This window comes from Notamacropus eugenii, chromosome 1 (genome assembly GCF_028372415.1).
Source record: "Notamacropus eugenii isolate mMacEug1 chromosome 1, mMacEug1.pri_v2, whole genome shotgun sequence".
NCBI classification, from domain to species: Eukaryota; Metazoa; Chordata; class Mammalia; order Diprotodontia; family Macropodidae; genus Notamacropus; species Notamacropus eugenii.
In genome coordinates, this window is record NC_092872.1 from 431,656,851 (window position 1) to 431,801,029 (window position 144,179).

At 42.3% G+C, this 144,179-nt stretch overlaps 3 protein-coding genes and 1 long non-coding RNA gene across 8 annotated transcripts; 2 read left to right on the plus strand and 2 right to left on the minus strand.

The window, feature by feature from the left end:
* Window positions 1-1,686: 1,686 nt before the first annotated feature.
* HM13 (histocompatibility minor 13) lies at window positions 1,687-40,996 on the minus strand. Of its 4 annotated transcripts, none has more exons than XM_072631658.1 (13): window positions 40,811-40,996; window positions 29,058-29,156; window positions 25,696-25,778; window positions 16,131-16,219; window positions 14,985-15,070; window positions 14,720-14,845; window positions 14,095-14,152; window positions 12,817-12,900; window positions 11,361-11,397; window positions 9,603-9,705; window positions 7,447-7,532; window positions 3,283-3,477; window positions 1,687-2,127 (listed from the first exon to the last, which is right to left on the minus strand). In XM_072631658.1, the coding sequence occupies exons 2-12, from the start codon at window positions 29,142-29,144 to the stop codon at window positions 3,327-3,329; spliced, it is 990 nt and encodes a 329-aa protein (XP_072487759.1). In that variant the 5' UTR covers window positions 29,145-29,156; window positions 40,811-40,996; the 3' UTR covers window positions 1,687-2,127; window positions 3,283-3,326. The 4 variants fall into 4 exon arrangements, with proteins under 4 accessions (XP_072487759.1, XP_072487757.1, XP_072487760.1 ...); XM_072631656.1 differs by lacking the exon at window positions 40,811-40,996 and adding an exon at window positions 34,746-35,095; XM_072631659.1 differs by lacking the exon at window positions 40,811-40,996 and adding an exon at window positions 32,573-32,712.
* LOC140519009 (uncharacterized) lies at window positions 35,123-37,056 on the plus strand. Its single transcript, XR_011972069.1, has 2 exons — window positions 35,123-35,599; window positions 35,875-37,056. It is a non-coding gene; the product is annotated as an uncharacterized lncRNA (long non-coding RNA).
* A 16,178-nt stretch (window positions 40,997-57,174) lies between the features above and the next one.
* Window positions 57,175-83,278, plus strand: DEFB124 (defensin beta 124). Its single transcript, XM_072631663.1, has 2 exons — window positions 57,175-57,566; window positions 83,017-83,278. Coding segments are annotated over exons 1-2 (249 nt in total). The 5' UTR covers window positions 57,175-57,565; the 3' UTR covers window positions 83,265-83,278.
* On the minus strand, window positions 64,746-72,960 carry REM1 (RRAD and GEM like GTPase 1). 2 transcript variants are annotated; one of them, XM_072631661.1, is made up of 5 exons: window positions 72,583-72,960; window positions 70,925-71,252; window positions 67,229-67,311; window positions 66,554-66,758; window positions 64,746-65,704 (listed from the first exon to the last, which is right to left on the minus strand). In XM_072631661.1, exons 2-5 carry the CDS (start codon window positions 71,250-71,252, stop codon window positions 65,430-65,432), a joined length of 891 nt encoding a protein of 296 aa, XP_072487762.1. In that variant the 5' UTR covers window positions 72,583-72,960; the 3' UTR covers window positions 64,746-65,429. The 2 variants fall into 2 exon arrangements, with proteins under 2 accessions (XP_072487762.1, XP_072487761.1); XM_072631660.1 differs by lacking the exon at window positions 72,583-72,960 and having other exon boundaries at window positions 70,925-72,392.
* Window positions 83,279-144,179: the final 60,901 nt, after the last annotated feature.

Consider the following 144,179-nt stretch of genomic DNA (forward strand, 5'->3'; position numbering starts at 1 on the left):
TGGGCTGATCTGGGCTGAAACATCCTAGCTTTTCTACTCACTCACTGTGATCTTACAGTCGTATCTCTTTTCTCTGGATGATTTTCTAATTTTCTCTTAGAAACAGAATTACTAGGTCATCTATAAGGCTTTAAATCTGATTAACTGAAATCAAGGCCCAGCTTAGTTCCACATCTTCCAGTCAAGGATGCCTACTCTCCCTGGCCTCTTTGGACACCTTCCCCTGGGCCAAACACTTTCCCTGTCCCTGGGGATGGTGCCTGGGGCTGATGAGCAGTAGCTCCTCCTTCCCGCTGTTCAGGAAGCAGGCCCTATGATATACTGACTGCTTCTGAGTCATCTCCAAATCAGCACCCAGCTGCAGGGTGGGCAGGGCAGAGCTGAGCTAATGTCAAGTGGGATTCCTGACTTCCAAGGACAGTTTGTCTCCATGGCCCTGGTGGGGGTGGGGTAGCCTTTGTCTGGGGTCCAGCTGGGGCTCCTTGTTTCTACCCAAGAAAATTGGATTGTTGATTCCAATGAGGGCAGAGAACCCCAAAGCCAACATGTACCATAATAGAATGGATACACTGTGGAAGAACACTCTGACTTGTCATTCAGAAGGCAGACCTGAAGTCTTACTTTTCTAATAGTGGGGATAAGCTATATCTCTCATTTACTCAAGAGCTCCCTTTGGTAAGGTAGCTGTCCAAGGTCAAAGTGTGGGGCCTTAGCACAAAGCAAAGCTCATAAAGTCATGAGCCTGGCCTTATGACTAGAGAGGAGCTCTACTGGGATTTAGTTTGGAGGATTCACAAAATAATAGACAAGTGGAAGGGATCTCAGAGGGTATCCAACCTCCTTAAGCAGGAAAGCCCTCCACAGTATCAGAAAATGGTCACCTGGGCCCCACCTGAACACCACAACTGCCAGGGAGTTTGCTTATTCCCTTCAAAAGCAGCCATCCATCACTCCTTTTCTTAAAAAGCTTGAATTTTTTTTTTTGTATTAAGCTGAGTTCTTCAGCCCTGCAATTTCCTGGATCAGCACGTGCCCTTCTCCCCATGATGGCAATCATGCCCTGCCTCCGCCTCCCAATCTCTCTTAGGGCGAGGGGGCCCTTGGCTGAAAGAGTACTATATGGAAAACGGGAGGTATCAAAGCCCTTCTGACAAGGTTCATCTCCCTCTAATGGAGCTAGTCTTGGGGGTGGGAGCTTCTAGGGCCTAAAGCTAAAGTCCCTGATAAGGCAAGTTGGTTCATTTCTTTCTTTCATTTTTAAAAGTGTATTGGAAGGAAGGTGTACACCAAGTACACACTTTGAGCTAATTCTACTTGTCCCTGCCTCTTACTTCAGTATAGTTGGGGAAGAAAGACATGGAGGTTGGAAGAGACTGTTGGGCCCCATTTCTAGGGAAGGCAGGATTGCAGGCACCTGCTGCTGCCTACCAAAGGCTAAACCAAAGAGTTTTGTACCTTTCAGAAACCCTCTGCCCTGGATTTTGTGCACATGGTAGAAAGGGAAGGCTGCTTTGGGCTAGGGGAAGGAAGGCAGGGGGGTGGAGGGAGGCATTCCTCCATTTCTAGGCCTGAGCTTTGTCCAGGAGAAACCAGACTCTGGGAGTCAAGAGCCTTTCTCCCTCCAATACCTCTCCCCAAGGCCTGGGGCGAAGAGGAGACAAAGATATGTTGTCCCCTTGTTCTCACTTTTCACTTGACATAGACTTTTAATGTAAGAGAGGGGTTCACGGTAATACAAAAAATTTAAAAACCAGGCCCTCTCACCACCCATCACCCTTCCCACAAAGATAGCTGGGGTTTCTGCCCCATGCCGGGGAGGGAGGACACAGGAGGTACAACAACCAGAAACAATGAGAAAATCCAAGTCTGGGCTCAGGAGGGAGAAAGGAGAAGAGAGGCCTGGTCTGACCAGGGCAGCCTGGGCACAGAACATCAACACTGGCTCTGCAGGGCCTTCCTCTCTTCCCCTAGCTCCTCTCCCACCCCTGGCTCCAAGCCCACCCTTACTGCTCCTTTTTTTCCGTCTCAGAGGAGGAGGAAGAGGCTGACGACGATGACGACAATGGTGGCGCTCCCTCTTTGCACTCACTGGCTGACTCCTTGTCCTTGTCATTTGTCTCTTCATAACTGGAGACCAGAGAAAGGGAAGGGAGGGGAGAAATCTCAGGTCAGAAAAGGTGGGAGGGTTCCAAGGTGCAGAGAGGATCAGGGGCATGAGAGAGAGGTAAGTTCAGTAGCAATAGTGCCCTGCCACTCAGCACAGGAAGAGACTGAAGAGAGAAGGGGAAGAACCCCTTCTTCACATGGGACAAGACTGTGGGTCTGTTCTTTGGGTTTCACACTTAGCAGCTCAGACTCCTCTCCTGTCCACCTAAGCACTGCCCCCAAACACAGCATGTAAAGGACCAAGTCCAGGGACCCTGTGCTCTAAGCTTAAGCCTCACTTCCTTCATTTTTGTAGCAACTGTGATTAATTCAGTCACAGAATTTAGAGCTGGAAGGGATTTTAGAAAATGTCTAGTCTTACCCCCTCTCATTTTATAGATGGGGTAAACAGAGGCTAGTGGTTAAGTGACTTGCCCAAGGTCACACAGCTAGTACATAGCAGAGCAAGGATTTGCACCCAGGTCTCTCTGACTCCACATCCAGTGCTCTGCCACCTCATAGCTTCACTTCCTCATTTCTGTTTGGCAGCTAACAGGGCCCATATAACTCCAGATCAAGCAGCCTCACAACAATTCTACCTTAACTGTCAGCTTGATGCAGCCTGAGTTGACACAGATTTCTCTCCCTTCATCCCAGGGGTTCAATGGGAATCATTGAGTCCTCATGGATAGAATACAGGATTCCTGCCTCTTGTTCTCCAGCTCCACTGTGTGATCATGTCCCCTTGGATCAGCCATTTCTCTGCATCTACATCCCCATCTCCCTGCCCTTCACATCTGCCCTCTAGGAGGAATTGAGGTATGCAAGGATTCCCTAGAGAGATGTTTGGCGAGTACAAGATGGCCAACTCACCAGAAAGATGGAGAGAGGTTCAGGCTGGAACCTAGGGCTCTGGATAAGGCAGAGAAAAAGAATGAGCTCCTCTTGGGTCCTCCCTGTCTCTAAGGTGAACCTGGACAGACCATTTTGGGGCTGACATTCCCCCACTATAATCAGTGCCCCGGGGAGAAAGAAGCGAGGAACCAGTGGTTCTTAGGGGAAAGGCTGGCATAGAATGGCATGATGGCTGACTTGAGGGGGGAAGGGGAAAGGAAAGTGAAGAACGGAATGCCCTACCTGATAGAGCAGAAAGGAAACAGAGGGAGAAAGAGCGCTGGGGGCTACAGGGCGCTGGGGCTGTGTGGCCGGCGGCGGCGGGGGCAGGCCGCTTTCTGCTGCATGGAATCCGCAAGGCTGGCGGGAGAGCCCGAGACAGTGGGGAAGTGGGTAAGCCTCGGAGTGTGTGGCAAGATTTCAGCAGAAGATTCATAGCTGCAGGAAAGACAGAGAGGAAGAAGGGAGAGAAAAGAGGAGGAATCAGAGAATCTTAGAGCTGTAAAGGATCTTAATGACCATTTAAGTCCAACCCCTTTGTTTTACAGATGGGGAAACTGAGGCCCAGAGAAAGAATATGCCCAAAGTCATATAGCAAGTTAGTGGCAGAGTTGGGACCAGAACTCTGGAGGAGGGCAAAGGGAGATGAGGAAGGAGAGGAGAGAAACCAAGGGTGGTGATGGGAATAGATTTAGAAAGGAAGGCAGAATAATTCTGCTCTTCTACTCAGCTCCCTTTCCAAAGTCTAGAGGTGCTGCCTGCTTCCTCCTCCAGAGACAGCTAAGGCTGAGTAAGCATCAGAGACAAATCTCAGTATGGACAGACAGAGTATGGAGGCGCTGCATATTATTAACAACCTGATATAGTGCTTGGAGGCAGAGGGAGCTACATAGTCACGGGCTCTGAAAAGATTTTGTGGGGTAGGAGAGAGTTAAAGGTCTTTTGATTTGGTGGGACTTTAGAGAACATTCAGTATGGCTTTTTAATCCTGAAATGAGGAAACTGAGGTTCCGGCTATCTTCTTCAAATTGGATGTTCTTGCACTACGTGACTCTAGCCCCTGGGGGTTGGGGAAGAACTAAGGTAGCAAGTTTTTGTGTATGTATATGTGCATGTGTGTGCATACTGTGCTGGAAAATTCTTACGTCACTCCTGAGTGTGAAGTCCAAGGAGGTGGGGGTGCCTTCTAGCAGGTTCCTAACTTACTTCAGTAACTGCCATCCTTGGTCTCCACTCTTCCTACTCCCTGGCTTCCTGCCCACTATCCCCATCAAATGGTCTAAACAGCACCAGAAACTAGCTGTCTTAGCAGAGGATCAAGAATAGAGCATATATCTAACTCATTTTATACAAAAAGAAGTTAAGGTCCTGAGAGGGGAAGTGATGATGACATGGTCAAAAACAGCTAATGTTATTTAGAGTCTTAAGGTTTTCGAAGTACTTTATATATTTCATCTGTCTGGTTTGATCCTTACTACAACCCTAGGAGGTAGATGCTACACTGTCCCCAAGTTAGAGATGAAGAAAGTGGGACACACAGAGGTTAAGTGACTTGCCTCGGGTCATACAAGCTAGTAAGTGTCTGAGGCTGAATTTGAACTCGAGTCTTCCTGACTGCAGGCCCAGCACTCTAGCCACCGAGACACCAGCTGCCCCAGAGCTAGGATTCCAAAGCAGGTTCTCTGAACTCAGAAATCAGGGCTGACAGCACGTGGGTCTATTACAAACACTACTGATTTCATCATTTAGCCTCTTTTAGCCTCAGCTGCCTCTTCTAGAAAATGAAGAGCTTAGACTAAAATGCTTAAGATCCCTTCCAGCTCTGAATTAGTTTTTGACTTTGTAAATATAGGAATTATTATTATTAATAACAATGCTTTATCTATCTTAGAGGGTTTAAACCTTACAATACCATGTAAGTATAAGTTACTGCTATTAATATGCTCTATGAACCTATGGTCCAAATCCTGTGCACTTTCTGCTATAGTCTGCTGCTGCCTTCACCGACCGTCTCTTAGGAACTTGGGTTGTCTGTCCTCAGTGGGGCCCTGGCCTCCACAACTCCCAGCACCTGCCTGCCATCAGAGGGGGTGGGGGCCTGGAATGGAACCAAAGCAGAGGAGGATGCCAGGGCTACAGGTTAGGGTGTGGGAAGCCTGAGAAGACGGAATCAGTACGGCCCTGTTTCTCCTAGCCCCAGGGTCTGGCCCACTCCCCTTTCCCCTTCACCTCACCAGGAGACACGGGGCTGTGACCGTGAGCCCTGCTGGCTTCCGGGGAGGGAGGGAAGGTGGCGCGGGGGTGGGGGATGAGTCACGGGTGTGTCAGCAGCACGGCTCAGGGCGCCCAGGTGCACAGGAAGGCCAGGACCGGGACGATCGGTGCCTGCAGCACTGGGTTCCCAGAGAAACATCAAAGGCTAAGCAGGTGGGGAAGGGACAGGGTGAAGGCCTGGCCAATAACCTGGAGGGATGCGGGTAGTGGTGCTGGGGGAGGGATGGGCCGTATCTGACCCCCTGGGTGGCAGCTGCCCATGATAAGTTATTCTGAGGGTCCCTGGGGGTGCAGAGCTGCCCACCTGCCATCTCTTTGCGAGGCTGAAGAATAGGGGGTGGGGTGGGAAGGGAACAGCTTTTGGGGCAGACGTTGAAGGAGTCACATCAGCAAGGGGCAGGTCTATGCTGAGGGTAGGATGAGTGTGGCCTTCAACACAGGCTAGGGGAGCGAGGGAAGGCACAGGAGATTAACTGATGTCCTGTCACAATTTTGGTTTGAGTCTAGAAGTCAGGATATATAAAAATCACAAAAATTCAGGAAATGAGAGGACATATCTGACATATCATGTCCAAGCTAGAAGGGGCCTGACAGGACATCTGGGCCAAAGTCTTTGTTTCAAGGAGAATACTGAGGAGTTGAGAGGGAAGGTGATCAGCCTAAGGTGACCAAGCTGGGGAAAGGAGGGAGTAAGAATCACAATCTCCAGGGGCCTAATCACAAGCACAGAAAAGCTCTGACGGCTCCCTGATCCTCTATCTCCAGGTGCCATGCCTCTCACCCTCCAAATTACCCTACTCTTTGCCCTACCTAGCAAGAAACTGAGGAAGCTGGGAATTTTCTCCTGGAGGTTTTTCCTAGAATTCTGTCTTCCTTCAATCCAGAGGCCAAGCCCAGAGGGAAACATTTGAGGCCCTGAAAGATATGCAGAGCCTATGGGTGGGTGGGCGTGGCTCCACCCTGGGACATGGCGTCTCTAGCTTGTAGTCCTGGGAACAGCACCGGCCTGGACAGTCTCCCTGGAGCTTTTCTAGCCTTCCCACTCCCTAGTGCAGGTGTGCAGCTGCCAGGTGCTGACCCCTGCCTTGTAGCCAGGGTTCAAGTTGGGGGAGGAATCTGGATCTGCTCTTTAGCTTGTTTTTTTCAATAGGAATCACCTACTCAGAGAATCCTAGAATAACAGAGCATTAGATATGAAAGGGAGACCAGAATATGAGAACAGAGAATGGCAGCCCTGGAAGAGACCTCAAAATACAGAATATGACAAAGATAAAGAATGGGAGAACTAAAACAGACCTTAGAGACCATCTAATTCAACCACATAATTTGTAAAGGAGAAAATGGGAGTCCAGAGGGGAAAAAGACTTGCTAAAGGTCACACAGCAGTGCTCAGGTGATCTGATTCCTGAAAGCCTCCACTGTCAAAGAGAGGGATCGGAGGATCACAGATCTAGAGCTTGAAGGGGCCTCAGAAGCCATCTTGTTCAAGCCCCTCATTTTACAGATAAGGAAACTGAGGCCACAGGCCCAAGTTTTACATGACTGGCATAAGAAGTGAAGTCTGAATCCAGGTCTATCTGTCTCTATAGCATTCTCTTCTATAGGCCATCTAGTCCCTTGGGGGCTTGGGGACAAACTGAACACCTGAGCCAGTGTCACACTCTGCCTTGGTGGCATTTCTGTGTCAGTCTTAGATAGGCACAGGAGCCAGAAAGCTCACTGTATCTGAGATGCTGTGTGCTGGACATTCCACAAAGTAGTCCCTACCCGGAGAGGAAGAGGGTGGCCCAAATCTTGTGGAATGCCCCTGCTAGGTCCTCAGAATTACCCTGGGGGTGGGTGTGATGTGCTCTAGTTCAGCTAACTGCCACCCCAACCATCTGGGGAAAGGGAAGGCTGGATCCAGAGCAAAACTGCCACCAGAACCTACAGACAGGTTCCCACGTACTGGCAGAAAATGCCAGGGAGTGATGTTTCCTGGGAGACGTGTACAAACATTCCACTACAGTTCTCCCCCCAGCCCACAACCTCTGTGAGGCAGTGCCTCTACCCCTGGGGCCCATTGGCTGCACCTGTGAACACGCCCCAGGCCTTCGTGTGCTGTGGGAATGGTAGCCTGGGCCCACCCCTTACCTGAACATCTCCGTGACTTCTCCTTTTGCCAGTGCCACCAGCAGGGGGAATCCAATGCAGGCAGGGACCAGATAGAGCAATGCTGGCTGTGAGGGTAGGGGAAAACACAGAGGTTTATCAGCTCCAGGAGCTTATGCTGGGAAATAGGGGGTTTTCCCTAGGAACTGGGGCAAAGTCTTGTATGAATGAGGTACCATGGGCTATATCTGCTTCACAGAAGAAGTAGAAACCTCACTTAGTCTGGCTCTGATGCTAACTATTTGACCATGGGCCAATCGTTTAGTTTTCTCATTTGTTAAGTGGGAACAATACTGTACTACCTACCTTGACAATTTGTTGGGAAAGTGCTTTAAAAATTGAAGCATCATAAAGTACACACATGTACATGCATGTGTGTGCACGTGCATGTGACAGAAGGAGACAGAGAAGGAGAGGTAGAGAGACGGAGCGAGAAGAAGAGATACACAGAGAAGAGAAAGAGGAGAAGGTAGTGTCAAAGGAAGAGAGGGACAGAGAGGGCAGGGAGAAAGGAGAGACAGAGAGGAAGGAATCAAGGCAGGAAAGAGAAGGGAAAGTAAAAGAGAGCAGGAAGACAGTCAGCTCTTTGGCTCTGGTGCTTACAGTCCATGGTCCTTTCCTCCACATCTCTTTCTCCTATCCTGTCCCAAACTTCACACCGGAGTGGTCCTCATTGTTTGGCCTTGGCAAGAAATCTCAAATGCTAAAGAAAACGGCCTGAGAACTGCTTTCTGAGCCGTTCAAGGTTACATCTACAAGAGTGTTATTACCTGCCCCGAGGCCTTGCAGCAGACCCATGGAGCTCATATTTCTTGGGGGAGATGAAGCAATGGGCTCAGGGAGGGGCAGGGCTCAGGGGAGTCTGCTGACATTATTGCTTTTGTCAGAGAGCAAGAGTCTAGTTGGGGGGCCATTTACTTGGCACCCTCCCCCTAACCTCTGGCAGAGCCAGATTTTCCCTCTCTTCCTCTTCCTTCATTTCAGGAACACAGCCTACAAAGCTATGTCTTTTTTGACCAATAAGACCTCTGGAAACCTTCGGTTAAGTCAGTTCCCCTCTCTGCATCTCAGTTTCCTCATTGTCGGTTAGGTGACTCTGAAGATACTTTCTAGTTTAGATCATCTATGCTGTATTTGCTCGGACCCCACACAACTTCCTAACCATTCCCAGCTGGGCAGCAATACCAGGGGCTGGAGGTGGGAAGTGATGAATCCTGTCTTCCCAGGGAACATCATTCCCCCCCTCACTCCCTCCAGATATGGGACTGCCAATTTCATCCAAAGTTGAAAAGGCAGAGCTGTTGAGGGGGAGTGGTTTTGTGCCAGTCCCAGAGGCAGGAAGCCTAGGTTCCAGTAATGGCTCTGACAGACTTATTATGAGACTTCAGGGAAGGCATTTTCCCATTCTCTGAGCCAGTTTCCTCATCTGTAAAATGAAAGAATTTAGTCCAATCCCCTCACTGAATGGTAAGAAACTTGAGGCCTAGAGAAAGAAAATGACTTGACCAACATTTCAAAGATCTTAAGTAGCTGAGCCGGGATTTGAACTCAAGTCTTCTGACTCCAACTCCAGTACTCTTTCCACACCTCCTTACTTCCCTCCCTTCCTAAGCTAAGGTCAGGAAGGATCAAAATGGACACAGAGAAAATGTTTTATTCAAAAGAGGCATATGCCAGTCTATAGGATGAGGATTCTGTAACATCAGGGCTTACACATGGAAGTAGCAGCCAAAGTGGGGAGTGCCATCTGCTGGTGACTCCTGCTATCACCGCCCTCTGCCCCCCCCATTTCTCTTTCTGATTTAAAATTAGACAGTAACTACGGTTTCTTTAGAGTATTAAGGTTTACAAAGAACTTTCTTCCTAACAATCCTTTGAGCTAAGTGGTATAAGTATCATTATCTTTTACATATAAGGAAACTGAGATGCTGAGAAGTGACCCAGTCAAGGCAGCAGAGGCAGGAAGAGCACCCAGGATTTCACACTCCAAGTCCAGGACTCTTTTTGCTATGTCCTGCTGTTTCACTTACCAAGGCAGGCCAAACCAACATGGACTGATGGCAGAAAGGGCACAGAAAAGGAGAGGGTAGACAAGAGATGGCTGCTCCCCTCAGGAGTGGCTTGGCCCTGTCACTCACCTGGGCATGTTTGAAGACATGCATAATGAAAATAGTGAGGCCCAGACCAAAGATGTATGCCACGAAGCTGGTGTAGAAGTAGGTGTGTGTGTTCTTCTTCAGGCTGCAGAATGGGCAAAGATGGACAGATGTGTTAGGACAGTACGTGATTCCCTGATTCCATTCCCTCTAATGGATCTTTGGTCCTCATACTTTCAGGGGTCTTAGAAGACTGCAGCTCCTTGCTTTTGATGCAATCTTTCTGCCCCCAAGGAATGTCCAGCATCTGCCCCCTCTTCTCCATCTCAATATCTTCCACCTTAGTGGAGGTTCTTCTTATTTAGTCCTTGCATTATCATGATAACCTCCTGTTTCTCCCCCTATAACTCATCCTATTGACTACACGTGAATTGTTCTATAGTACAGCTCTGAAAATACTTACCCCATTCTCCTCAAAAATCCTTCCCTGGTTCTTTAGTGCTCATTGGGTAAATGGGTAAGGGCCAGACTCTTAAAAACCTGGCATTTGATGCCCTCCACAATCTGGCCCCAAACTACCTTTCCAGTGTCATCTTCCACTACTCTCTTTCATGTTGATATCCAACTAAATTGGTGTTCATGCCACACTCCCCCTGCTGCCCCTCTTACCCCCCGCCCCAATGCAGTCCATGTTGTCCTATGCCTGTCTTTACTCTCTTTCCCATTCCTGGCCCATCCTTGTTCCATTTCTGGCCACTGAAATTCCATCCTTTGAGGTCCAGCTAGGCTACCCCTTCTTTTCCTTTTCCCTTCCAGTTGGCAGTGAATTTGGCCTTAAATCTTTCAGATCTGTGAACTGAATCTTTCCCAAGCATGTGCCATAATCAGCAGTGTATTAGTTTTTTGTGTACATGGCTCATTTTCCATCCTAGACTGAGTTCTATGTGAGTAGGTTCTTGTACCTCCAGTGCTAGCACGGTGCTTTCTACGTGTAAGGTGTGCAGGTAATGTTTGCTGAGGTGAATTGAGATGAATTTAGCTCTATCCCATAAATGGCAAATTGTTTACTGTACGACACAATCATGAACGGAATTCTGAGTTTCTTATCTTGGCTGCTTCAAAACTCATTTTAAACACTCCAGTTAAAGAGCAGGGGGCTTTATGAGAGATACCTATTAAACGTCTACTGAACTGAACTGGTCACCAGGCTGTAGGCTTCAGAGAGGCAGGACCTGTGTCTTACATAAACTCAAGTTTCCTTACCAATGAACACTATGCTCTGCATAAAATGATTTTAAAATGGTCTCTCTGTGCTGAAAGATTCAGCTTGTCTCCTTTTGTGACGCAGTCCTTTCTCCTACCTTCCTGTCAACGAGATTTATTCTTGGCCCACATTATAGCCCAGGCTGATCAAGGCTGGGGAAAACAACCTTCAAGATTCTTCTCCTGATTCTCCAGGTCTGTGCCTCTGGCCACCCAAATTAACCCTTGTCTTCCATCCTGAGGACAAAGGGACTCTGGGCTAGGAAACAGGAGAACGTAGTTGTCATTCTGGGTCAAATACTACCTCTGACTAATGAGGAAGTTGGAATACAGAGTATCTGAGGTTCTTTTCAATTCTGAAAATTATATTCCAGGCCTTGGAACTAAGACTGACTTGGCCTAGGGCTGCCCACTTCCTGAATGTTGTGATAGCATTCTGGGAGGAGGAAAGGGGTGGAGGGAGTATGGAAGGTGGCTGGAGCTAGCTTTGGCTCAGGACACCTCAGTTCTCTTATTTGCCTGAGTTTCTGGGCTCACCTGATGTCAAATCGCAGAAGCAGAGCAATGAAGATACCTAAGGAGAGAAAGTAAAAGTCAGGGGTGGGGTGGGGGCCACCTGGGAGGCAGGTGTCACATACCCCTCAACATATCTCTTAACCTCTCTGGGCATCTTCATCTGTAAAATGGAGGGGCTGGGCTACATCAGCTCTATGGTCCCATCCAATAAAAACACTCAAAAGACACTTTCCAGGTGATTGCAAGTGTGTTTCTATGGCAGTGTGGGGTAGGGGAGTGGAGGTGTGCTGGTGGCGGCCCGGAGGAAGAGAGAGCAGCCCCAAGGCCAAGAGACCAAAGAATTCTTGATGCTTTGCATATGGAGATGGTGCCACCTGGTGGCCAACACCAAGAAGTGCTGGCTCTGAGAGCTTAATTTCTCAGACTCTCCAGCTGACTCACTACTGGATTTTGGGCAAGCTGCTTCCCCATGCTTGTTTCCTTTTTGTCAAATGGATAATAACCACCAGCTTCCCTCTGTCATGAGGCTGTCATGAGGATCAAAGGAGAAGGGACTGAAAAGGCTTTGAAACTGCCAAGTGCCCATAAAGAGGTTGTGTCTTCGTCTTTTCCCAGGGCCAGGCTCACTTCACTTGATTCTGTATGATTCTCGTTAAAATACCGAAGAGCCCACTCTCTTCTGGGTAGACAGTTTGCGCTCTTCCAGCCTGCCCAGCAGTCATGAACACAGCTCCCCCTGCATCTGTGTGTGACCACACCTGGTGGCACTTATGCAACTAAAGGTCAGGAATGTCTAGGTGCCCAGGGTGAGCTGCACACATGCCCCCAACGCCCCTTTCAGTCAAACACACAAACTGCATATATATTCAGTCATAACCATTCAGGTATCCATGGCTGGGCACAGGAGCCCATGGCTGGCTGCAAACACACGTTAACTAGTGGTCTCACATTCCAGCATTCTCCTTGGTACTTGGCACAGAAGAAGCAAAGGCCGATTGATTGATTGAGAAGTCCGAGTTATTCTTTCTAAAGCCTCCCAGTCTGGCTGGCTGGCACTCATTGATGCAGGACAGATCTTTCTAAGGGCATCTTCCCTCCACGGCTGCTTGGGGCTTCCAGCCCTGAAAATTACTTACCAAAGAAACTGCATGGCCTGTCATGTGGCATGAAATCTAGGCTGGAGTTCCAAATACAACATTAACCAACTGGCTAAATCATTTACTCTCTGGACCTCAGTTTTCTCATGTGCCAAATGTAGACAGTATTTACTTAGTCTCTTCCATAAAACATGTACGAATATGAAGATAATGGTGGTAAAAGTGTTTAGTCAGGAGCTACAGAATACTAGGAAAAAGGAGTCTGCAGAAGAAGCTGGGGCTGGTGATGGGGGCAGAGTGTTGTTACTGTTTCCTCCGTCTCAGGATAGACTCTCCTCTGATTACTGACCCCGCCTCACCCCCCCAAACTCAAGTGTTACCTGGAATGACGATGTCTCCCAGGCCCAGCATGGCAAAGTTGTCGGCCTCCAGCCCCTTTTCCAACAGGTCTTGGGGGAAAACCACTGGAGGAGAAAAGGAGGGGGAGGGGCCTTAGCTATTAGTCAGGCAAACCTCCTAGGGTAGAATACGTTCATGATGGAGTTCTCATGTTTGATCGGCTCAAAGAATTCTGAGAAATAGGGAGAGCCCTCAACCAAATCATCAAGACCCTTAGATTCACATCTCAGGTCCTTTACTATGTCAGCTGTGCATCCTTAGGCAAAGCACTTTCCTATTCTGGGCCCCTATTTTCTCCTTTCCTTTGAGAGGCAGGATGATGTCATGGAAAGAACCCTGGAACTGAAGTAAGAAGTCCATGACTTGGAGTAGCTAGGTTTCATCACTGTGGGTAAGAACACTGGATGTGAAGTTAGGAAGGCCCAAGTTCAAGTCTAGTCTTATACTTTTACAAGCTGTGTGACCCCAGGCAAATCACTTAATGCTCTTTTGGCCTCAGTTTCCTCATCTGTAAAACAGGGATAATAACATACCACATAGGGCTGCTGTAAGGATCAAAAGAAATAACATATATATGGCTTTGTAAATATTAAAGCTCTCTACAAATGCTAGCTATCATAATCATTACTAATTTCTCAGCCTCAGTTTAATAACCGCTAAAAAAAAGGTTACTGAACTAGCTGAACTCTGAGATACCTCCTACTCATATGAGGATAATCATATCTTATTTACAAGGCTATTATTAGAAAAATGCTTTGTAAAATGCTATATAAGTGTGAACTGTTAATATTTTTAGTAGCAGTTATAAAGCACCCCTAAAACCTAAGAACCTACAAATTCAGCCCTGCCACAGGTGATACTGGATAGTTGTGTCTAAGACATGCCTGTGCCCACTCCCAACCAGTGCCTCTGTTCTACCATTGTCTGCATCCTTCCTCCCCCAATAGCATTATCTTTGCCTCCTCTACACCTGGGCTTAAAAGAAAAAAAATCAAGTATGCAAGCACAGGATGGGGGAGATCCCATTTCCCTCTTTAACAAAAACAGGGATAACCTTTACCCTGTCTTCCTTACAAAGATAGATCAAATGAGAATGGATAGAAAAGTTCTTTAGAAAATATGAGAAGGTGTAGCCCAGTGAGGTATTAGTAGTATAAGAGTTCGCCTGGGGTCCTCAGTGAGGAACAACTTAGCCCTGAGAATGCTGCTGATCACTAAAGACAACAGGGCCCAGGGGATATGGCACAGAGTTTACTCACATTTTATTGGTGCCTCAAAGGACTTGGCCACAGTTACCATCACATTGGTGCCAAAAACCTAGGAGTAAGAGAGACCCAGAAGATAGTGAGGCTCAGAGGAAGGTTCCCACAAACCCCATTCAACCAAGGGACTGTGGCATCATCAAGGAGGAGCTGAGGCTTCCCAGAAGCTTTTCTTCATCCTCTGCCCCACTAGTACTTGGTCAGGGTGCTTAAGAAGTAGCATTATTACACTGAGCTTAAGAAACTATAGTGGTGGAACAGAGACCTGGATTAGGTGTCAGATGGCCTTGCTTTGAGCCATGGCTCTGACAATAATTAGCTGTGGACCTGGGAAGATCACACTTCCCCTCTCTAATTCTCAGTTTCTCCCTCTGGAAATCAGGTTAGGCTAGATGAGATTACAGACCTAGAATGGGAAGGGACCTCAGAGGTCACCTAGAACAAACCCCTCATTTTATTTACAAAGAGGATGTCTAAGGTTCCTCCCAGCTTGAACATTCTTTGACATCTTTTTCTGCGAAACAAGAACCAAGCTTTCTAGGAAGAGGAACAACTAGAGGGGACTTCAGACTGACTCCTGTAAGCCCACCCATCCCAGGAAGCTCTGCATGGGGCAGCTCACCCAGAAGATGTCGTAGACAAAGAGGCCTCCGAGCAAGATGCAGCCTGTGCTGACATTATTGAGGTGCAGGAGCTCCACTCCGTTGAGGGAGAAGGCCAGGCCAAAGAGGTTGTTGGCAATCCAGTGCTGTTGGAGAACAACGTACCCCCACCCAGCCGAGGAGGTGAAGCATGCTCCTCATGGGAGCTGGAAGTCTTCTCTCTTCCCAGCCATCAGACAAAGGGGGTGCTGCCACAATCCAAGATCATGCCCCACCCCTCCTTACCTTCCTTAGCAGGTACCAGACGCCAATGATACTGCTCAGGGTCAGGCACACGAGATCCTTGCTGTCAAACTCATAATTGACAATTTCTGCAGCAAGAGAGGTGGGGGAGGGGAGGAGAAAGAGCGTCATGTTCAGGCCCTTCCATGGAATGAGTCTGTGTTCTTGATCTTCAGGCATTTGTGGGAAATGAGAGGCATGTTATAAGGGGCTGCAGGGCCCGAGTCTTCCTAAGGAAGAAGCAATTCGTGCTAAGAAATCGGCTCCTTTTAAGTAGGAAGGCAAAACCTTTCTCTCCTGAGATATAACCTATAGGACCAAGCAAACTTCTGGCAGCTCTAAGGTGAAGGCAGAGGAAAAGAAAAATAAGGTCAGGAACAGAGAAATAGGAGGAAGAACAATTCAATGTCACTCAGCCAAGATTTATTAAGCATTTAAAGCGTTGTGCCAGACACTAGAGATTTAAGCTTTAGTTATGACCTTTGTTGCCCTCATGGAACTCAGAGTCTTATATGGGAATAAAACAGATAGATATAGCTCTAATACAAACTATTCCATAATGAGTGTATCAGAGAGGTGTAAAGCAAGTACTACTGAGGCCAAGGTGGGTCAGGCATTACCCACAAGAAGGAACCAAGGAAGGTGACCTTCCTAGGATCAATCCATCCGTCCGTCCATAAATCAATAAGCATCTGTCCCTTCCATGTGTCAAGCTAGAAGTACAAAGCCAAGTGCCTGCAAAGATGAGGCACTGTGATCTTTAGTATTATAATAAATTCTAAACAAGTTTGGAAGGGAGGGCAGTAGGAGCAGGTAGGGTGTGTGCGTGTGTGTGTGTGTGTGTGTGTGTGTGTGTGTGTGTGTATATGTTTGCATGTCCTCTTGTGCTCAACACAGGGTTCTGGCACACAAGGTTTAGTAAATGTCAGCTGTTCTGGGGGAAAGACATCCTTAGAGGCAGGGCAGAGTCTGACTTCAGTTTACAACGTAGGTTGGAAGGACCACTCTTCAGCTTAGAAAAGGAAGAAGCAGGAGGTGCAGTGCTTCAAACCTGGTGTCCTAAAGTGGGAGGAGATCCTCAGAGACAGACATTAGTGAAAAAGTAAAAAGAAATAAGAAGGCAATCAATCCCTCCATAGGCAGACCTACCTTCCTTATTCTCCCCTGAGCCTTGTGTGAAGAGTAGCTGATACTGCTTGTTGGGGAAATTTGCTGGGAAGAACTTGTTCATGATGGGGCTGGAAGACAAGAGAAAGTCGAACTCACATGAAAACAGGCACAGTCAGGGAGCACAAGCCTGGGAGAGAGAATGCTCTGAAGCTCCTCCTGCCTGAGAAACAGGCCAAAAGAAAGAAAAGACTTGGAGTTACAGGTTCATGGGATTTAAAGGCAGGAAGAACATTAGAGAGAACTTAGCCAACTCCCTTCATTTTACAGACAAGGAAACTGAGGCTCAGAGGCATGATATGATTTGCCCATAGTCACCTGGAGATTGAATACAACATGCGGCCTGGATAATGTGGGGGAAGTTTTCACTGGATCTAATCTACGGCCTCCATACTTAGGGTTCAGTGCTGGAATGCACAACCATCCTTTGGAGCAGTACAAGAAAATTAAAATTACCATTTGTATCATGCTTTCAAAAAAAAAACTTGTCATTTTTTTAATGATTTAATGAAATTTAATTTAATGATTTAATGAAATAATCTTCTCTCCTAAGTGAACAATATTTTACAACAGTTTTTACCTGTATTGAGGGCATTTGCGGAACTGAAAAGATGTGTAACAAATTATAAATCCAATGTGAATTGTTAAGTGCTACCTGTAGCAAACTGTGCTTCCTTATTAATATAAGAAAATTAAAATTACCACAGAAAAATGCCAGGCTGGGAGTCAAAGCGCTTACAGTTGGGTCCCAGACCTACCATTTATTAGTCATGTAACCTTGGGCTAAAGTTACCTACCTTCTCTGGACCCAAATTTTGTCACCAGTAAAATGAAGATTATCTGCCCTGTTCACCTGCTATGAGATCCGTCAATTTGCAAACCTCATAGTACTGTTGAAAGGTGAGCATTTCCCAGTCCCTTGTCTCAATGTCCCTATTTGTAAAATGGGGTCATCCTGGGGCTAAAGGTTAGTTTGAGTTCCCCAGACACAAGGAGGACATTACTGATTCCTGTTTAAAAGCTGGGAACCAAGGAACCACAAGTGCTTTGGAATTCCCTTCCAGGAGAGGTGATTTTCATAGGAGTAGCAACGTATTTCCATAATCTTTCAAAGTATGTTTCTCACAGCAGTATTGTGAGGCAAGTGTTACTATTATTGTTGTACAGAAAAAGAAACTGAAGGCCAGAGAGGCGTCTGGACTTTCTAGGAAGTGACAGAGTAAACGGAGTCAAACCTCCACCCCATGTCTCCTAACTCCACATGTGGAGCTCTTTCCACATCTTGGCACATCTGCAAGATTCTGAATCAAAAGACAGATCAGTTTCTATTTAGCAGATTATTTTGTCAGCCGCTAATCCTCTAAAATCTGGTAATCCATGCAAGAAGCTCATGGTAAATGAATTCCTCTCTAGGTTTTTTTTGAGGGGGTGAGGGAGTGGCAGATAACATTAAGGCTTTTCTTTTTCTGTAGTCCAAGGATCATTTGTCTCACCCAAGATCCTCAAATGCTCCCTCATCTGGGGCTGGGTTGCATTTATCTGCTCCTCTAGGGGCTATGGCCTATGTATCTTTCCTTCAACTGTGATCTGGACAGTTTTTGCCCCAATCCCTTATTCCCTTGACCTAGGGCATCTTGAGTTAGACCTTACATTTTCTCTTGGTAAACTAAAATGACTTGAAATCAAGGTCTGTGGCTTTGAGCATCTTGCCATTTTCTTATTCTGTGAGAACCTCTGCAATGGTCCAGGAAAACGTGGTGTTGGGAGTGGGTTCCGTTTTGCAGATGTTTTTCTGTCATCTCAGGCAGGGACTCAGGAAAGTGTGAGGTGGCTACCTCTTGAGAGCCTGACTCCCCTGCTCCAGTACCTTGATGATGAAGACTGAAATTCTCTCCCAGAGCCAGGGCTGATGATGACACTGGAGTTAGAGGGGGAGGTGCTGCCACCCCTGGACAGGTTAGGCCTCCCACAGCTTTGGCTCTAGCATGGGCCTTCCTCCTTCAAGAGTCCATTCACTTGGCATATGTGCTGAAGTCTATGCTTAATGGGAGATGAGGTCCTAGTGCTGGATGTTACCATTTCCTTTAACTCCTGGCAGCTCTTCTTTTTCATTCCTGATAAATCTAGCTTCCTGTACTAAGGGGATGGAAGCAGTATGGGGAGGCCTGGCCAGGCTATCTGAGCTCTTGCTCTTAACTCCTTGATTCTGAGAAACAGACCCCTCATCAATTCTGATTTGCTCCACAGGGCAGCATTTCTCCAGGTCCACTGCCTGCCTGCACCTGTTCTCCCAGAGCCTCAGGACCAGCTGAGGGAACTGACACAGGATGGGGGGAATTCTCCTCCATCATTCTTTTGTTTATGGAAGAATGGGTTGAAAGCCCTCCTGCCAGGCTATGCAGATGTGCACAGCCTCATGCAAGCTTACATGTATGAAACTGTAACTCACCTCTCTCCCAAAGCTCTTCTGGGCAGGGAAGGGAGGATGGCACATAACTTGGACTAATGAGAGAAGGTGGTTTTTCTCTCCCTGAAGGTGTTCATGCAGACATGAATATGGAAACAGTGGAGGCTCCTTCTGTGTCCAGTTTGGATTAGATGGCTGCTGACATTGCAAAAGGAATCTCAATGCTTAGCTATCAACCAGCAGCCCAGAGGCAGAGAGTGCTCTGAGGATGAGGGTTCTGCTCAGGCCAGTTCACTTAAAAAGGCCTAACTTGGGAAGTGAGAAGGGTGGTCTACAACATAAACCTGATGTAGGTATGACTTAAATGTTTTCAAACTGGGAAGAAGAGGTTTTGTCTTCAAAAAGTGGTGATACTTTGCTGTGAGATTTGTGTGTACATGGGAGTATTTTTTTTGAAATGTGCTGCTAAGGAAAGAGCCACAGAAGAGTGGAAAAATAATTTGAAGGAAACCCAAAACAGAAATCAGGGTTATGGATCATTCAGAAGTCCTGACCATACACATTACACAAGGGGGGAGGGGGGGAGGAATCAGAAAGACAAAACATTTAGTTTTTTGGCTGTTCTACGTCTAATATCTGATGCTGGACAAATGTACAGTTAAGTGCTTAATAAACTTTGGTTAATGTCACAGAATTGCAGAATTAGAGAGTTGGAAGGGACCTTGGTGGTCACCTGCTCTAAGTTATAGGCTATAGGAGTCTCAACTAAGAAATATTCCACAAGCAATCCTCTAGCCTTGGCCTCACCTCCAAAGAGAGGAACTAATACCTCCAGGGTAGTAGTTATCAAACTTTCTAGTCCCAGAACCCCTTTATACTCTTAAAAATTATCAAGGGCCCCCAGACAGCTTTTGGATTTGGCTTAAAACTATCAATATTTACACTATTAGAAGGTCTTCATAGTACAAACAGTTTTGACCTCACGATGCCCTCCCTGGTTTCTGAAGACGGTCGGATGGAATCCCCAGACCACATCCTGAGAATCACTGCTCCAGAGGCACAGCCGGAAGTGGATGGCTCTAATAGTTACAAAGTGTTTTCTGACACTGAGTGTAAAGTTGCCTCTTTGCTGCTTCCTCAAAGTGCTCTAGGTTCTGCCATCCGAGGCTAAACAGAACAAATGTAATTCTTCCTTCAAATGCTTCAGCACAGCCATCACGTCCCCTCTGTGTCTTCTTTCCTTCAGGCTTAAACATGACTCAAACTCTGGGCTCTCGGTCATCTTGGATGTCTTCTTTTAAGTCTCTGGCTTATTTAGCAATGTGCTGAACCTAATGCTCCAGATGAGGTCTGATGAAGCACAAGGTCAGTGGGTCTGATGAAGCACAAGGTCAGTGGGTCTGCTGCTCCCTATTTCTGGAAACTTTATCTTCTTCATGCAGTCCAATACTGAATGAGTTTTCTTAGCTGACATATCACACTGCTGCTTCATGTTGGGCTTGCTGACCACTAAAACCCTTAGATTCTTTTCAGGACAACTCCTCTCTTTCCAGGCTTCCCCCATCTTATTCTGGGGCCAGGAGTCCCTCATTTCTTTCTGTCCTATTAGATCCAGTGCAGTGCCCAAGCCTCTCAAGACCATTTGGGATCCTGCCTGTCATTCCATCTGTCAGTTCTCCATTCCAGCTTGGGGTTCTGAGGAGTGTTAGCTTTGAATGCAATTAAGCAGGTGCTCAGGCACTGCCTTCCCTGAGAACCAGCCATAGCCAGGGCCTGACGATTCTGTAGCTTAAGTAGCTTTGAAAGCTTAAGCTCCAATGGCTAGAACGCTGAGTAGCCAGGGTCACCTGCATGCTGCCAGTGGGCAGAGCAGGAGTGCTGTGCAGGACACGGACATCAACACATACAATTCAAACAGCACAGTGACTATTAGGCTGGAGATTTAAGAAAAAACTCAAGTTCAAATCCTCAAGAGTTGGCAGTCTCAGAATTCTTCATCTAATTTGAGCAAAGGGAGAGTGAACTAAAGCAATGACAATAAAGTATTGCCAACGGAAAGTAGCAAAAGTGGGGAATCTTTGGATATCTTTCAGTCTAGAACCCATGGCATGTTTTTTTTTCTTTCTGAAGATCCTTTTTTGCTTTTACCATTATCTTCCTTTCAGGATTATGACCAACAATTTGCTAGGTAGTGAACTAGCTAAAACAGACTAAACAATGCAGCTGGTGGCTCAGAGTGCTCGGCCTAGAGTCAGGAAGACCTGAATTTCAACCCAGCCTCAGACATTTCCTAGCTGGGTGACCCTGGGCAAGTCACTTAACTCCATTTGCCTCAGCTACCTCATCTGTAAAATGAGCTGGAGAAGGAAATGATAAACTTCTCCAATATTTTTGCCAAGAAAACTCCAAATGGGATCACAAAGGGTTGGACATGAGTGAAACATCAAAACGAATGAGTGGACTGGCCTATTTAGGACACTTAAAAGAAATGACTTCAGAGTTCAGTTCCAATTGTGCCTTTGGGTAACAGTAACTAAAACCAAGTTTTTGTTACTGTATCAACACATTTTTCCTTTTCCTAGCTGAGAAACTGTTCAGAAGAATGGCTTACCTACTGCTATCAAGAGGTAGAGCTGAGCTAAGTGGTTATATAGAATCTTAGCACGCAGTGTGCTTATGATCCTAGTGCCATACACTGGGTTCCACACATTTCATAGCACATCTACCCCTACATAGACAAATAGGGCTTAATGAAACAGAGGGCCAAATTAGTGGTAAATGATTGCTGATGGGGAAATGAAACTCTAGCAGGAGAAGCCCATTAGTAGGCTGCTTATTAGTGCTCATGGAAGCCAAAATGATGGTTCTGAATGTCCCCTCTGATTACTGAATGAATCCAGGTGCTGAAATGGGAAGTGAGGTTTGGAGAGGGATGGCCGCATGTAGGTGATGGCAGGACTCTTCTGAAAAGGCTCCATTGTTTTCCCTCTCTTGAAAAGAACAGCTCTTCAACTTAGCCAATCTTAAGTCTATGATATCCCTTGGATAGTGGGAAGATGGACAGGCAATTTTGGACTCAAGTCTTTACTAGGGATCAGCACTGGAGTAAAGGACTGTGGAACTAATCTTCAGAAACAGGCAAATCTAACACACAGTCCCAAGTCAAAGAATGACAAAAAGTCCCTCAGAGAAACATGCCAATGACAAAGGATGAGGTCCCAGTGTGGGTCAGTTAGGGAACTTCCTTTAGGACAGCCTTGACATGTGGCCTTCTAGGTGCTCAAGTTATTGAATTCAAACTTCACAGAACAAATTTCCTTAATAAAAGAATTGGTTTTGTAAAACTTGGACTCAGTCAAAAGGCCTCACCCGAGGACCTAGAAAGCCACACGTGGACTCAAGGCCACAGGTTCCCTACCCCTGCTCTAGGAGCTTGTTATATAGAACTAAATCATAGCTAATACAACATTTTAGATTGTATCTTTCCAGCAGTGTTGGGATGGGTGGCTATACTAGAGAACCTTTTCCCTCAAATGTGACCAGGTTTGCTAACACTTCAAATTTTTTTTCACTTTTCTTGTGCTTTAAGAACCAATTAAGTAAGGATCATAATCCTTGAATCCAGTACCCCAGGACTCAGTGTTTGAATGGTGGAGATTCACCTTAAAAGTGGGATTTGCTTTGAAACTTTTACATCGGTGATTCTCAGAGGGTGTGAGCAGGCTGTACCATCAGTTTCCAGCATATGTTCCAGAAACTGTGGGGATATTACACTTGTAATCACATGTATCAGCTGGAGTCTACAGAGGGTCTCATATCATACTACAATTCCCCATGGCAAAGAATAAATACTGTGCCTGAAGCAAAAGACGTGTAAGAACTGCTATTCTGTATGGCAAGTCCAGGTGGTCAGCAAAGCCTGTGTGCAACAGTGCATAGCAGCAGAGTTAAGTCAGTGAGGGGTGGCAGTCAAAAATCTGTTTGTTTCAGGTTGAGCCTTTCTTACCATAGGCTGCCTCTGTTTTAAGTTCCTACTTGGCATTCCCTTTCTGTTTCTGGAATCTTCTACTCCTCCTGGAACTTACATTTCAAACACTTCCATGCACTATACAAACTCATTGTGATATCAGAGATAGGAAACTAATCAGACATATGTGACAGACTCTAGCCCTTCCTATAAAACCTTGTCTCCTTTCTGTTGTCCTGTTGGGAGACCAGACTCAATCTGCATTGAACCTAGGTTCTGGGTCTCAGGTCTGATGGGCTTCATCATGTGGGGTGATTATTCTCTCCTTGCTCTTGCTATAAACTGAAGGTCACCTTACCCAAGACCTAGCAAAGTCCCTTAGTGGCATGGATGTTTTGTCCCCATGGCTGGGTTATGTTCTCCCATTAGTGGTATAATCTTTGAAAGTGCCTGGATGGATCCTTTGTCTTGGACCTCTCTTCTCTTGCATGACTCTGGATATCTCAGGTTAAGCCTTATCCTTCCTTTTCATGAGTTACAACGAACTTGCAATAAAAGTCTATTGCTTTTAGTATTACTGAATGTGAAAACTTGTCTGAGTCCCTAAAAGCAGCAGCAGTGGACTAGGGTACTCCCTCAAAAAAAGATCCCTAAGAAGGCTCCACAATTCTTTCAAGCGGAACACCGGCCTCTGCTTGTGAGAGATCTGAACTCCTGTTTGGAAAGCACTATATTTAATTCTCATTAATATTACTAACAAGAGCAGCAGCACCTCACATTCTACAGCATTCCAGAGCTCCCCACGCATTATCTTCATTATAACTCTATGAGGCAGAGTTGAAATCCCATGTACTGGAGAGAAGAGGGAGAAGCTCCAAGTCAAAATGGGTACCTCAAGGGCAGTGTCTCCTGACATCTGGCTCAGGGCTCCTTCTAGTACTTGAGTGCTTCTGAGGACAGCTTTGTTCGATGCACCATAAGGTTTCTTGTCAACAGCAGACAGCAGAGCAGGGGAGATAGGGCCAACCTTAGAGCTGGGAAAATCTACCCTTTTAGCAGATTTTTGACATCCACTGGCTTTAGCTCTCAGTGCTTTATGTGACTCTCCAGAATCTGGAGTCAGAGGTGAATCAACTATCTGCATTATTGGGGGAGGGAATTTCTCTAAACTGATGGAATCATAGGTCAAGTTCCCCCTAAATAATAAGAACACCTAATGTTCTTGTGGCGCTTTATACTTCTGTCCCATCATGTCACTTGGGCTTCCCAGTATGAATGGGAGGGTAGGGCAGAAATTTTATACCTGTTTACAGATAAAGAAACCGAGGTCCAGAGGAAGGAACTGATGGGAGTGCAAGGTCTCCCAGAGAACTGGGGGCAGTGGAGCCTCTGACTGGCCTCTAGGCCTTTCCCTAGCACCTCAGCTAGTAGAGGGGCAAAGCTAGAATTCAACCACGGGTCACAGGTTATCACAGGATTGAGAACTGGCAGGGCACTTAGAAATCCTCAAATTTAAGTATTTCTTTTTATAGAAGAGGAACTCGAGGTCTGAAAGAAGCCCCTTGCCCAGTGCCACAAGAGAACTAAGGAACAGACTTAGGGTCCAAAGCCAGACCCTCTGGATTCCAAAATCCAGTGTTCTTTCCACTACAGGAATTTCAGGGCTCCCCTTCATCCTTCAATCACACTGAGGGTCAAAAGAGGGAGCAGAACATGTGAGTGTGAGTATTTTAAAATGAAGATCTGGCACTTTTCTGGCAAGGAAGGAAGTGCTAGGAGGAAATCCCTGATGAGTGAGAAGGTTCCAGACACCAACATGACTTGCAGAAACTGAAAGCATGATAAGATCTTCATGCTGCCCTTGCTTGAGGCTGCCTAGCTTCCGGAGTTGAAATTTTGGTAATGAGTGCAACCTGTCATATACACACTACAGAGACCTTGCTCCAGATCAGGTGGAAGGGCTGTTGATCTCTTCAGAGCACCCTGAGAAGGTTGTTATAAGGGAACAGTGTAAAAAGCACTGGGCCACGAATCAGGAGGTATGGATTTTGATCCTGGCTCTACTTTTAACTCTTGGTGTAACTTTAGGCAGGCCTCAATTTTTTTCCTGTAAAGTATAGGGGTTAGATTAGAGCAACTGTTCTCAAACTTTTAAGCCTTGGGCTTATATATACTCTCAAAAATTACTGAGGAACTTTGAAAGAGCTTTTGTATATATGGGTTATATCTATCAATATTTACAGTATTAAAATTGTTTTTTTTCCAATTAAAAATTTATTTGACTAAATGAATTCTAAGATTCTTTCCCTCATGGTCTCTCCTCTCATGCAACTTACAGTCAAGAGTCTCTGCTCAATTTAATAATCTACTATAGAATCATTCTTCCTCCGAGTCTGTTGCTTGGGCTCTAGCCCACTGACCATGAGAGAAGCATAGAGCCACCACTCCCCAGAATGGATCCTGAGAGCATCCCACCCATCCCTCAACCTATATGCAAGAGGCTCTCTCCTCTAGCCCAGAGTGATTTTTCTTTCTTTCTTTCTTTTTTTTTTTTACAGACAGAGTGACCACAGGGCCTCAAGGACTCTAAAAAATGAAAATATCTTAGTATAATTATGAAAATAGTTTTGACCTCATGGATATCCTGAAAAGCTTTTGAGATCCCTAGGGGTCCCCTGAGCACACCTGGAGAATAACTGGACTAGATGCTGTCCAAGGCCCCTAGGTCTGACATGCTACATTCTATGATTCAGTGACTGTCCTTGTCTTTGCCCTATGCTTAGGTCTCTATCATCTCCAAAACAAAGCCCAGGGTTCTGCACAGAGTAGGTGCTCAATAAATATTTGCTCATGAGAAGCAGCATATGGAGTGCTGGACTTTGGACCAGGAGAGACCTTGGCTTGAATCCCAGCTCTTAAGACCAGATGTGTGCCTTGCTCAACTCACTCTATCTTTCTGGGCCTCAGTTCCTCATCTGTAAAGTGGGGATGCTTTCACTATCTTTCATACAGAGCTTTCGTGAGAAAAGTGCTTTGTGAACTTTAAAATGGCAATACAGATATGGACTATTGCTGCTATGAATGATGAAGAAATGAGAAGGCAGCTGTGAAATCCCTCATCCTCCCCTGGGAGAAATCTGCTACCCATATGGAAGAGGAATGGTCCCCCTTACCTGATGGTGTGAGAGAGAGCCAAGATCCCCAACACGAAGAAATACATGGACAGCAAGAGGTTGATGTACTCTTGAGAGAAGATCTGAGATAGAAACAGAAGTAAATACACACAAACAGGTGATTGAAAGCATGCTCCTGTGGCCACCATCAAAGCTCCCCACTCCCCCCTCTTACCAACCATTTTTCATTTCAGGTCTGGCATTACTGCTCTGTGGCAGGAGAAACAGGAATGGGGCCAAGGGCTCTAGGCAATCTCAGGTATTCCTTGGCTCCCTGTGGTTTCTGTGGTTGGGAAAAGAGGGAGACCAAAATACGGCTCTCCAAAGCCTCAACCCAGAGTCACCTGGAGGACACAGCCTAGTTTTATTCAGATCAGGAAGGCAGACTCTGCTGCTAAAGATCTCTACTTCTACCTTTATTCAATACTCGTTAAAAAGATACTTTATTGGTGCTTTTTCTTTTTAAACATCATAGTCACTTCCAGTGACTCTTCCCTTATCCAGCTGAACCCTCCCCTGTAAAAAGGAAGTATAATAAAGTGAAACAAAGCAAAGTCTGGCCCACATCTGCCAATATCTGCCTTATTCTGCACCTCTAGTCCACCACCCCTCTACAGAGTGCTTGGTCACTGCACTGAGCAGAGCTTTTGTACATGTCAGTGTTATTTTTCTTTGTTACTACGGTCACTGTCAACACACACTTAATAAGCACCTACTATGTGTAAAGCACTGTGCTTGAAGGCTAGGAGGGTCAAAAAGATAAAACTGACCCAGGACTGCTTTAGTGAAGGCTACAGTTTAGCTGACAGATAGTGTATGTGCCCAAATAGGCAATAATGCAAAATAGAATATACCAGGGTCCTGGCACATTATGCTTTCTACGATCTAACTTCAACCCCTCCTTCTGCCTTGATCTTTAACTTCTCCCCTTCAAATATGCTACAGTCCAGTCAAACTGGACAGTCTGCTATTCCCTGTTCTTGTCCTGTTCTTTCTGGTTTCTATCCTTTGGCTCATCACTGTACTCCATGCCTACAATGTTCTTTCTCTCACTCTCCCCCTTCCCCCTTCCATTTGCTAAAGTTTCTCACTTCCTTCAAGGCCCAACAGCCCAACCCAGGTTCTACTTCCTTCATGAAGTTTTTCCTAAGAGCCCACCCCTCCGCAGTAGCAGTTTTTCCTCTTCAAACTTCTCAGAATAGTCTGCCTAGATTTCTCCATTCTCATTTAACCTTTCCCCTCCATCACAGTTGTTTTTATTTTGAGTTTTCCCCTATTCCTCCAGGAGATTGTACACTCAGTGAGAGGTGAGAGATAAATGGGTGGAACCAATGAGGCCTGCCTGGAGACCTTCAGGAACTGCAATTCAACAGTCATGATCTTACAGTTTGGTTTCCCATTCACAAATGACTCATTACTCTCCCCCTTGGGGGGAAGCTCACATTGGCAACTCTCAGGGAGAGGGAGGACATTTCCAGTGTACAATAACTCCCCAACGTTCTCCCTTCAAGGCAACACTGGTTTTCCTTATCTCCCAGGGGTGTCTGGAGGATGACATAATAATAATTCCCCATTCTATGATGCTTTCAGGTTCAACAAATGCTTTACCTTAAGAAGTAGGTAGGGTAAATATTATTTCCTCCATTTTATAGGTGGAGAAACTGTATTCCAGGGAGAGAGAAAAAAACGGAGTGAACTGCTCAGGGAATCACAGCTGGTGTCAGATCAGGGACTCTAACCCAGGTCCCTTGACTCCAAGAGCAACGGTCTTTCCCCTGCCTGGTGCTGCCTCCCAATTTAACATAATGGTTGTCTCACGACTGCCACTGTCTGACTCCCAAGGGTCTCCTTTTAATTACGCAAAGGAGACAATGAAGAAGAGTCCTAAAAAGTTAGCAATCAGTAGGTCGAGGTTCTTTCTAGTCTTGGCTTTGCCACTTCCTAGCTATATAATCTTGGGTAAATCACTTTACCTCCTCTGTAAAGCTGGAGAAGACTATCTTAGCATTCCCTCTATTTCTTTCAAGGCTGACATAAAGAAAGTATTTTGTATCAACAGCAACTACATAACTAGCATCACTCATTATAGCCTGCTGTCTAAAATTAAGGCCAGGTTTCCCAGCTCTCCCTTGCACTGAGTAGGAATTTAATAAATGTTTATGGAAATGAATTTATTCATGAAAATTTTCTAATCTCTGTAACTCTCCAATTCTTTTCTTTGTTCTATTTCGCCTTTGTCTGAATACTTTCCCTTTCAACCTCTTTCTGCTAAAACAAGTATTAACTTTTTTGGGGGGGGGGGGGGGGGGCCAAAGATCACTTTGGCAATTTGGTGATTGCTTCTCAGAATATTTTTAAATGCATAAATACACAGGATTACAAAGGAAACTGATTATGCTGAAGTAAAGATCTAATTTTTTTCCCCATCCAAATTCACAACTGCCTAAAATCTATCTAAGGTCCCCTTGGTAGAGGGAACCAAAGGCTAAGAACCTCTGATCTGGACCTTCCTGACAGACTTCTGCCCTGACTCTCTGGCCTGAATTCCTGATCTCACGTTTTGAGAACTTGGCTGACCTTCTTGGTCTGCCTGCTTCCAACACCAGTTATCTCTACATTCTGCTCCCTGGTTCCTGCCATCCCTGCTACATAGAACAGCTATAGCCTTGCATATTTCCTCTTTCCAGCCTTTGCTTGCACTAAGAATACCCATTCTCCCTCTCCCTGATAAAAAGGTAACCATCCCTCTCAAAGACCAGTTCAAATGTCACCTCCTCCAGGAAGCCATCCTTCCTCCCTAGTCAAAATGACTGCTCCTTCCTCCAGCTTTGCAGAATACTTTGTTTGTTCCTCTTATAAACTTCTCTTCATAATCTCTGTTCTGTGGTCTATCTTTTGCCACCTCTCCCTCCTGGGCTAAAAGCTACCTGAAAGCTTTATTCTCTGTATCTCACCTGCCCTTTTGCTCTAGTACCACGCATAAGGCCCTGTATAAAGTTTTTAATGAATGTCTGATGAATTGAAATTCCCAAGGCACAATTTTTGTGTATGTGTGTATTCTTTCTAAGCCTTCATTCACATTTAGGGCATTGTGTTTGGGCCCCTTCATACCTTCCCAACCATAAGGGGCTTAGCCTATGGCACAGTCCACATTTGACCCTCTAGAAGGCCCTTGACTGGTTTTATCTTATCAAGTTCTTATGACTGATAGTCCTTGCTCTTCCACATTTCCAAAGGGGGGACCAGACCACAAAAGGACCAGTTCCAAGTAAATCTGAACTCAGAGCTTCTGGGTGGGTATTATGTTAGGACCAAGGAAGGTAGAAATAAGCATGTATACAGATCAGAAGTAAAGAACTCACTTTAAAGAAGAGGTAGAGGCCTAAGAGTGTACAGCTGGCGATGATGGGGAACCGTGCAGCATCTCGACTGGTAATGGTCTCTGGCATATCTGAGGCATTCTGCAATTAGAAGAAGAGTATTGGCTTGTCATGAAGTCAGGTGTTCCCCTAAGATGTCTTTAGTGAGAAGTGCCTGGGGCAATCCTTATAATCCTAGACAGGAATATGAAGCTAGGGACAGCTTTCATTCCTATTAAGCTTACAATGTGATTTCCTGACAATCCTGTGAGGTAGAGATTGCAAGGATTATTATTCCCATTTTACAGAAGAAATGAGAATTTCTAGAGGTTAAAGGCAGCTTGGAGTAGCAGAAAAAGGCTGCACTATGAGTCAGAAGGTCTGAATTCAAACCATAACTCTGTCACTGACAACCTCGGTGATCTTCCACCATTTAACTTTTTTCCTTCTCTGTAAAGTGAGTGAGCGAATGAGTGAGTGTGTATGTGTGTGTGTGTTGGACTAGCTCACTTTAAAAAATCCCTTCCAATTTGAAATCTATGTACCTATGACTTGCCTATAGTCACAGAGCTGATAAGTGATCAAGCTAGAATTTTAACCCAGCCCTCCTCCCTTTCCACTACATGATGCTTTTTTCTCTTCAATATAAAGTACACAATGGGGAGCTCTGCTCATACAGCAATTTATGCGAAAAAAGAACTGGGAGTGGGTTTCCTTAGAGAATTACCAACTGAGTATTATTGAGAAATGTGATGAGACCACCAAAAAGGCTAATATCCTTACACTGTACTAACAGAGGTAAAACATGGGGAACAAGGTGATAACATTCTTTGCCCCGCTTAGGTCACCTCTGCAATACTATGTTCAGCTATGGACACCTTATTTTAAGAGGGAAATTGAGAAGCTAATGAAGGATTCACTGGAGGAATTAGAGCTAATTACCCTGAGGAAGCGTTAGGGGAGACACAATCTATGTGTTCAAGTATCTGAACAGCTGTCACAAGGAGGGCTTGTTTTGTATGGCTCCAAACACCAGGACTGTGGCCATTGGTGGTGGAATCAAGAGAACTGTAGAACTTTCAGTCCAATATAAGAACTTCCTAACAATCAGAGGTATTCCACAACGTATTGTACAGAAATGAGGTCCCCATCACTGGATGATCACCTGTGGGGATGCTAAAGAGGAGATTCATATTCTAGGCAGGGTTGGACGGGATAACCTCTAAGGTTCCTTCCAGTTCTGCGACAGAATAGTGGAAATGAGATATTGGGTTTCAGAGGATCTTGAGATTTACAACTGGAAGGAGCCTTAGGTCCAACCCCCTCAATTCAATAAATATTTATTAAACATCTACTATTTGATAGGCCCTAGGGATACAAAGAAAGAAATCAAAATCTCTGGCCTTAGGGAGCTTATATATTACAGGGGGGGGGAGAAGGTGATGGGGCAGGGAGAGGAGAGAGGGGGAAAGGAATATGTATTTAGGTAAGTAAATATAAGACACAAAGCAAAATAAAAACAAAATAGGTTCAGGGGATGCTGAGAAATCAAGAAAGGCCTTTAGTGCAAGGCTTGTACTCTAGAACTAAGCCTTGAAGGGAACTAGTGATCCTAAGAGATAGAAGTGAAGAGAAAGCTTCCCAGGTGTGGGTGCTAGTCCATGCAAAGGGACTAAGACAAGACAGAAAATGACATATACATGCACTAGTACATGCAGGATCAGTTTAGCTGGACTGCTGAACATGAGGAAAAAGCTGAAGCTTGCTAACACAGAGGTTATATTCCACAGGCTGTTTAAGGGCTGGGTCAGAATTCAAACCCAGGACTTCTGACCCAAAGTCCAGTGTTCTTTCAATGGTTCCATCCCGCCTTATCCTTGCCCAAGCAAGTCACATGACTTAGGCCTCAGGAAAGGTTCTCATCTGCCCCACTCGCTTATAGATGAAGCTAGAAACTCACCAACAGATTCCTTTTTTTTTGTTGATGGTACTGTTCCCTCCAAAACACAAATACCTTTGGGACACATTAATAAAGCAATCTAAATTAGGACATCAGATCCATTCTAGCCAACTGATGACACTCCACTCTTGGAATGGGAAGGCCACACACATTACACCAGCTCTGAAGGAGTCAAAAGAAAAAAGGCTCCAGATCCTTGCATTCTAGGGAGAGAGAGAGCAGGCTTCAGAAGCTCCCTGGATACAAGGGTACTATAGTAGAAAGGTACTGGATTAATAGTAATTCTGATCCTGAAGGAAGCTCTGGGATTATCTAGTTCACTGCCTTGCCTCCACTTTCTCCCTGAATTTAGAGATGGAGAAACTACAATACAGAGAGAAGTGACTTGCTGACGCTGACAGCAAGTAAACCTCATGAGTTTTGGTAGAGCCAGGACTAGAATCCACATTTTTTTTGTCTCTTTGGGCACAACATTTCCCAGTTTGCCTTTAACTGCTTGTCGGTGACTAGGAGGATATGGGACTCAAAGCAAGGACAATGGCATGCCCCCAGAACACATTCTTTTTCCCAGGTACTTCAGTCACATGACCTGAAGTTGCTTAAAAGTTTGAGGATGGGTAAAAACCAGCCCAAACCCAGAACTCACTGCTTTGGGTATGCTACTCTCTTCTGGAAGAGAGACAAATTTAGGCATTACAAGGGCTTCCTTTTCTCCCTCTCCCATGCAGCAAAGACTAGGGGGCCTGGAGTCTATCCTTGGTATTGTCTTATTATGTAACCTAGGCCAAGGCCTTCATCCTCTCTGCTGCTCTCTCTACCTGCAAAATAGAGTTATTACAAGTAACTTCCTTAAACTCATTAAAATTATTATAGGGCTTGTACTGTGAAAAGTCTAGTATCTGTCTACAGAAAGGAGATGAACAAACATTACTTGGAACAGGTAATTTGCAAAATTTGCAAATTTGGCAGTATGACAAAATTTTTTGCAAAAGGCAGTATGACACAATGTCGTGTGTTGTTCCTGGAAACAGGAGACCTGGAATAGAATCCTGATACAGCCTCACTTCACTTTTTTGGCGCCTCAGTTTTCTCCTTTGTTAATGGAGAAGGCTAGAGACCTAGTGGTCTCAAAGGTCCCTCAAGCTTCAATATATTATAACTTTTTAAACTGATGTAAATCTTTCCTTCTTAAGTTGGTGCTACATGGAGATAGCCTGGGGGTGTTCTGTTCTCTGTGAATAGGGTCACTGTAAATTTCCAGTTTTCCTATGTCAGGTTTTTATAACGTCAGACTAATTATTTTAAAATCTGGTTGGCAATTCAGATGTTGGATCTTATCTGGAAGTTTCTTTAAGCCACAGAAAATATGTTAGGTTTCTGGACCAATTCAAGTTGGAGATCTTAAATAGGTGCACTTATGCATATGCGTTGGCTTCTGAAACACAAACATAATTAGTGAAACCCTGACACAAACAGCAAGAACAAATTTAGCATTCAATTGCAACCTAAAAGCAAAGTTATTAGACTCAGACAAAAGCAACAGGAGTTGGCAACTCACTGTAAAGCCCTGAGGATCTGGGCTTTGTAGTGAACACAGTCCTGGATGGGCAACCGGGAGATCTAGGTTCTAGCCCAAGCTCTTCTACTGACTGGCTATATGATCTTGGAAAAGTCATATCTGGGCCTCTATTTCTCCATCTGTAAAATAAGAAAGCTGGACTAGATCTCTTAAGGTCCATTCTAGCACTAACCTTCTATGCTTTAAGGTCCCTTGTACTTGGGAATAGTCTATGTCTCAATTAAAAAGTGACCTGCTACCCCAATATCTATGACACTTATTATCTTTCTCCTGCAGTCTTCTTCTGGTATGGTTCTATCCCTTTTCTATACCACTAAAAGGAAACCTTAAGGACTTGCACAGAGATGCCTGAAACTAGCAGTGTGCTGGAGTTGAGAATATATTATATCTGGAGTCAAAAGACTTAACAATAGCTGTGATTATGATAAAATCTTACTGTGATAAACCTCAGTTTCCTCATATGTAAAATGGGTGATAGTGATACTTGAACTCTCTACCTCACCAGGCTATTGTAAGGAAAGAGCTTTGTAAATCAAAAATATTAGAGGAATGTGAGCAGCTACTCTTATTATTATGAAAGGTATTGGAGAAGCACAGAAAACTAGGTCACCTCCATGCCTCTTTTAATTTTTCTTCTTAAGCTAGAGTGGTCCTGGTATAATCACCATTGCTCTTCTTTCACTTACACAGCAAACAAGCTCTATCCTTCTTGGGAGGGAAAAAAAGGGACAGAGAATTCTCTCATGGCACTGTCAGGCAGCAGTGGAGTGGGGTCTTAAGAGGTAGCAATAAGAGAGAGGGAGGTGCCAGCTGTTTCTGAAAGTGGCCACCACTCTGGGAACCCAGGTATCCATCTCTTGATAATGTGGAAGAGGGGTCATCAGGCTAGAAGCAGTCCAGTTTTTCCTGTGAAAGACTAACTTCAGACAGGGGAAGAGCCACTTGAAGTTCTCCTGTCCCAGAGCAACAAGGAAAACGGGAGTGAGGGTGGCCTTTGGCATATGCCAAAATAAATTTATGTTATTTGTTACAGGAAATGAGATGAAGGTCAGGGACATAGATAGGGTAGGAGGGTAGAAGAAAAAAGGTAGAAGGGGATCAGAGAAATCACAGAAGATAAGGGTCAGCTTGACAGAGGAGCCAATATAAATTTAATTTGTGGGGAGAGACAAACTTTGGCATATCAGGATAAGAACAGAGATCAGAGAGGTTTGAAAGGTAGGGCAGAAAAGGTAGAAAGTTGTGCTTATGGAATGCCAGGGGATGGCAAGGAGGGGGAATAGCTTTTAAAAAGGATAGGACAGAAAGGGTGATAGAGGGATGGACAAGATGCTGGGAACAGCTCAGGGCAGAGCCTTGGGACACCAGATGGATCAGGTTGGTAGACAAAGACTGCCCTGAATCAGTCATGTAAACATAAGGTGTGTATTTTGGGGGCAGGTGAAGGAAGGCATATCATAAGATATGGAGTTTTTCACAACCTGAGGAAAGGGAATTCCGGTGTGGGGTTGGATCTGGGCAGGTATTGGGGCCTGATTCCGTCCCATGAGTGACCGATGTTGGTCTAATCATCTAGGGTCTGTCTGGGGGAAGGGGGAAATTTAGGCCTATGGCCAGGGTGGGAGAAGCCAAGGTCAGTGGGGATACCCGTGGAGGATGAATACGGAGGCTGTTCCTACTCAGAGAATTCAGGCCCAGAAGGAAATGACTGGGGGTCCCACAGTCAAGCGGAAGTGGAAGCTATTTTGGGGAGCTTCGGGGCAGGCTGCATTTGTCAAGGCGGGTTGGGAAACCATCTGGATTTGTGTCAGTGTGTGTTTTTGTGTATGGGGCCAGGCTCGAATTCTAAGTAGTGTGTGTGTCTATGTGGGTGAGGGCTCGTAGCTGATGGGGTGTGGCTCGAGAAGAGGGGTCTGCCACCATCTAAGCATGTGTCTGGGTGGGCGGGGTATGCGGGGCGGCGGCCCGGCGAGGGCTTTGGGCTGGACTGGGGCGGGGGTCCTGGGCTCGGACCGGACAAGGCGGGGGCCGGGGGATTCTATCCCCCCTCCCGGGGGCAAGGCGTGCTGGGCATCGGGGCCGGGCCGTCCCAGGGCCGGGGTCCTGGATCGGGGGTCGCGGGGAGCCAGGGCCAGGGTCGGTTCGGACGTACCTTGCTGCGGGCGCAGCGCACAGAGCGCAAGGCCCCGAAGAAGATGGGCAGCAGAGCCATGAGCAGGAGGCTGCCGTAGGCCAGGGCGATGCCTTCGGGGGTGGAGGGCGGCCGGGCCGTGCCGTTGGCTGGGCTGGGGGCCGCGGGGGGCTCGGCGGGGCCGCTGCCATTGTGGGGCTCGCTAAGGATCGGGTCCATGGCTGAGGCTGCGCTTGCTGCGGCTGCTGCGGCTCCAGCTCCGCCGCCGGCGCTGCAGGGGAGGGGAGGGGGAGGAGGGGAAGGCCACGTTCCCCTAAAGAAACAGGATGTGACGCGTTGGGCCTCCCGCTACGCGCTGCGCATGCGTGTGCCCGCCCCCTAGCAACAAGCTTGCCGCCGGGAGACAGGAAAAGGGTGGGAGGAGGACGTTGCTAAGCAACGAGATCTGGTCCAAGAATCGGACGCAGATGCCCAGGGGCGGGGGATGGAGCGTGGGGAATGCCACCCCAGCCTGGAGCCCAGTCTCATGTCCTGGGGACTTCCAAGGCCCACTCAAACAGCTTCATCCTCTCTGCCGCATGTCCTCCGAACGGTAACATGGCGCACGCAGCGGACAGAGGCCTGGGTGTGCAGTCAGGGCTTGGTGACTTCAGCCTCTGCCTTCCCCTTACTCCCAAAACGCCCTCGTGGACTCGGGGTCAGGAAGGCCGTGTTCAGACCTTGTCCCCGATCTTAGCTGGTCGGCCTTGGACAAGCCAGGCCCTCCGAGGCTCGGCTCCTTCATCTGTACCAGCGGCGCCAGCCGCCTCCTGGGGTTATCGTGAGAACGAACGAAGGGGTGAATTTGGGACGTTCTTCTAAAGGGTGACGTGCATGTCAGTTATTGTGTTATTACAATTGTCTTTTAATTTATTCAATCTAATTTTAATGAATAACCGATTAATAATTAGCAATTAATATTAGTATATAATAAATGGTTATTTATATTTAGAAATAATATATTTATATTGTTTTTATTTATGTATTAAAATTATATTTATATTATATTGTAACATAATAATATGTAATTATATTTATAAGTAATAGATTTATATTATATATTAACAATAATTAATAATTATTTTTAATTTATTTCATTTCCCTTCATCAGAAACGTGAACTCTTATTTTAAGATAGAGCATGAAAGACCCTTGCCTGTGTCACAGAAACCATAGGGACAGGCTGGCTAGCTGGATGGTGAACATTTGATCATAATTTTTTCAATTTTTCATAATTTTTTCTACTATTATACCTTGTGTGGGAAGGTTATAAAAGGTATAAGACATCATCTTCCGCTAAAATCCTCCTTTGATTCCTCAGTGTGCTACCCTGGGCTTTTGAAGATAATCTCAGTAGAGCACAACCTGTGGTGGATGTTACCAAGTGAGACAATACTTCGGTACAAGCTGAGTGACACATTGTGTTTCCTGTTCAAAGACCAGCCTAGTTAAAGTGCAGTGACTTGTCACCAGAAGGAAATTTTTAAAAAATCATGGCAATTCCTATAAACTGCCCACTAAGGAATAGAAATGAGTCTGTGAACTGTCTGTCCAGAGAGTAACTACAAATCATCAAGCATTTATTAAAGCACCTCCTACATGCTAGACACTTTGCTGAGTTGGGGTTCAAGAGAAGGTAGAAACAGACCCTATCCTCAAGGAACCCATAAAGGGACAACATATAGCTATGTATAAAAGAAGATATACACCGCCATGTCCAACTCTCCATAACCCCATTTGAGGCTTTCTTGGCAAAGATTCTGGAGTGGTTTGCCATTTTCCAGCTTATTTTATAGATGAAGAAACTGAGGTAAATGGAGTTAAGTGACTTGTCCAGGATCACTAGTAAGTTTCTGAAGTCATAATTGAAATCAGGAAGGTGAGACTTCATGACTCCAGACCTGGGGCTCTATTGACTTCCATCTAGGTGCCCTAAATCAGGTATGTATAAGGTGGTCAAATCAAGTCAACAAACATTTATTAAGTACCTAAGATATGCCAGGCAGTATACTGAGCACTGGATGAGGTACTGTATCAGGTCTGGGAGTCTGGAACTGACTTTTATATGTCCATAAAGATGGGTATCTAAGTTAGGCAGGCTATTAGATCCCTGGACTGGGAGTCAGGAGACCTGGGTTTGAATTCCAGTTCTGCCACTTTCTAGCTTTAAGATATCAGTAAGTCATTTCTCTACTCTGAGTCTTAATTTAATCTTCTATAAAACCAGTATAATAGTGTTTATATTACCTACCTCATGGAGATGTTGCAAATAAAGGGCTTTGTAAACCTTAAAATACTATAGTAGTGTGAATTGTTTTTTATCATCATCATCGTAATTGTCATTATTATTATAGCCTAGCCAAATCACCTGTTTCCAAGGAGAGACATTAAGAAGTCTGGGTCAAGAATTTTAACAAAACAACCTTGAACTAAGGCTTTCAGTTTTCATTTAATAGTGCTTTATATCACTTATTCCTACAGCAACCTTCTCAAGTAGGTAGGACAACTGTTATGCCCATTTTGCAGAAGAGAAAACTGAGTTCATCACTGAAGGAAAATATGGAAGGCCTTTGTTCTTTCTGGGGCTTATAATTTGACATAGTTGAACTCAGAATATATCCTGTCTCCTTTATATTCTATAGCCCCTTCATAGGTAACATAATAGATGAAGACCTGAGCTAGAATCCTGACTCAGGAAGCTACTAACTGTGATGAGAGTGTTTTGCAAACTGTAAAGTGCTATAAAAATGCTACTAGGATGGAGATGTTGCAAAGGAAGGGGAGGGGTTGCTTGGAATTTTTGTCTGTCATCAGGTTAGGTGACTAGAGTGGTGAGAATGTCCATTTTCTTCCCCCCTTATCACTTCATAGTTAGGGGCATAGGATTTAGTACACAAAGAGAGCTTAGAGATCATATAATTTGATTCTCTTATTTACAGGGGGCTTAAAGACCATTTCATCCAGTTACCCTTATTTTATAGCTGGGAAAACACGTTCAGAGAAGGGAAATTATTAGCCCAAAGCAACATTCAGCTCTTGATTTCAACAAATGTCTATTATCTTCTGGACCTTGTGTGGTGGTATAAGATACAAAGATAGATACATCAGAGATACATCTGCCCTGAGGGAGCTTACAATCCATTGCGGGGGAAAGACATTGACACAAAAAACCATGATACAAGGAAGAGTTGGATGAATGCAATGGAAAGATCTGGGCAATATGCCATAAGAAATTTGAGGAGAGAGCACTTCATTGAGAGTCACATGACTACAGTTATTTTAAAATGTATGGGTTGTAGTTTCAAGTTGAGAGGTAGCTCTTTGTGGTGGAAAGATCAGAATGAGAGCTAGAAAACCCCCAGTTCAAGTCCAGAAAACCTGGACACTTGTGAGTTGTGACCATGGTGAGGGAATTAGAATAGCGAGTAGTTAAATTGTGGGAATTGAGTGAACCACACTGACTCCATCTTGTGATTCAATTCTGGAGCTAGTTTAGTTCCCTGTCTATTCAGTTATGGCTCTAGCCCAATTTCTATCTTGTCAGAAAACTTTATTCAATTGTGGAAATTGAGAGAGAACTTTATTTCATTGCTTGAACCCATCCCTTTGCAACTGGAAAGCTGGACCACCTCTAGCTGTTGCTTAGAGACCCTTAACTAAGGACCCAGGTTATGCTGACCAGAGACCCAGTCAGATCCCAAGACTGATGCAAGAAGTTTTCTCACAATTGTACATCTGAAAACTGGTCCCATACTGATCGATCAGTTATTGTTTCCATGTTCTTTTGATTGTATATAGTCACTTGGGGGAAGTGGGGCACCTCTTTTTTTTCTGATTTCAGGGAATTGTATTTGTTTACTCTCCTCTTCCCAACTTGGAAAGTCATTATCTTTCCTCCAAATAGAAATCAGATTTCCTGATATTATATCCTGGTTAATTGTTTTCTTTTCATTAGTTGCTCTTATTTGATTGTTTTTAATATACAAAAATATGTCTCCTCCTGTATTCGGGGCCCAGTGCCAAAGCAGAGGGGTCCCAATTTGTTAGGCAATTGGTATGCATTGCTTAAGAAATAAATATGCTCAGAAGCTTGAACATTTGTTCCCTCAGTCATTTCATTTTTCACCTCCCACAATGGACAATCAGTTAGTCAGTCAATAAGTATTTGTTAAACACCCATCTGCAGGATGCACTTGTGTTGTTTGTCCTTCCTTCTCAAAGAGGACCATAACACCAGGAAGATCATGTCTTGAATTGCAAGTAATTTGGATTTCAGTGAGGGAGGGCTGTGCAAGGTCACCAGCCTCACTATCCCCTTCTGAGTCATCTAGGTCCAATGGCAAGGTATAAATCAGAATGACTGGAGATGGCCCCACTAACTCATAGAAATATCATAAAGGAGGGCTTTATGAAGGTAAAGTGCTATATAGATGTGTACTGCCATGAAAAAAAATCAATTCTATTGCATTTTATTTCCCGTAATAATAGCCTACATTTGTATTACTTATTTATATTTTACTGTTTTTTTTTAAATTATTTGCTTAATTTGATCCTTACAACAGTTTCCATCTCAGTATTTATCTTTTCTGGACCTGAGCTCAAGGTCAAGGAGACCTAGGTCTTAGGTACAACTTCAAGTAAGTCACTTCTCCTTTCTGAATCTTACTTTTCCTGTCCAGAAAATGGGGAGATTAGAAGAGATGGTCTCTAAGGCCCCCTCTAGCTCTAACATTTTATGTTCTAGTAATGCCTTGCAGCATTAAATATTTATTTTATATGTAAAGGTGCTTGTAGTTCTAACATTCTACATTTAACAGCTTAAGGGTTCTTTTAATTCTATCATTTTATATCCTAAGAGTTCTTATTTTACCATCCTAAATACCCTACCATCTATCACACTCCATGAGAGTTATGAGGTGACCTCTTCAAAAAAACCTATTTGAGCCTTTCCATGGAAAGCTTGTTATTTGCCAGCAGAGAGCAGCATAAGAGCACAGCAGACAGATAGGGGCTGTTAGAACTGCCTGGGTTGAAAACTGAAAACCACAGGATACTGTCTGCCTCCAATTGGAGAATGCTGATTTTTAGGTACCTGTCTCCCCTTCTCTTCCCACCTTCCTTTCCCCCTTTTCACTCAACCTCTCAGGCTCATAAAACAATCATTTAGTTATATCCCCTGTCACTTGGACACTGTGTTGGAGTAGAATCAAAGAATCACAGAATTGTCCAGTTGGGAGGCACCTCAGTGACCATCGATACAATCCATTCCTCTGGGAAAAGAATGTTCACTCTAACATAGGTGACGAGTGGTCAGCCAGCTTCTGCTTAGTAACTTCTTAGGAAGGGAAACCCACCATCTTTCTAGGCAGCCTGTACCACATCTGGACAGCTTTAATGGTTAGGAAGTTTTGTTCTGCCTGAAATCACACCTTTTTGCAGCTTCTACTTATTGTTTCTAATTCTGCACTTTGGAGCAAACTGGAACCAGTCTAGTCTTTCACTTGAGTACCTGATAACAATTATCATATCTTCCCCCCTCCAACCCCACTCTTCAGTCTTCCTTTTATCTATCTGTTTATCTATCTATCTATCTAGTCATTCATTTATTTATTCATTCATTCGTCTGTTTATCTATTGATTGATTGAGGCTAAACTTGCCCAGTTCCTTCAACCAATTGTCTCATGACATGGACCCAGGGCCTTTTGCCATCCTTTTTTCATTATTTGGCTTATTTATCAATGTGGTTCTTAAACCCTGGCACCCAGAATTGAATATAATACTCTAGATGAGGTCTGATGAGGACAGAGCACATTGGGAACATCACCTCTCTCCTGGAAGCTATGCCTCTCCAGAGTGGGCCAGGATCTCATTTTCTCTTTTGCCTATGAATGTTGCTCAAATACCCATCTATCCACGGTCCCCCGTGATTTTTTGAAGATGATCTTTTTTGTACCTAAGCTCAAGTTTTTACAATCATTCCAATTAATTTAATCTTGTTAGATTTTTAGATTTGTGGTCTGACCTGTCAAGATCATTTAGGATCCTACCTTTGTTAGCCGTCCTTTCTAGCTTTGTGTCATCTGCGAAGTTAATTTCCACCTTTATCAAAGTCACTGACAAAAATGTTAAACAGATGAGACCTCTAGGTAGGACTTCCATTGTTGGACCAAGCACAGATCTTCAGGGTGCTCCACCAGACACCTCCTGCCAGGTTTATGTTGAACCATTAATAACTACTGTTTGAGCCCAACCATCCGACCAGTTTTGATTCCATCTCTTTGTACTATTCTCTAATCTCAGTGATATCAAATTCAAATAGACATGGAGCCACTAATCCCTATCCTAAGGGTTACATGTTGACTTAATTTTATAAGGTCATATATTTATATTTTATTGTATATTTATTTTATCAAACATTTCCCAATTACATTTTAATTTGGTTCAGTCATACTTGGGAGGGTTGTGGGACACACGGGGTCATGCTTGATATCTCTGTTCTAATCTATATCTATCTTCTCCACAAGAATAGTAAAAGGTATTTTACCAAAAGCTTCCGGGACTTCAACTGCTGGATATCCCTCTAGTCTCTGGCAGACAACTATGCCAAAAAATCCCCCTCCCCTTTTCTCCAGTCTAGGGGTAGTGGGTCAAGGTCATGGCCCTCATGATTAGTATTGGACTTAGAAGAAGCTTCTGGGATTTGATCTGCTTGATATCCCTATACTCTCTACCAGACAATTATGCTTCATTTGGCCACCACAAGTAGTAGTGTCAGGCCCTATCAAAGATTATTCTGTCCCCTTCTCCAGCCTTCATCCCATTAATAAAAGCAGACAGTAAGGCCTTTGTATTACTAGGAGACCTGGAAGAAACTTCGAAAGGAAAACCCCATACTTCCTCCCTACCCCAGCCTAATTATAAAATGAACCCCGTCATTTTGCAAGGACAGTAGGGATTTCCCAGCACTTTGTACTGGAACAGTTGCTGCTTTGGTGCTAGCAATTCAGTCAGATGGCCTAATGAGAAAACAAGGTGGAGTAGTTTCACTCCAACTCCTACTAAAAGAATGAAATTAAATTCACCCTAGAATTTTCCTAGAAATTAAATACTACACAGTTCCTTCACCAAGTTCATGGCCAATCACAGCATCGATGCCTGGAGGAGCCCTTATTGATGCTACCACTGGGCTGACTCCAAAAATCATTCCTGAAGGTCACTCCTTACACCTCAGGTTGTGGTGTACTCCCTTGCACTTGAGAAAGTGGGGAGAGAAGGCAATTAAGTCAGACTTGGTGAGGCATTCTGGTGTAAAACTGGACTATAATTTATTGATTCCCTTCTTTTTACTTTTTTGAAAATCTAGACATTTGCTCTTCTCTAATCCTGTGGTACCACCCTGCAACACACCCCCCCCTTCCATAATCTTTCAAATATTCTTGTCAGGGGCTCAGCAGTCACACCTGCCAGATCTTCTGGGACCTGAGGGATGGGGTTCATCTGGATCAGGGGCTCTGAACTCATCAAGAGAGCTAGGTGCTCTCTCCTTCCTTGCCTTCTGTAATCAGTACCCACTTCCTGATAATCATTTTTGTTCTGTCATTTTCAGGCCCTTGAAGAGAAAAATGAAGCAAAATGGGAAAAGAACAGTTCTGCTTTCTCTCAAGTGTCAATTATTATCATTCTGTCCTCCCCAAGAAAGATTTGTCTCCTTTTTCTTCCAGTATAGCTTAAAACCAATCTATATCTATATCAAACAAATATCTATCTATATCTAAAGCTATACTCACCTCTTTCTTTAGTCCTGTCTTCCCTTACCAGCCTCTGATCATTCTAGTGTAAGAGGCAACTGGTGAGTGGGCAAAGTGGGTCAGTGCACTTGATCAATACAAATTTCCCATGAGAAAGAAGCCAGGAGTCTGCCTTTCGGAGAGTTTTGATGAAAGCAAAGGGGCTCTTTAGAGAGATTACTGGACATGAACGGACATTCTGTAACTGGTTCCAGTCCATGTAGAGCAGACTCTTTGATGGACTGTAGCTGTGGAACCAGCCCAGATAGGTACTTGCCAAAGGCCTAAGATGATGTTTTACATGACTGAATTTATATAACCTATATTTGATTGCTTGCCATCTCAGGGAGGGGGGAGATGAGGAAGGGATAGAATTTGGAAGTCAAAAACATTTTGGAAAATTAACATGTAATTGGGGGGGAAAAGTAAAAAAAATTAAATTTCAAAAGGCCTTAGGTGGCTTTGGCTATTAATTCTCTTTTGTTTCTCTTTTTTGATAGATTGGTGGTGTCTAATGAGACACAGTAAGTACTATGGGGGGAGAGGCCTTGGGCCCTCTCCCTCTGAGAATGACATGATCCTTTAAAAACAAGCCTTGATCTTTTGTCTATCTTGGCATTTGTTCTCTTGTTTAAAATGAAAGAACTTAATCTGTAGATTCTGACTTTCTGAGTTTCAAAAGGTCAAGAAAGCAAGGCTCTAGGAGTCCATGAATTCAGAGGTATGGGAGAGTGTATGCCAGGTGTTTTAGACATATAGGGTGATCCCAGGTGCAAGCAGTTACCTTCAGGAATGGTTTTTGGAGCCGTTTCAGTGGTAGCTACAAATAAAGACTTATCCAGGCATTGATGCTTCAATTGGACTATGAACTTGGTGGGATCACCTGCTATGTAGCTACCATTAAGTCTGAATGTACTCTCTTTTCCCAGAGAAAGAGGTAGGATGGGGAGCATGCCCTTTAGGTGTTGGAGGGAAATAGTTGTTCATTTGTTATTGCTGTATCTTCAAATAAAAATGCCTTTGTAAAAACTAATTGATTTTAATGGGTTAAATAGAACTGGGGCCCTAGCCACCAGCACCTAACAGTGAAGGGAGGGGGACATAACCACTGGGACTTAAGTTAATGGCATTAGAAAAGAAATACCCCAAACTCCTCTGGTGTACCCCTAGAACTTTGAGGAGGAGAAGTAGGTTCCTGGCTTTGGGATAGTGACCCCAGAGCATATTGACTATACTGAACTTCAGCATTCTTCATGCTCTTCTTGCTGGACTGTGTCAAACTTTGATATTCATCTTCTGTTATCTGTCTTTGCTTCCATTTTCTGTACACATCTTTAAAAATCTAAGTTGGTCAGTTAGTTCTTGGTTTAAAAGCCTGCCGGTGCTGCTTACTACCAATGTGACTATGGAAAAATCACTACCCCTCTTGAGGGCCTCAATTTGGTTGTCTGTAAAATAAGGGAGTTGGACAAGATAGTTTTGAAGATCTTTCCCAGCTCTAAATTCTAGGCTCCTATGATAATTTCTATAGAAGGGACTTAAAAACAAACCAAGTATATGCTTTCAAACATGAGAAAGAGGCATCTGGGAAGAGGGGAAAGTGGGCAGGGAAGGTAGTTGTCAGTCCTGGTGAGTCATGCTGGAGTGAAAGAACAAATCTGAGGCTGGGAATCAGGACATCTGAGATCTAGTCTCACCTTAGTCACTAAAGAGTGTGACCTTTGGTGAGTCACATTCTGGCCCTTATTTCCTCAGCTGCAGAATGGGAGTTTGCATTCTGTTTCTCATGGGAGTGTTATGAGGAAAATGTTTTGAAAACTGCCGGTCACAATCAGGATATGAATGCATGGGAAGACAAATGCTGAATATCACATGAATATCACAGTCACTCTATCTATTGGTTTTGCTTGATTTTCTGTGTGTGTATGTGAGCCTGTGCCTGACAAAGGAGGGTTCTGTGGGGGAGGAGAAAGGAGGGATGTCAGGAAATGTCTGCAAAGTAAAAATAAGTCATCCAGAAAAGGAAAACAACAAATGTTGGAGTGGATATGGAAAAGTCGAGATACTAATGCACTCTTGGTAAAGTTGTAAACCAATCCAACTATTTTGGAGAGCAATTTTGAACTATTCCCAAAGGAGCCAAAATTGCTTTTTGACCCACTATCAGGTCTGTATCCCAAAGAGATTTTATTTTTTAAAATTTATTTAGTATTTTATTTCCCTCCTCTGTTACATGTAAAAAACAATTTTTAAGATTCATTTTTAAAACTTTGAGTTTCAAATTCCCTCCCTTCTTCCTTCCCTACCCCCAACCAACATTGAGAAGGCAAGCAATTTGATATAGGTTATACATGTGTAATCAGGCAAAACATTTCCATGTCAGTCATGTTGTAAAAGAAAACGTATATATAAAAAAAACCCTGAAGAAAAATAAAGAAGGCTAAAAGAATATGCTTCAATCTCTATTCAGACATCATCAGTTTTTTTCCCTGGGGATGGATAGCATTTTTCATCACAAGTCCTTCAGAATTATCTTGAATCATTATATTGCTGAGAATAGCTAAGACATTCATGGATGATCATCTTACAATATTGCTGTTACTTTGTACACTATACATTTCACTTTGCATCAGCTCAGGTAAATCTTTCCAGGTTTTCCTGAGAGCATCCTGCTCACCATTTCCTATAGCACAATAGTATTTCATCATAATTACATACCACAGTTTGTTCAGCCATTTCCCAATTGATGAGTATTCCCTTAATTTCTAATTCTTTGCCACCAGAAAAGAGCTGCTATAAATATTTTTGCACATATATGTCCTTTTCTTTTTTGTTTTTTTATCTTTTGGGATACATACCTAGTAGTGGTATTATTAGGTCAAAGAGTATGTGTGGTTTTATAGCCCTTTGGGCATAGTTCCAAATTGTTCTACAGAATGGTTGAATCCACCAATAATGGCTTAATGTTTGATTTTTCCCATGTCCTCTCCATTTGTCATTTTCCTTTTCTGTCCTATTAGCCAGCCTAACAGATGTGAGGTAGTACCTCAGAATTGTTTTAATTTGCATTTCTCCAATTAATAGTAAGTTAGAGCATTTTTTCATACAACTATAGACAGCTTTGATTACTTCTTCTGAAAACTGTTCATATCTTTTGATCATTTATCAGTTGGGGAATGCCTCTTATTTTTATAAATTTGACTCAGTTCTCTATATGTTTGAGAAATGAGGTCTTTATCAGAGAAACTTGCTTCAATATTTTTTTCACAGTTATTATTACTAATCGTATTTCCCTTCATCCTATTCCACTCCCTCCATTTATTCTGTTCTTTCTCCCCTTTTGTCCTGTCTCTCCTCAAGTATTTTGCTTCTGACTACCCCTCCCCAATTCTGCCCTTTGTTTTATCACCCCCCAACCTACTACTTCCCCTTCCCCTCCTACTTTCATTTAGGGTAAAATAGATTTCTATGTTCAAATGAATATCTATGTTATTCCCTCTTTGAGTCAATTCTGATGAGAGTAAGGTCTCCTTCACCTCCCTTCTCTTCCCCCCCACTGTAAAAGTTTTTCTTGCCCCTTTTAAATGAGACAATTTACTCCACTTTACCTCTCCCTTTCTTCCAGTACATTCTTCTCTCACCCTTTAATTTTATTCTTTTGGCTATCATCCCATCAACTTATACCTGTGCTCTCTGTCTGTGTATATTCCTTCTAACTGCCTTAATAATGAGAAAGTTCTTACAAGTTATAAGTATCATCTTCTCATGTAGGAGTATAAACAATTTAACCTTATTAAGTTCCTTATGATTTCCCTTTCCTATTTACCTTTTCTTGCTTGAGTCTTTTATTTGAAAGTCAATTTTCTATTTGACTCTGGTCTTTTCACCAAGAATGCTTAAAAGTGCTATTTCATTGAATATCCATTTTTCCCCCAGAAGAATTATACTCAGTTTTGCTGAGTAGGTGATTCTTGGTTGTAATCCTAGTTCCTTTGACCTCTGGAATATTATATTTCAAGCACTCCAATCCTTTAATGTAGAAGCTGCTAATTATCCTGTTATTTTATTAACTATCCTATATATATATACATATAAATATATAATATATATGTGATATTAACTATTCTATATATCTTAATATACCACAGTTATCCTGACTGAGACTCCATGATACGTGAATTGTTTCTTTTTGGATGCTTGCAATATTTTCTACTTGACCTGGGAGCTCTGGAATTTGGCTATAATATTCCTGGAAGTTTTCATTTTGAGATCTCTTTCAGGAAGTGATTGGTGGATTCTTTTAGCTTCTATTTTACCCTCTGGTTTTAGAACAGGTTCCCCCCTCCTGTTCTAGAATATCAGGGCAGTTTTCCTTGATAATCTCTTGAAAGATGAAGGCTTAAAAAAAATTTTTTTTTATCATAGCTTTCAGGTAGTCCAAAAACTTTAAAATTATCTCTTCTGGATCTATTTTTTCAATGAGATATTGTTTTTCCAATGAGATGTTTCACATTGTCTTCTATTTTTTCATTCTTTTGGTTTTGTTTTATTGTTTCTTGATCTTTCATGAAGTCATTAGATTCTATTTGCTCAACTGTAATTTTTAAGGAATTATTTTCCTCACTGAGCTTTTGTACCTCCTTTTCCATTTGATCCACTCTACTTTTTAGAGTTTCTTTTCCAGTGAATTTTTGTACCTTCTTTTCCATTTGGCCTAGTCTGATTTTTAAGGTGTTATTTTCTTCAGTATTGTGTATGTGTATGTGTATGTGTGTGTGTGTGTGTGTGTGTGCGCCTTCTTTACCAAGTAGTTGGCTCATTTTTCATTATTTTCTTGCATCACTCTCATATCTCTTCCTAATTTTTCCTCTACTTCTCTTATTTGATTTTCAAAATCTCTTTTGTACTCTTCCATGACCTGAGACCAATTTATATTTTTTTCTTGGAGGCTTTGACGTTGTTATTTTCTTCTGAACGTGTATTTTCATCTTCCTTTGATCATAGTAAGTTTCCATGGTCAAATTTTTTTTTCTTTTGTTTGCTTATTTCCCCAGTGTGTTTCTTAACTTTGAACTCTTTGTTAAAGTGGGGCTCTGCTTCCAGGGGGATGGTGCACTGTCCCAAGCTTCATGAGTTTTGTGCAGCTGTTTTCAGAGATACTTTTAGGAATCTGTAAGTTTTCAGTTTTTCCAAGGTGGTATGATCTAAGGATAGGTGTGTTTACTACTCTTGTGGTCACTCTTCTCTGCCCTGGAGCTGTGATGAGGGTTTCTGCTCCACTGCAGTCACAAGCTAAGCTAGGGTAGTGCTTCTCCTCACCCTGGGACTGTCACCCAGGACTGGGACCTGGACTCAAATATGGGCAAATCAACAGAGTCCTCCCTCAGTGCTAGCAAAGAGATAGCAGTAGTATCCTTCTGACAAATTGTTTGATCCCCTTATTGTCTGTGGGCTAAGAGCTCAGTTAGCAGTTGCTGCAGCTACCACTACCAATTCTGTAGCTCCCAAGGCTTGCTCTGGTTTTCTGGGGTTGGGTCTGCACTGGACTGTGCTCCATTCTCACCCAGGTGCCAAACCTCTGAGTCGTCATTGGCTGCCAAACTTCTGAGTTGTCATTGGCTGGAAAATTATTTCACTTAGTCCATTTGTGTGTTCTGATGCTCCAGAAATTGCTTTATGGCATTATTTAAAGGTGTTTAGAGGGGTATTGGGGAGAGCTCATACAAGTTGCTGCCTTTTCTCCACCATCTTGGCTCTGCTCCTTCCAAAAAGATTAAAAAAAAAAAGGAAAAAGAACTATATGTACAAGAGTATCAGCTTTTTTGTTGTGGTGACAAAGAATTAGAAATTGAAGGGACACTCATCAGTTGGGGCATGACTGAACAAGCTGAGGTATATGATTGTGATGGAATACTTTTGTCCAAAATAAATGACTATCAGAATACTTTCAGAAAAACCTGGAAAGATTTATATGAACTGATGCAAAGTGAAGTGGGCAGATCCAGGAGATCTTTGTATATAGTAACAGCAATGTTGTATAATGATCAATTTGTGAATGACTTGGTTATTCTCAGAAATACAAGGATCCAAGACAATGCCAAAGAATTCATGATGAAAAATGCTATCCACTTCCAGAGAAAGAATTGATGGGAGCCTGAATGCAGATCAATGCGTACTTTTTAAAAAAATTTACTTTATTTTTCTTGATTTTTTAAATAATTTGTACAATCCTATTGCATAATTTATTTAGGAGTGCTTGACTTCTCAAGGAGGGGGTCAGAGGAGGAAGGAAATTTGGAACTCACAAATTATGAAAAAAAGAATGTTAAAAATTTTTACATGTAATTGAGAAAAATAAAGTAAAAATATTTCTTTAAAAATAAATGTCACCAATAAAATAAAATGAGGGGATTGATGTCTTTTTAGCTCTAAATCTAGGATCCTAGAAAATTCAGCCCTAGTGCCATATTTATGGTATTGTTGGTATGTCTCATATGATAGCATAGTATGTAGTTCATCTCTTCTCCACTAATGTCTTCTTCCTCATTGGGGATGGAGGTAAACTGGATTCTTGAAGGTTATGCCAAAGGATCATAAGCCCTTACAGGCCCTTCCAAGCTCAAGACATTTTGTTTTGCAGTTCTTTAATGCAAATTTTTCTATCATTCAATATTTTGTATTCTGGTTATTTGTGTTTGTGTGGGCAGCTAGGTGGCACAGTGGATAGAGTGCTAGGCCTAGAGACAGGAAGACTCATCTTCCTGAGTTCAAATCTGACCTCAGACACTTACTAGCTGTATGACCCTGGGCAAGTCATTTCACCCTGTTTGCCTCCTTTTAGTCATCTGTAAAATGAGCTGGAGAAGAAAATGGCAAACCATTCTAGTATCTTTGCCAAGAAAACCCCAAAAAGGGTCACAAAGAGTCAAATACGACTGAACAACAACAATAACTTATCCTGAGGAGATTATGAACTCCAGGACTGTGCCATTTCCCACTTACAGCCTTTCCAGATCCTCCCCTACCCCCACCAGTGGTCAATGCTCTGTTTCTTCTCAAATCACCTCACAGTTGCTTATCTCTGTATAGATGGCATCCACCCACCCAGAAGAATGGAATTCTGTTCCTTGAGGGCAGGGACTACTTCATTTTTATTTTTTGCTTTTGTAGACTTTAGGGCTGAACAAATCAAATACTTTCTTGTAATCAGCAAAGAATAAGCACAGTACAGCCAGAGTGTTCCTCTGTACCTTCTCAATGTCAGAGAGCAAGAAGAGATCCAGAACTTGGTAGGCGGGGGAGGTCCCTTGTGGTAAATTTACAGAAGGATGTGGACAATATTCTTACAGGATAAGAAGCTAGAAGATTCCTTTAAAAGCACATAGGGCAGCCCCTTCGTTTCACAGAAGACAAAACTGAGGTCCTGAGAATGAATGAATGAACAAATGAATGAAAAGTATTTATTTAAGTGCTTACTTACTGCATGCTGAGAGGATGAGTGATTTGCCAAAGGTCACCCAGGATGGACAAGGATGAGATCACAAACCATTTGCATATTTGAGTATTCTGACAGTCCAGAACAGTGCTTTGCTCATAACAGGCGCTTACTCAATGTTGATGAATCTGAAGTTGATGTAGCTGGGGGACTAGTCCTTATGAGTATACACAGTGTGCTGATAACTCCCAGCTAGGATTTAGGAGCATGCACAGGTATCTTATGGCTGTTACCTATCTGTTTATATGTGGCAAAGAGGGAACATTTTGTTGATTTCTGAGCCAGAGCTGTTCATGTGTATGTTTGTCCTTTGTTGCCAAAGAAGATCATGCCATCCGAGAAATAATGACATGACTTGCACTTGACTTTGTTTTGAGTGAAGGAGGGCAGTGCAGGTCACCAGCCTCACTTCTCCTCCAGAGCCATCTGAATCCAGTGACCAGATATTCATCAGAATGACTGGAGATGATCCAGGATGAGGCAGTTGGGGTTGTGACTTGCCCAAGGTCACGCAGCTAGTGAGTGTCAAGTGTCTGAGGTGAGATTTGAACTGCACTGGTGCTCTATCCACTGCACCACCTAGCTGCCCTGCCAGAGCTGTATATGCCTACAACTGAGGAAACAAAGGCCTAGAGTTAATGTCTCAGCAGGGACCAGAGCCCAGGTCTCTACTCCTAGTCTGGATGGTTGTGTTTTCAGACAAGTCACTGAAATCTGGCCTTCTGTGATATGGCCAAGGTGCATTTGGGCACTAGTCAGTCTTTCACAGACATTCTCCTAGTCTCCTGACTCTTGCGGTACAGATAAATGGGAAAGAGTCTTTTCAGGCTGGTCCCAAACTCACCACTCCCTCCCCTCAGGTGGTTAGACTGCCTCCCAGACAGGCCTGGCCCTGCTCCATTCTATAGTATGGTGGGGTATAGGAAAGTCATGCTCCACATACCCTCTTCTCCCATCTCATTTCTCACTCCATATATTCTGCTGCGGATCCTGAGAAGAGCAGCTTCCCTTTCCATCCCTAGGCTAGACCTCATGTCAAGCCTTTACCCTTTCATTCCCCACCCCTTTTGAAAAAAATCCTTTGCATTTCATTTATTTATTGGAGGCAACAGGTTAAGTGACTTGTCCAGGGTCACACAGTTAGTAGTATCTGAGACTGGATTATGAACTCAAGTCCTCCTGACTGTAGGACTGTGCTATTCACAGCACAGCACCACCTTGCTGTCCACTTTCTCTCTCTTTGAAGGCAGTTGTTCAGACATTTCGGTTGTGTCCAACTCTTTGTGACCCCTTTCTGAGATTTTCTTGGCAAGGATACTGGAGTGGTTTGCTATTTCCTTCTCCAGTTTATTTATAGATGAGGGAACTGAGGCAAACAGGGTTAAGTGACTTGTCCAGAATCACCCAACTGCTAAGTTTCTTAGGCCAACTTTGAATTCTGGTCCTGAAGACAGAGCTTTAATCAAATAAGTACTCCCTCTTCCCAGGAAGTCTACTCCTTCCTCTCCTCCCCACAGTCTCATTATTCTATCACAGATCTGCCACAGAAATCTGCAGTTACCTTAGGGAAGAAAAGTTCAGTAGGTGTTTGGATTTGGGAGTCTACCTGCCAAGACAAACCCAGGAACTATAGAACAAAATTACAATACACTTTTCACACAAATAAAGTCAGATCTAAACAACTGAAAAAAATATCAAATACTCATGGGTGGGCCAAGCCAGTAGAATAATAAAAAAAAGATAGATAGATACTAAAGTAGTTTGTTATTTCCTTCTCCAGTGGATTAAGGCAGAGATTAAGTGACTAAACTAAGAAGCTCCTGAGGCTGGGTTTGAACTCAGGTCTTCCTGGCTTCAGGCCCATGCTCTATCCACTGTGCTGCTTAGCTGTCTGCTATAAGTTCAGTCAGTGCCCTCTAAATTTCCCATCCTGGGTTAAATCTCCAGTTGCCCTATCCTGGTTGGGGTCAGCTGGCCCTGACCTTCTGCACTGCCCTTTAGTCACAATATGCATTAATTTTCTTTTTCTTTTTCGTCATTTTGTTGAGGTTTGTTTTAAATTCTCTCTGTTTCAGATATTTCTATTTCTTCTCAGTGGGTTTATAGAGAGGCAACCCTACCTTCCTTAAAGAGACAGTGTATATTTGATCACATCTGAAAAGGTACTTTAATTTCTCCTTAGGAGAAAGATTCACTTCGTGGAATTAGAGTGTTAGTCCTGGGAGAAGCCTTAGAACATTAAACACAGAATGTCAGGGTTAAGAGTAACCTTAGAACATAGAATACCAGATGGGAGGAGTTTTAAGAGCACAGAATGTTGGTTTTCAAAGGGAACCTAGACCATATAGTCACATAATTACAGAATTTCATTGTGGAAAGGGATCATCTACTGCACATGTATAACCTATATCAAATTGCTTGCTTTCTCAATGAGGAGGGATGGAGAAAGAAAATTTGGAACACAAAATTAAAAAAAAGAATGTTAAAAATTGTTTTTACAAGTAATAGGGGAAAAATTTTTTTAAAAATTCCAACAGTTAAAAAAAAGGGGAGAGAAGATCATCTAATCTAATTTGAACTTGGAAAGAAAGTTCTCTTTCCAACTTCACAGCATTCTCTACAAGCAGTCATCTAGACTCTGGCTGAATACTTTGATTGATAGGAAGTCTCCTATCTCTAGAGGCAGCCCATGTCACTTTAGGATATCACTGCTTTTTAGGAAAACATTCCCAATATTGAACTGAAGTCTACCTCTCTGCAACCTCTGCCCATTGCCCTTTGTTCTTTCCTGAGGGTCAACAGAACAAGTCTAATCTATCTTCCATGTTGTAGCTTTTCAATTACTTGAAGACAGTGATCATGTCCAATCTTTGTCTTCTCTGTTCCAAACTAAACATCTCTGGTTCCAGCGACTGATTCTGATAAGGCATGATCTCTGTTGTCCTTGACATCTAGATCACAGATATTAAACATGTTGTCTGAGATCTATGTGTAGCCTACAACACACCCCAGTAAGGTTGAACCAGATTAAAATATAGTCCCTATATGTTTTTAATATGGGGACGTTTTAATAAAAAAAGAAATTTATTAGTGTGTGGTTTTCTAAATCAACATGTGGTCTGTAAGAATCCTCATATATGGTTTAGTGGCCTGTGTTTTGTTTCTTTTCTTTTTTATTAATAGCACTTTGGTTTTTTACTTTTATGTAAAGACAATTTTTAACAATTGTTTTAAAAAATTTTTGAGTTTCAAATTTTTCTTCCCTTTCCTCCTCCCCTCCCTACTCCCTAAAATGGTAAGCAATTTGATATAGATTATATTTGTGCAGTCATGTAAAACATATTTCCATATCAGTCACGTTGTGAAAGAAGACATAGACTCAAAGGAAAAAATAGAAAGTGAAAATAGTATACTTCAATCAGCATTCAGATTCCATCAGTTCCTTCTCTGGCCATGGATAGCTTTTTTCAGATAGCATTTTCCATCATGAGTGTTTTGGATTGTCTTGGATCATTGTATTGCTGTGAAGAGCTAAGTCAGTCATAGTTGATTATGACACAATGTTGCTATTACTGTGTACAAGATTCTCCTGGTTCTGCTCACTTCACTTTACATCAATTCATGTAAGTTTTTCCAGGTTTTTCTAAAATCTCCCTGCTCATCATTTCTTATTGCACAGTAGTATTCTATTACATTCATATACCACAACTTGTTCAGCCATTCCCCAATGGATGGACATCCCCTCAATTTCGAATTCTTTGCCACCTCAAAAAGAACTGCTATAAATATTTTTGTACATGTAGGTCCTTTCCCCTTTTTATGATTTCTTTGGGATACAGACCTGTGGCCCCATTTCTATTTGAGTTTGACACCATTTTCCAGATCATTCTCTTTTGTAACAAGTCAACAAGTGCATATGCCAGGTACTATGCTAAATGGCAAGATTCCAGATATAGTAAAAGTACCTTCCCTAGAGGAGTTTACATTGAATAGGGGATAGACAAGACATTTAAAGGAAGGTAGATAGTGTGAGGAGGGTGAAGGGAAATGTATGTGTATGGAGGCATCGTAAAGAGGGTCCCAAGAGTCAATAAGGAAGCTCTGAGAGGAATGAAGACATGGTTGGCCTAGGATCTTTCCTGAAAATAGAGGTTCTTAGAGGAGGCAACTCCTCAAGGAGGGGGCTGCAGGGGTGGAGTGTACTTACAGGTAAGGGGCTGCTGTGTGATGGTAGGGAAAGTTGAGAAACTCAGAAGAGGAGCTCAGAGAGGAATTCTGCGTTTGGTCTTGGCAATGTCTTTCCTAAAATATAATGCCCAGAATTGAACACAATGTTCCAGATGTGAAGGAATCAGGGTAGTTGACAGAGGAGCTCATCACTTCCTTGTGCTCTGGAATCAGTACCTTTCTCAATGAAACAACCCAAGATCAAATTGGCATTTTAGGTTGCAATGTCCTACTTTTTCATGCTTTGCCTTATACCTGTAATGTTATGACTGTATGAAAAGATGATAAGAAAAGATAATAGATATAAGGCATAAACTTAGCTCATGCAGAAAAAGGTTACAAAAAATGAAATGGACCCTATCCTAGGAGGTTGGAAGTGACTAATTATGACTGTGAGGGTCATTTCAAAATCAGCTGTTTGTGCACAGTCACATCATTAACTCGCTAAGGCAAAGATCAAAATTAATATCAATATTAATATCAAAAAAAGGAAAGAAAAGAAAAAAAACAATCCCACTGAAACATTTTTTTTAAACCACAGAAGAGAACAGAGGAAATTCAGAAAAGGACAGACTGAGAAGCAGGATGCTGTAGATATTACCTTTTAAAGTTCAAAAGAGGTTTACCAAAAAAAAAAAACAACAAAAAAAAAACAAGCCAAACTGTATATAAAAAAGATCTGTAGTTCTCTATATGATCTTTTCTCCCCTGCACTTTGAATATGGAAATGTTCATGGTTGTTGACACTTGTCAAGTTCACAATAAAAAAAAAATTTAAAACATCAAATTAGTGAAGTCAAGAAGCATTAATCAAGTGCCAGGTGCTAGGTACTATGTTAAGTGCTGGCAATACAACATGCAAAAAGAAAGACAGTTCCTTCAGCTTACACTCTGATAGGGAAGATAATACATGAAAGGGGTGGGGAGGGGAGAGAAAGTACCTGTATAGGAGCATGGTGGAGAAAGAAGCCTGAGAATTTAGGAGTGGAGCAGAGAAAGGAATAAAGAAATGAACTCACTTGTCTTTGGCTTGAATGCTTCCTTAAAATGGAAGTTTCAGGAGGAATGGACCAAATGGAGGAAGGAGTTGCAGGGGCAAAGGGATCTTTCAGGGTGAAGATCCAGAGTGAAATGAGAACAAAGGATGAAGATAGAAGATGTTGAGTGTATCATGATAGCTACTTGTAAGTCATTTCTTTTTCTCATTCTACCAGCTCCCAACCTTATCATTTACCATTTCCTTCTCCAGCTTATTTTACAGATGAGAAACTAAGGCAAACAAGGTTAAATGACTTTCCCAGGGTCATGTTGTTGTGCTCGTCCTTCATTGCCAAAGAAGACCATGCCATCAGAGAAATGATGACATGACTTGCACTTGACTTTGTTTTGAGTGAAGGAGGGCTGTGCAAGGTCATCAGCCTCACTTCTCCTCCAGAGCCATCTGAATCCAGTGACCAGATATTCATCAGGATGACTAGAGATGACCCAGGATGCAATAGGAGACCTTGGCCCCTTTAGGACAAGGTCTATGCAGGAACTCACTTAGGGTGAGGTAATGATCATTCAGTGAATAGGCCTGTTTAAGAAGTAGCCAGGGTCATATAGCTAATGAGTGTCTGAGGCCAGATTTGAACTCATGAAGAGTCTTTTTGACTCCAGACCTGGTGCTGAGTAGTTGCCCTTAAGGAGATAGGAAGGGAAAGCTAAACATTCCCTTGGTGTTGCCACATTTGGTCAAGAGAGAGATTGTGTGTGTGTGTGTGTGTGTGTGTGTGTGTGTGTGTGTGTGTGTGACAATGCTTGTTATACTGCTATTTGCTGATATGGTGCTACTTAGTTTCAAGGCCAGGAGCAGTACAGGACCTCCCAAATGGCAACCTTAGCCACTCAAAAAAGATTGGATGAAATCCACACTGGAAAACTAATTGGAAGAAGAATGACAATTGTTCAGATTATGATTTACAGTTAGATGGGCCACCCACTGAGTTAGGTCATAAGGACATACATCTTGGATAGACCCTGAAGAGATACAACGAGCTAGGCCCAGAACTGGAGAAAAAATGTGGGCTGGATTGTATTTCATAAATGGTAAAGTGCTTTCCATGTTCTCAAACTACTTCCCCATGCCAGAACTCATCTTTTTCTTTAAGCATTGTTATTCTTTTTGTAAATTTTATTGACATTTTATTTTTACATGATTTTCATTTGTAAATAAATTCCTCCTGTTTCTCCTACCCAGAAAGCCATCCCAAGAGCAAAAAATTAAAAAGAAAGAAAGGAAAAAAACAATTTAGTAAAACACATCAACACATGAACAGACTGAGGATATGCAGTGGGAGGTTCAGAGGTGGAGGCGGGAAAATGATACCCATAATACTCAACCTCTGCAAAGAAGGGCAAGAGGTGAGATTTTTTCATTTTTTTTAAAAGTCAAGCTTGATAATTATAATTACATAGCACTTGGTTTTTGTTGATATTGCTGTTCCATTTTAATTGTTGTGATCATTGTTCATGTTCTCCCTTTACTTTGCATTTGTTTTTATGTGTTCTTTGCTTTTCTGGGTAGGGAGGGAGACTGGTGTGGAGGAAAGTGGAATCACATACTCTGGGTTCATATCCTGTCTCCAATGCTGACTACGTGTGACCTGTGGCATGTTACTCCCTGGACCTTAGTCTCTTCATTTGTAAAATGAAAGCATTAGGCTAGCTGGTCTCTGAGGTCTCTTCCTGCTCCAAATCTGTAATCCTATTCTTCTGTACTGATGGACTGCCCAATAAGAGTGCAGTCCTTATGAGCACATGCTGCTTGTCCAGGCTGATGCAACCTCCTACCTGGGCTTCAAAACACGCAAAGGTTTTCCAAGATTATTTCCTGTCCAATTATAATATGGCAAAGGGAGCTTTTTGATTAGTTCCTGAACAGGAACTGAGTATATATGCAAAGGCATTAGCCAACAAAATCCTCTCTCCTTCCATCTGTCCTCATTATGCTGGATAAGGAGGATGGACTTGTGTGGGTTAGGGAGGAGCCATGAGTTCTCTCTGACCTGCCTGGGCTGTGATCTGTGAGGACATAGTTCTGTAATGACTTCTGCCTCTCTCTTGTCTATTCTTCCCTACTTTTAGGTAAAAGCACTGGAGACAGAATGAGCTTATAAGCTTCAATATGTTGGAGAACCAGAGATCCAGCGAAATTAGTCCATTCCAGAGTTTGCAGAAGCAGAACCTGGGTTACCATTGAAGACTGGAGGAATAATCTGAAGGGTCCCTCCTCTGAAGAGTCTGGCCCTCAAAGTAAGGAAGCAAATGCCATGTTTGGAAGTAAACTTGATGAGGATAACCCCTGAGCCCTCCCTTGCTGAGAGAGGGTGTATAGGAGGTATTGGTGTCCAGGTATAGGAGAAGGAATGCTTTTGGTTTGGGAGTAGGGAATGTGTTTTTCCTTCTGTTCTTGCTACAACCTCTCAACAAATATTGCAGAGTACACATCTGGTCACTCCATCAGTTATGACTCCATTGTACTACTCTCTAGCTAGTCCACAGTTCTCTATTTTGTCCAGGATGATGATAGCAACAGCCTTGCTGTTTTGGATTGTCTGTGGCATTTTTCTGATTTGCGATTGCAATAATGCTGTCAAAGAGTGTTAATATGACATGATCTGTTCACAGTGAACCCATATTGTTCATTATGTGCCAGGAGCACTTGCTTTTCTACGTATTCATTGGAATTGTAATCAAAGTCAGTGGTTTGAAGGCATCAACCTTTTTTGAAAACTGAAACAATTGTTCATATCCAATCCTGTGGCACCCTCCTGTTCTCCACAAGTTGTCAAAGATCAGTGGCACAGCAGCTCCATAATCACACCAACCAGACCTCTCAGTGCTCTGGCATGAGGCTTGTGCAGACATGGCGACTTGAACTCTGGGAAGGCAGTGAGGTAGCTTAGGATAGTCAGGAGGATACAGAACTAATCGAATGATCAGATCTGTGTTTCACAAATATTTGTGTGGAGAAACTCATGCCAAATGCAGTCAAAATGTTGTACAAAAAGGCAGGAAGTAAATAAAAGCAACACCTCACCATTTTGTTTCTAGTCAATTGGGCAAAGTTGGATGGCCCCTTGAAGTTGTCTCTACCCAGCCCAACCCTGTGGTTTACAAAGAACAAAAAGGCATGATGTGCTCAAGGACTGAAAGCAACCTTGCCAACACAGCTTCATCTAGCTCCTTTGCAGTTCATTCATGTGAAGCCATGGGAACATTTGCTAGGGCCAGGTGGAATGATTTCTGATGATAACTCAGGTCTGAGTTAGACTGAAGTAGTCAGAATAGGCAAGGTTGGTCTGAAGCAAAGAATTAACCTTAGTTGGGTGGGGCGGAGGTTCTTCTAGCTTTTCTTGTTGTCATTACTATTGTTGATTAGTCAAAATGGGAGCAAAGAGAAGTGGAATCTGCCCAGAGTGAGTGGCGCTGAAGTCTAGCAGATGGTAAGAGAACAGAATGAAGACTGTAAAACTAATGGAGATGCCCAGTAGAGGCAATGGAGAGTAGTGTCATGATGTTAAAAAAGTTCTGTAGCTTCGGAGGTGTGCGTTGCCCCTGTCAAGAATATGCCACGGCCAAACATGTCCCAGTATATGTGTCTGTGTACCTTCCATGAACGTGACCATATCATGTGTGTTCTCTGTGTGAGTACCCTCTCCTACTGGTGGTATGATAACTTATGGAAGAGTATACCCTATGACTATAGGGGGATCCTTTCTCATCACTTTACTCACTATGTTTCAGTTGTGTCTGACTTTTTGTTGTCTCATTGGGAGTTTTTCTTGACAAAGATACTGGAGTGGTTTACTATTTCCTTCTCCAGATGAGGAAACTGAGGCAAACAGGGTTGAGTGACTAGTCCAGGGTCACACAGCTCAGTAAGTGTCTGAAGCTAGATTTGAACTCAGAAAGATCAGTCTTCCTGGTTCCAGGTCCAGTGTTCTATCCACTGCATCACCTGGTTGCCCTTTACTCACAGACTGCTTAATTAAATAGATTTGTCTCCTGCTATGAGTTAATGAGGTACCATTAGTGGATAGAGTGCTGGACCTCTGGTCAGGAAGGCATGAGTTCAAATATTTGTTCAGATACTTGCTAGCTTTGTCATCTTGGGCAAGTTACTTAATTTGTTTGCCTCAGTTTCCTTATGTGTAAAATGAAGGTAATAATAACACCTATCTCCCAACTTTCTCAGCTGGGTGGAGTCCCACCCAAGATTGAGGAACATGTTAAGCCAATCTTGTTATCTACCCAGTCTTTCACCAGACTGGGATTTGAATGAGGAAATAGAAAGGAAAAAACCCCTAGATCCCCCCTCCCCCCTCTAATTGGTTATTAATAATCATTTCTCTCAATGTCATTTTAGAGAGAGTGTGGGAAAATGTAGGCAAAATCAAGGTCATTGTGAATAAGGCAGATCCAATGACTCTCAAGGGATTCTAGAGTCATCCTTTTTAAATGTGAAGTTGGAACTGAACATCAGCTGTCTTTCTGGAGTGAGTAATAAGAGTTGACGTTTATATTTCAGTTTTAAAGTCTTATGGTCATTTATAGCATTTTATGTTGACAACACACTTCATATAAAATTGGGTCCTCATTTGCCATGTGAGAAAGTCAGGGATTATTACCCCATTATACAGATGTGGGCATTAAAGCTAAGATAGGTGGCACTCCTTGCCCAAAGTGATACAGAGATCCCTGAAAGAACCCCTGTTACTTATGACAAAGACTTTACTCAAACCTTTCTCCTATGGCTAGTCCTATGCTAGGAGATCCTGCCCACGCTTCATTTCAGAGGCTGCCAACTAAACTGATTCAGGAACTGATGATGCCCAGACGAGTGGAAAGAGTTACAGAGAGTGGGGAGGGGGAGGAGCCGTAAGCAAAGAAGTAGTGTCTCCCTACAGAAAGGCCAATTCGGTGTGCTCCATGTTTCCTTCCACCACCTCCCAGGAGGTCCTGGGCTGAATTGGTGCAAACTACCCTTTCATCTGCTGCTCTTTTCCACCCACTCTGCTCCCTACCCCTGTTTCCTTCTCAATCAACAGATTCTCCAGCCTTGGCTCCTCCTTCAAGGTAGCAAACTTTCCATTCTGGGCAGCCGGCTCCCTGTCAGCTCTTCCCAGGACAATCGGATAGGAGATACATTTTTCTTGCTTGTTTCCCGTTCCTTTTTTGGCTTCCATTCTGACCCCCTCAACCCTTTGCCTAAGCCTGTGGACCCAAGGTCCATTTGGCTACAGATAGCCTCAGGATTTATACTGCTGTAGGGTCGAGGGGATTGGGGAATCGGCCAGGGCTAGACCAATAATAAAAGTGTCCTGGTGAAGTGAAAAGAATGAGATACCCTAGAAGAGGGTTTGGGATTATTTGTGGTTTTCAAGGATCTCTGGTGGCCCACCCTCCCTATTCTGGGAAATTGAGGGTGGAGCTGGGTGACTGGTTTGATCCAAATCTCCCAATCCAAACCTCACTAGGACCAGGATAGAAACTCTGCTGAGGACGTGCAAACTCTTCCCAGTAGCAAGGAGTAAGACAAGCCCTGGGGCGTGTGAGGGGCCCTGGGGAGACATTGGTCTGTCCAGAGATTTATCACTTTTTCCATAACAGTTCTCATCCCTTCAGGATGGAAAGTCCTGCCCTTAGATTTGCTGAAGTCCTCAGGGGCAAACCTTGGAACCCCATAGAGGAAAAGCCTCCTTCTTCATATTTCTTCTTTGTTGAGGGTGTCTCTCTTTTCTGCCCTTGGTTTCCTCATCCCGACAACCCTCCCTCTTCCCCCCAATATGTTCCAGGTTCTGACAGTATGATGGAGCAAAACAATTACCTAACTACTACCACCAGTGCACTGCTACTAACACCAGATTACATTTCCATAGTACTTTCAAGTTTGAAGAATGTTTGTTAGTTGTGTGTTAGGTAATGCGAGTATTAGTATTTTCATTTTACATGACAGGAAACTGAGGCTCAGAGAGGTGGGAGTGACTTATAGAAACATAAGTTATTGGAGTAGGGAGAGATCCAGAGCTAGTTCAAGGCTTCATTATACAGATGAAGAGATAGAGACAGGGGAGATGAAGTGATTTACCCAAAGTCATACAGCTAGTCAACAGTAAAGTTGAATTCAGACTCAGGCCTTCTAAATCTTAAGCCCAGGACTCATTCTTCTACAGTGTGGCAGGGGAGGGGGCGGGGAGGGGAGAAGGGGGGCAGGAGGGAGACACAACCTGCAGTCTCGAGGCCACATGTGACCCTCTAGGTCCTAAAGTGTGGCCCTTAGACTGAATCCTTTACATTCTCCACCCCTGTTACACTACTCTTCGCCTTTCCAGAAGAGCCTTGGACTTAAGATTCAGGAGAATTGGATTGGAATGGAAATCTGGTTCTAACACTTATAAAAAGCTCAGTTTCCTCATCTGTAAAATGAAATGGAGATAATAACACTTGTCCTTTCTCTCTTAATAGATTTGTTGTGAAGATAGATTTGAACTCCCTGCCTTCAGGCCTGGTGCTCTATCCCATAATTTTGAAGATGAGCAAACTGAGCTCGAGAGAGGGGAAGATCTTTGCCCAAAGACACAGTGAATCTCTAGTACAGCTGGGATTGGAGAGGGTTAAACAAAGGTTCTCTAAGCATTGTAAACTGTGTATCCTCTTGCTGGCCCTTTCCCTCATAATTCTCTAGTGAAGTTTCGTTTCAAAAGGGACTGTCTCAGAAGGATTTATAGGGAAGGATCCTTGGTCTCACATATGACAAATGAGCCGAGGGGATCTGGAGCTTCTAGAAGCTAGGTAGGGGCTGGTGGCAGTGATCACAGAAGGGCAATTTCCCTGGTTTATCTTGGATTTGGGCCTTTTAAAGAACTCAAATCCCCTCAGAGAAGGGTCAGGGCTCAGCAGAAAGTGCTGGCCCCTGCTTTCCCAGAGCAGAGTTCAGCTGGTACTGCCCATTTTCACATGTCACCCTAGGACCAGGTGGGCTGGGGCATGCTTTCCAAGGCAGTGGTCTCTTCAAAAGCTGCCTGCCCAGCCTTCCTCTTATGGAGATTTGGGGAATAGGTTGCTCATCTGAAAAAACTCCTTTGCTTTCAAACCTTTTCTGTGGCTAGTGGGTTGGCTCATCATTCCTTCCTTCATTTCAGGCAGGGTCTGCGGGGCTTATTATCTGGGTTACATTTTTCTGGGTTTGATATCATTCTTTCCATTCTCCCCGCTGCTGCTGGCTGTCTCCTGCCAACTTTCCACAATTACAGCTGGGATCCACCCATCTGGCTGAAGGCTCAGTCAGGCTCCTGGCCCTATTAACTCAGGCTGCTGGATGGGCCAGCCAGGGGCCAGGAAGGAGGAGGGGCAGGGAAGGTGGACAACCATTCTGTTCTAAAGGTCCTTTTGGTCGGTTCTCCTGTCCTGTGGTCAATGTCCTAAAGTCCCTTCTGACTCTTACATTCTATAATATTTTGTGTTCTAATGCTCTTCCAGCTCTGACATTGTGTAATGAGGTTCCTTTCATGTTCTAAGGCCCCTTCTTTTGCAGACATTCTGTGCTCTAAGGAACTTTCTTTCACTAACATTCTACATCCTAAGGTCTCTTTTATGACTCACCTTCTATATCCTAAGTTCCCTTCAGGTAATAATCATAATAATAGTCAGCATTTTTATGGGGTTTTAAGGTTTTCAAAGCATTTTTATGTATGTTTATGCATTTGCTACTCCTAACAACTCTAGGAAGTAAGTGCTATTATTCACATTTTACAGAAAAGGGTCACACAGCTAGTATCCGAGATAGCGTTTGAACTCAGGTCTTCCTGACCATGTCTCACACTCTATTTACTATACAATCTAGATGATACTCTATGGGATGTAAGGTGGAGGGAACCTTCACCTTCAAGGCCACATGTGGCCTAGGACCTCAAGTGCAGTCCTTTGACTGAATTCCAACTTTATAGAACAAATCTTGGATTGTCACAGGGCCACACTTGAGGACCTAGGCCACATGTGACCTCAAGGCTACAGGTTCCCCCATCCCATCACTAGTGTTCTAAGGTTCCTTCCAGCTGACGCCTTATGTTCTAAAGACTCTTTTCTCATTAACAGTCTACGTCCTAAGAATCCTTCTACCACTAATATTTCAAGATCCTCTTTAACTGACGTCTTGTGTTCTAAGAACTTTTCTCTTATTAACAATCTATGTTCTAAAGTTCCTTCTATCATTAATGTTCTGTGTTCTGAGGTGTATTCTAGTACACATCCCATGTTCTAAGGACCTTTTTGTTATTGACATTCTATAGTGTAAATTTCTTTCACGGTGACATCTTCTGTTCTAAGGATCCTTCTGTTATAAACATTCTATGTTCTAAGATCCTTATCAAGTGTTCTACTGTGTATGTGTGAAGAGGGGATGTGTGAGGATAGGTACCATCCAAGGACTCTGGATGTGTGATGCAGCTGCCAGGATGCTTGTGCCATTTCAGGGGCAGGAAAGGTACTTATGTTGAAGATGTCTAGGATGAGTTTAGAAGAGATATGAGTATATGTGTATGCGTTGTGTGTGTGTGTGTGTGTCTATAAATATGGGGGAGTGAGGAATCTTGTCCTGTGGACAGATTACAGTCAGTACCCAAACAATATCACAAACTCCACTCCCCCTACCCCAACAAGAGACAGATAATTCATTGGGGCCTTCCAGCTCCCCCTTCTAACTGGAAACTCCTGACCTGACCTGAGTAAACCAGCTGGATCCTGGCCCAGAGCCCAGTTCTTTTTTCCCCTTCCCAACCCCCACCAGCCAGATGTTGGGCTGCCTCCAATCCTCCCCATATCTGGGGCTGTCAGGGAGGGGAACCCTACAATCTTCCTTTATGGTTGGAGATAGGCAGCATAATATAATGGAAAGAACATGGTTGCGTATTCTAGACTCTACCACAAACCTGCTGTGTGACATTGGGCACATTTTTCCCTTTCCTAAGTTTCAGTTTTCTTCTCTGTGAAATGAGGGGGTAGGATAATTTCAACTCAAATATCCTATTTTCTAAGGTCCCTTCTTGTTCTAAAAATGTGCACTCTAAGGTCTCTTCCAGCTCTAACATGCTCTTGAATTTTTCTGATCTGAAAAATGGGCGACTGAAATGAAACTGTACCCAGTATAGATCAGGACTCCTTGAGGACAAGAGCTGGCACATTACATTTTCTTCATCTCCTCTAGCCTGAGCTGGACACAGATATAATTCTATATATTCTTATTGTTCAAGTGAATGAATTTGAGTATCCTGGGCCAATTAGAGGTGTAGTTGGGGAAGCATTGTTGATGGAGTTAGACTTAGGAAGAAGTAAGGCCTTAACTTGTCTTTCTCTCTCTTTCTCTCAAATCCTTCCCTGACTTAGAGAAGGAAAAGTGGGATTCTGAATAGACACAGCAACTGATGGATGGGGCATCTTTCAGGTCTGGTTTATTGCAGGAGCTTTTGGGGCCATAGTTGGCTGGATAGCTTGGTGATGAGACAAGTAATACAAAAAGGTATAGATGGTGGCATTATCTCCTCCATGTCTTCCCATCCAGTCTCCAGCTAGGGAACTTCTTCCCTCCCCCCAAAAGGATGGTTTCCTTAGCCCTATTTGTTATCACCTGAGCTGTCTACCCAGAAATTCTCTCCCTCAGCTTGCTGCTTACCCACTGCCCTGGGGGGCTTAGGGTTGGCACTTGGATCTCTTGTCCAATATTGGCACTCTCCTTCCCGATTCACAGGCACAGCAGAGGTGCCAAGATTCTGTTCCCTGGGATTACCCAGACCACATAGGCCTCCCTGTTTGTGGGTGTGAAGGAGGAGGTGCCTGGTAAGATTGGACAATACTTCTAGATCCATCCCCCTGGATATGGGCTGCCCTCCTCCAATCTGCCTCTTCCTCTGCGAGCCCCTCTCCTCCCAATTTGGAGTCATAATGGCTGGTCACATCAATGATACCTGGAGGATAAGATATTTAGTTCAATGCAGCAGGGAGGTGACTCTATGGGAAATGGGAGTAGCAGCTGGGGGAGCCTCTCAGCTGGTCCCAGGCTAGATGGTACCTCCCCTCTCCCTTTTATGTTCTTGGAGCCCAGTGAGGTAGAGACTAGTGTCAAAGCACAGACAAGTCATGGCAGGATTTGGATCGGGCCTTCAGTGCTAGCTTCCTGTTGTTTCGAGTGGCTAGCCGGGCCAGGAACCGTCGGGCCCTTTGGCTGAGGCTTTTGGGGCGAGGGTCTGGAAGACGGGGGCCATTTGCCTTTTGACCCAGCTGACGCAGGCGGATCTGGCGCACGATGCCCTCGAAGAGTTCAGCTACGTTGTGCTGCAGGGCTGCTGAAGTCTCAATGAACTTGCAGTCGAATACCATAGCACAAGCCCGACCCTCTAGAGGGGAATGAAGGGGATCAAAGAGAGAAGGTGGGGAAGGGAGGAGGCAAGGATAGTGAGAAAAAAGGAAGGAATGAGAAAAGGCAGAACAGAAGAAGGGAAAAAGGAAAAGGGGTGGTAGAAGGGGTCAGAGAGGAGAAGTTGAAAGAAGGGAAGAAATAGAGCAACATGAAAGAAAAAAGGAGAAAAGGCAGAGGAATATGGGGAAAAGCAAAAGGAGAGAGCAGGTAGGGTCCAGAAGAAAAGTTGGAGCGAGGAAGTAGAGAGAAAAATAGGAGAAGAAAGCAGTGGTTACAGAGAAGAACAGAGAAAGAGATGGAGACAGAATCCCATAAAAGTAAGAAAAGAAGGGAAGAAGGGCAGGGAGGGAGGGGAGAATAGTAGGTAGATCCATAATCAGCAATTTTGATGCCCAGGGCAAATTTTATGAAAAATGCCCAGAGGGCAAGGAGAAGAAAAAATGCCCCTAGTTATGCTTTTAAAGGCAAGTTCAGTTAGGAGTGTGAAGTAGAGAGAAATAGGACCCAAGGGCCTGTGGAAGAGAAACATTCTGCAATCCTGGGTCCCTAGGATACTATAAGACTGCTGCTTGGAGAGATGCTGCCTGAGGGAAGAAAGGCAGGGGGGCTTTACCTGGTACAGTCACCTGGCATCCTACAGATTTCTTTTTTGTCATACGTAAATCCCCAGCTGGCCCACCTTAGTTATGATTCTGACAGTGAAACAGTTTCACCTCACCCAGGGGTCCAGGGTCATTGTACTTCATGGTGGTAGCAGAAGAAAGGATGGAAGGGGAAATAGCAGCAAAGAAGGACAGACTAGGTAGATTGAGGCCCTCACCCTCACCTTCCACAGAGACCTCTCGACAGCGCACCAGGTCTGCCTTGTTCCCCACCAGGATGATAGGAATATTGTCTGCTTGGCGGGCCCTTCGAAGCTCGATGCGCAACTCAGAGGCACTTTCAAAGCTGCTTCGGTCTGTGATGGAGTACACGATCGCATAGGCGCTGCCCACTTGTAGGCAGTAGTCACGGTGCCAGCTCTTCTCATCCTGCAGGGGAAGAGAGTGAGGCATCTTCTCAGACGCCTCCCAGGCCTCCCAGGAGAAGGAGGAGGACACTCATTCTCTTGGGCAAGGAGGGAGGGGATGGCTGTTCTTGAGGGGCTTATAGTGCACTGGGAAAAACCTCAGCTCAGGAGCAAAGAGACCTGGGTTCGGATTCTGGGTCTACCACAGACTCACTGTACAGTCTGGTGCAAGTCACTTCCATTCTCTTGGCATCAGTTTTTGCCCCTGTAAAAGGAGGGGATTGAACTAGATGGTCTCTATGGTTCTTTCTAGTTCAGACATTCTATGTTTGAAGATCATGTTAAATGATTCTATGGCAGCTCTATTTTGGGTATCCAGACACCTGGGACCTCTCTGTATGCTCTACTGAAGCTTGGGGCTCTCAGGCTTCTAGAATTCCCAGAAGGATTCCCATCAGGCTGCCCAGGCCTTCCTCGTCCCCTGCTACGTACCCGCTTCTCCGACTCCCAGGTATCCATAACCAGCAGTGTCATGTCCTCTCCATCCACAGACAGGGTCCTCTCATACATGTCTTCTGGAATAGAGGGGACAGCCTGGGCTCAGTGAGGCTTAGGGGTAGAGTGATGCTGAACTCAGAGGAAGAAATGGAAACTCTTGGGTTCCATGGCAGAAATTGAATAATTATAAGAAGGCTTTTTTTTTTTTTTAACTTTTTACCAAGTGATATTTAAGTCAAAGATATAATTAGAACAACATACAAGTATTTTCCCAAATACGTCAAGGCATACTCTCTCCTATACTACCTTAATCTCTTCAGGAATAATTTCATAATTAGCTCAGTTCCTCCATAGTATTGATCTCATTCATGTTCAGATGTCCTATAACAGCCTGACGAGTCTTCATTTCAGCTCTTGGCCTATGTCCACGAGAGCACCTCCCAGAGCAAAAGAAGCACTTTCTAAGCACTTTCCCATTGGTCACCTCTTTTAGAATTTTAGAGCTAGAAGACACCTTGGGAAACATCTAGTTCAACCCTCTCATTTTATAAATGGGGAAACTGAGGTGCAGAGAAGGGAAAAGACTTGTCCAAGGTCACACTTTAAGTCCATAGCAGAGTTATGACTCAAAATGGGGTCTTCCACTTTTCAGTTCAAGATTCTTTCCCTTTGAATAGGGGCAAGGGTTAGAGAATTCAGTCCTACCTGAGGTCTTCTTCCTACTGACTTCCAGTTCCCAGATTTATGCTCCTGATCACTTGTAGGGTACAAGTGTGCTAGTCATGAAGCTGCTTGGGGCACTAATGTCCTCAATCTGGACTATGGGTCCTTTGGCTCTCTTTGCTGATTATACACCTTGCTAGTTTTCTTTCAGAGAAAGGCACTTGAATGCCTTGGGGCAGCTAGGTGGTGCAGTGGATTAAGCACCAGTGCAGGAGTCAGGAGGACCTGAGCTCAAAAATCTCACCTTAGACACTTAACACTCACTAGCTGTGTCACCTTGGGCAAGTCACTTAACCCCAACTGCCTCATCCTGGGTCATCTCCAGTCATCCTGATCTGGTCACTGGATTCAGATGGCTCTGGAGCAGAAGTGAGGATGGTGACCTGCACAGCCCTTCCTCCCTCAAAACAAAGTCAAGTGCAAGTCATGTCATCATTTCGCTGATGGCATGGTCTTCTTTGGCAACGAAGGACAAGCAGACACTTGAATGCCTGGCTTCAGATCCTGGTTTAGTTGCCAGTGGCCTATGGGACATGAAGGTCCTTGAACATAGTTTAATGTCCACATGTGTGGGATGGATAAGGGACCATGGTCTTGCAACTCCACTTCTCACAAATAAAGTTATTGTAGGTACCAGAATCAGAGCATTAGACTGGTGATCATCTAGTTCAAATTTCCCATTACATAGTTAGGAAAACTGAGGAAGACAGAAGGGAAGAGACCTCATATCTAGTATGTCAAGGCCAGGTCTTGAACCAGGGCCTTTTTTTTTTTTTTTGATACTGGGACTCCCTGTTTTGCCCAGGCTGGATGTGCATTTTGTGCACCAATGTGCAATTGGTCACTCAAGGGCCCAATCCCACTATTGGGAGCTTTGGTCTGCTCTGTTTCTGACCTGGACTGATTTGCCCCTCCTGAGACAGCCTGATGACTCCTTCTTCCCAGGCAGCTTACCACACTGGGTTGCTTAGTTTGGATGCTTAATTGGCTCAGCTCACTATAACCTAGAACATCTGAGCTCAGGTGATCCACCAGCCTCAGCTTCCCTAGTATCAGGGATTAAAAGTGTGTGAAAACTTGCCTGCACCAAGTTCAGTGCTTTTCCCATTACACTACACTGAACCACTTAATAAAATGTTGGTTCAGTTGGACTGAAGGGGGAATGTGAAGAAGTACCCTATGTTGTTTGCCCCTTGCTGGGATAAGATGAAGCTACTCCTTGGTCCAGAGACAGTAGAATTGTGCAGGACACCTGGGTGGTTCCCTTTCATTAATATTAATTTATTATATTACTTATCATCATATGCAAACTTATTAATCTCCCACCTATTACATGGGCACCTAAGTGGCACAATAAATAGAATGCCAGGCATGGAGTCAAAAAAACTCATATTTCTGCGTTCAAATCTGGCCTCACACACTTACTTGCTGTATGACTCTGGGCAAGTCATTTAACCCTGTTTCACTCAGTTTCCTCATCTGTAAAATAAGCTGGAGAGGGAAATGGCAAACCACTCCAATATCTGCCAAGAAAATGAGGTCATGAAGAGTGGACACAACTGGAAGCGACTGAATAACAACAAAATTACATGTGAATGTGTCAATCTAGTTATTACATAAAGGCATTTGTCCCTCTGGACAACTCAACATGATATGGGATAGAGAATAGTATAGTTAGGTAGGTTCAGAACTACATCCAAAGAATAGGCCCTGTTTACCTAGAGGAAGGTCTCTGGTATAATACCTCAGGGATCCGTCACCGGCTTTATGTTGAACAGCATTGTTACTAATGACTTGAAGGAAAGCACAGACAACATGGCTTCCAACTTTGCAAAGAACATAAAGCTAGGAAGTATAGCTAACCAGTGGGACAAAAGTCAGGCTCCCAAAAGATCTCAACAGGCTGGAGTGGTGGGTTAAATGTAATAAGATTAAACTGATTAGGGGAAAATGCAGCCTACAACTAGGTTCAGAAAATCAGCTGCCCAAATCTAGGTTGGGGAGGTATGATTAGATAATAGTTTAGGTGAAAAAGATCCAGGGTTTTTAGAGGACTATATGCTTGCTAAGAATTAATAGCATGGCATGGCCTAGCAGTCCAAATCAGCTGAGTGGCCCTAGGCTACATTAAAAGAAAGGGCCCAGGATGAAAGGCTAAGTTTCTACTGTTCTGTGCTCTAGTCAGACCAGTCCTGGTCTATTGCATTCAAGTCTGAAGGCCACATTTTAGGAAGGACATTGATATAAGCCAGTGTGTTCAGAGGAGGATGGCCAAGATGGTGAAAGAACTGGATGCCATTAGTTGAAGGTGGGAATATTTTACTTGGAAAAGAGAAGCCTTGAGGAGAAATGATCACTGTCTTCAAATATTTGAAAGGCTATTATATGGAAAAGAGATTGATCTTGTTGAGTAGAACAGTAAGAAAAGAAGTAGAAACTGAGTGAAAGGCAGATTTCAGCTGGGGAAGGTTTCCTAACATTCAGAGCTGTTAAAATGACTTGTTCCTGGGGATTGTGAGCTCCCTACCACTGGAGCACTTTAAGTCTGAGACTGGATGACAAATTGTCAGGGAAGTTGTGGAGGGAATTACTTTTCAGACCTGACCTGAGACTCTACAATTCACCAATTCCAACTGGTGATTTTGTGATCAGCACGTATCCTAAATCCACCTTTTCGTATACAAATACAGGGTGTTTGTTCCAGAAGTCTTTATGCCAAATTTTAAAGTTTAAACACCCTCTAGATCCTCAAGTGTGATCCTTTGACCGAATCCAAACTTCACAAAACAAATCCCCTTAATAAAAGAATTTGTTCTGTAAAACCTGGACTCAGTCAAAAGGCCACACCCAAGGACCTAGAAGGCCACAAGTTCCCCAACCCTGTAATTTAAACTACTAAAACTTATGCTAATATCATACCCTCCCCCCTACCCCCAAGGTTCCATTCTACCCTCTTGAGGGTCTTACCTCCCTGATGTTCCTGTAGGTCTCGATCCTGTATGCCAGCAAAAAGGTTTGCCAGGCTGGTCTTTCCTACCCTGGAGTCTCCAAGTAGCACTACACGGTATAGGGAATCACCAGAGTCGCTGGAGTCAGAGGACCAGTTGTCCAAGTCAGGTGATGGTGGCCGAGGGGGAGGATTGAGAGAGGATGACTGGCAGAGCTGGGGGTGATTCGATCTCCTGGGGGGCTTTGGGGCCAAAAGGCCTGAGCTAGGCTTTGGTGCTAGGGACAGTGGGGTGCTGGCTCGCCTTCTCAGGACTGTCTGGGGATCCTGCTGGGTGTTCAGCGTCATCTTGGAGAGAACAGGCAACATGCTTCCTGTGAATGAAAGGCTGGGCAAAGAGGTCACTGGCTCTCCTTTTTGGTCCATTTTATTCTAATAGGGGTGGGGGAGACCTGGCATTGGGTTAGGGTTTTCTTCTAGCCACAGGCCCAGAGAATACATACATTCATCACTGACATTTCTTAATTGTATGGTAACAACATGCAGAGGCCAAGAACCATATACAGCGCTGCATGTGCACACATTCACACAGTTAAGTGTACACTCAGGCCAATATACAAACCCATGTAGTCACAGAGGACACACACATATATAATTCTGCACACAATTACTTTCATACACTCAGCCTGTGAGTGCCTCACACAAGAAGTTTTGTGGAAACAAAAGCACAGATCCAAGTCACCACACAAACAGTCCTCCCCAGTGCTCTCCCTTCTGCTTTGTTGAAAGACAAACATAAGAAGGAGAAAGACCCTTGATCCATGGTCCAGCTTGGGAGTGGGGAAGTTGGTAGTGTTTCTCAGACCTTTGCTGCCCTGGGGTGGGGGTGGGGGGTAGGTTGGAGTTGTGAGAGGAGACTTTTCAGAAGACAAACTTCGTGGCAGAGGTCCTAATTCACTGAGCCTCTTGGAGGTTAAGGAAGGGGCCTTAGACCCAGCAGGGGCTGGATCCAAGTTCTGAATCTCTGTGGGAGATAAGGAAAGGGGGTAGGGAAGCGGATGGCGGGGAGGAGGGGTCGGCTAGTGGGCAGGTAACAGGAGACTGAAAGTGTCATGGGAACGGCGTCTCCGAACTGCTACCCGCGTAAAATATTCAGGAGCAGCTGGCTAGGCTTCGGGGTGACCCATGGGGCGGCCTCCAGCTGTTGGAGAGGGGAGGGAGTCGGTCTTCAGCCAACTCCGATGCGGGGAGTCTGGGAGATGTTCCCCAGGGGGCTTGTCTGTGCCAGCTTGAGATGGGAGGAAGGCCAGGTGGTCCCAAGCACCACCAGCTCCACTCTGCGAGAAACTCAGGGCACCCAGCGGCCTTTTCTATCAGAGGACTTGACGATCCATCCTACTTCCAAACCCTAGCTCTAAGCACTCCCCTCACCCCCAAGCCTTAGAGGCTCTAGGATCCCCTCCCCTGACTCTGAAGCAATTGAGATCCCCCAGCCCTAGGAGCTCCAAGATCCCACCTCCGCTCCATCTCTGCGCCCTGCTCTGCCCCAGGCCGGGAGCCTCTAACTGTGTCTATGTTGGGCAGAGATGGGGGTGCCCAGGCCAACTCTGACTAAACTTTCCCCAACTTCTCCCCAGCGCCCACCCCATCCCGGCCCTGCGCCAGCTGGCGCCCGTACCCCGGCGTTGGGGGGCTGGGGCTCCGCTCCGCCTCTGGGGCACCCCCCGAGCTGCTGCCACCGCCGGTATCGTGGAATCTCCGGCCGGCCGTTCTTTCCTGCCCGCGGTGAGCCGCCAAGCAGCCCCACCGTCCCAGCCCGAGGTGGGGAGGAGCCGCCATCGCTGGAGCCCTCCCCTGGCTCCGCCCAGAGCACTGACCCCAGCTAGAGGACCTCAGCTTTGCTCCCTCCCTGTCCAGCTCTGGCAAAGGGTCCTACTCTGCCACCCAGCCCACTGAGCAGTTCTTAACTCTAAAGCCAAAAGCAAAATTGTAAAGTGAACAAATCTGTATAGTCCGGCCCTAGCCCCTGGTACTTTCATCGTCTTTTCCTCCTCACCAGGAAAGGCAGAAATCTCTTTGATGACTCAGTAGATCTGGTAAAACTCTGCCACCAGGACATTCCCCTCCCCCACCGCCGCCCACCCCTTGACCCGGAATTTTCGTGTTTGGAGGGAGCTGAAGGAAATTGGCACACCTTCTGCTTTGAGAGAACACCAAGCCACACGAAGTCCAGTGCCACCCTGGTGTTGGCCCTCTGAGAGGAAGGAGCTGATGAGGCTAAAGCATCTCTAGGCATGAAGACATCACCCAGCTGCTCAGTGCCCATTCCAGGGGCCAGGTATACCTTGCATAAGACAGCAAGGTCCGACATAACCCCTATGCAACTCACCGACCCCTTTTTTCACCTCTGTGGGTCCATGAGTAGGTGGAACTCTCTGTCCCTCTTTTTGATGATAGTGGGTGAGGCCTAACTCTGGGAAGGTACATAAAAGGTGGGGATCCTCTGCTAAAGTACAAAGATGTTGGGAGCAAGATACTTACCCCTGATGAACTGGGATGAGGGGGTATCCTTTTCCTGCTTATATCAATGCTCCCCACCTCTCCTCCGTAGGAGAGAGAAGTAACGTTTTATGGATCCTGTCCTGCCCCCATTCCCAAAGTGTGCAGTGAGGGAGTGGCAGAAGAGAATAGCCACAGTAGTTCAACATTTAATACCACTCTCCTCCTCCACTTTGAAGACTTGATTTGAGAGTATATTTTATATACCTATACTGAGGGTATTATACTGCCCCAAGCACAAATATTGTTAGCTCTGGCTCTGCATAGAGGTTATCCAGTCAATTTACGCTCTGTTAAAATGCTCTGTCAATTTGCAGATGGAAAAATTGAGGTTCAGAGTGATTAAGTGATTTGCTCAAGGTTACACAGGTGGTATGTAGGGCAGCCAAAATTTCAAACTCACTTCCAGTGGAAGGTCAGCCCCTTGAGAGTTTGGGAATGTTTTTATTTTTGTCTATTTCTTTCCTGCCTCTGACTTCCAGTGTTATGCTCTTTCTGATATACCACATTGCTTCCAACCATTTTGCAGAAAAAGAAACTGAGGCCTAGAAAAGACAACACAAGGATGATTACCTCCATTGTGTAGTTAAGGAAATTAGAACTCTGAGAGAGGAATGAACTTGCCTAAGAACAGCCAACGGGTAAGTAGTAGAATAGGAACAGAGTTAGAGAATGTAAGCATTGCCAATAACTTGCTCTAAAACCACGGGCAATTTCTTTCTTTCCTTTTTTTAAAAAATTTATTTATTTAACTTTTAACATTCATTTTCACAAAATTTTGGGTTCCAAATTTTCTCCCTCCTTGTCCCTCCTCTCACCCCAAAACACCGAGCATTCCAATTGCCCCCATCACCAATCTACTCTCTCCTCTATCATCCCTCTCTGCCCTTGTCTCCATCCTCTCCTCTGTCCTGTAGGGCCAAATAACTTTCTATACCCCTTTACCTGTATTTCTTATTTCCTAGTGGCAAGAACAGTACTTGACAGTTGTTCCTAAAACTTTGAGTTCCAACTTCTTTTCCTCCCTCCCTCCCCACCCCCTCCCTTTGGAAGGCAAGCAATTCAATATAGGCCATATCTGTGTAGTTTTGCAAATGACTTCCATAATAGTCGTGTTGTATAAGACTAACTATATTTCCCTCCATCCTATCCTGCCCCCAATTACTTCTATTCTCTCTTTTGATCCTGTTCCTCCCCATGAGTGTCGACCTCAAATTGCTCCCTCCTCCCCATGCCCTCCCTTCCATCATCCCCCCCATCCTGCTTATCCCCTTATCCCCCACTTTCCTGTATTGTAAGATAGGTTTTCATACCAAAATGAGTGTGCATTCTATTCTTTCCTTTAGTGGAATGTGATGAGAGTAAACTTCATGTTTTTCTCTCACCTCCCCTCTTTATCCCTCCACTAATAAGTCTTTTGCTTGCCTCTTTTATGAGAGATAATTTGCCCCATTCCATTTCTCCCTTTCTACTCCCATATATTTCTCTCTCACTGCTTGATTTCATTTTTTTAAGATATGATCCCATCCTCTTCAATTCACTCTGTGCACTCTGTCTCTATGTGTGTGTGCGTGTGTGCATGTGTGTGTGTGTAATCCCACCCAGTACCCAGATACTGAAAAGTTTCAAGAGTTACAAATATTGTCTTTCCATGTAGGAATGTAAACAGTTCAACTTTTATAAGTCCCTTATGACTTCTCTTTGCTGTTTACCTTTTCATGCTTCTCTTCATTCTTGTGTTTGAAGGTCAAATTTTCTTTTCAGCTCTGGTTTTTCTTCAAGAATGCTTGAAAGTCCTCATTTCACTGAAAGACCATTTTTTCCCCTGAAGCATTATACTCAGTTTTGCTGGGTAGGTGATTCTTGGTTTTAGTCCTAGTTCCTTTGCCTTCTGGAATATCCTATTCCATGCCCTTCGATCCCTTAATGTAGAAGCTGCTAGAACTTGTGTTATCCTGATTGTATTTCCACAATACTTGAATTGTTTCTTTCTAGCTGCTTGCAATATTTTCTCCTTCACCAGGGAGCTCTGGAATTTGGCCACAATGTTCCTAGGAGTTTCTCTTTTTGGATCTCTTTCATGCGGTGTTCTGTGGATTCCTTGAATACTTATTTTACCCTCTGGTTCTAGAATCTCAGGGCAGTTTTCCTTGATAATTTCATGAAAGATGATGTCTAGGCTCTTTTTTTGATCATGGCTTTCAGGTAGTCCCATAATTTTTAAATTGTTTCTCCTGGATCTATTTTCCAGGTCAGTTGTTTTTCCAATGAGATATTTCACATTATCTTCCATTTTTTTCATTCTTTTGGTTTTGTTTTGTGATTTCTTGGTTTCTCATAAAGTCATTAGTCTCCATCTGTGCCATTCTAATTTTGAAAGAACTATTTTCTTCAGTGAGCTTTTGAACTTCCTTTCCATTTGGCTAATTCTGCTTTTGAAAGCATTCTTCTCCTCATTGGCTTTTTGAACCTCTTTTGCCAATTGAGTTAGCCTATTTTTCAAGGTGTTATTTTCTTCAGCATTATTTTGGGTCTCCTTTAGCAGGGTGTTTATTTGTTTTTCATACTTTGCTTGCATGTCTTTCATTTCTTTTCCCAGTTTTTCCTCCACCTCTCTAACTTGATTTTCAAAATTCTTTTTGAGCTCTTCCATGGCCTGAGCCCATTGAGTGGGCTGGGATACAGAAGCCTTGACTTCTGTGTCTTTCCCTGATGGTAAGCATTGTTCTTCCTCATCAGAAAGGAAGGGAGGGAATACCTGTTCACCAAGAAAGTAACCTTCTATAGTCTTATTTTTTTTCCCTTTTCTGGGCATTTTCCCAGCCAGTGACTTGACTTCTAAGCGTCCTCTTCACACCCACTTCAACTCTGGATCCTCCCAACCAGTGCTTGGGGTCTGAGATTCAAATGCTGCTTCCCAGCCTCAGGGCTTCGGCGGGGGCAGGGCTGCTATTCAGTGTGAGATCAAGTTCAGGTGCTCAGGTCGGGGCAGGGCGGCCTCACAGGCTCAGTTCCCTCAGGGAGTTTACGCAGAAACCTTCAACAATGGATCTGAGCTCCTGCCTGCTTGGGGAGCCCTGGTCTGCTCCCACCTCCACTGCTACCTCCCAAGGGGGCCTGAGTTATGGGGGCACCCCGCTCCCTTCTCGGCAAGCCTAGAAGACCCTCTCACCAACCTTTGGGGCCCATGGGTGGAAGGACCCACACGGCTGCTGTAGATTCCATCCCTGAAGCCCGCTCGGATCTGCTCCTCTCAGTGCCGTGCGGCCAACGCAGGGCTGGGCTCTGTTCTGGGTCCGCAGCGTGATGGACCTTTTGTGAGAGGTTTTCAGGCTCTCTGGAACAGAAATCTTGTCTGCCTCGTTGTTCTGTGGCTTCTGCTGCTCCAGAATTTGTCGGGACTGCTTTTTAACAGATATTTTATGGGCTGTGGGTTTGGAGCTAGTGTATGTGCATCTTTGTACTCCGCCATCTTGGCTCTGCCCCCCGTAATTTCATACTGTTTAAAGACTATGGGAACTGGAAGGGTCCTTGGAGATCATCTTATTGAAATAAAATGATCCTAGAGATCATCTTATTCATTCATTCAACAAGCATTTAGTAAGCACCTACTATGAGTTAGGCCCTGTGTTGGGTGCTGGGGAACCAAAGACTGAAAAATAAATGAAAATTGTTCTAACCCTCAAGGAGTTTGTATTTTAGTAGGAGGAAGCAATATGGACACTGATAGACACCCATAAAATATATACAAAACAAATTTCAGGAGAGGGAGTCTAGGGGTGGGGGGAAAGCACTAACAACTGAGGTATCAGGAAAGGGTCTTGGGGGAGGTTGCTCTTGAACCTCCAGTCCTTGAAGAGAGCTCAGAATTCCAACAGGCAGAGGTGAAGCAGAAGAACATTTTAAGCATGGGGGAAGATCTCATTTTTGCAAAGGCTTTGAAGTGGGAGGTAGACTGTTGACAGAGAACAATGTCAACCAATTTAATTGGAATATGGAGTTTATGAGGGGGAGTAATATGAGGTTAGTCTGGAAGGACAGGATGTACATTCCGGAAAGCATGGAACCTTTTCCAAAAAGTCACTGAACTGTGCTGACCACTGAACCCTAAATAATACTACTTGGCCTATATTCTCAGAGGTCAAAAATAGATGGAAAAGACCCATACGTGCAAAAATATTTACAGCAGTTCTTTTTGTGATGTGCCCATCAACTGGTACCCTGACAAAGGGCTGAACAAGCTATGGCATAAGAATGTAATGGTAAATTATTGTGCCATAAAAAATAATGAATATGCCATAGATTTAGAGAAGCTTGGGGAAACTTGTATGAGCCAAGGCAGAGTGACGTGTAGAACCAAGAGAATAACTGACCAATGGTGCCCAAGTAATAGAGAGGAAAACAAGTTTGGAAGGCTTCAGAACTCTGATCTATGGAGTGCCAGGCATGACTTCAGAATACTGATGACGAAGCCAGCTTCTTGACTCTTGGCAAAGGGGTGATGCACTGGCAGTCTATGTATACAACATAACCAAAAACAGTGATTTGTTTTCTTTGGTTATACTTATTGTTTAGAAGGGAGGGTTCCCCCAAAAAAATTTTTTTGGGGGAGGTTGAATTTGTAGGTAGTGATAGTGAAGCAAAAAAAAAAAAAAAAAAGAAAAGAACGCTAATGAAACATTTAAAAATACACAGAATAGAGCAAAAGCAGTTCAGAAGGGGGACAGACAATGAAGGTAATTTCTTTTGTTATTGTGCTAAATTAGGAAAAACTACCTAAGTGGAAGTTCACAATTTCATATACAATTTCTTTTCTATGCACATTAAAATGTTCATGTTTATTGAATTTATAATAAAAAAGATTTTTGTTTTAAGGACAGATTAGACCAGATTGTGGGAGGCTTTATATTTTATTTCTATTTTATATTAGGAATTTATATTTTATATTAGGGGCAATAGTAAGTCATCAAAGTTTCTTGTGTAGGAGAGTGACATAGTTAGATCTGAGTTTTAGGAATTAGACATCCTTGTAAAGAATGACTTGGAGAGGGCAGAGATTGAAGGCAGGTACAGCAGTAAAGAGACTATTGCAATAATCCAGGCAAGAAGTGACCAGGTTCTGAATTAGAGTGGTAACTGTGTGTGCGGAGAATTGGCTTAGCATTAGAGCCGTGAAAGGTTCTGTGGTGTGTGTTGTGGTGTTGGGTCAAGATGTGAATGAGATTGGAGATAGCAGGATAATATGGGCTGAGGTTGTAAGGAGCTCAGATTGCCGTGAAAATCTGGTCCTTCTTGGTTCAGTTTGAAGGGAGTTAGAGAGAATCCTCAAAGCAACCTCTTCAAGTAAGAATCTTAGAATGGAAAAAAAAACAAACCTCAGATGGCTAGATCTGGAAGGGAACTTAGAACATAGGATTTCAGAACTGGTAAGATGAAAGTATAACTGCTGCAGAATGAAACTGATTCCCACCTCTAACTTGGCCTGGAAGGTGATGCCTATGAGCCTGTCCTAAGCAAAATTTTCAGTGGGGACTTTGATTATTGTCCTCCTTATGGTGCTACCTCTCTCTGTAATTGAACTGAGGGCAGGTAGAGGATTCAGTGGATAGAGCCAGAAAGATATGAGTTCAAATCTGGCCTCAGACATTTAGTAGCAGTGTGACCTTGGGTAAGTCATTTAACCTCTTTTTGATTCAGTTTCCTACACTGTAAAATGGTGATAATATAATGCAGGTTGTTGTGAGCATCAAATGAGATAAGTACTATAAAGTGCTTAACATAGTGCCTGGCATATAGGAAGCACTATGTGCATCTTAGCTATTATTACTACCACTAATATTATTATTCTCCATAGATGACCCATAGACTCAGAGCACTCAGATTTGGAAAGGACATAGAACACAGAATATTAGAGCCAGAAGGGACCTTAGGGATCATCTAGTACAACATTCTCATTTTAGAAGGAAGTGATGTTCTGAGAAGTTATAAGAGCCTTGGCTTCGGTCATATAGCTAACAAATGGTAGAAGTGGGATTATGGAGCAGCTGGGTGGTGTAGTGGATAGGGCAGCTGCCCTGGACTCAGAAGGATGTGAATTCAAATACAGCCTCAGACACTTGACACTTACTAGCTGTGTGACCCTGAGCAAGTCACTTAATCCACATTACCTTAGCTACTTCTCCCTGTCCCCTCCAAAAAAGAAGTGGGATCAGAACCAGAGAAGATGAGGGGGCTTGGGGGCATCAAAGAGTAGCCATGCCTGGTCCTGTGTTCAATAATATGGAATGAATCTTCTTGGGTGATCTTGGAAAAAGCATTTCACCTTTGTGGGCCTCAGTTTCCTCACCTGTAAAATGAAGGAGTTAGATTAGATAAAATCTAAATTGATGATCCTATGATCATCCAGGACAGGTCTTGACCTGCTTATTTGCATTCCATTTTCTCTACCTTCAGTCATCACCACAGGTAGATCCGTAAATGGTTGACTACCCGTCTGCCTATCTGACGTCATTGCTCTGAATTGGAGCTATCTACCTTTTCTCTGCTTCACTGCCTCTGGCCCAGCCTCACAGGCAAAGGCAATAAAGGAGGTAGCTGTGGCCCATACAGGACAGTCTGTTCCTCATTTGACCTGCTGCTCCTCTCCCTGGGTGGGGGGACCTTCAGCCATGAACCTTCTTCTTCTGGGCTCAGTCATTGTCCTGCTCCTGGCCTTTGGCCCCCCAGGTAACTTGGAACTCCCTAGGATGGGGAAGGAGAAGGGGATAATATTCTGTTGATGAGATAAAAAGGTAACAGATGGAATTGAACTTCTATGGGAGCAGGGACCCAGCTGCACTAATGGAATCATAGGAAATTTTGATGGCTAGAAAGATTAGCCTGGAAGTCAGAAAACTTGAATTCTAGTCCTGACTGTGATGGGAAAGGAATAAGCATTTATATTGGGCTTACTATGTCCCAGGCCCTGTGCTAAGTGCTTTTTTTTACAAATATTATCTCATTTGATCCTCACAACAATCTTGTGAAGTAGTATCTTCATATTACAGAGGAGGAAACTGAGGCAGACAGAGAGTAAGTGACTTGCCCAGGGTCACACAGCTAGAAAGTGTCTGAAGCTGGATTTGAACTCAAGAAAATGAGTCTTTGTGACTCCAGGCCCAGTGCTCCATCCACCAAGCTACCAATAGCCAGCTAGCTCTTGCATCAGGTCAAGTCACTTTTCCTTTCTCCTTATTTTCCTCCTCTGTAAAATGAAGGGGATTGGATGAGATGATCTCTAAGTTCCTTCTTGACTTTGATATTCTATAGTCTATTTTAAGGTCCCTTTTAGCTCTGATATTCTACGTTTTATGTCCTAAAGGCCCTTTCTGCTATGATATTATACATTGTCCCTCTTCTGTATTTTGTATTCTGTGGTCGCAATCTAAGGCCCTTCTGGCTCTGATGCTCTAATTTCTATGTTAAGAGGTCCTTTCCAACTCTGATATGTATGTCCTATTTTCTAACTTTCAATATTTAATGTTCTGTTTCATATTTTAACATTTTGCATTCTATGTTTTAATGTCCCTTCCAACTCTGATATTTTATGTCTTGTCTTCTAATAACATACTGTCCAACTTCTAACTCCTATCGTTCTGTGTTCCATATTCAGAGGTCCTTCTGGATCAAACATTCTATGTTTTAAAATCACTTCCAAGTCTAATATTCTGTAATTTAACATGGTATTTGTTGTTGTTGTTGTTTGAGTGGTTCCAGTCATGTCTGACTCTTTATTACCCCATTTGGGGTTTTCTTGTCAGAGATACTGGAATGATTTGTCATTCCTCTTCAGCTCATTTCTACAGATGAGGAAACTGAGGCAGATAGGGTTAAGTGACTTGCCAAGTCACACAGCTAGTAAGTGTCTGAGGTCAGATTTGAATTCAGGAAGATGAATCTTCTTGGTTTCCAGCCCAGTGTTCTATCCACTGTGCCACCTAACTGTCTAAAAATGAGATGATATTTGTAAAGTGCCTGTGTTGTTTGATCATGTCTGATTCTTCATGACCCCATGGACCATAGCATGCCAACATTGTCCATGGAGTTTTCTTGGCAGAAATACTGGAGTGGTTTGCCATTTCTTTCTCCAGTGGATTAAAGCAAACAGAGCTTAAGTGACTTGCTCAGGGTCATACAGCTAGTGTCTAAGGCTGGATTTGAACTTAGGTCTTCCTGACTCCAGACTCATCGCTCTAGCCAGTGAGTCACCTAGCTACTTCCATGGTATTATACAAACATTCATTAATTGCCTGATGCATGGATCCTATATACTAGACACTAGAGATACAAAATCAATATTTATTAAGCACTTACTATGTATCAGGTACTGTTGTAGGTGCTAGGGATACAAAGACAAAAAAAAAATGCAACATTCCTTTCCCTCAAGGAACTCACAGTGTGTCAGAGGAGAAAATATTACATATATACATATATGTGGAATAAATATTTACTTTTGGGAGAAAAGTCTCTAGTAGTAGGGGAAATAAGAAAAGGCTCTGTGTAGAAGGTGGTGCCTCAGCTAAATCTTGAAGGAGTGAGGAATTCTACGAGGAGGAAGTGAGGAGGGAGTGTAGTCCTGGTATAGGGGATGACCAAAGGAAAGACATGTAAGCAGGAGATGGAGTGAGGAAAAGAGACAAAACCACCTCTGGTGTCAGAACTCTAAGTTCTTGCATTCTTTATTCTATGTTCTAATATTCTGTGTTCTGTCTTCCAAGGTTCCTTCTAGCTGTGACATGCTGTGACTGTTTGTAGAAAGGGAGAACATTAGCCAGACTAAACGAAACTCAGAATTAGGCACAAGCCTTCATCTTAACTAGTGCTGCCAGGTTCCTATTCAAAACAAAAAGTCAATATAGGGGCAGTGTAAAGGAAAACAACCTCAAACATTTATTGTAGGGCATGGAATACTTCCCAAAGCACCTTCTCATCTGGAATATTGAGTCCTGGGTCCTCCCAGTAATAAGCCCAGGAAGAGGACAAGTGATTTTCTGAAGTTCACGTAGCAAGTCACTGATAAAGAAAGTTATTAAACTTTCCCAATACTTTTTTTATGATTTCAGTGATTGATATCAATTCAATTTAATTCAATTCAACCTTTATTAAATATCTACTTTGTTCAAAATCTTTCCTACTTTCTTCAAGGATATCCAGACTAACATTTCACTTAGTGTAGGATTCACCTCTGCACCATTTGATAGATAGAGTAGCCACTTTCCCCTTGAATACTCCCAGTGATGGGAGCTTACTTCTCTTCTTCTTCCTTATTTCTTTTACTCTTCCTCCTTCTATCCCTCTTTCCCTCCCTGTTGACTCTCTCACCTTAGGCTAGTTCTGAGAGGTGCAAGGTGAGAGATTTGGGGACTTCTCCCATCTTCAGTTACCTGGTTTGTTACTTGCAATCATTTGGGGAGTAGATGGTTACTTGATGCAAAAACTCCCTGCTTGCCTCAGTCAGTTAGGCGCTGAGGGGATTGAGGACCAAGTTAGGGTAGTCAATCTCCTTCCTTGACAGTGAGCTGTGAGTTACGACAGTGCTGGAAAGGTGCTGGGACCTGCAGAACCTTCTGCACGCGGAAGGAAGTTTTCCTCCACTTCTGCAAAGACAACTCCATGTGCTGCGCCTATTCCTTCATGATGAGGAAGCCTGAGCCTGAGCCTGAGAATAGCCAGGAGACCAGGTATCTTGGTCTCACCCATCCTAGCCCAGTCCCAGTTCCAGGTCCAGCCCCCAATCCTACCTTTCTTATGCTATTCCATTAAAGCACCAACCCCTGGTTCCTGTGTCTGCTCCTCTATTCTGGGGAGGGGAGGGAAAAAACCATTTATATAGTGCCTACTATGGGCCAGGTACTATGCTAAGTACTTTTTGGTAAACATTTCTTCTTCACAACAATCCTATGAGGTAGATGTTACTCTTATCCCCATTTTACAGTTGAGAAAGTTAAATGAGTTGCCCAGGACCACACAGCTAGTAAGTATCTGAGGCTTTATTTGAACTCAGGACTTCTTGATTCCAAGCCTAGCATCCTATTCACTGTGCCACCAGCTGCCTTTAACATACCCTGTGATGACAGATGGAGGGAGACGGCATCAGAGGCTGTGTTATTTGGGGTTCTTCTGGATTCTCATGGGCCCATTTTCCATAGACTTTGCCCTGTTCTACCACATCTGGAATGTTCTACCACTCCACTCCAATTCTACTGGCCCTTCTCTCTTCCTTCTCATCCTGACAAACTTCTCATTTTCTTCTGCCTTCTCCCTTCCCATCTCCATCCCTTTCCTTCCATTCTCTAGACGTTTCCTTTCCCCACTTCCTCCTCATCTTTTTCTGTCTCATTCTTATCTCCCCCATTCACTTTGTCCCTATAATTTCTTTCTCCCTCTCTTTCCATGGTCCCTTCCATCTCTCTGGCACATTATAGGCTCATAGGGCATGGAGAAGTCCTTAGATTGTGTATGTGCCTGTGGTCAGGTGGGGCATGTCAGGCAGAGGACATACATGCATATATGTTGGGGAAGGCAGGGTCAGCTCAGGTCATTAGAATGGCACAGTCTCAATTCCTCTGATGTTTCTAGTGGGATTTAAACTCAGATTTGCCTCACTGGCAAAGTCACCGGCATGGAACTTTATTGCCGCATCAAATGTCCTCTCAGCTTTGTTCTTTCTTCCTTGAGTGGGAGTTGTAAGGAGGAATGAAGAACATTCTAAAACTCAGTCATCCCACCACAGAATAGACTTCTTCAGGAGCTGGGAGGTCTTTAAATAGGGGTTGAAAGACTGTTTGGCAACAATATTGCAGAGAGAATTTGTACTTAGGTTGCATTGGACTGGATGTCTTCTGAGATTACTTCAAGAGATAGACTCTTTGGTCGTCTCAGCCTCAAATTCATCCATCCACACATACATGTCAGGCACTGTTAGATGCTGGGGGTACAAAAGCAATGAATGAATCAATTCTGACTCTCAAGGAGTTACATTCTAATGTGTGTGAGGGAATAACAAGGACATATACATGTACATGTAGAATAAATATAAAGACAGTATAGGCAAATAAATGAAAATGGTTAAATACAAGGTAGTTTGAGAGGAAGGAGTCTAGGAGTTGGTGGCTGCCTCTTTCTGCGCCCTCTCCAGTTCAAATCAGTTCAACATACATTTATTAAATACCTATAATGTATTTGGAGAATTCTAAACTCCCTCTCCCCACCCACTACCCCAATCCCTGCCTTTTCTCTGTCCTGGTATTTTTCCTTTTTTCCTCTCTCTAGGTCAATGTCCCTCTCCATCTCTCCATCTTTCTGTCTTTCTATATATTCACCTCTGCCCATTTCCCCCCTTTTCTCTGCCTCTGTTTCTATTTCTGTTTCTGACTTTCTCTCCATCTCTATCTCTGTCTCCATCTCCACTTCCATCTTTGTCTCAGAGTCATAACTAAGGTGAGGCAATCTGGGATTTCCTCCAGAACACTGAATTTGGAGTTTGCTGATAGTCTATGTGGTGCTTCAACAGAACAGAAATAGCAGTCTGCCAAGCGGCAGCAAGAATAAATTGATTAAATGGGAAGCAACCACATAGGAGGCTGGGTTAAGGTTTCTCTCCCACCTGCCCTGTTTTCCATATACTCCCTGTGGTGCAAACTGTAAGCAACTTCTTACTGGTGCCTGGGGGTCTTTTCATCCCTCCAACAGGGCATTTCCAGAACTCATTCCTCCTCTCCTCCAATTACATTTACTCCCCAAAGATAGGGAAGCCAATATGCAGCCACTTACACGTTCATCTTGAAATCCATCTGCTTATTGACCTCATGCCTCTTCACTCCAGTTCCACTGGCATAGCATTTCACTCCCTCCAGTTCACCCCTCACCCCCTAGCCTGGTCCCACTGTAATGAGCTGAATGACAGAGCTCTGGTTGGTTCATAGTACGTGAGGCACTCTGTTCTTCATCAACCCAACTGCACATCTTTGGGAAGACCTTTTAGTCAAGAAAACTATCCCCTTTACTTTGACTATTGTCTTGCTCTTTCCCCTGGGGGTATTCTGGATCTCTCTAGACAGAAGTGGGAACAGGGTTGTACTGATAGAATTGGGATATTCTTATTGGAAAAAAAAATCAGAGGATGGAATTGTCTCAAAAAGAGAAAATGACTTGCCTTGGGTCACACAGAGAGTTAGTAGCAGAGGCAAAGGTTTTGTCTGTACTCTTTCAACATGGAGGGTAGGGAAGGGTGAAGGTAGTGGGGAAGGGATGATTTTTTCTTTTTTCCACTTCTCAAGTCCAAGGAGGGAAACCTAAGAAAAATTCTTATTGTTAGTACCAGAAGAACTTAGAATTAAATTCACTTCAACTTAACAACCATTTATTAAAGGCCTAAAGTGTTGACAGTCCCTACCTCCTGGGAGCTCATATTTTACTGGATATAGAACATTGGAGCTGAAAGAGACCTTAGACACATCTAGCCCAAGTTCTACAGAGAGGCACAGACTTGCATAACTTGCCCAAGGTCATGTACTGAGTTAGAGGTAGAGTCAAGTTCCTGAATCCAGAGTTGGAAGGGTCCTCAGAGGCCGTGTATTCCCACCTGCTCATTTTGCAGAAGAGGAAATAGATCTGTAGGGAGCTCAAGAAACATGTCCAAGTTGTGTGTGGTTTACAGGTGTGGGCTTCTCATGGGGGAGACCACAGGCTGGGAGCAATTAAAGGTCCTTCCTTCGGTGGTTTTTGGGCAAAACAGAGTTGTTCTGGAAAGGAGTTTCTCAGTAAAAGTAGTGGTGAGCCTGGGAGGGAACTTTGCCACATGTTCTCGAGGTTTTGAGTGACTTCCGGGTCTCTAACTAACCTGAATGGTGACTTGAGGAAATGGGTGGACCTAGTAAATTTGACCCTCTTAGGGGAAAGTGCTTGTGGGTGGCCCTTCTTTCTGACATTGACCTTATCTTCACTTACCCTCCTTTCCCTCTCCTGAGATAATCTCCCCCCAGTTCAGTTGTAAAACCAAGGGCCATTCCTGCTACAGAGGGCATTTATGGAGCTCTTGACAGGCTACAAAATAGTTTCTCAATCCACAGAATGAACATTCACAACTGCCCTGGGAGCGAAGCAGGTCAGATGACACCATCCTCATATAGCAGATGGATAAACTGAGACTCAGAAAGAAATATTAACTTGTGGAAAAGTAATGCAATATTTAGTGAGCTGGGACTCAGTCCCAAGTGTACTCACTCTCAGCCCAGACTCTTTCCCCTGGACTAGGTTGTCTCTAATCTTTCCCACATCCCCTTATCTTCTGTGTCCACCTCCTGTCCTCATTCACTGCTGATGATGGATAACTCCTTCCCCTTTTTGCAGTGAGAGGGAAAAGCACATGCTGGGACCAAAAAGGATTTTGCAGAGGGCGGTGTCAAAATAAGGAGAGATTCTACATATTCTGTTTAAATGGAAAAAGATGCTGCGTGAGGCCTTCTTACATACCTAATGAGATCTTGGGAGAAACACTTGATATGAAGAACAAGACTTAGAAATCTTGCCTATTCCCTGCCCCTCATCTCCAGAAAGCTCATTTAATTGCTGATCCATTAAACTTCTCTTGCTTGACTCTTGCTTCTGGTTATTGCTTAGACGAAAAAGGGCCATGCTGGGGGTGGTGGACTAGGCCCAAGATCATTCCAAAATCTGTTGAACTGAATAGAATGAAATTCCTTGGCCCCTGTTTTTTTTTCCTTCTACACTTTTTCAGTCACTTTGCCGGCTTCAGTTCTTATCTTCATGTCACTTAAATTCACATATATCTTCCATTCTGATGTACTAAGCTCCACTCCTAAAACTCTAATGCTAACTGGATAGCTCCCTTTCAACATGACATTTCCAAAAGGGAGGTCATTGTTTCAATATCAGGAAGAAATTCCTAAGAATCAGAGCTGCTCAAAATGAAAACTGGATTGCCTCTAGAAGTAGTGAGCTCACTGTCAGTGGAGATGTTCAAGAAGGGGCTGGATGAGCACTTGTAAGGGGTGCTGCCAGGAAAGATTTATGCTCCAACTAATGGACTAGAAAAATGGTTTCTAGGGTCACTTCATGCTCTGAGATTCTATGATTTTATGATCTCTCCCAAACCAGGCCCTTTTCTCAGTGTCTAATTCTGTCAATGATTCTATTACTTGCCTGGGCTCCAGATGTCAAAATATTTTGTCTCTTCCCTCTCCTTTTCCCTTCTCTTCTTCCCCTCACCCAAGTCCTCTATAATATCCTAACAATATTAGTGGGCAAATTTGTTTGCTCATCTCCTTATTTACTGGGCAGCAGGATCTAGAGTGGAAGGTGCCCTGATGCTTCCTCTCTGATACTGGACAAATCACTTCCTCTCTCTGACCCTCAGTGTTCTTCCCCTTTAAAAGGGCGATAATAATATTTTACTTTTTTTCTTTCTTCCCTCCCTTCCTTCTTTCCACAGCCATTAGGAGGAGTCATCTTTGTAAAGTGTAAAAAGCACAAATTTACAAAAGATTCTACACCCTCTCCTGTCTTTCTGTTCCCTTCTCCCCTAACTTGAGAGAGTGGTAGCTCTGTGTATGTCTGCAGAACCAAGGAGTCTCAGAGAATGAACCAAGGAGAGTACACGTCTTGCTAGACCTGTGAACCCTTCAGGGTAGAGATGACCTTGTCATCCTTGAGAGATGGAGAAAAATGTGAAAGGGAGAGCAGTGACTCCCTCTGGTGGCCATAGACCAGGAAAAGATGAACAGGGAACAGGAGAAGTGGGAGAAAAAAATGCCTGTTGGAGAGAGGTTGAAGGAGAGAATGAGAAAAGTTAGATGGAGAGAGGAAGAGATAAGAGAGAGAAGAAGAAAATGGAAGAAAATCAGAGAGATCAACAAACTGTGTATATCCACTACTAGGTCTGTATCCCAAAGCGATTTTAAGAAAAAAGGAAAAGACCTACATGTACAAAAATATTTACAGTAGTACTTTTTGTGATGGCAAAGAATCAGAAACTGAGGGGATGTCCTTCTACTGGGGAATGACTGAACAAGCTGTAGTACAGGAATATTATTGTGCTATAAGAAATGATGAGTAGGATGCTTTCAGAAAAACCTGGAAAGACTTACATGAACTGATAAAAAGTGAAGCAAGCAGAACCTGGAGAACCTTGTACACAGTAACAGCAACATTGTGTGATCTACTATGACTGACTTAGCTCTTCTCAGCAATATACTGATCCAAGACAATTACAAAGAATTCATGATGGAAAATGCCGTCCATGTCCAGAGAAAGAACTGATGGGTTCTGAATGTAGTCTGAAGCATACTATTTTCTCTTTAGTTTTTTAGTTTTTTTCCTTTTTGGTCTGTTTCTTCTATCACAATTATGAATAATATGGAACTATGTTTGACATGACCACACATATATAACCTATATCAAATTACTTACCGTTTGAGGAAGAGGGGAGATAAGAGAGAAAGGGGAAAAAAATTTAGAACTCAAAATTTTGTAAAAATGAATGCTAAAAATTGCCTTTATATATCACTGGAAAAATACCATTTAAAAAAAGGAAAGAAAATCAGAGAGATCAAGAGACCAAAACTGGAGAAGATAAGAGATGATTAAGAGAACATGGGAAAGGTAGGCAAAAAGAAATTTAGTAAAAACATTAGTGAGAAAATCTAATCAAAAACTAAGACTGCCAGTGACCTTGTGAAACAATATATAATTGCTTCTTGCTGCAGTAGACTACATTGTACCATAAGTATTTGTTGCAGGTTAATGTTGATATAAGCCAGTTAGACTGGACCCTTTCACATGAAGGAGGGAAGATATACAAACAGACAATTAGGATAACTTCATGATAGATCTGCCAACTCTTGGACTTGACCTTATCTGCTTACTGGAGATTGATGTGGTCATAAATCTGTCTGGTTCTTTTGGTCTACCTCAGCATAAAACCCAGAGTGTTGGTCAGCCCTCTATAACCAGCTAGCTGCTTGGCTTCCTTAAAATCCCAATGGAAAAATCCCACCTCCTATAGGAAGCCTTCCCCAACCCCTCTTAATTCTAGCAACTTCTCTCTGTTAATTATTTCCTATTTATCCTATATACAGCTTGTTTTGTAGATATTTGTTTGCATGTAGTCTCCCTTGTTAAACTGTGAGCTCCCTGAGGTCAGGGACTGTCTTTTGGTTTTTTTTGTATCCCCAGAATTTAGCACAGTGCCTGGCACATAATAGGCATTTAATAAATGTTTATTGATTGATGGATTGGGATTCAGCTGCCTGTCCTGGGGAACTTTGCTTCCCTTCACCAGGAGATGGCATGCACATGTCTTGTTGTCCCTTCCAGCTCTGATTCTATATTCTTATACAGAATCTTCCTGTTTATTTTGCATAAGCAAATGTCCACTAGGGGCTTGCATGCTAATATCCAATATTTTTTGTAGCCTTCTTAAGTAAGGAGTGTTTCTGACTAGCTCATTCAGTGACATATTTTTATTAGACTCACTGAGCTTTAACGATAGAAGTCACCTTAGAAACCATCTAGTCCAATGCCCTCATTTTACAAAGGAGGAAACTGAGACCCAGAGAAAGAAAGTGATTTGCCCTAATGCACAGGTCTGAGCGCATCACTCTCCTCCCAAAAAAAACCCCTTCAGTGGCTGCCTGTTTTCTCTAGGATAAACTACAAACTTCTCTCTCAGCTTGGCTTTTAAAACTTTCAGTTTTGTGGCTAGACCTCTAAAATCTAGCTGCAAACTTCTTTGTAGCCTTACTTTATGATACACCTATTTATGATCCAGACATACTGTCCCTTTGACTGTTTCCTAATATTGTCCTGGACCTCCCTGCCTCATTTTGCATTTACATAGGTCTCCCATCATGCCTGGAGCAGACTTCTTTCATCAGTCAATAAACATTTGTTAAGCGCCTACTGTGTGCCAGGCACTATGGTAAGTGAGTGATACAAAAAGAGGCAAAAGACATTTCTTTTCTTCAAGGGGGTCACAATCTAACAAGAGAGACAACAAACAAACAAGTATGTACAAACTACATAGAGGATAAATAGAAATAGTTAGCAGAAAGAAGCACTAGAATTAAGAGGGGTTGAGGAAAGCCTCCTGTAGAAATTGGAACTTAACGGAAACAGGGGAAGGCAATAGGTGGAGATAAGAAGGGAGAGCACTCTAGTCATGGGAAAGAGTGGGAAAAAATGCGAGAGAATTTCCTATTTGATTCTAAAGGTGATAGGGGCGTGTGCTCGAGACATGGGAAATGGCTGAACAAATTATGCTGTATGAATGTAATAGAATATTATTGAGCGGTAAGGAATTATCAAAAAGATTTTCGGGGAAACTTGGGAAGGCTTGTATGAATTGATGCAGTTAAGTGAGTAGTACCAAGAAAACTATATATGCGATAAAAACACAATTGCAAAGAAATCAACTTTGAAAGATTTAAGAAATTTGATAAATAAGATTCCAAAGGATTGATGATGAAGTGTATTATCTACGTGGCCAGTGTTATTGGCACCTTGTAGGTGATGCTGTTTACTTGTTTCGGTTGTGTCTGACTCTTCTTGACCCCATCTGGGATTTTCTTAACAAAGATACTTTGCCATTTCCTTCTCTAGCTCATTTTACTGATGAGGAAACAGAGGTAAAACAGGGTTAAGTGACTTGTCTAGGGTAATATGGCTAATAAGGTTGAAGACCTGATTTGAACTCAGGAAGATGAGTCTTCCTGACTTCAGGCCTGGCACTCTATTCACTGATCCACCTAGCTGCCCAGCCAGCACCCAGTAGGTACTTCAATTCATCTCAATAAACATTTATTTTTCTTGTTGTTGAGTCATTTCAATTATGTCTGATTCTCTGGTACTCCATTTTGGGGAGTTTTCTTGACAAAGATACTAGAGTCATTTGCCCTTGCCTTTTCTAGCTCATTTTATGGGTGAGGAACTGAAGCAAACAGGGTTCAGTGACTTGCCCAGAGTCACACAACCAGTAAGTGTCTGAGGCTAGATTTGAACTCAAGTCCTCCTGACTCAGTGCTGGTGCTCTATCTACTACTTGGCTGCCAGACTCTATGCTAGAACTTGGGGGTATAAAGACAAAAATGAAATAGCACCTTCTGGGTAGAGATAAGGTACACAAACATATATTGATATATAGAAAATAGATATGTGGTAACTGGGGTAGGGTGGCATGGTGGTACTAGAAACTGAGGGAGCTCAACCAAGGCTTCCTGTTTTGCTTGACTTTATTTGTCACAAGGGTTTTGCTTTTTGTTTTTTTTTCAACGTGTAGGGAGAGGTAAGAGAGAGAAAAAATAGATGTTTTGTTAATTGAAAAATATTAAATTTCTAAAAAGGATAATACCCTTGCATACCACCCACTTTGTGTTCTGTAAACATATTTTAGTACTCATATCAATACCTTTCAATATAGGCTGTTCCTTCTCACCTGTGTCTCTCAGAATCTCTAGCTTCTTTCAAGACTCAGCTCAAGAACCTCTTTCTATGAGAAGTTTTCCCCTTGATTCTCTTCTTACCTGTGAAGTGCTTTCCTTTGCTTAATCATCCTAATTGTGGTTGTGCTCCAAGGCTGTGCCCTGCTAAGGAATAACCATTAGGATTAAGAGGGGTTGGGAAGGGTTTCTGGGAGAAGATGAGATTTTAGTTGGGACTTGAAGGAAGCCAGGAAAGATGGTAGGCAGAGATGAGGAGGCATGGGGAAATAGCCAGAGAAAATGCCTGTTGCCACTGGATCAAAGAACATGTGTCAGAGATTAAGGTGTAAGAAGACTGGAAGGTAGGAGAGGGCTAGGTTATGAAGGGTTCTGAATGTCAAACAGATTATTTTATATTGGATTCTGGAGACAGTAATAAGGAGCCACTGGAGTTTATTGGGTAGAGTGGTGGGTGGTGAGGGCTGATGTAATGGTACTTATGCACTAGGAAGGGCTCAGACTAACTATCCTTCATTTTCCAGACTCGGGTACCATGGTCTTCAAATACTACATGGGCCCTTCTCTTTCAGTTTCCTTATTATATTGTCTCCCTCCCACCCCTCCTTGAAATTTCATTTCTTTGAGGGCAAAGGTTACCTTTCTTTTGGCTTGTATTGTATTCCCAGAATGCCTGCCACACAGAAAGGGTGTTTGTTATGCAGTGACCTCTGCTTTATTTGTTCTATATCAGTTTATAAACATTTTCCAAAGTTTCTCTGAATTCCTCAAATTCATGGGTTCCTAAGGCATTCAGTTGAGTCTGACTCTTGATGACCCCATTTGGGGTTTTCTTGGCAAAGATAGTGGAGTGATTGGCCATCTCCTTCTTCAGCTCATTTTATAGATGAGGCAAGTGAGGCAAACTGGATTAAGTGATTTGCCTAGGGTCACACAGTTAGTAAGTACCTGAGGCTGGATTTGAACTCAAGAAGGGGAGTCTTTCTACAATTCATTTGCTCTATCCACTATGCCACATAGCTATTCCCTCCTAAGGCATATTAATAATCTATTGCAATCATGTGTCACAGTTTGTTCAACCATTCTCCGATCAATTGGCACTCTCCAATTTTATTTTCTGTCACAGAAAGGGCTCCTATGAATATTTTGATACACATGGAACCTTTTCTTATCTTTCACTTTCTTGGAGGCATATCTACAATGGTGGAATTGCTTGCAAAAGATGTCCCCTACCACAAATCTATGAAGTAGGTAGTTTAAGTATTATCATCCCCATTTTATAGATAAGGAAACAGAGACTCGTAGAGATTAACTGATTCTTTCAGGGTCACATAACTATTAAGTGTCATCTGTGACTCCATTCCAAGGGTCTAATTCCAAGTTTATTGCTCTCTCCACCAACATTGTGCTTCCTCTTGATATAGAAGACTAATGATCCTTTTTCTACAGCTTAGGTCTTCATTCATTAGCTCTTCCCTAGATTGTTACCATTACCTCCTGACCCTGATCTCATAGTCATGATAAAAGCATTTTGAGTGCCTTCCAACACTCTAGGAATGTCTTTTTTATTGTCGTATATATCACATATGTCAGCCTTTTATTTCTGAGTCTCCACAGGGTAAGGTACAGGATTTAATAATCTAGTAGGTGATAGGTAACTACTTGTTGGCTAACTGATTTGAATTCTGGGAAGGGCTAGGATCTTGCCCCAACCTTATATACATTTCCCATCATCCCTTGCCATTGACCACTATGGATATTAAGGAACTGCTGGCCCTGTAATAGAGTTCAGTATTCAATTTAATCCAATTGTTGGTAATTACAAGGAATTGCTGCTCTGTTCAGATCAGCACTGAGAGAGGGAGCCAAAGGCTAAATGAGAATGCTCTGTTAAATCCCTCTGACTCCTCGCACCCTGGCAAAGGCCTTGGATGCTTAGCAGTTCAGAAAGGAGTATCCTGTTTCTGGCACCATTCTTGTTTTTTTTTTTTTGTGCTCAAAATCCCTTTGTCTTTGTTCACTTCAGGACAGAATGTCTCTCTGGCCTTAGATGAAAGTTTCCTAATCGTTTTGTCCCAGAACAGAGAGCTCTCCCTAAAATTATGTTGGTGGTGGTGGTGGGAGTATGTGGGGAGGGTGGTGCTGCTGGCAATAATACAGACAAATGCTCCTGGAGAGGTCAGGTGTGGGGATGGAGATCATGCCCTCCAGGACTTGGCTGACATCAGCATGGCAATTAACCAGGAGAGAGAGAGGACAATGGGCACAGAATGACACAGGTGTCTTCCCTGCTTTAAAGATCTCTGCATATTGGTAGCATTCTGCTCAGCCTTGGGTCTACCATCTCTGACTCTCTGAGAGGCAAGGACCATAAAGGCAGGAGCTCCAGGCTACAGGGCACATGCTCAACTACTTTCCTTTCAACCATGAAGGTGGCTTTCCTGATCTTGGCTGTTTTCCTGGTCCTGGTCCAAGCACCTCTAGGTAAACCTAGCCATGTTACCTATTTCCAGAAGGAGCAGGAATAGTGCCAAAGAGATAAAAAATGATTCTGGATTTCTGGGTGGTTGGAGTGGTGGGGAAAAGGATCAGAAAGAGAAGGGCCAGCAAGGCTGAAGAAAGTCCCTAAGAAGATCAAGGCCATAGCAGCTCTGATGGCCACCTCCAAGTTAGTTTCCTCAAAGAGCAGATGGTATAAGTACTCTATCCCTCATGGTTTCTTCTTGCCTACTTCATTTTAGTGCAGCTTCTAGCTCTGTTGTGGAGGGGCTGGTAAGTTGAAGGTCAGTTGATGCTAAAAGAGATTAGTCCATGAGGGTCTGGAGAGTTGGATATAGTCTTGGGGAACTGGGTTGCAGTTCGATTTTGAGGCTTTGGGAGTGGATTGGAATGGAGACTGGGGGGCTGGATGGTGGATTGGGAGGGGCCTGGAATGTGGATGGATCTTGAAATTTGGGTTGGGGGGATTGTATGGCTAGGAGGAGTTGTGGTAGAGGGTTGAGCTATAGTATGGTCTTGAAGTTGGGTTTGAAATAAGCAGGGGATTGAAAAATACCTTTTGGTATTTTATCTCTATTAATTCCACTGTTCTACGCCGCCTTCCTCTCAGATATCTCTCCCTGGGAACACTTTTGGTCAATGTGTGATCCACAAGTGGGAAGGGCTCTCAGAGGGCCTAGACATAGACATAGGGTACCCTTGCAAGCCTAGACCCATACTTGGCATTCTTTGGAACAGATGGCAAGCAGCCTTTCCCCAGACCCTTCCCCTCCTCCCCTGTACTCTACATATCCAAAGTCAGAAGCTGTGAAACATTTCCAAGGCTAGACTCTATTCCTGCCCTCACTTCCACTATGAGTCCTAGTTCCTGGAAGACTTATAAGAGGTTCAATGATTATCTCTTGGAGGAGAGACATGGTTTCCAAAGAAGTGCTGGAGTGGGAAAGGATATTGTAGAATTCTCTGCAGATCCGATGAGGTCTTCTTCGAACGCTGCCCAACCAACAAAAAGTGTTGCCTGCCCCCAGAAGTTGAAACTATTCCTCCAATGGTGATCGATGATACACTCCTGTACCCTTCATCTTTACCTTCTACAGATGAAAAATAAACAACAACAGCAACAAATAAATGAGCACCACAGACCGGTCTTCCCACAACATATTCTTAGGATTTATTAAAAAGCATTTACCTGTCTGTTGTTTCTGTTTGCCTTGTGCTGTGGGTGCAGTTGGGGAATGCAGCTGGGCTTAGAAGATGGCTGTTAGGCATAGGGGCTGGGATGGGAGTGGGATGTGGTAACTACAGCTTAGAGGGGTCTTCCTCACTCTCACTGGCCCTTGGGGGACAGCCTTAGGCTTATTAGTCCAAGGACAGTCATAATGATTAGGGGCTATGAGAATGGAATAGGAATTCTCCACAGATTATTGACCAGAGAGCTTGTGGGCTACATTTTCTGGAATTCTGGGGAGAAGCAAGAAGGTAAATGGAAATTTTAGGGAAGTCACATTTTCCATCTGTCAGTCATCAAAAGAATATCTACAAAAATAACTCATATTTTCATAAGGCTTTTAGGTCTAGTGGCTCACATTTATACTATGACTCAATTTTTTAAAAAATTTAGTTTTAGTTTTCAACATTCAGTTCCACAAGCTTTGGAATTTAAAATTTTTCCCTCTCCCCCTCCCCAAGATGGCATGCAATCTGATATAGGCTCTACATATACATTCACGTTGAACATATTTTTCATTAGTCATGTTGTAAAGAAGAATTAGAACCCATGAGAGGAACCACAAGAAAGAAGAAACAAAACAAAGAGAGCAAATAGTCTGCTTCCATCTGCATTCAGACTCCACAGTTCTTTCTTTGGATGTGGATGGCATTTTCCATCATGAGTCTTGTGGAGTTGTCTTAGAACCTTGCATTGCCGAGAAGAGCTAAGTCTATCCAAGTTAGTCATTGCATAGTGTGGCTGTAACTGTGTTCAGTGTTCTCCTGGTTCTGCTCCCCTCACTCAGCATCAATTCATGTCTTTCCAGGTTTTTCTGAAGTTCTCCTGCTTATCATTTCTTATAGCATGATAGTATTCCATTACAGTCACATACCACAACTTGTTCAGTCATTGATGGGCATTTCAATTTCCAATTCTTGGCCACCACAAAAAGTGCCACTATAAATATTTTTGTACATGTGGGTCCTTTTCCAGTTCTTAAGATCTCTTTGTCATATAGCCCTGGAAGTGATTTTGCTGGGTCAAAGGGTATGTACATTTTTATAGCCCTTTGGATATAGTTCCGAATTGTTCTCCATGGTTGGATCAGTTGTGATTCAATTTTTGAAACATGCTTTTTATGCATTCTCTAATTGGACCTTCATAACAACCCTATGAGGTAGGTACTAGTATTATCCCTATTTTACAGATGAGGAAACTGAAGCAGAAAGCAGTTAAGTAACTTGCCTACAAATAGTAGATATCTGAGTCCTGATTTAAACTCAGGTCTTCCATACCCTACATTTGATATTCTATCCACTGAGATACACATTCAATTTTTGTGGTTGTTTGGTTGGTTCAGTCATATCTGAGTCTTGGTGACCCCATTTGGAGTTTTCTTGGCAAAAATACTAGAGTGATTTGCCATTTCCTTCTCCAGCTCATTTTACAGGTGAGGAAACTGAGGCAAACAGGGTTAAATGACTTGTCCAAGTTCATACAGCTACTAAGTATCTGAGTCCAGATTTGACTTCAGCAAAATGAATTTTCCTGACTGCAGGCTTGGAGCTCTATCCACTGTGCCACATAGCTGTCCTACATTAGCTCAAAGCAAGAGGTAAATATATCAAGCAACACAGGGAATCAAATGATGAGGTGTGGATGACCAACTCACAAGAGTTTCTAGTAGGACTCTTCCCAGAACTTCTGCATAGGAACAAAGTCCTAAATAAAGAGATTTGAGCTCTGAAGGTAGGCCTTCAGGGACCAGCTTGCCCGAGGGGCTGGATTTGAAGGAGCACTGGGGACCAGGTGGAACTCTTTCTATGCTTCCTGATATCCTGCCATGTAGACTTTTATCTACTGTCCTTAGAGATCAGACAAGTCTTCATCTCCATCCTCAAGGAACCTGTGTTCTGAGGAGAAAATCAGGTATATGTTTTGTCCTAAGTTAGGAGGACAAGAATAAAGTTAGAAGGTAGAGTAATAAAGGCCAGAGATAGTCAAAACCGAGTTCAGTCAGGAACTGTCATCCCAATAGAGGTCACTCCCTTAAAATGAGCCCTTTCTGGAAGTCAAGTGAGTGAGTAGGCATAGTAAGGGTGCCTGAATAAACTTCCCCTAGCTGATAGATTTGTGGAACAGCAATGGTGTGATATCGCTAGGGAGATAGCTGATTAGGTTATAGCTGTTGTGGATGGTGACGATATTGATGACAGTGGAGTAGGTAAGAGAAGAAATGATGATCAGGAATGACTTTGCTCAGCGACTTCATGTCTTTTGTTTTCCAAAGGACAGTCAGGTCATTCATAAAAGTCTCATCAAATTTCTCTGAATTCCTCATGTTTACTATTTGGCATAGTAATATTTCACTATGTTCATATACCACAATTTGTTCCATCATTCCACAATTGATTATTGTTGTCCAGTCTCTTCAGTTGTGTCCTATTCTTCATGACCCCATTTGGGGTGACTTGCCATTTCCTTCTCTAGCTTATTTTACAGATGAGAAAGTGATGCAAACAGGGTTGAGTGACTTGCCCATGGTCACAAGCTAGGAAGTGTCTGAAGCTAGATTTGAGCTCACAAAGATGAGTCTTCTTGGTTCCCACCCCAATACTTTATCTACTGTGTTATCTAATTGTCCCACAATATTTCCATTTTTCTACTACCATAAAAAATACTGCTATAAATATTTTGGCTTATATTATTGTACCTTTCCTTTGGGCCTTGACCTCCCTGGGGTACATGCCCAGTAATGGGACTGTTGGGTCAAAGACTATGAACAATTTAGTGATTTTTCTGAAATGACTGTACCATTTGACAGCTCTACTTGTGCAGTTCTTCCAACATTGAGAATGACCAACAAGTACTCAGCATTTCCATCTTTTATCAGCTTTGATCATTTTTGAAGGTGTGTCAGTGGAAACCCCAGAGAGACTTTAATTTTGTTTTCTCTTATTATTAATGATTTAAAATGATGTTTCAGATGGCTGTTGATGGTTTGCAATTTTTTTATATAAATAAATATATATAAGAAAAAGGTTACAGTCCTGGAGGAAGAAATATAGAAAATTAAAGAATTTTCTGAAATTTCATAATCTCTTGAATGAATAGATAAATGAATAAAACATTGATTAAGCATTTTTTGGTGTGCAAAGCACCATGCATAGTGCTGAGAGTAACAATAGAAAAGTATGATAGCCCCTCTTCTCAACAAACTAACCCAGGAACGCCTTAGAAATCATGGAATTTCTCCCTATTCTAATGGGGGAGAGAGTACATATCAATCAATCTTTCTATTTGCCCAAGAAGAATTTCTCTGTCTTCCCCATGAAAATGGCAGCAAATTTCAGAATATAATATATGAATGGGAAAAAATTGAAAAAGAAGCTATACGCATAAAGAATGTTGCTGTCTTCTCTAACACTTTAAGGGAACTGTGATCCTCTTTGTCATTGTGGGAAGTTCACAACCCCTTCATGCCTTTTCATTCTGTCTGCTTATTATCTGTGTTCTCCTGTGGATTCTTTCCAAAGCATGGGAAAGGTCTTTCGGTCCTTTTGTGCCAGCAAAATACTAGTGAAGCATTTGAACCACCCATTTGTTATCTCTTGCTCTTATTAGATGATTCACCTACCTCCTTTTCTGATCCTAGTTCTACTTGATAAGATATCCCATATACTGCTCTTTATGAAATAGGTCATCATTGGAAATATACTACAAGCTCCACAAAATCCTTCTTTAATGTTTCATTGTGTCATGGAGGCTACCCTGAATTCTTTGAGGTCTATAGCAAATGGAGCCCAAACTTAAGAAGGTTCTATTTGCTATGCTGGCATTGAGTCCTGGTAATAGGCTAAGTCTGTACTCTGAGGAACATGCAGGGACTTATCAACAGAAGACTGGTCATTAGACTAACAGTTCTTTACCACTGGAAACCATGAAACAAACAAATAAAAATTTAAATGACCTTTCATCCTGTGTAGCCTTTCCATTTCTGCAGTGATGGTAGTGGTCCATTAAGAATCATAGTTTCTAAATTCTTAAAATATTAACTTAACTTTAGATACTCTTTCTCCAGTGACCAAAAAGTGAATAATATTAAATAAAGTGAATTTTCTAGCTAGATGTGAAGAACTTAATGGAATAAAAAGCAAAGATTCTTTCCTGAGATTTGGGGGAATCCAGTTCTAAAGCTGATTTTTGTAAGTTTATTGCTGAAGGCTACATTTTTTTTACATGCATAGAAGAATCACAAAAATCAATCCTATTCACAGACAAAAATGTTTTATTGATGTCTTTTTTTAAATGCCATAATTATTTGAAATCCATAATCATTTCCTGACTCTCCTCCCAGCTTTCACACCCCTCCCTACCACTCCTGCATTGAAACAACTCTTACAACAAGTCAATCAGTCAACAAGAATTTATTATGTCCCTACTATGTGCTACATTGCTGATCTGGACTTCATCATTGGCTTTAGCCACTCATCTTCCTGCAAGATCAAATCCACTCTGAATCTCTCTCCTCCTCAGGCCTTTCTACCCATTGCGTCCCTCATTCCCTCTGTTGGTGGCAGTTGGAGGATAGACATTGGAGAGCTCCTCCCAGATCCTTTATTTTAGGGAGGGGCACAGATGGTTCATCATTTCCTATCTGCCTGAATGACTTCATCAGACTCCCTCCTTATAACTTACCCTCTTTCTCCTCTCCTTTCCCCTTCTTTTTGCGTATTGTCTTTCCCCCGTTAGATTGTGCGCTCCTTGAGAGGAGGGACTGTCTTTTTCCTTTGAGTTCCCCAGAGCTTAGCATAGTACTTGGCCCATAATGAGTGTTTAATAAATATATATTGACTGACTGATCAGACACTACATAGTTGAACAAAACTAACTGAGAAAAACATTGTGGATGATAGTGTATGTAATCTCTTGGTCATTTATTCTCTAGGATAGTTGAGATCAGAACTAATTTGAAACTGACTGTCTTTCAGTTTTACTTTCCCTCACATTGTTGTATTTTAAGTAAATTTAGAAAAACAGAATTTTAAAATATGTTAATGAATTATACTTTAATCCTTTATTTTTTACAGATCTTATTATGACCAACAACAGGGTGTCTAAGAACTCTTTGTCCCCCTGGGAAGCTCACAACCCAATGACTATTTCCCCCATTTCTACAAAATATTTAGGAATAATAATAATATCTAACATTTATATAGAACTTATTAGTTTCCAGGCACTGTGCTAAACACTCTACAATTATTGTTGTGTTTGATCCTTACAACAACCCTGGGAAGTAGGTACTATTCTTATCTTCATTTTACAGCTGAGGAAACAGAGGCAAACCAAGGTTAAATGACTTGCCCAGGGTCATACAACTAGTAAGTGTCTGAGGCTGAGTCTGAATGCAGGTCTTCCTGACTCCAGGGCCTGAGACTCTATCCACTGTGCCACCATATTGGGGACATCTTTTATGAAGGTGTAAGAAGGGAACAGGTAACATTTCACTAATGGTATTCTACAGTGAATCACATCTTTATAGTAATACAATTGACTAATGTAGAGAATGAAAGGTTCTCTTGTGCTTATGTCTTCTTGACCATAAGAAAGCCTTTCAATTGACCAAAATATTACTTTAAAGCATTCTTCCAACAAGTTGATTTCCATGAAATATAGTCAAGTCATTAGAAGATTTCTTGAAAACTATAACAGCAGAGATGACTTTTTTAATGATCAAATAATTATTAAGAAATTCAGTAAAGCTGGGGTAAACATTGATAATATGATTAAAAGATCCTGGCCCATATGGAAATTAAAATAAAAACCAAATCCAATTTATTGAATTCAAGAAAAAAATTGCCAAAATCAATAATCGATTACCTTAAAGGTAGTAACAGCACAAATAAAATATATGTGAATATAAGGGATGCAGCCAAAGCAATACAGAGAAGAAAAATTATAGTGCTGAGTGTCTTTAATGACAAAAGATTAATATGGAAACTTGCATTTAAGGAAATTATATACATTACTGACTTGAATTTAAATGAACATTTTTGTATTAAGGAACAACTCCCATTTTTATACTTCTTATTTTTTTTAAATATATAAATGGTCATTGTATTTTATCAAAGATTTTTTCTAAGTTTATTAATGTTTTAAATAATTTTATTACTAATCTAACTAACTACATCGTTTTCCTAAAATCGAAAGATCCCTTTCTTGTTATAACTCCCTTTTGATCATAATGGATGATTTATAAAATTGTAGTCCATCTGCTAATAATTTATTTAATAATTTTGTACCAATATTCTTCACTGAGATGCACCATGTGATAGAAAGGATAGAGAAGTGGTTTGAGAATCAAGAACATTTGGACCTGCCCTCTGACACATAATGGCTATTTGACCCTCAGAATCACAACCCATAGTGCTCCAAGTCAACCCTCTGATACTATTAGTTACAGGCTAGCTGCTGTTCTACATTGGTAGAGGGAAATTCCTTACCAGGAATTCTCTCTCCTACTGAAAACACAGATCTGAACCAAAGACCTTCAACCCAGGCAGGGAACCTGTGGCCTTGAGGCCACATGTGGCCTCCTAGGTCCTCAAGTGCAGCCCTTTGACTGAATCCAAACTTCACAGAACAACTCCCCAAGGATTTGTTCTGTAAAACTTGGATTCAGTCAAAAGGCTGCCCCCGAGGACCTAGAAGGCCACATGTGGCCTCGAGGCTGCAGATTCCCCACCCCAGAGTATCATTGTAATGGTATGAATCTACAGTTCTTCTTCTTGTTCCTTCCTGAGTTTGGGACCAGAATTAGAAAGAATTGAGTAGAGTGCCTTCTTTTCTTTTTTAAAAAAAGCTTATATAGCTTTGGGGTTATGTGTCCTTTGAAAGTTCCACAAAAGTCACTTGGGAATACATCTTTCTTTTATGGGCCATTTCATTAATAGTCTGGTTCCTTTTTTTTCTGATATTGAACCATTTAGATGATCTATTTATTGTTTTGTCAATTTTCCCATTTTATTTTTTTGTAGGTAGTCATCCATTACTTTTACGTTCTTAGATTTATTGGCATGTAATTGCGTGTAATTTTTAAAAAAGAGATTTATAACTTCACTGGCATAAGGAATTCTCAGAGAGGAAGCCTTACCAAGTCAAATCAGTCTTTGAACGTTGCCTGGATCACCGACAGGTTAGATGACTTACATAGGGAGAAATGGTCAGCATGTGTCAAAAGTAGGATTTAAACTCAGACCTTACTGACTCCAACGACAGCTCAGTCATCACTATGCCAAACTACCTTGTGTACATTCTCCAGTAACTTTCTCTATTCACTATTTGTTATTTCTCCTTTCTCAGCATTATATGCAATAGGGAAACCCTATAAACTTTCCTACTCAGAACAGGATTTAAACAAGGCTTCTCCTTCTTACCATCATTATTTCAACACAGTCTTATAAATGTTAGCTATAGGAAAAAAAAAAGATAAAAGGAATAGGCATTGGTAAGTATAGAAACTGATGCTGGCCCCAAGGGGCTTGGATAACTAAGCCTTTTCCGTCACAACTAAGAGTTCCTTCTGCCCCAGATAAAGGCATATGATAAGTAGATTAAGTCCTGGGGGAAAATGGCCTCTAATGGAAGAGATAGGCTCTTTTTTTTACCCCTTTTCATTCTTTACACACCTGCCCTGCACCACCAAGCCCCAGAGAAAGCTTAGGTTTGGTTTATATCTAGGTCTCTCCAAAAAGGGGAAGTAGAGAGGTACTCAGTATAAAATATGAATCAGGTATGAGACAGATACTTATTCTCTTCACACAAAAAGCTTGTTTCACAGCTTCTTCATGCTCATCATGTGTCTCTCCATTGGCATGACTTTCAACTTCAATTTGTTGGAGTGGCTAGATGGCACAGTTGGGCCTGGAGTCAGGAAGCCCTAATTCAAATCTGGCCTCAGGCATTTAGTAGCTGGGTGACCCTGGCAAGTCATTTAACCTCAGTCTACCTCAGTTTCTTCATCTGTTAAGTGGGGTTAATAATAGCATCTACTTCATAGGGTTGTTGTGGGGATCAAATGAGATAATTGTAAAGCCCTTAGCACGGTACCTGGCCCAGAGTAAGTACTATGTAAATTTTAGCTACTTTTATTAGAAATTATAGTATTCTATTATCTGCACCATTACCACATTACTTGAAAAATACTGATAACAAGAAGATGGGTTGGTTAAATTTACAAGACACTTTCCCAAAGGGGAAGGGAAGAGGAAGCGAGAAGGCATTTATATAGCATTTACTATGTGACAAGCACTTTTTTTGTTAAAAAATTTTTTCTATATTACCTCATTTGATCTTGCAAGGTAGGTGCTATTATTATCCCCATTTTCCGGTTGAGGAAACTGAGGAGGACAGAAGTTAAATGATTTGTACAGGGCTACACAGCTAGTAATTATCTAAGACTCCATTTGAACTCTAGACTTTCTAATGCCAGGCTAAATGCTCTATCCACTGCATCACCAGTTAGCTGCCTCTGTAGAGTCAATCAAATCCATTCTTCTGTTTAATTCTGAGCCAACTTTACTTTTGACTTCTGGTGTCCATCCACAGTATTAATGCTGGCTGACAAGCTCTATGTCCATGAAACTATCATAGCGTCAATGGATAGTAAGTCATTCTATATCTAATTGGTTTTTCCTATGTGCATAGTGAGGACAAACTATTTTGAGTGACTATGGATATAATTTAGGAGGCTCTGCAATGTTTTGAAACTTGATGTAATCAGCAGAATGTCATCTGCAAAAAGGAACATCTTAAGGTCTTTATCATTCATAAGGAATCCCTCTTCCTCCTTGAGAGTGGTGGACACTTTGGGTGAGCAAACATTTCCCTATCCGATGACCCCCTTTATGTTCGTAATCAGAGGGTCATCAAACACATAGTTATTAAACTTTTATTAAATACCTATTATGTGCCAAGAAAGATAGTCCCTACTCACAATCTAATGGGTGTGATAACATCCTAATAACTATGTACAAACAAATTTTGCATAGAATTGGAAATAATAAATGGAAGGAAGCCTCTGGAATTAAGAGGAATTGGAAAAGGCTTTTTGTAGAAGGTGGAATTTTAGCTGAAACTTGAAGGAAGCCAGGAGGTAGAAATGAGGAAGGAAAGCATTCCAGGCATGGGGAACAGCTGAGAAAAATGCCCAGAGTCACATATGGAGTATCTTGTTTGATGACTAGTAAGGAGGGCAAGGTGGATCACAGAGTACATGGTAGAGTATAAGGTATAAAAAGACTGGAAAGGTAAGAGAGGGTCAGGGTACAAAGGCTTTGAATGCCAAACAGAGGATTTTATATATGATGCTAGAAGTGACAGGGAAATGTTGGAGGTGTGTGTTTTTGTGTATGTGTGTATGTGTGTGTGTGTGTATGACACTGTCACACTTGTGCTATGGGAATATCACTTGGACAATGTGGAGGATAGACTGAAGTGGGGAGAGACTTGTGGGTACAGACCAACCAGCTGGCTAAATGCAATAGCATCAGGGAATAAGGACCTAAAACAGTGGTAGTGGTAACAGAGTGAGGAGTGGTATGTTCAAGAGATGTGGAGAAGGTAAAATTGACAGGACTGGACAGCAGATTGACTATGGCTGGGAGGGTAGTGAGAGATAGTGAGAAGGAGAGGATGACACCTAGGTTGTAAGTCTAGGGGACTGGGATGGTGGTACTCACTACAGTAAAAGAGAACTTTGGAAGTGGGAGAAGGTTTTGGGGAAAAGATGATGACAGTTTTGAACATGTTGAGTTTAAGATATCTATGGAATATCCAATTTAAGATGTCCAATAGGCAACTGGAAATATAAGAGTGGAGTTCAACAGGGAGGTTAGGACTGGATAAGTAGATTTGATAATCATCATTAGAGTAGAGAGTTCTAGAGATGATATCTGAATCCATGGGAGCTGATGAGACCACTAAGTGAAATAGTACAGAAGGAGAAGAGTAGAGGGCCCAGGACCAAGCCCCATGGGACTCTCACCGTTAGTAAGCTTGATTTGGATAAAGATCAGCAAAGAAATCTAAGGGGTGGTGAGATAGATAGGAGAGCCAAGAAAGAGTGGATTCATGAAAATCTAGAGAGAAAAGAGAATCAAGGAGAGAAGGTGACCAATTGTGTCAAAGGCTGAACATAAGTCAAGAAGGATGAAAATTGAGAAAAGGCCATTGGATGTAGCAGTTAGATAATTAGTAGGGACAGCTAGGTGGCACAATGGATAGAGCACTGGCCCAGGACCTGAGTTCAAATCCAGCTTCAGACACTTGACAATTAGTAGTTATGTGGCCCCAGGTGAGTCACTTAACCCTGAGTGCCATGGTGAGAGAGAGAGAGAGAGAGAGACAGAGACAGAGAGACAGAGAGAGATACACACAGAGAGATGAAGAGACAGAGACAGACACAGAGAATTAGTAACTTTGGAGAGAGCAATTTTAGTGGAATGATGAGAGAGTTAAGAAGAAAGTGAGAGTAAAGGTGTTGGAAGTACCTATTTTAAAGTTGTGATCTAATTATGGAATCTAACTTTTGAAAATCTGTCTGTTCCCTAACAACAGTATCATCAGAGATGCCCTTGATGTACATGCAGATTTTCATAAACACGTTATGTTGATGGGAAAGAAGGCATATGTTTCAGTAGTAATTAACATTCTCTCTTTTGTTAACAATGAGGACCAACATTTTTCCCTCCTTCAAATAAATTGAGAATTCTTCGCTCAACAGCTTTAAAACTGAGCGAAGTCCAGTATAATACTCAGAAAATACTTGACCTAGTTGAGGTACTTTTCCTATCTTTGTTTTCACTGGTACCATTTCCACTTCTTCAACAAGAACAATTGGTTCTGGGACACTAGAATTCATTATTAAATTTATTTATTTAACTTTTAACATTCATTTTCACAAAATTTTGGGTTACAAATTTTCTCCCCTTTTATCCCCTCCCCCCCCAAACACCAAGCATTCTAATTGCCCCTATGACCAATCTGCTCTCTCTTCTATCATCCCTCTCTGCCCTTGTCTCCATCTTCTCTTTTGTCCTGTAGGGGCAGATAGCTTTCTATACCCCTTTACCTGTTTTTCTTATTTCCTAGTGGCAAGAACATTACTCGACAGTTGATCCTAACACTTTGAGTTCCAACTTCTCTTCCTCCCTCCCTCCCCACCCCTTCCCTTTGGAAGGCAAGCAATTCAATATAGGCCATATCTGTGTAGTTTTGCAAATGACTTCCATAATAGTTGTGTTGTATAGGACTAACTATATTTCCCTCCATCCTATCCTGTCCCCCATTACTTCTATTCTCTTTTGATCCTATCCCTCCCCATGAGTGTCGACCTCAAATTGCACTCTCCTCCTCATGCCCTGCCTTCTATCATCCCCCCCACCCTGCTTGTCCCCTTATCCCCCACTTTCCTGTATTGTGAGATAGGTTTTCCTACCAAAATGAGTGTGCACTTTATTCTTTTCTTTAGTGGAATGTGATGAGAGTAGACTTCATGTTTTTCTCTCACCTCCCCTCTTTATCCCTCCACTAATGAGTCTTTTGATTGCCTCTTTTATGAGAGATAATTTGCCCCATTCAATTTCTCCCTTTCACTTCCCAATATATTTCTCTCTCACTGCTTGATTTCATTTTGTTTTAAAGATATGATCCCAACCTATTCAATTCACTCTGTGCACTCTGTCTCTATGTATGTGAGCGTGTGTGCATGTGTAATCCCACCCAGTACCCAGATACTGAAATGTTTCAAGAGTTACAAATATTGTCTTTCCATGTAGGAATGTAAACAGTTCAGCTTTAGTAAGTCCCTTATGACTTCACTTTGCTGTTCACCTTTTCATGGTTCTCTTCATTCTTGTGTTTGAAAGTCAAATTTTCTTTTCAGCTCTGGTCTTTTCATCAAGAATACTTGAAAATCCTCTATTTCATTGAAAGACCATTTTTTCCCCTGAAGTATTATAGTCAGTTTTGCTGGGTAGGTGATTCTTGGTTTTAGTCCTAGTTCCTTTGACTTCTGGAATATACTGTTCCATGCCCTTCGATCCCTTAATGTAGAGGCTGCTAGATCTTGTGTTATCCTGATTGTATTTCCACAATACTTGAATTGTTTCTTTCTAGCTGCCTGCAGTATTTTCTCCTTGACCTGGGAACTCTGGAATTTGGCCACAATGTTCCTAGGAGTTTCTCTTTTTGGATCTCTTTCAGGAGGTGTTCTGTGGATTCCTTGAATATTTATTTTGCCCTCTGGTTCTAGAATCTCAGGGCAGTTTTCCTTGATAATTTCATGAAGGATGATGTCTAGGCTCTTCTTTTGATCATGGCTTTCAGGTAGTCCCATAATTTTTAAATTGTCTCTCCTGGATCTATTTTCCAGGTCTGTTGTTTTTCCAATGAGATATTTCACATTATCTTCCATTTTTCCATTCTTCTCTCTTTGTTCTGTGATTTCTTGGTTTTGCATAAAGTCATTAGCCTCCATCTGTGCCATTCTAATTTTGAAAGAACTATTTTCTTCAGTGAGCTTTTGAATCTCCTTTTCCATTTGGCTAATTCTGCTTTTGAAAGCATTCTTCTCCTCATTGGCTTTTTGAACCTCTTTTGCCAATTGAGTTAGGCTAGTTTTTAAGGTGTTAATTTCTTCAACATTTTTTTGGGTCTCCCTTAGCAGGGAGCTGATCTGCTGTTCATGCTTTGACTTCATGTCTCTCATTTCTCTTCCCAGCTTTTCCTCCACCTCTCTAACTTGATTTTCAAAATTCTTTTTGAGCTCTTCCATGGCCTGAGCCCATTGGGTGGGCTGGGACACAGAAGCCTTGATTTCTGTGTCTTTGCCTGATGGTAAGCATTGTTCTTCCTCATCAGAAAGGAAGGGAGGAAATGCCTGTTCGCCAAGAAAGTAACCTTCTATAGTCTTATTTCTTTTCCCTTTTCTGGGCATTTTCCCAGCCAGTGACTTGACCTCTGAATATTTTCCTCACACCCACCTCACCTCCTGATCCTCCCAGCCCGTGTTTGTGGTCTGAGATTCAAATGCTGCTTCCAGCCTCAGGGCTTTTGGCGGGGGCAGGGCTGCTATTCAGTATGAGATTATGATCTGGTGCTGAGATCGGGGCAGGGCCACCTCTCAGGCTCAGTTCCCTCAGGGGGTTTATGCGCAGACCTTCCGCAATAGATTCAGGCTCCCGCCCGCTTGGGGAGCCCCTGTCTGCAGCCGCCTCTCAGCTTCTACCTCCGGGGGGGGGGGGCCTGAATTATGGGGGCACCCCACTCCCCTCTCGACCCGCCAAAGAGACTCTCTCACCCACCCCTGTCACCTGTGGGTGGAGGGACTTGTGCGGCCGCTGGAGATCCCGTCCCTGAAGCCTGCTCGGATCTGTTTCTCTCGGTGCCGCAGCCGTGGCCGCAGCAGGTCTGGGCTGGGCTTTGTGTCTGCAGCGCGATGGACCTTTTGCGAGAGGTTTGCAGATCCCTCTGTGGGTGGAGGGACCCGTGTGGCCGCTGGAGATCCTGTCTGTGAAGCCTGCTCGGATCTTTTCCTCTCGGTGCCGCGGCCGCGGCAAGGCTGCACTCAGCTCCCAGTCCCGGCGCCCAGTCCGCAGCGCGAAGGACCCCCCGGCGAGAGGTTTGCAGGTCTCTCTGGAACAGAAATCTCCCTCGCTCCAATGTTCCGTGGCCTCTGGGTGCGGAATTCGCCGTGAGTTACTTCCCTGTAGCCATTCTATGGGTTGTGGGTTCAGAGCTATGTGTATGTGCGTCTTTCTACTCCGCCATCTTGGCTCCGCCCCTCCCGACACTAGAATTCAAATGCAGTAGGTACTCTGCACTTAATGAAGAAAGAGTTTATTAAAAATATTTATAGATCTTTTCCATTCTTCTACTGTTTACAGTTCTCCTTCTATTTTCATTCTTCAATTTCCTTGGCATGTCTTAGTTGGGTTTCTCAACAAACTTTATTTATCCTTGTTTTTTCTTTCTCTGCTCTTCACAGTTTTATAAGGCTACACTACTCATAACCTTCTGCCCACCATCTCTAAGCTTTTAAAAAATGAGTTGATAGTCTAAGTCATTATTGTATTTTGCCATGTCTCTTTATTTGGCAAGGAGAACAAATGTTTGCTCAGACGGTTTTTAAGCCTCTTTTGGTTTTCTCTTGGTGGCAACTGATTTACATCAGTTAAACTTCTCTATGAAATCATTATAAACAAGGTCAATGTCCATGTCTCCATCGATTTCCCATTTTTTAGTATCAAGAAGTTGTTTAAATAGGCCAGGATGAAGTCATTTTAATTACACTCATTTTCCCCTCCTCATTTTTATCCTTTCTATTAGTTTTGCTTTAATTTTGGTGTAGGCTTTAACCAGTCAGTTGTCTGACTATACCCAGCAACTATTTCAAGAGTCACTCCCACATCAGTAAGTAATTATTTTCTGTCTATTAAAATATAAATGATTTTTTTTTTGTGATGTGGCTTGGTGTTTGCTATGTCTTAAGTCTCCCAATTCTTTTATTTTTTTGATAAAGTATTCTCTGTGTATAGGTGGGAGTGTCTGTGTAATATACAAACCTTTCATTTCTTTCCTTTCTTATTTCTGAACCGTATCTTCCAAATACTTCTTACTTTCTTCCCTTTTCCCACCCTTGCTTTTATAGCATTATATCAGCAAAGTTCATGTTGATTTAATTATGAGGTTTTATCAAGTTCTTAGAATTTCTCTCCTTCAGCTTCTGTCACAGCTGTTGTCACATTAGCTGCAAATATTTGTCATGAGCACTGAAATACATGACCAAGTATCCCAAGAAATTACCTTTCTTGTTGTTTTTGGATGCTTACAAAACCAATTTCTTTCTCCAAAGAGAGTTGGTATGACCCACATTTCCACTGAGCTACATCTTCCTTTTGTCTTCTGATTTTATTTACTTTTAAATTTTAATTTTCCTCTTAATTACACATGAATGACCCATTTACTCCTGTTTTCCTAAGTTTTTGTTCCTTCAGTTTCATTTGGGGTAGCTTTTCTTTTTGAGCCACCTTCTTTTTTTGACTGAGTGAACAATTTATTCCTTTTCAGGAAGTATCATCTCAATATGGCAATGGGAACTCATGTAGAGATGGATTCAGCCATGATTCCTTTGAGTACACCTACCCACTTTAGGAAACTTGTAAATGCGAATATTCTCAATGATGAGAGAAGTTACATCTAGACCCTTAAGTTCTGTGTTACTCTTGTGGACTTTTTGAACATGTTCAATGACTCTTTTGGAGTCAATAGCCCTACGTCCAGCCCTCTCTTTGGCCTAGGCACACCTGCTAAATCCACCGTTTTAACAATAGAAAGGAACACACTGTTTCATTAGCATGATATCTTTCAAATATTTGGTACCCATACCTTTGATAGTTTCATTGGTTTCACAGGTGTTTGTGGAGTGGATGCAGAGATTTGAATTTCTTGACTTGAGCAATTTTGAGAGGTTCTGCAGATCAACCAAGTACTATACCATTTTAAATGATTACTTGGGGTACCTCATGAAAAGTAGAAGAGAAGGAGCTTTCGTCTTTCGGTTTTCTTTACATCAAGAAAGTCAAGGCTGATACAATTCCTATCTCCCAATGCATATCTTTTCTTTTCTGGTTATTGGACATAGATCTCACATTTAGAGTACCAGCGTGAAATCAATGTTTATAGATGGTCTAAGAACTATATGGTTCTTAGCATCCTCTGCCATTGTCACTATAGAAGTAGAAAGAGGGCCATCTAGAATTGATGGACATTATGATCTTTGCCCTTGTTCCATGGATTGACATGGCCAAAAAATTCATTATTGGTGGTCAGTCCACTGGTGATGATTTCTCCCCTCTACTTAGCTGGTCTGGTCCTTAGGAAACACATCCAATCATAGATTCTTCTAGAATGGTAGAATCTAGACAGATGCTTTGAGAGCCCAGGGTGATCTCCATGTCACAGTGAGGTATTGGAGTAGGTCTTTGTGGGGGAAACAAAAACATCATCATCATTATTCTTTTTGTGAACAAGCACATAAGAAAAAAGAATAAGGAAAACAAGCATGTAAGCTGACACTAACAAAAAAATGGCAATTTTCAGTGATTGACATGCATTTGTAATTTGTAACTTACTAATTGTTAAGTCCACCTCCAAAAAGTATGGAAATATATATTTATCACATATGTAATGTATATAACATATTATATATAATATGTGATTTAACATAGTAGTATCCATTTTTCCTTGTTTTCCTTATCCTTTTGACCTTCCTTGTGTGAACACTGTGATTTTTGTTGCAGTTGTTTTTAACTGCATGGTGATTATCAATGCGTCTTTGGTTCATTTCATTCTTTTTTTCTTCACTCCAACATTTCATGTCTTCTCGTACTTCTTTGAATTATTCTTATGCATTTTTTGATTCAATTTTATTCTATTACATGCATATACCTTAATTCATTTAGCTATTCCCCAATAGATGACTAGTTTGTTTCCAATTTTTCTTCTTACAGCATAATACACATATATATATATAAAACAGTTGACATATATTAGCGCTATTTGTGTTTGTGCGTATATATATACACACACATACATATACATGCATATTTATGTACACACACATATATATCTTCCAGGTGCAACTAGGTCTTTTTTGCCTGTCATTTATCTCATTGGACTATATTTTTAGTGGTGGGACCATGAAAGGAAGAAGAAAATAAGAATTTATTAAGTGTTTACTTATAAGCATGTTGTCAAATGCTTTCAATGAAGATGAACATGGTATCAAGGTCAACTACCATACTAATGGCAAGTTCTTCAACTTGAAAAGGCTACAAGCCAAGACCAAAGTAGAGGGAGTGTTGGTGGATGATTTCTGTTTGCAGATGATTGTGCACTCAATGCAGCCTCTGAAGCTGAGATGCAACAAAGTATGGATCAATTCTCTGCTGCCTGTGCTAATTTTGGCCTAATAATTAACACCAAGAAAGCACAAGTGCTTCATCAGCCACCACCATACCATCCATACATGGAACCATCGATTACAACAAAAAGTTTTGAATGCTGTGGATAAATTCACTTACCTTGGTAGTGTACTTTCCAGGAATATACACATTGACCATGAGGTTGATGCACGCATTGCCAGAGCTAGCTCAGTGTTTGGGAGGCTCCAAAAGTTTGAGAGAGAAGAGGTATTAGACTGACTACCAAATTGAAGGTCTACAGAGCCGTTGTGCTGACCTCATTGTTGTATGCCTGTGAAACATGAACTGTCTATCAGCGCCATGCCAGGAAACTGAATCTCTTCCATTTGAACTCTCATAGGAAGATTCTGAAAATCACCTGGCAGGATAAGGTACCAGACACTGAGGTCCTTGCTAGAACTAAATTGTCAAACATTCAAACCATGCTTCAAAGAGTGCAACTCCGATGAAATGGCCATATTGTTTGAATATAAAATGCACATTTGCTAAAAAGACTATTTTATGGAGCACATGGTGGTCAGAAGAAGCGATACAAGGACACTCTCAAGGTCTCTCTCAAGAACTTTGGATATGATTGTGGGACATGGGAGACACTGACACATGACTGTGCAGCATGGCATGCCCACATTAGAAAAGGTGTTGTGCTCTATGAGCAAAGCAGAATTGAAACAACACAAAAGAAATGTAGGATGCGCAAATTTGGAGTAACCTCTCAAATGTTCAAATGGACTATCTGTGCCCAATCTGTGGTAGAGCATTCTAAGCTTGTATTGGTCTGATCAGCCACAGTTGTACACATTGAAACTTCACTTTATCATAGTGATGTCATTTTGGTTCTCTTTGAGAATGAAGGACAACAACCAACCAACCAACCAACTTCATACCAGGCATGATGCTAAGCACTGATGATATAGATACAAGCAAAAACAAAGACAATTCCTGACTTCAAGAAACTTACATTTTAATAGGGAAAGACATAAAAGGGAGTTGTAAAGGGTGGGAGAAGGGGAGATTGAAGGTAACCATTGTAGGAACATAGTCTGGAAGCCAGGAACAGGGACTGAAGGAGAATGGAGACCAGCCTGGGCTCCTTCACAAAATGAATTCCCCAGGAGGAACTCACCAATGGGAGAAGGACCTGGGTCTTATAGGGGAATATTCCAAGTTGAGAAGGCTGAAGGTATTGTTGGATGTTGAAGATGAGGAGGCCCTAGAAAGTAAGGGAAGTTCTAGGAGGAGACAATGTCAGGTACAGTTTTGAAGTTCAGAAAGCCAGGAAGAAGAGCAAGGAGGGAAATGATGACTAGATTAAAGTGTATGCTCTTTTTGGTAACTCTTTTCATTGTACTTTCCAAAAATGCTAGTTCAGTTCACTGTTCCAATAGCTGTATAATACAGTGACTGTTTTTTAACACATCAATGTAATCACTAAATTTTATCAATTTTGGCTATTTTTGTCCATTTGATGGGATTCAGGTAGAACTTTAGACTTATTTTCATTTGTATTTTTTGGTCATTAATGATTTTGGATTTTTTCATGTGATTTTTGATAGTATGCGTCTTCTTATGAGAACTGCCTGTTTGTATATTCTGATGACTTGTGTTTGTCCTTCATTGCCAAAGAAGACCATGACATTAGAGAATTGATGACATGACTTGCACTTGACTTTGTTTTGAGTGAGGGAGGGCTGTGCAAGATCACCAGACTCACTTCTCCTCCATAACCACCTGAATCTAGTGACCAGATATTCATCAGGATAACTGGAGATGACCCAGGATGCAAAGGCAGATGTTGGCTCTTTAGGCCAAGGTCTATTCAGGTGCTCACATAGGGTGAGGTAACCCCCATTCAGCGCATAGTCCTGTTTAAGAAGTAGTCAGAGAATGGCCCCTTTAATGAGGCAAAGAAAAATAACTAAATCGGGCTGGAAGGGAAACAGCAGCAGTTAGTATTGATAATCACTTTTAAGCCAGGAGGGTCCAGAAAACAGCCCTTTAGTGGAGCTTGAGCAAGGGTGTAGTGTGGTACAATCTATAGGCTTCAGAGTGCAGTAGGTTTAAGGTTTTGGGAAAGGAAAGGAAAGGAAAGGAAAGAAAAGGAAAGGAAAGGAAAGGAAAGAAAAGGAAAGGAAAGGAAAGGAAAGGAAAGGAAAGGAAAGGAAAGGAAAGGAAAGGAAAGGAAAGGAAAGGAAAGGAAAGGAAAGGAAAGGAAAGGAAAGGAAGGGAAAGAGAAAGGGAAAGGGAAAGGGAAAGGGAAAGGGAAAAGGAAAGGGAAAGGGAAAGGAAAGGGAAAGGGAAAGGGAAAGGGAAAGGAAAGGATCTAGCCAGTAAACCCCAAGTTAACTGTCCATCTTCTGGCCATCCAAATTTACCTTCTTTAGGATAGGAGAAGGAAGGGAAGGCGGAGACAGACAGGAGAGGAGGAGCTGAGTTACCTAGCTAGCTGGGTTCCCATTCAGGCAGCTGGGTATACTCACAGATTGTTGCGTTCATTCTTTGTTGCCAAAGAAGATCACTCTGATGCCTTATCATTTAGAGAAAGACTAATTCAGATAAATTTATCCGCTCTTTTAAAGTTGGATATCACACTCTTGTTGAAAGTGTCTGAAGCAAAGATTTTTTTTGCCCAAAGATTGTTCTTTCCACATTATCCTGAGTGCATTGATTTTTGTTGTGCAAACCCTTTTTATTTTTTATTTGCAGCGGATGTGCCCAGGCATTGTGCTGGGTCTTTGCCCCATTGCCTAGATAATACCTCCAGCATGGATAATATTTGCTTATATAAGAAATAAAAAAATAAGTATGGGCAAAGAAGAGGTTTAAATATTTTTATTTACAGGTGATATCATGATCTATTTAGAAAATCTAAGAGATTCCATGAGTAGGAAGGCTCACATCTCTTATCTCTTCTTGAGGTGCAAATCTATAGGAACTAGGATGCTACAAACAAATTCTTCCTTTGGGATGACTTAAGCATTATCTCAGTTTTGGACATAGGGTCAGATCTTTTCAGAAGTTTTGGGATGAAAGGAAAAATAGTGTAACTGCACAGATTAGTAGAAAAGAAAATACCCTAAGGAAACTACCTTCTAAAGGTTCATCAATTATCCAGGGTGAGAGTCTTGAGGCCTAGTCCTTGGGGGAGACTTTATAATTTTTCCTAGCTACTTTTTGAGAAAGTTATAGAAATTTATTTACTAAAATAAAGGATAATATTTACAGGATTAATAGTCTGAATAACAGACATATTCTTATATACTTCATGGAAAGGGGTATATAAACCAAACTTTATGTATTGTAGCTGTCAGAGTTTTGTTAACCCCAGTATGAATGTTTCTTAAATCTTCTTGGTGGACGACAGGTCTGTCCCCTAATCAACCAATCAACAATCACTTATAAGAGCCTACTGTGTTGGTGCTGGTATAGAAAGACAAAAACTAAATAGCCCTGCCTTCATTCTAGGGGTGGGAAAAATGTGTACGTAAAAACAAAATACATTCAAAGCATTTTTGTGAGGGGTGGGTGGAAGAGGTACTGTCAGTGGGGAAGATCAGGAAAGGCTTCATTGTAGAACGTGCTGCTTGATCTGAGTTTCGAAGGAACTTAAGAGTTTCCAAGAAGTGGAGGTGAGGAGGGAGTTCATTCCAGGAGTGGGAAACATACATAACCAGTGCAAAAGCAGGAGATGGAATGTAGTTTAGGAGGAATGAAGGGACAGTATGACTGGACCATTTAGTGTGTGGAGGGGAGGAACAGAGAATAATAAAATATATAATAACAATGATGGGGTAATGATGTGTGGATCCTAGTGTCTTGAAAGAATTCAAATTCCCTCGGAAACTGTCCAACTTAAAGAAAAGCATTTATTGGGGTGACACACTCAAGCAGGCCTGTTCCCCAGAGCCCTGAAACGTTCTACTCAATGTGCAAGATAGAGCATAGGCAACCGGTCCAGCTCCTCTAAGGGAGGCAGTATGACCTTGCTCCTCTTAAGAGGAAGAGTGATTGGCCAGGTTAAAGGTCTGGTTTAAATACAATTTTATGGAATAGGGGAAGGGGAACAAGAGAATGGGAGAAGGGGCAAGTACAACTCTGAAATACCTGGGATATCAGGTAATTTGGAGATGCCTTTTTCATATAGAGAAACAAGAACAACAGGAAAGAAGAGGGGAAGAGATGTTCTGGAATGTCAGGTTAATTGAGGGTGCTCTGTGAAAGCACACAGGTAAGTCTCTGGTAGTGGGCTTCAACGCATAGTCTTCTTTGATCACTCTTCCAGATGGTCACACTTTGCACCTTATCTCATATCTCACATGGTGTATCCTGCTTGCTCCCTCTGCCTCCTGCACTCCTCACCTCACCTCATCTGCCTTACCTCATCGATAATACAGTACAATTAGGGGATAGGAGCAATATCTTCTAAGGTCCCTTATCATGTAGAGTAGGCCAGTTCTTTCCCCAAAGGAAAAGAAAGATGTTCTGGCCACTAGTTCAGAAGAATGAGGCTCCAGACTGGTTGTTATAAACAGGGCTTCTTGTTTGCCTAAGGGGCATAAAAGAGGCTGTTCAGGCTTGGTGAATATCCCCTAGATACTGGATTCACCACACCCTGCCTTTCTCTTGTTGATTCAATTCAGCCATGTCCAACCCCATGTGGATTTTTTTTTTTTTTTGGTAAAGATACTGGAGTGGTTTGCACTTCCTTCTCCAATTCATTTTACAGATGAGGAAACTGAAGCAATCAAGGTTAAGTGACTTGCCCAGGGTCACAGCTAGGAAGTATCTAAGGCCAGATTGAACTTATGAGGGAAAGTGTTCCTGACTCCAAGCCCAATGTTCTATCTACTGCTTCACCTAGCTGCCCACCTGCCTTTCTTACTAAACCCATTTATAGAGTAGAAGGGCTAAATGCTATATCCCCACTGAGTATCCTTTCCACCTGATGGCTATGTAAACCTCATTTTCTAAACTGTTGCATGAACTAGACCAGGAGTTCTCAAACATTTTAGTCCCAGGATCCCTTTGCACACTTAAAAAAACATCAAGGACCTCCACAGAGTTTTTGTTTATGTGGGTTATATCTATATCTCTCTATATAGTGGGTTATATTTATTGTAGAAATGAAAATATCTTAGCATCATTATAAAAATAGTTACCTCACAGATCCCCTGAAAGGATTTTAGGGACTTCTAAGGGTCCCTGGATCATACTTTGAGAACCACTGGCATAGAGTGTTTCATTTAATTCCAATCTTGAACCTCAGCTATGTATTAGCCTGGCCTGGGTCAGGCCTGGTTTAGTTATAAGCTGATAAGATGAAATGAGACCAGAGTTTAAGTGCCAAAAAGAAGTATTTATATTTGATCCTAGAGGTAATCAGAATTTACAGAGTAGGGAAGTGACATGGTTAGAACTGTACTCTAGGGAAGTCACTTTGGCGGCAGTGTGGAGAATGGCATAAAAAAGAATGGATCCCCCAAGTATCTGTTTTCAATCAGAGGAAAAAGGAAACAGTAACTGATTGGCCAGTATGGGCCACTTTTCAGATAAGATAGATAGGTTGTTTGAGACATGTAATTGTAAAAAAAAAAAAAAATGCCTTGCATCAATCTTCGGATCAACAGGTAGAGTGGTTCAGCTTCCAAATCATGTAGTTCATGGGCTCGTTCAAACAATGCAATAAAGTTTTCTCACAATTCCCATCACCGAACAAAGTTTTCTCACAAGATAGAAATTGGACTAGACACATAGCTGAATAGAGAGGAAACTGAAGTCATTCCAAAATTGAGTTACAAGATGGAGCCAGGGTGGTTTACTCAATTCCCTCACTGTACAAAGTGCTGACAAAAAAGAGGCAAAAAACAGTCTTGCACTCAACAAGCATATGACCAAATGGGTGAGGCAATATAGAAATAAGTATGTGCAAAGCAAGATTTACAGAATAAATAGAAAATAATTAATAGAAGGAAGACATTAGAATTAAGAGGAGTAGGGCAAGGCTTCCTGTATAAGGTGGGATTTTAGTTGGGACAAAGGAAATCAGTAGTTAGAGTAGACGGGGGAGAGCATTTCAGGCAGAGAGGATATCTAAAGGAGGGAGATGATGTGAGATGACCGTCTTTTTTGTGGAATAGCCAGGAGGCCAGTATCACTGGATCAAAGGATATGTGTCAGGGAGTGAGATGTAAGGAGACTGGAAAGGTAGGAAGGGTTATGAAGGACAGTGAATGCCAAAAAGAACATTTTGCATTTCATCTTATAGGCAATAGGGAACCAATGGAGTTTATTGAGTGGGGTGGGGGTGAAGTGTGTATGATATGGTCAGGAAAATGGATGGATTAAAGTGGGGAGAGACTTGAGTGAGGCAGACCCATCAGCAGTCTATTGCTGTAATCAAGGTGTGGGATGATTGAGGGCCTGCCTAAGAGTGGTAGGAGTATCAAAGGAGAAAAGGGAGTGTATTTGAGAAGTGTTATGAAGATGAAATTGAGAGACCTTTGTAACAGATTGGATATGTTGGGGTGGGGTGAGAGATAGTGAGGAGTCTAAGATGACTCCTAGGATGCAAAGAACTGAGAGGATTCTGTATTTCTGTTTGGTAATAGGGAAGGTAGAATGGGGGGAGGGTTTAGGGGAAAAGATACTGAGTTCTGTTTTGAACATATTAAGTTAAAGATATCTACTGGACATCAGTTTGAGATGCATGAAAGGCAATTGGAGATGTGAGATTGGAGGTCAGCAGAAAATTTGGGGCAGGATATGTAGATTTGAGAATCATCAGTAGAGAGATCATAATTAAGTCCATGGTGCTGGTATGATCATCAAGGGAAGTAGTATGGTGGGAGAAAAGAAGGACAGAACCCTTGGGGACCCCTTCCGTTAGCAGCATGATATACAAGAGGATCCAGCAAAGAAGATTAAGAAGCTGCTGTCAGATAGATAGGAAGAGAACCAGGAGAGAGTGATATCCTGAACCATTAGACCAAAGAAAGTTCTCAAGGAGAGAGGTCAAGGAGAAAGATGATAGAGAAAAGGCCACTGGATTTGCCAACTGAAAAACCATTAGTAACTTTGGAAAGAGCAGTTTCAATGCTATGATAATGTCAGAAGCCAGATTATAAGGGTTTAAGAAGAAAGTGGAAGCTACTATTGTGGAGAGCTTTTGCAGGAATGTAGTAAAAAGGGCAGAAGAAGTACAGAGTTATAGAGATAGAAGGAACAAACGAGAGTTTGTGATTTTTTTTTCAGGATGGAGGAGACATGGGCATAATCATAAGTACTAGGAAATGAGCCAATAGAATGAAAAAAAAGTGAAAGAGTAAGGATTACAGAGGCGTAATACATTGGGGGAGATGGGATGGAATGGGATCACTTAAACAGATAGAGGAATTAGCCTGGCAGAGGTGAAGGAGGAGATAATGACTGAAGGCCATGAAGAGATGAGAAAGAAGGGAGAAGAGAAATTTATGGTGAATGGTCTCAATTTTTTTTCTGTAAAATAAGAGGCAAAGTTTTCTGCTGAGAGAGTGGGGGGAAGGAGAGCCATGAGGGGTTTGAGGAGGAAAGAAAATTTGAAAGAGCCTCTGTAGAAAGTGAGATAGTGAATTGATAAATGAGATATAGTAGATTTGCTAAGGAGAATGAGAGCCCAATTGACATTGTGTAAAATAAATTTGTAGTGAACCCAATCAGGAGGGTTGCATGATTTTCTCTCTCTTTGTTTAGCAGCATGTGTGTAGGAATGTAGAAATATGAACACCTGAACTGTTTAATGACACACTTATTTATGTCCATATGTCCCTTTTCTATGAAACTGACAGTTTCTTGAGGGTACAGTGTTGTTTTGCATCTTTGTGTCTCAGATGCTGACCATAGAGTCTTGCTCATTAAAGCCATCAATAAATGTTGGTTGAATGGAATTAGCCAAAACATTTCTAACTCTTCTAATGAATCGCATTAACCTGCAGAAATTAAATAAAATAACAAAAATTTATAAATGATACTGATGGAGTTAATGTAAAATAAGTCATTTTTTTTTTAACATGACTGAAAAATCACAAGGGCTGACAAAATTCCGGTCAATGTCAGTACCATGCTGTCAAAGCTAAAGGGCACATCCCTTCTTTATTTTAACAACCAATAAATTGTTTGGTGGAGGAGGGAGCGGGGATATACTTTGTAACGAGGGCTGTTTGAGTATGTGAAATCTTTGTGTTAAAATAAATTGTAGTAATACATTTTTTTAAAAGGTACACTCTAAAAACGTTTCCAAAAAATCTTTCTTCTCACTTAAGAAGCTGCTAAGTTCCAGGATAAAATCACAGAAGCATGAAGCTGGGTGATGTTCAGTGTCACGCACTGATATATGACTGCTGATTTTTTCACTTTAACAAACAGGCACTTGCTCTGTATGTTCAGCACTCTGTACTTGGCACTGGGGGAGTTACCAAGGTGAATAATTCCCTTGAATGAATTCCTTCCTTTGGGGAGCTTACAGGGGGCCATTCAATGGGTACAGAGATAACTATAATACAAAACAGAACAGGATAAGTGCAGAAGGGAGGTACAAAGTTCGATGTGCGGTCAGGGCAGAGAAAACAAAGATTGATAAAGTGCGGCGGGGGAGAGTGACTTAGCTTAACTGGTTAGGAGGATAGCTAGAGTAAGCAGTGTAATTTTTTTTGTTTTTGTTATTGATTTGTGATTTCATTGATTTACTGAACTAAAGGTCAGGAAACTCTCCTATCAACGCAAATGAGTTACTACTGCTTTGTAACTCTTTGAGAGGTGCCTGGGACACTGAGATGCTAAATAAATTAGGCCGGGGAGGGGTGAGGGTATTATGCCATCAGATTGTATCAGAAGTCCTGGGCCTTATTTGAACCCAGGTGGACCTGAATTAGAGCTCTGTATTCAGATATCTCTCAATCTGCTACTACTATCCACTGCTCTAATTTGCCTTTTTATTTTGACATAAGGCTAAAAAAGTAGGTGATGCCAGGTTCTGAAATACTTCGAATACCAGGCTAAGGAGTCTGAACTTCTCCCAGTAGTCCACAGGGAACCATTGAAGGGCTATAAACAGAGGAGGGACATGACCCAATCTCTTCTCAGGGAAGGTTAGTTTTGTTGCCTCTGCTGTCTAGATCATAAGTCAGAGGAGAGATAAGAGGAAGCTCTTGAAAAAGGTGGCATTTAAGTTGGGTTTGTGGGGATGGATAGCATTTAACAAGCCAAGTTAGGTTAGGAACACTGTGAGTCAAGCTGAGGCAGAAAAGTAACCAATAGGTGGGCCAAAGTGTGACCTGTTTTAGCTGGAGCTTAGCATACCTGGAGAAAGTTAGAACAGGGGGGTTGTTTATGGTTTTGAAAACCAGGTAAAGGAGTCTGGACTTTAATCAGTAGATGATGAAGACCTGCTAGAGGTTTTTGATCATCAGAGTGAAATGATCAGAGCTGGGCAGGAAGAAGATCCTGGCAGTGTGTGTAGGACCATTAAGGTGTGACAAATACTTCAGACTTGTGTCTGCTCAGAGGCAGTTGGGTGGTCCAGGGGATAGAGCACTGGATCTGGAATCAGGTAAGAACTGAGTGTGAATCCTTACTGGCTGTATAGCCCTGAGCAAGTCATTTGACCTTTCTAAGCCTCAGTTTACTCATCTGTAAAATGGGGACAATAATAGCACTTCCTCTCACAGGGTTGTTGTAAGGATCAAATGAGATAATATTATCTCAGTGCTTTGTGAACAATAATTGTTAGTTACTCGTCTTTTTACTCAGGTGCCTTCTTATGCTATATAGGTGACCCCAGTCTCTTGACAGTGATACTGTTTAGGTAGGATCTTTGGAAGGTATTACCAGACATAAACTTTGCCTTTGTAATCCAATTGGGCGAAATAACAAGCATATTAATCACACTAACTTATATGTTGCTATTGTGTTTTACATTTTACAAAACTAGTTTCATGCAGCTGTCCTAGGAGGCAGTAGGGTGGATATTTTTACAGATGAGGGGACTGAGGCCCAGGGAAGTTATGGAGTTGGAAGGGACTTAAGAGAGCCATCTAGTCCAGCTTTATCATTATACAGAAAAAGGAAATGAAATTCAGAGTAGGGGAAGGTGACTTACCCAAAGTCACATCAAAAGTTAGTGACAGAACTGTACCTCAAGTCTTGGAGTCTGCTGACTCCAAGTCCAGGACTCTCTATATTACGACCATTTTAAACAAGTCCACCTTGGTGACATGGTCTATGTATGTGCATTACAGAGAAATCTGAAATTACAAGGGAGATGGACTTAGGATAAGGTTGGTTAGGGAAGGTTTCCCAGAGGAGGTGAGACTTGAGTTTGAAATATGAGTAAGAGTCAGTTTTGCCAACAGAAGTTTGAGGAACATTCCAGGAAGTAGGGCGTTGTGGGCTATGGGTGGGGTGGGGTGGAGAACAGAATGAACAGAAGAAGCCTGGAGGTAGGAACAGACAGTGTGTTCTTTCTAGATGAACAATAACAGTTGGAATGTGATCCTTATCAGTGAGTGGGCTGGGGAGGTTGAGGAGGGGGAGGTGCGGGAAGGGATGCTTCAGTCAGGGCCAGAACTGAACTATACTGTCTTGTCTGCATTTGGCCTTTGTACAGTATGACTTTCACTTGGGGGGATTGTGGTCCCCACACTATGGTAACTTGTTGGTGATGATGAGCTGGGCTCTAAGAAAGCTTTGCTTTCTACTCTGTTCCTTGTGATGTAAGGCAGCTTGGAGCAGTGAAAAGAGGACTGAATTTAAAGCAAGAAGACTTGGGTTCTTATTTAATTCTGCCATTTCTAACTGTGTGATAGGAACTTTACCTTTCTGACTTCAGTTGCCTGCCATTTGTAAAACAAGGAGGTTGGACTAGATGACCTCTAAGGTCCCTGCCAGCTCTGTTTATGATCCAATAAAATCCCAGCCTCATAAATAGGCATAACTGAGAGAGGTAGTGGAAAACAATCAACTTGAAAGTCAGTAAGAGCTTGGGTCTAAATCTCCCAAAATAGACATTCTTGAAAATTTATTCCCACTCCCACCATTCTTCAGTTATCAATTGCTTCTTTCTAATCAAATCCAATTGCCTTTCTTCCTTTCCTTCTTTAATGCATTTGACATTGTTTACTATTAATTTTTATTTCAATCTCTTGACTCTCTGCACTGGTTTCTACGATTCTACTTTTCCTGGTTCTCCTCTTACTTCTTTAACTTTGACTGCTTTTGACTAAACTATCATTGTTGATATCATCCATTTCTCTTTCTGGCTACTCCTCCTTGTTTTGACTTTTCATTGTAGATGTTCCTCAGGATTCTGAGCTTTTGTACTCAGTTCTTATACTCACTTCTTTTTTGGGGAACTCATCCTTTTTAAAAAATCTAATATATTTTATTTTTCCCCTAATACATGTTAAAATCATTTTTAAACATTTGGGTTTTTTTTTTTAAGTTTTGAGTTCCAAATCCCTCCCTGAGACAGTAAACAATCAGATATAGGTTATACATGTGCTGTCATGTAAAACATTTTCATATTAGTAATTTTGTATAAGAAAACTCAAAAGAAAAAGGATGAAAGAAAGTGAAAAACAGCAATGTTTCAGTCCATATTCAAACAATATCAGTTTTTTCTCTAGAGGAGGATCATATGCTTCATCTTTAGTCCTTTGGGATTGTCTTAGAACATTGTATTGCTAAGTCATTTACAATTCATCGTTGTACAATATTGCTGTTACTATGTACAGCATTCTCCTGGTTTTGCTCACTTCACTTTGCATCAGTTCATGTAAGTTTTTCCAGGTTTTTCTTAAATCATTTTGCTTGTTATTTCTTTTAGTTCAATAACATTCTATTTCTTTTTTTTTTTTTTTAATCCTATTCATTCTTTTTTTTTTTTATTTTTTTTTATTTTTTTTTATTTTTTTAATGTTTAACAATCACTGCCATACAATTGCGATTTTATCCCTCCCCACCCACCCCCCACTACCTCCCTCCCTCCCCACGACTGCATACAATTCTGTATAGATTCTACATATACTTTCCTATTGAGTATATTTTCACTATAGTCATGCTATGTAGTCAGACTAAGATAAATGAAAGAATCCGTATAACAAATCAGAACATGATACACAAACAGATACACATACACAAACATGATCTGCTACATTATGTGAGTGACTTCCATATTTCTCTCTCTGAGTGTGGAAGGCATTTTGCCTTGAGGTCCACCATTGGGATTTTTTTTTTTTTCAGAAGTTCTTGTGTTATTACAAAAATCTAAGTCTACCAGAAAAAGCTCTCACACACTGTGGTTGTTGCTGTGCATAGAGTTCTCCTGGTTCTGCTCCTTTCACTCAGCATCAGGTCATATAAGTCCTTCCAGGCCTCTCTGAAGTCTTCTTGTTCATCATTTCTTATGGCACAATAGTACTCCATTACATTCATATACCATAATTTATTCAGCCATTCCCCAATTGATGGACATCCCCTTGACTTCCAGTTTTTGGCAACTACATAGAGTGCTGCTATAAATATTTTTGTACATGTGGGACCCTTTCCCATTTTTATGATCTCTTGGGGATATAGTCCTAGTAGCGATATTGCTGGGTCAAAGGGTATGCACATTTTTGTAGCCCTTTGGGCATAGTTCCAAATTGCTCTCCAGAATGGTTGGATGCGCTCACAGCTCCACCAACAATGAATTAGTGTTCCAACTCTCCCACATCCTCTCCAGCATTTATCATTTTCTTGTTCTGTCATGTTTGCCAATCTTATAGGTGTGATGTGGTACCTCAGAGTTGTTTTGATTTGCATCTCTCTAACCAATAGTGATTTAGAGCATTTTTTCATATGATTATAGATAGCTTTAATTTCTTCCTCTGAAAATTGCCTGTTCATATCCTTTGACCATTTATCAGTTGGGGAATAACATTCTATTTCAATCATATACCATAGTTTGTTCAGTCATTCCCTAATTGATCGGCATCCCCTCAGTTTCCAATTTTTAGCCACTACAAAAAGAGCTGCCATAAATATTTTTGTGCAAACAGATCCTCTCACCCCCCCCCTCCCCCTTTTCCTATCTCTTTGAGATACAGACCCAGCAGTGGTGATGCTGAAACAAAGAGTAAGCACAGTTTTATAGCCCTCTGGGCATAGTTCCAATTGCTCAGGAAGCTCATTCTTTCCTATGGCTTCACCATTTTATTTTAATTGAACAAATATTTATTGAACATCTACAATAATGAATACTTACATTTTTTAGTGCCTTGTGGTTTACAAAGAACTTTCCTTGAGACTCTGTTACATCCCTTCTGTGGATGAGAAAACTGAGGCTCAGAATGAGGAAGTGATAGGCTCAGGCTTATATGGTGAAAAAATGCTGGAAATGAAATTCAAACCTAGACTTCTGGACTCCAAATTCAGTATTTTTCATATATATATATATATATATATATATATATATATATACACACATCCCCTATCTTTCTATCATCTGAAAGTCATGACACATTGTAGGGAAGATAAAGAGGTATAAAACAGGGTTCTATCCTCAAGGAACTTAGAGTCAATAAGGCAAATACATGGTGGGATAGAATAGAGGAAGAAATAGATTGTAATTAGTGTCATATGTACTCCCTTTGCCTTAAGTTTCTCCCCACTCCAATCAATTCATTCAGCTGTCAAATTGATCTTAAAACTCATATTGACCATGTTATCCCCTACTCAATAAACTTCAATGGCTTCCTATTACCTCCAGGATTATATATAAAATACTCTGTTAATGTTCAAAGTCCTTCATAATCTCATCTTCCTCTGCCTCTCTAGTCTTACTTCTGGCTTTCCTAACTCCTTTAAATTCTCAGCCAAAGTCTTTGCTTCTTCAAGAATCCTTTCCAAGTTCTCCTTAGTGACTTTTGCCTTTCTCTGTATCCCCAGTACTTAATCAGGTGGGTGGCACATAGTAGATACTTAATAAATGCTAATTGATTGGACCATATGAACAACAAAATAGAGAGCTAGACATTTTCTTTAATGTCCATTATTCTCAAACCTCTCCAAAAGAGAAATTCTGAACCAAAGATAAGAAACTACAGCTGTTTCCATGGTTTATCAAGGATACCATGGAATCTAATAAAAGTTAAAAACAAAAAAACAAATCCATGAACTGATGCTCACTGACTGAGCTCAATTAGCACCCTCTGCACTTCCCACAATGCTGGCAGTGAGGCAGCAGTAATAGGTTTATAACTAAATCTATACTCTGATCTCTCTCCTTCCTCTTTCCAGCGTACAGAGACCATAGTTCTAGGTTTTGGAAATTTGCTCTGGCTGCCACAGCCCTTCAGATTAAAAGTCTATCCGGGGCCATAATCCTGCAGCACCAGTGCTACAAGAGTTTGAACTGTAAGTGCCAGGATGAATAACCCTGTAGCAGCAGCAGAACCAGAGCTGGATCAACAACCCTGTAGCACCAGTTCTGCAAAGCTCAGAACTGCTATTGCCTGGTCAAAGAAGGAACAGAGGAAGCAGGCAGGATAGTGTGAGTGTGTGTGGGAAGGGGATTGGGATTTATGTAGCTCTCCTCTAAACTTGAGAGAAAAAGTAAACCATCCAGATGGGGCCAGTTCTGACCATCAAAAGTTACTTGGGGTAGAGACCTAGACTGGTGAACTGTGAGTTGCCTAGCACAGGAGGAGGCTGAGATGCTTTAAGATCTAGCCTCCAAGGAAACCACAATCAGAGGAGAAAGAATCAAAAAGTGGATAACAGTGGAAAATTGAAGGGAAAAAAAGACCATTCAAGAACAGTGTGCTGCCATCCCATGTTCTCAAATTCCACAGGGTCTTCAACAAGTATTGGATCATTTTTCTTTGTTTTGTGGTGTTTATTTATAGATGCCTAGACTCATTACTAGATCTAGAGGCTATATTTCCTTCTATTGTTAGAGTTTTCCCTATTGATTTATCTGCTTATGTTCACTGTCTTTGAGTTTTCTTCTTCCTGAAGTATTTGGTAATTTTGGTCTTTTTTTTCCCTTCAATGAGTTTAACCATACATGAAAGATTATAGACATTAAATAATCAAGAGACATTTGAAACATTTTTTGGAAAGAAGACCCTAACTAACAAGACTGTTTTCTTCTCAAACACTCTGAACAACAGAAATGCAGGAGGAGTGAATAAATATAGGAAGTGAGGGAGGCAAAAGCAAGAGAGTATTCAAAGAGACACTAGTCAGAGATTTTCTTCTACATGCACACAAACAGAGCTAGATGAAGGTGGAAAACTGATAGAAGTAATAGTGAAGAGGCAGGTGGAGGAGGGGGCACATTATGGACAGTACCTGTTAACTCAATGCCTACAAGGCTTTTAAAATATTTTTTTGTCTTTTTTTGTTGTTGTTGGACTACATTACAACATGGCATGTACATGAAAGGAGGAGAGGAACAGGGGGATAGAAAAGAATGTGTGATGTATTAAGGTCAAAGCAAAGGCTAACAATGAGAGGAAGGTACACCTGTGGTCTCAGAAAAAGAACAGCCTACAGGGGAGTGGATGAGCAGGAGGGAGGATTGAAAAGTTGACTTAAAGAAGGAAGTCTTATTTTATTGGTGGGAGGGGGTCCTACTGATGAATACTCCTATGAATGAAGATAGTCTGTGAAGGGAGATGAGGACCTTATATCGAGAGTGGCCTGGTGGATTTGGTGCTTGAAAAGTCTACTCATCCTACCTTAGGAAGGATGGAGTTGGAACCCCTAGGGCCAAGTGGTATTTGGGAAAGTGAGAAAGCATAGACACTGGGAGGAGATTTTTAGGCAAATGTGAGGGAAAAAAATAACCAGGAGGAAATATGGGTCAGTGGTGGGCTATATAATTAAAGACATGGTGGGACCATGTGGATTTTCCTCTCTGACATCTGTAATAATTGACACAGTTCTAGGAATGAGGCTCAATGGAAAAGGGTAATTCATGGAGCAAGGTCTACCAGGCTGTGGCAGGAAATGCCTAGAAGGGAGAACATAGAATGGATACCTTGGAAGCTTTGAGTTCATGAGGAATATAGAAAAAAGAGAGAGACTGGATAATTAGAGGAGTCATGAAACAGAGATTCAGTGTCTATAGTGGACAGAGAGAGAGGATGGATGATGAAGAGAGTGAGAGAAAACTTGTATGGAAAGGAGTGCAAAAATGAAATAAAAAAAAAACAAACCAAGCAACCCCTAACAAACAGGACTAGTTGAAGAGAAAGAGAGGAAGAGGGAATTTACTTGACTAAATTAAGGAATCCAAAAACAAAACCCTAAAATGAAAGGGACAACAAATGAGGGGAGGTTATCAGGAGTGAGGGGAATATGCCAGTGGGAACAAGGCTATCTTTAAAAAAGATCAAGGTAAAGTAACTGAAAGAGCATAGATACTCTTGAGTTTATAGCAGAAGAGAGAAAAAAAACCATATCTTGAAAGAACTTGAATTAGAAACAGAGGAAAATATAAACCTGCCGATAATAATTTGAAATATAAATGAATTCAGCAATCCAATAAAATGAGAAAGAGTGACATGTTGGATAAGAAAACAAAAACTTATAATATGTTGCTTATAAGAAACACATTTTAAAAAATGAAGACAAAATAAAACTGAAGGGATGGAAAAAAATTTACTATGCATCAATGAATACAAAAAAGCAGGAATTGCAATCATGCTACCTGACAAAGCCAAAACAAAGATTCAAAAAATAGAAAGGGATAATAGAGAACAGACCAATATCATTAATAAACTTATATTTTGAATGTCTTAGCATCCAACTTATATAGATAATTACACAATAGTGACAGGAATCTTTAAAACCCTCTTCGTTTTGGATAAATTGTATAGAAAGATAAACAAAAGGAATATTATGGAACTGAACAGGAGCTAGAGTTAAAAACTTTTGGCATCTTCTCATTGGCATAGCAAACTTATTTCTCAGCACCACATGGAACTTTAAAAAAAAAAACTGACCATGAATATAAATATCAAAAGAGATATTGAAAACAAGTGTAAGAAGGCAGAAATAGTTAATATATTCTTTATAGGCCATAATGTAATACAAATAGGTATTGGTTCACAGATCACATACACACACACATACATACAAACACACACACACATACATACACACAAAATATAGACTGAAATGAAGACTTACCTATGAAACCCTAAATAATGAGTGTGTCAAAGAACAAACTGTAGAAAAAATTAATAATTATGTAAAAGAAAATGATAATGATGAAACTACATACCAAGGTTTTTGGGGAAGCTAAAGCAGTACTCAGGGAAAATCATGTCCTTACCAACATACATTGACAAAATAGAAAAAGAATGAATAATGAACTGAAATTTCATTTAAAAAAATAGAAAGTCAACAAATAAATCCAAAATAAGCACAAAAGAGAAGAAATTAAAAATTAGAAGGGAAATACATAAATTGGAAACAGAAAAGTAGAAATGATAAATCTAAAAGCTGATTCTTTGGACTAATAAAACTGATAAATCCTTACCTAATCTGATTAAAAAGAATAGAGCAGAAAATCAAATCAATAAAATTACAAATGAGCAAGTTGAAATCATAGTACAATCAGAAGAAATAGAAAATAATCAGAGCATGTTATGCACAGTTATATGGCAACATAACGGAGAAGAAAAAGAAAAAGGAATACCTTCAAAAATATAAACTACACAAGCTATCAGAAGACCAGATATTGACCTTAAATAATCCAATCTCAGAAAGGGAACTAGATCTAGTTGTAAAGGTACTACCAAAAGGTTGGGGGTTGGGGTGGAGCAGTGAGAGCAGGGAGAACTCTCAGTTTTCAGATTCACAGGAGAATCCAACCAAACATTTAAAAAATAGCACCCATACTTCACAAATGTTTCTCAAAAATTGAGAAAGAAAGCACCCCACTAGAATCTTTCTGAGTCAAAATATAGTCCTAATACTTAGACTGGGGAAAGATAAAACACAGAAAGAAGACTATACACCAACATCATTAATGAACATTGACTCAAAATTTTTAAACCAAATCCTATCAAACAGACTACAAGAATTTATCCAAGAAACTATTGATTGTGCTCAAGCGGGATTTATATCAGAGATGAAAGGATGGCTCAACCTGTTAGGAAAACAACACATGTAATTAATTATATTCAAAACCAAAACATCTAAAATCACATGATCAACCCAATAGATGCAGGAAAAAAAACACTTTGATAAACTACAATGCACTTTTATGATTAAAACTGCCCCTCCCAACAACCCTACAACATATAGGCATAGAAGAACTGCTAAAAAATATCATAAAAAGCATCTATCTAAAACCAAAAGCAAGAATTATATGCAAAGGGGATATACTCAAACCTTTCCCAATAAATATGGGAGTGAAGAAAGATATCCACTTTTCCTGCTATTATTCGATATAGTTCTGGAAATGCTAGCAACAGCAATGGTTAGTTGGTTGGTTGTTGTCCTTCCTCCTCGAAGAGGATCAAAATGACATCACCGTGATAAAGGGGCTTCAATGTGTACAACTGTGGCTAATCAGACTAATATGAACTCAGAATGCTCTGTCACAGATTAGGCACAGACAATCCATGTGAACATTTAGGATGGTTACTCCAAATTTGTGCATCCTACATTTCCTTTGTGTTGTTTCAATTCTGCTTTTGCTCATAGAGCACAACACCTTTTCTGATGTGGGCATGCCGTGCTGAGCGGTCCTGTGCCGGTGTCTCCCATGTCCCACAATCAAATTCAAAGTTCTTGAGAGAGACCTTGAGAATGCCTTGTATCATTTCTTCTGACCACTACGTGATCGCCTGCCCCATGTGAGTTCTCCATAAAATAGTCTTTTTGGCAAGTGTACATTTTGCTTTCAAACAATGTGACCAACCCATTAGAGTTGTGCTCCTGAAGCATAGTTTGAATGCTTGGCAGTTTAGTTCAAGCAAGGACCTCAGTGTCTGGTACCTTATCCTGCCAGGTGATCTTCAGAGTCTTCCTAAGAGAGTTCAAATGGAAGAGATTCAGTTTCCTGGCATGGCGTTTGTAGACTGTCCATGTTTCACAGGCATGCAACAATGAGGTCAACACAACAGCTCTGTAGACCTTCACTTTGGTAATCAGTCTAATACCTCTTCTCTCCCAAACTATTCTTTGGAGTCTCCCAAACACTGAGCTGGCTCTGGCAATGCATGTGTCTGGCAATGTGTGGTGCCGTGGGAAAAGCTCTGATTCAGAAGTCCTATGATCTGGGTTCAAATTCTGCCCCTACCATGTCTTAAGTGTGTGACAGCAACAGCAATAAGATAAGAGAAACAGATGAAAGGGATTAAGACAAGTAAAGAGGTGATAAAACTATCCCTATTTGCTAAAAATATGATGGTTTACTTGGAAAATCCTAAGGAATCAGCTCAGTTACTAATTAGGACAATTAATAGCTTGAGTAAAATGGCAGCTTACAAAATAAATCCTCAAAAATCAATAGCATTTCTATATAATAATAGTACAAGGAGCAATAATAGAAAGGAAAATTCCATTTCAAATAATTACAAAATGCATAAAATATCTGGGAAATGATCTCCTTATATACAAAAGACTTGTATAGATTCAATGACAAAATGTTCCTTAAAAAAAACAAAGAACAACTTAAATAGCTGGAGGAATATTCAGTGCTCATGACTAGACAGTGCCAAAGTAATAAAAATAACAATACTGCCAAAGTTAATTTACATTTCTAATGCTATACCAGTCAAATTACCAAGGGGATGCTTTACAGAATTTAATAGAATAATAATAACATTCACTTGGAGAAACAAAAGATCTAGAATATCAAGAGAAATGATGGAAAAAAAGTAAGGATGAAGGAATAATAACACTTTCGGACCTTAAATTATATTATAAACAGCAGTTATCAAAAGCATCTGGTACTGGGTAAAGAAAAGAGAGACAGATCAATGGAACACACTAGGCAAGGGACGTTCAGAAACAATAGAACTCAATAATCCGGTGTTTGATAAAGTGGAAAACAAAAATTACCTAGGAAAAAATTGATAAAAATTTCTGGGAAAATTGGAAAGCAGTTTGGCAAAAATTAGGCTTAGGTCAACACCTTATATCATATTCCACAATACATTCTGCACTTGGGAAAAAAAATGTCAATCAGTCATTACTGGAATTGCACAAGCTAGCAGCTGACAGAAGTGACCCTCATTCATGTGATTTCATCAAAACCCACTGCACGAACAGGTAAAGTCCATCAAACAACTGGGTGATCATGTAATCAATCTGCACAAAAAATGCTCTCCATTCCCAATTCTGACATGGCGGAATATTGAGACAGTGACAGTGAGAGCTAAGCCTCAACCTGACTTTCCAAACTGTGGAAGTGACTCCTATTGTCTTCTAGTATGTATATATTTTGGTTAAGAAAAAAGAAAGACATCAGGCTGAGTGGGAAACAGCAACAATTACTATTCTGACTTGTTCATAATCTGTACCAAAAAGCTACCACCATTTACACCCCAATAGAGTGACTTGGTACTGATAACAAAGAAAAAAGTAAACATAACAAAATTATAAAGATCAAACAGGACTTGAAAGAAGTGTAACAGGTGTTATACATTGCCCATATTTTCAGACTTTATCAATGTGTGGAAGTTTTGCTGATTTTTTTTATTCTCTAAAAATATAATTTATTATATAGGATGAGTCTTTGGGAGTGGGAATGGATACCTGAAATAATTATGGTGATGCAAGGAACAGAAAATATCAGTAAAAACTTATTTTTAAAATGCTAATTGATTAGCTGATTGGTGGAGACAGAAGACAACTTGTTCCAAGTAATTATTAATATAATTGCTAGGGACTTGGTGAAAGGAGCAACATTTGAACTGAATTTCAAAAAATGGAGATGGCTGAGGAACAGTGGGGGGTATAGAGTTTTCCATTTGAGGGCAACAGAACATGAAGGAACAGAGCATACTTGATAATTTGAAGGCTGTGGAAGGTCAAGAATGCTAGGCAGAAGAGCTTATTAGGCAGTAAAGAGGAGCCACTGAAACCTTTCGACTGGTGAATGATCTGATTAACATGACATTTTAAGAGGATGGCATGTAAAGAATGGACTGGAGCGGGAGAGATACTGTAAAAAGATGTAAGGAAAAAATTACTGACATTAAATCCAAAAGTATACTAGGTTAACTTGGAGACTAGATGACCACTTGTTGGGGATGTGGTAGAGAGGATGTTCAGTTATGTGCTGAATTAGATTCCTTCTAAGGCACCTTCCAGTGCTGAGATGGCGATTTTGTAATTAGATGTGGAGAGGCTAGGTGCACTACAACAATCCAGTGGTGACCCTGGGAATGAGTGGGTAAAAAATCAGAGCAGGCAGTAAAAGAATAATTGTCAGCTGATTGGAAGTAGAAGAACAAAGATGACTCTGAGGTTTCAAGATTGGGTGGCCAGAAAGATGGTGGTGACAATCTAAAAGACTGTCCCCTCATTCATGTCACCCAATATTGAGATTAACTAATAGCCCCTGACTTCTAGTCCCTTCTGAGCTACCTATATAACATGTCTAAGTCTTCCCCCACCATTAAAAAAAAAAACCCTTTCAGTAGAATCTACCATCCTTAGGTCTACTATCCTATATCTCTCCTCCCTTTTACAATGGCAGCTAGGTGGTACAGTAGATAGAGTCCCTGTCCTGGAGTCATGAAGCCCTGAGTTCAAATATGACTTTAGACACTAGTCACATGACCCTAGGCAAGTCAATTAACCTTTGGCACATAATAGGTGCTAAATAAATACTTATACCCTTCTCCCCCTATACCCCTTTCTCAGTCATACTTTTGGAAAACTGTCAATGCTCATTTTCTCTTCTCTCACTCAGCTTTTAACTCTTTGTAATTTGACTTCCTACTTTATCACTCTACTGAAACTACTCTCTCTAAAGGTAGCAATGGTCAGCTTTAGGAATTACCAAATCTGGTGGCCTTTTCTCAGTCCTCATCTGGTGGCTACTCTCTCCTGCAGAGACTCTTTCTTCTCTGGGGTTTTCCCTCTTGGTAAGTTCTTCTTGGAGCCTCCATTTTGGCTGTTTCTGACTTTTTCAGCTTTGTCACCATACTCCCACAAGTGTATCCCTCCCCTCATACACATTTCTCAGCTCTCTTTGGTGTACTGTTTTCTCCCATTAGAATGTAGGCTTCTTGAACAAAGAAAAAGGAAAAAAAATTCATAGGTACAAAAATACTTAGAGCAGCTGTATTTGTGGTGGCTAAGAATTGGAAACTGAAGGGATGACCATCAATTAGGAAAGGGCTGAACAAGTTGTGGTATATGAATACAATAGAATACTAATGGGCTGCAAGATATGATGAAGGGAATGGTTTCAGAAAACCTTGGCAAGACTTGTATAAACTGATGCAGAGAGAAGTGAGCAGGACCAGGAGAACACTGTACATAATAATAGCAATAGTGTCAAGATGATCACTTGTGAGAGACTTAGTAACTCTGATCACTACAGTGCTCCACCACAAATTCAAAGGACTTATCATATAAAAATGCTATCAACCCTCTGACTGAGAACTGATGACTTCTCAGTGAAGATTGAAGCTTATTTTATTCTTTCTTTTTGGTGTTTTGAAGAACGTGTGACATATAAAAAAGTTTAAGAGACAAAGCTTCTGGGTAATTAATAATTTTATTAATCATTTCTATCAAATGATTAATAAGAGGTATCAGTGGCACAGGAGCCCTCACGGAACTCACTCAACACTTACAGACCTTGGGAATAGTGGGTATCTCTGAGGGTGCCAATCAACTCTGACTGGCTAACAAAGAGATAATGAATATTACAATGAGAAGTGGACCCATTCTAATGAGGGGTTAGGGTTTGGGGATGGGGCAAGAGAGACATGACTTTGATCATTCTTGCTCCCAGACCACCCCCAGGCTTGCAATCTAGGCAAAGAATTTACCCCAACCCAGCCTGAATAGAACACAAGGGGCTTCGCTAGTTGGATGAGGTCTGAACAAGACTGAGGAGAAAGTTAATCCAGTCTCATTAAAAGCAACGTCTTTCAGATGGTGGCTGGACCTAGTAGAGAATGAGGATCTGAGAGGTGAAAAACACCTGGATCTTCTCAATCATTGCCTATTTAATGATCATTTCTCCAAAAAAGTAATGCAGAAATTTGTTTTGCATAACTATAAATATTTTTTGTAATAGATTTTGTTTTTCTTACCTTTTAATGGAGTAAGGGAAAGAATTTGGAAAGTAAAATAGTCTTTATTCTTTAACAAACAATAAAATATAGCTTCCTTGAGAGCAGGAACTTTTTCTTTTGGCTTGTATTTGATTGACAAGTGCTTAGCAGAGCATCTTGCCTTGCCACTATTCTCTCTTGATTCTCTTTCTGCATATCTGACTGCCCCTTTTCAGTATCCTTTGCTAGATCATCCATACTATGCTCAGTAACTGCTGATGTATTCCAGGCTCTCTTTAGTTTTCTGTCTACACTGTTGATCTCATTATCTCTTATGGATTTAATCAATATCTCTATACATATGAGGATCAGATCTCTATTCCCAGAGCAAGACTCTCTCCCAACATTGTTGTTGTTATTCAGCCCTTTAGTGTTACCTGACTCTTTGTGACCTTTTGGACCCCATAGCTTGCCAAATACTGGCCACAGGGTTCTCTTGGCAAAGATCCTGGAGTGATTTGCTATGTCCATCTACAGTGGATTAAGGCAAACAAGAGGTTAAGTGACTTTGCCAGGGTCATAAAGCTACTAGGTGTCTAAGGCCAAATTTGAACTCAGGTTTCCTGACTCCAGGTCCAGTCCTCTATCCACTCAGCCATCTAGGCTTGTCCTCTTCTTATACCCTAAGTTCCAACCAAACAGGTCCACTTCAAATTGTCAGGCATGCTTTGTCCCTTCTTGCTGTACTGCCCTCAACTGGAAAACTCTACACTCCCCCACTATGCCTCACCCATCTCTGCTTTTGAGGCCCAGTTCAAATATTGCTCCTTTCACCAAGTCTCTAGAAATTATGTCAGTAATTATCTAGAGCCAACTGTCTTCTCCCACGACCCCATTCACAGTGGTATTACAGAGAATAAAACCAAAAACTTAAATAGTTTAGAAATTTATTAAATTGTTCAGCAGAGGTGAGAGCTGAAAAAGAGGTGCCTAGTGTCTTCAAGTTACACATTATATAGCGTTCAAAGAAAGGAACAAGGAAACAGTAGTTGACTGGCCAGCATGGAGTCAGTTTCCAGATAAGAAATGCAGGTTGCCTGAGATATATAGTGGGAGAAAACTCCTTACAATATTCTCTGAATTTGAGAGGTTTCTAGTCAGCCTAACCAAAAGTCCTGAATTACACCTTAAACAAATCTAAGTCTCTAATCACCAGGTCTGGTTTCTCAACCAGGCAGGATAGTTTACATGAGGTAACTTACAGACCCTTTTTCAGCTCTCCCCACTGCTGGACAACTTAATAAAGTTCATGGCCTCAGTTTCCCCATCAATAAAACAACAGGGGTTGGACTAGAGCTTTTCCAAGGTCACTTAAGCTCTGTTTTTCTACCTGTGTAGGCTAGAATCAGCTTCAGACATCCTAATTTAGAAATTAAAAAACAAAACTCTTCTCTAATGTAGTTAGATTTTTAGCCTGCACCCCAATGAGCTATAAGTTTACTCTCCTATTTAGGAACTAGAATAACTCTTTACTATTCCTAAGAATACCTTGTGAAAATGTCTTTGTTCTAGTGGTCTGGGGTATAGGGAACACAATGACATCTGTCTCCATTCCCTTTGGGATTTTAACACACATAGGTCATGCCTCTTCTCAGTCTTTATGTCTCCAAAGTGAAGGGTCTTGAAAACTGCAAGGGGCTGGCCTAGCCAATAGAGACAAGTCCACACTGTCCACAGGACTAGCTAGAGGCAGTCCTAGGATGGAGACAGTGGGAATGAAGCTGATAGAAAAGGGGTGCATAGAGAAAGGCAGAGGCAGCAGCCAAAGATCATTCTGAGCTTTTGAGCCTGAATGACTGGGTGGATGGTGGTGCCACGATCAGATCTAGGTAAGTCAGGAGGGCCAAATGGTTTTCAGTTAAGGTGCAGAGTTTGGTTGTAGAAGTGTTGAGTTTGAAGAACTGGTAGGGCATCCAGGATGAAATAAATGATCTATGGGCTCTTGGAAGTATGAGTCTGAGAAAGGAGATTTGGGACTTATCTTCATAAAGATGAAAGGTGAAGAGGGTCGACAAAGAAAGCCTTTCAGACATGCCAATTCATATACAAGCTACATCATATTGCTTACCATCTAAGGGAGGGGGAGGTGAGAGATAGAGAGAGGAGAAAATTTGGAATTCAAAATTTAAAAAAATGAATGTTAAATTGTTTTCTCATGTAATTGGGAAAAAATACTAGCTAAAAGATAAAAACAAAGAAATGAACAAAACCAGATATGTCCACATTTTGGGAGATCGAAGGAGGAGAAACCAAGAGCAGAGAAAGATTTAGAAAGTGATCTAGGAAAGTATCGTGATTTGAGAACCAAGGGAGATGATAGGATTTTCAAGATGAAGAGTATAATCAACATTATTAAAGACTCTATAATAGTTAAGGAGAATGAAGACAGAGAAAAGGGCATGGGTTCTAGAAAGAAGGGCTTCTGCCATTAGTGACCATAGGAGTAGCTATGTTGTTTTTGTTCGTTTTTGAAAAAGACCATGACATCAGGAAAATGATGACATGACTTGCACTTGACTTTGATTTGAGTGAAGGCGGGCTGGGCAAGGTCACCAGCTTCACTTTCTCTTCCTGAGCCATCTGGATCCAGTGACCAGATATTCACTAGCGATGGCCCAGGATGCAAAGGGAGACCCTGGCCATTTTAGGATAAGCCCTTTTCAGGTACTCACTTGGGTGAGGTAACACCTATTCGGTGAATAGGCCTCTTTAAGAAGTTAGTCAAGAGATGGCCCCTTTAATTAGAAAAAAGAAGAAAAAATCAAGCTGGGAGGAGAAGACCCTTAGAGTTGCTGTTCCAAAGAGAAAGTTACCATTGACATTCACTGTAAGCCAGAAGGGCCCAAAATATAACCACTAAATGGAACTTGGGCACTGACCTAATGTGGTTCAAACTATGAGTTTCAGAGTGAACTGGGTTTAAGGTTTTGTGAAAGAAAGAAAGAAGCAAAGAAAGAAGGAAAGAAAGAGAGACAAAGAAAAAAAGAAAGAAAGGAGGAAAGGAAGAAAGAAAGGAGGAAAGGAAGAAAGGAGAAAGGAAGGAAGGAAGAAATCTAGGCAGTATACCCCAAGTTAACTGGGCAGCTTCTGATCATCAAAATTTACCTTCCTTTGGAGAGGAGAAGGAGAGGGAGAGCTACAGGGAAAGGGAGAGGCTAGCTGAGTTACCCAATTGGCTGGGTCCACACTCAGGCAGCTCAGTCTACTAAGAGTTTGTGTTTGTCCTTCCTTTCAAAGAACACCATGACATCAGGGAAATGATGACATGACTTGGAATTGACTTTGATTTGAGTGAGGGAGGGTTGTGCAAGATCACCAACCTCACTTTCTCCTCCAGAGTCAAGGAGTAGATATGTACTCCAAATCTCAATATAATTTATCCATGAAAATCTTTGATTGATTGTCTTGGAAAGTGATTTAACTCCAAGCTGTGTTGGCTGAGTGGATATTTGAAAAACCTAAGGGCAGCTAGGTGGTGCAGTGGATACAGCACTAATGCAAGCGTCAGGAGGACCTGAGTTCAAATCTCATCTCAGACACTTGACACTAGCTGTGTGACCTTGGGCAAGTCACTTAACCCCAATTGCCTCATCCTGGGTCATCTCCAGTCATCCTGATGAATATCTGGTCACTGGATTCAGATGGCTCTGGAGGAGAATTGAGCCTAGTGACATGCACAGCCCTCCCTCACTCAAAGTCAAGTGCAAGTCATGTCATCATTTCTCTGATAGCACGGTCTTCTTCAGCAAGGATAGACGAACACACGTTTGAAAATCCTGCATTACCTTCCTGGGAGAGAGGAGGATGGGAGTGATATTATAGAATATTATGCAGCCTGAGTCACAGACTCCTCACCTTCCAGAGATGCTGTTCTTCTTTCCCTCACATGTTCAGGGGTATCTAATGAAGAATTAGGTGACTCATAGACTATAGAATCCTATATAGAAAGGGAAGGGAGGACTCAGTGACCATGTAGTCCAATCCCCATATTAGAGTCATAACTCACCTGGTCCAACCCCCTACACTTTTCTACAGATGAGGAAACTGAGGCTCAGGGAAATATGTTGACTTGCCCAAGGTCACATAGGTTAGTGTCTGAGGCAGTATTTGAACCCATGCCTTCTGACTCCAGAGCCAGCCTCCTATCTACCATACTGTGCTAACTCCCTTAGATCACAGAAGCTTAGTTTTCTTTCAGTGCTGAAAGGTGCCTTAGAAATGTTCTAGTTCAACATTCCCCTCACTCCACACTGCATTTTACAGATGAAGAAATTGAAGCCTAGAGAGATTAAGGGTATTTCCTCTAGTCACACTGGCAATGAGTTAAAGCTGGGATCTGAACCCAGTCCTCTGACTCTTAAGTCCATGACTCTTTCCACTGTATCATTTAGACTAAGGGCCTTAGTTGACAGCCCTTCCCATCATCTTCTCTCCCTCCACCAGCCAAATTTGGAGCTTGGTCAAGGTGAAGAAATCCTGTTAGCTGGAAATCTCCCAGGACTCTTAATTAGCATTCAAAAGGAATACATCTGAGAATGGGGCAGCTAGGTGACCAGATGTTCAAATCTAGCATCAGACACTTTCCAGTACTGTGACCCTGGGCAAGTTTAACCCAGTTTGCCTCTGTTTCTTCATCTGTAGAATGAGCTGCAGAAGGAAATAGCAAACCACTCCTTGGCAAGAAAATTCCAAATAGGGTCACGAAGAGTCTGACACAGCTGAACGAAACATCTTCTGGGGACTTATTTTCTGAACATAAGAACTGGGAAGATATTAAAAAGCTCCCTTTGCATTTCCTGGGGACAGAAGGATAGGGTGGGGTTGAGAGTTCAAGATAATCCTCTCTATCCTCTCCTGCTCTGGGGGGCGGGGAGGGGTGGTGGGAGGGGGATATAAGAGGATTGAGGTGTACTGGGTGATCTCTGTGTAGCTGGTATGTTTCCAAAGTGGGGAAGAATCTGAAAGGTTGGGAAGGGTTTTGCCCTTCCCTGGGAAAACAAGCTTCTCTCCTCCCCTTCCTCGTTACATTGCTTTCCCCTCTTACCATTCTCCCTGTCTACCTCCAAGCCAGATCTCCCAATCCTCTCCTGGTCCGCACCCATGGTGCTGATATCCCTCAGAACTGGTGTGTGGGATTACAGCGTCCCGGAACCAACGCCAACCCCACCCCCCCTTCTCCCCACCTTCCCACCACCTCCTCCCCAACCCCTCACCTTTCCCCACCTTCTCCTCAACCCTCCACTTCCCCAAACCCCCACTTTTCCCCCAGGGCAGGCTCTACTCTTTTCATTCCCAGGTGCCCCCATTCACTCTGGGCTTTCTCCTTTCCCTGCACAGGTGGTTGGGGTGAGAGAAAATGCTGGAATCACGTAGGACGCTGTCGGAATCACTGCAAGAATAACGAGAACAACCATTCCACGTGCTCAAGTAAGAAAAAATGCTGCGTGCCCACGAATAAATTCTCGAAGGATTACTCGGAATGGCCAGCACTCAGCAGCTCGACTTCGTCCGCAGGAGGAGGAGCATCTCCCAGTGCCGGAGACTCGAACCCGCCAGCAGGTGCAGCACGTGGTGGAGACAGAGGCTCCAAACACCCAACCTCTGAAAGTTCCCAGCCCACAGTTTCCTCTGTCAACTCAACCCGCTCAGGCAGCCACGGTCCAACCGGAACCACAACACTGACAGCCGGAACCACCACAGAGAATCTCGTCCTCTGCACCACCTCCCCAGCACCGAGTGAAGCTGGGGAATAGAATGAGGAATAAGGACCAGGGAGAGCTCGGTACTTCTGATCGCGGTACTTGTTCATCTCAGGGTTCCAATAAAGCATTCGAGAGCACCTCCTGTGTGTCGTCATTTATCTACGCACCATGTTTTTACGAAGTCTTTGTTGGAAACGCCGTTCTCATGAAAGTAACTCAAAGATAGGGTGGGCAGAGAAAAGCAAATTTAGTTACACCTCTGGTCGTGGGCGCTGATCACAGACAACCGAACAGAAACCCTTATAGAAGCAAAAACAAGTTTAAGTAACGTTTGGGCGATCAGACCTCCCCTTAGAGTCAGCATTGGTCCAGACTCCTCAGGATTACAATCTTTCTAACACTCCCATTACATAAAAACCCTTGGTGTGTTCCCTCCTCCCAAACATGCTTCCACATAGATTCCATGATTAGAAAATGGAGGGAAAATTTTATGCGGGGTATATCAGTTAATATGCATGAAGCTTGTTAAGCAACCGCAGCTGAAGGAATACCTTGGCCTTGTCTTCCCTTTTATTTTGGCACTCTCCTGCAAACAGGACCTTGAAAGTTCTTTTAATGCTCGCTACAGTACTGCCTTCCTATCACTTAGCTACTAAATGTTTCATTCTGTGGAGGACAAACTTTTATTGCTTTTTTTATAACATCTTTGACAAGTATATCGATCAGATAGCTCTGCAGGAATCCTACTAATAGAACGCAGGGTTGGGGGTAGAGGGGTAGCTGGGAGGGAAGAGAGTGGGAAGAAAATAGGCTCTGGGGGTCCTAGCTGAGCCCCCGGGGCTGGGGATTATATAGCCTTACTGAGAGCTCGTAGCCCGTGGGCTTATGCACTTGTGTTCTCATGGGCAACCAAAGACCAGTGGTCTTTGCCCAGGAAACTGCAGCCCCTCCCAGAAAGGCCTCATAGGAGGGGGTGAGGGGGTCAAGACTGAGCTCTCTAGTTCCCATTCCTTGCAGAGGTTCTTTTCAGGGACAGAGGGAACTTAATGAGATAAGGAGGGAAGAAGCTTAAAGGCAAACAGCCTTCCTACTGAGTCCCAGTGGCCTGGCACTGAATTCTGTGGCCTCTTCTGTGAGGGAAGCGTTGATCATGGTTCACCTGAGCCCAGGAAAACTCTGCTTTTGCTCAGTTTTCCGTGAATAGGATGTGTATGGGTTGTGGAGACTATCACAAAGACCATATGGCCATAAGACCCCCAGAGATACCTGGAAGTAGCAGAAAGAACATGATCCTGAGATCCCTGGGATGCCACTAATTGGCATAACGTAGCCTGTTTACCAATTGAAAAGTGACCTTGGGCAATTCCCTTAACCTCTGGCACATAGTGGTGCTATACAAATAGTTATTCCCCAGTACCCCCTTTCTCAGTCATAGTTTTGGAAAACTGTCAATGCTCATTTTCTCTTCTCTCACTCAGTTTTTCCCTCTTTGTAATTTGGCTTCCCACTTTATCACTCAACTGAAACTACTCTCTCCAAAGGTAGCAATGATCAGCTTTAGGAATTACCAAATCTGATGGCCTCAGATTTCTCAGTCCTCATCTGGTGGCTACTCTCTCCTGCAGAGACTCTTCTCTGGGGTTTTCCCTCTTGGTAAGTTCTTCTTGGAGCCTCCATTTTGGCTGTTTCTGACTTTCTCAGCTAAGCCACCATACTCCTACGAGTGTATCCTTGCCCTCATACACATTTCTCAGCTCTCTTTTGTGTACTATCTTCTCCCATTGGAATGTAGGCTCCCTGATCAAACAAGAAGGAAAAAACCCCATTGGTACAAAAATATTTATAGCAGCTCAATTTGTGGTGGCAAAGAATTGGAAACTGAAGGGATGCCCAACAATTAGGGAAGGGTTGAACAAGTTGTGGCATATGAGCCACAATGGAATACTAATGGGCTGTAAGAAATGATGAAGGGATGGTTTCAGAAAAATCTTGGGAAGACTTGCATAAACTGATACAGAGAGATGTGAGCAGAACCAGGAGAACACTGTGCACAGTAATAGCAATAGTGTCAAGATGATCACTTGTGAGAGACTTAGTAACTTTGATCACTACAGTGCTCCACCACAAATCCAAAGGACTCATGATATGAAAATGCTATCTACCCTCTGACTGAGAACTGATGACTTCTCAGTGAAGATGGAAGCCTATTTTTTCTTTCTTTTTGGTATTTTGAAGAAGTGTGACCTATAAAAAGTTTAAGTGACGATGTTTCTGGGAAATTAATAATTTTATCAATTATTTCTAGTAAATGATTTAAAAAATGGTCAGTGGCACTCTTAATGCCGAAGAGCCTTTGTGGAAGCCATTCAACATTTACAGGTCCTGGGAAGAGTGGTTGTCCCTGAGGGTGGCAATCAACTCTGATTGGTTAACAAT

Excerpts from the sequence above, each read along its gene's own strand:
- REM1 (XM_072631660.1), bottom strand. The coding sequence starts at position 71,330 with ATGGACCAAAAAGGAGAGCCAGTGACCTCTTTGCCCAGCCTTTCATTC. Across the intron at positions 67,312-70,924 it reads CCTACAGGAACATCAGGGAG|AAGACATGTATGAGAGGACC; the intron begins GTAAGACCCTCA and ends CCTCTATTCCAG. Across the intron at positions 66,759-67,228 it reads CCTGGGAGTCGGAGAAGCGG|GATGAGAAGAGCTGGCACCG; the intron begins GTACGTAGCAGG and ends CTTCCCCTGCAG.
- HM13 (XM_072631656.1), bottom strand. The coding sequence starts at position 34,943 with ATGGACCCGATCCTTAGCGAGCCCCACAATGGCAGCGGCCCCGCCGAG. Across the intron at positions 14,846-14,984 it reads TCTGGTACCTGCTAAGGAAG|CACTGGATTGCCAACAACCT; the intron begins GTAAGGAGGGGT and ends GTTCTCCAACAG. Across the intron at positions 11,398-12,816 it reads GGGAGACATCGTCATTCCAG|GTATCTTCATTGCTCTGCTT; the intron begins GTAACACTTGAG and ends TTCTCTCCTTAG.